The 144,179-nt window shown below is 45.4% G+C and overlaps 1 protein-coding gene across 8 annotated transcripts; it reads right to left on the bottom strand.

The window, feature by feature from the left end:
- Nucleotides 1–29,618: 29,618 nt before the first annotated feature.
- PCBP3 (poly(rC) binding protein 3) lies at nt 29,619–75,913 on the bottom strand. Of its 8 annotated transcripts, none has more exons than XM_075318903.1 (13): nt 75,845–75,913; nt 74,657–74,680; nt 71,593–71,625; nt 66,236–66,352; nt 62,293–62,424; nt 60,960–61,088; nt 55,573–55,716; nt 50,461–50,502; nt 46,077–46,155; nt 45,660–45,719; nt 37,627–37,679; nt 36,013–36,182; nt 29,619–29,655 (listed from the first exon to the last, which is right to left on the bottom strand). In XM_075318903.1, exons 1-13 carry the CDS (start codon nt 75,911–75,913, stop codon nt 29,619–29,621), a joined length of 1,089 nt encoding a protein of 362 aa, XP_075175018.1. The 8 variants fall into 8 exon arrangements, with proteins under 8 accessions (XP_075175018.1, XP_075175019.1, XP_075175021.1 ...); XM_075318904.1 differs by having other exon boundaries at nt 46,077–46,152; XM_075318906.1 differs by having other exon boundaries at nt 55,642–55,716.
- Between the last annotated feature and the right edge of the window lie 68,266 nt (nt 75,914–144,179).

The following is a 144,179-nucleotide window of genomic DNA, read 5'->3' as shown; positions in this document are numbered from 1 at the left end:
GAGCGGCGTTCCTCGCCCGTGAGTGAAAAGGGGATTTTGATTGTGGGGGTTTTGGTTATTGTCCGTGACGCCACCCACGGTTGTGGTGATATTGGTGACACCACCGCTGCTCTAGACGGGGATCCCGGGAGCGGTGACAGGGAGCAGCTTGGTTGTTATTCCTCCCCTCCGTGGGTAGGGGGTTGGTTGTCCCGGGGCCCGGTGATCGGGTAGGGATGGATGGCAGGCGGGTTACGGGGCCTGGTGAGGTGCAGGGTCGCAGGGGCAGCGCTGTGCCGCACGGCACGGTGGTACTCACTCAGCCAATGATGAAGACACAGTTCTCGGTAAAACACACGGCTGGATGGACGGGTCCCACTGACGGCTGCGGTGGTTTCTGCTCCCGGCAGGTTGATGGTGACTGCCTTTCCCTGCACCTATGTACGGTAGATGGTTACGATGGGTTCCCACCGGTAACCTGCTCCCCAGCTTGGATATGGGCTAGAGGAGCCCCTTTTTGCCCGCAGGCTCTGGCCCTAGAAAACGGTTGCCTTGGCGGTGGCGGTGTCTCCCTCATTTGGTTGGACTGTTGCCTTCTGTCGGGACTTGACTGTTGGGAAACCCAGGAGGTTCCCTTCACTAACGAATTTGGCAAATTCACAGCGACTCCTAGCCTTGCCGGGGTCCATAAGCCCCTGCCAGATGGTGCTGACTTCTCTTTGTGTACCGGTCCGGTACCGCCGGGCCACCGCCCGTCCACGGTCCTTACGGTAGACTCCAATCGGTCACTCCTGCAGACGGTCACCACCGTCTGCCAACCTTGCTGTACCGCCCGGGCCACACACCCGGACGCCGTCAGTTAGTTGCTCCACTACCACTTCACCTCCTTCCACTTTCACCTCCAAAACTGATCTGTCTGGTTTTCCCGCCTCCAGGACTGTGAACTCCTCGGTGGGCGGGGCCAACCGCCTGGCCCACCCCCCTGGTGTGGACATCAGCCCCTGGAGGAAGGCAACAAGGGTTTTGTATCTGACTTCGGTGTGCCTGACCGGGAGTGTGGGGTGTGTGGGTGTTGTTCTCTGTGGCCCCTGGCTTGTCCAGGGCGTCACATTCCCTCTTAGATAAATGCAGACCGTCCGCGGGCTGCCCGTCCATCACCGGTTTTTATTTTCACAACTGAAAAATAGAAAAAGGTAAAACGGTAACACATTACAAGTAAAATAACATCTTCCCACATCGGGAGGTACTCTTACTTAAACGTTGCGTAACGGTTACGGCTTCCGCTCTCTCCCACCCAAGCAACCTGGCCCTGATGCTGCCCCTAAGCAAACAGGCAGCACCCCTTGACCCCAGTCCTGCACAAGTTGCCCGAGCGGGTTCTGTCCTTTTCAGGGGACCCACGTCCATGGGGAACCCTTGAAACCCCCAGAGGATCGCCACCGGTTGCGGTAGTGGCTGGGGCCCAGCCTGCTCCACTGCGGGCCCTTACTCCAATCTGCCTCTCCGGAGGCGGTAACGGTAGAAGCCACAACAACATTATTATTTACATGCCACAAGTTTGTGGTTGCCCTGCAAGTTCTCGGGCCTGTTCGTAGTAGTTCCTACGCATTGGTTTGTAAGGGGTCCCAACGGGGACCACAGCGCTTCGCAGCCAACGGGCTGCCACAAACAAAACTGTAGGGTCCCAACGGAGACTTGCCGAAGGGTCCCAACGGGGACTGTCAGCTGGGTCCCAAGGGCCATCCACAACACCTGGCTCCGGTACAGCTTCTTCCTGCAGCTTTCCCACAGTCCACCACCGAACAGCACGAGCCCCCAACGCCACCCTCACACAGGGGTGACATTGTCCCACAGGACTCCATTTTCAGCTGCCGATGATGTGGGTACGACTGCTTTTCCAACCGGACTCCTTAGCCTTGAGGGCCGTCTGGAACGTCAGCAGAGTCCCAATGGGGACCGACAGCAAGGTAACCGGGAACCGCTACCATGCTTTAACTTTTCTTTCTTAATCAGCAATCCCGCGGCGCAGCTGCCTTTGCTGTCGCTCCCGGTGCAGAGCACTTTCTGCTTGCTCCGGTTCAGTCGGGGTGGGGGATGGGCCCAGCCGGAGTCCCCCGGAGTCTCTGTGGCCCATGGCTTGTCCAGGGCACCTCATGTGTTTTTTTCAATTATTCATTTTTTCATTTGTTTAACCATATTGAACAGATGTGATGTGTCTGAACTCTGCATCTGAGACCTCTTGTTACAATTTTGTTCTTGTTTGCTAATTAATGGTCCTAATATTTCTCATTTTCTATGATTGTTATATGACTCCACTGTCAGTCAAGCGGATACACATTTTTGTCTATCACTATGTGATTTATCTTATGCTTTATGTTTATACTATATTCTTTGATTTGATATTTTTTATCACTTGTAGATAAGCACCTTGATAAAGGCCCAAATAAGCCGAAACGTTGGTCTCTGGACATCTGTATTCTTTTTTACATTTTTTTCTGCTTGAAAAATAAAAAGTGGACATATATTGCAATTATTATTCTTCGGACTCTTATTATTTCACCTATGGTGTGCTGAAAATAATCTACCTTTATTTGACTTTTTTCGAGCACCCAATTTTTCGAGTGACCAGACATTACTCTCTAATTTGGAAAATATCACCAGCACCAGTCCAAGGAAGGAAGGGGTATAAAAGCACCAAGATAATGCTGATGATTAGCAGCTGGGTGGAAGGAAAGCTCCTGCTGGGTCTAAAAGGGGAGAGCTGAATCCAGCAGGAAAGCTACCTATACTAATATACCCTGACAGCAGGAACAATGGAATGTCAGTGAACCTTCCGCAGACAAATGCAGTGACCTTCTATGGCCAGAAACCATGACTGTCTGTCACCCGTGACAATAACGTATGAAATCCATTTGCAAATCAGCAGCTCAAGTGAAATCCTTTTTTTTTTTTTTTTTTATCCTTTGAAATTCCCCGTGAAACAGCTGTCTCTAGGCATCACGATTGGTTGTGTCACACAGATCTACTCTAGTATTCCTCTATGTTTCTTGGGTAAGATCCAATAGTGCTCTTGTTACACCATTCACTTGGGCTAAATAGCCTGGGAGAGTAATGTCACAGATACTGGAGCGCACAGAGGATCGGATAGACCCAGCGGCAATATATGGAGGATGGAACACTCGGTACTGGATCCAGAAAAGATGAGTTTGTTAAAAGTCAGCACAAAAAGCTATCCTCACCTCCTGGCACTCACCAGGATCCAGCATAGACTGGTATGTGGTCTGCGTTCACACCAGCAGGAGGCCGTTACCATCCAAAACGGCTGCAGGACAGCTGGGACCTGTGATTGGCTATCACAATCAGGTGACTTCCACAAATTGTTATCACCTGACCACGGTGACCAATCACAGGTCCCAATGGTCCCACTGACACTTTGAACAGTGCTCTCTGTGCTGGATCCTTCTTAGTAACGGAAGGTGAGTATAGCTCCTTTTCTTGATTTTTTTAACATTCCAAGCCACTGGTGAAACATTAATTTTGCCCGTACAAGCCCTTTAAATTCACACCCGCAAGCACAACTACCATAGTCACACACCATATGACGGTAATAGGGTCGGCGCTGAGAGAGGGCCCAAGGAATAAACTGCTTTTGATCACACTGCCATAGAATTTTCCTGCAGTCACCACTAGGGGGAGCTTAGTGCAATAGATTTGAATAGCCCCCAATCCAGTGCTGACTACATCTACAGATAATCCTTACTTTTGTGGTTTTTGCATGTATTCAGAGTTTTAGCATTAAACTCTGTGACTGAGCGAAAGATCCGGCCTCTATTGTTGTAAAAAAAAGTTCCTATCCCTATAATATTTATCAATACAGGTCCAAAAATGGTAGGGTGAACATTAAAGGGAATCTGTCAAAAGGTTTTTGCTTCCCCATCTGAAAGCAGCTTAATGTAGAGACAGAGATCCTGAGTCCAGCGATGTGTCACTTACTGAGCTGTCTGCTGTCATTTTGATAAAATCAATGTTTTCTCTGCTGCAGATCTAGCAGTTATACAGAGCTCATGAATATGCTGGACTATCAAGTAGTCCTGTAATGAAAATCTACTACTGATTAATCAGTGATTTTATCAAAACTACACTAAACAGCCCCATAAGTGACACATCACTGGAATCGGGGTCTCTGCCCCTACATTATGCTGCTCTTAGATTAGGTGGTAAAAATCTGGTGATAAATTCCCTTTAATTCAAATTAAAAATGATGAACATGAGCTCTCCATTAAAGGGGGCATTCTTAGGCATGTTATGGGGCTCGATAATATATAAGTACATTTCCTTTCCTTGTATGAGGTTATTGGATCATGTAGGCTTGAATATCTATTGTCATGGATTGTAATATAAGGGTTATAAATAAAAAAAACACGTCTTAGAGATGTAACGATATTTTAAAAAATGAAGTAAAACTGATTGTGCAGCAGAATTTGACAGTAGCATTGAACAGCGGCCATTACTTTGAGGCCTTCCCATAAATGAGTGGTATGACTGCACCGGTGTCAGTACTGTATCCAGAATGGTCAGACCCGAAATGTAATGGGCACAGTTACCAGTTATGGTCAGGAAGAGGTTATGATTCACACACTGTGGTTTTATAGCGTGTCCCAATTCAGTGGGCAAAGGGTGGCAGCTTTCCATGTAGTGGTCATAAAGAGCAGGGTGTGACATAGACGCTCATCTATGAAATCAGTCACTTACAGAAGTCGTTACTAAGTTGGAAACCTAGTATGGCAGAAAAGTTTATTATCCAGCTATGAGTGGGATAAGGGGAGATCAACCCTGTCAGAAATAGACGCATGGAAAGGATTTAATTATAAGTATTTACTGGGCAGATGCAATGGAAACATAGATTAGACATGTCATCCAGCTTTCAGGAGCCGGCTTTATACTGAGTCAAGAGTGAGCACACAGAGCCTTCTAGAGGACAAACACTGCCTCTACAGCATATCAACCTAGAAATGGTGCCTATTGTCCTTATGCTACTATTCTCTGTCTTTTTAAAGGGAATCTGTCATCAGGTTTTTAATATTTAATCAGAGAGAAGCATAATATAGGTCACAAGAGCCTGATTATGGAGATGTGTCACTTATTGTACTGTTTACTGTAGTTTCATTACAGTCAGCGTTTTATCAGCAGAAGATTATCACTTCTGGACTACTTGTCTCCTGTAGAGCAATCAGGCTAATCTGTGTAACCCCTCCCACACCACTGATTGGCAGCTTACTCACAGGAAGTTGCCAGTCAGGGATGTGGGCGGGGTTATATACAGCATAGAAGTCTTAGCTCTGCTACATCTATATCAGGCAAAACAGGATTTCTATCAAAACTACACAAGCAGCCCAGTAAGTGCCGCATCTCTGGAATCAGGCTCTCTTCCTCTACATTATAATATTTAAAAGGAAAACATTGTAAACATATATATTGTAAAATAATATAGGTAACGGGTATAGGAAAGGGAGGGGAGAAATGGGAAAGTAAACTTTTATTGGCAAAACAAGGGAAGAAGTGGAGGAAAAAGGAAGGAGGAGGGAAGAGAACATTTATATATATTGCGAATATATAACTGTTAAAATAAAATTGAAATTAGGCTAAGTTCACATTTCCGTTGTTTTGCATCAGTCACAATCCGTAGCCTTGAGGAATTACGGTATCCTGCAAAATATTTTGCAGGAATCCTGTTTTTCCCCATAGGCTTCTATTAGTGACGGATTGTGACTGATGATGCTGCGTTGCATCCGCTGCGTCGCGGTCAGTCGTTTTTTAACTGACCGCCGGGCAGGAGCAACGCAGCCTGTAACGTTTTTTGAGCAGCGCGATCCGTAGGATTTCGCTGCGCATGCGCTCTCTGGCTCCCCGCCCCCATAACCAGGATAAACATCGGGTAACCAAGCAATGCGCTTTGGTTAGTTACCCGATATTTACAGTGGTTACGGGTGCAGGGAGCCCGCGCTAAGCTGGTATCCAAGATAAATATCGGGTAACCAAGCAAAAATTGCTTTGCTTTTAGTTACCCGATATTTACCCTGGATACAGTGTGCAAGGAGGCCGACACTTCACCACTCGGCTCCGCCCCCTCCCGAACTCCGCATGTACACACACACTCACACTCACACTCACTCACCTGTCCCCAGCCATGCAGACCGCGGCACTGACGTCCTCAGCTCTGCCCTCCGAACTCCGCCCCCGAACTCCGCCCCCCGCACACAACGGAGTCCGACAAAGAAATTCTTTTCTTTGTCACCGTTGTCATCTGTTGTACAACGCATCAGTCACATGCGTCAAGCAACGCATATGACTGATGCAAAACAACGGAAATGTGAACTTAGCCTTAAACATTTATAAAGTACAGTAAAGTTAAAAACAAACACTTAATTGAACGTAACAGTTATATAGCGAAATAAAACAGTAGAAGTCAGGGTGTGGAGAGGGAAAGAAGGAAACGAAGGAAACGAAGAGAAAAAGAAAAAAAATATAGAAAAAAGAAAGAGAAAGAAAGATTCCATATCAAAAACTTGCTGACAGATATCCTTTATTTGTAGAAATTCACACATCTCATGCACATTATGTGGTGCCCTGGACTAGCCAGGTCGTTACAGGTACTACAACACACACCCCCACCCCGAGACAGGCACATCAGCCAGACACAAAATCCTTGTTGCCTCCCTCCAGGGGCTGATGTCCACACCAGGTGGGGTGGAGCCAGGCGGTTGGCCCCACCCACTGAGGAGTTCACAGTCCTGGAGGCGGGAAAAGGAAGTCAGATCAGTTAGGGAAGTGCAAGTGAGAGGAGTGAAGAAGTAGTGGAGGAGTAAACTGACCGTGTCCGGGTGTGTGGCTCGGGCACTAAGAGCAAGGTTGGCAGACGGTGGTGGCCGTCTGCAGGAGAGGCAGATCAACGTGGAACCGTAGGACCGGTGTCGGGCGGTGGCCCGCCGGTACCGAACCGGGGAGCGAAGTGAAGCCAGCACACACCAGGGCCTGCGGACCCCGACCAGGCTTGGAGTCGCCGTTAAGAGGTCAAATCAGTTAGTGACCGGAACCCCAGGGGTTTCTTAACATCCAAGACCCGATAGAAAGCAACCGTCCGACCAGAAGAAGGAAATACAGCTACCTCCACAGCTAGAGTTCCAAGGGCCAGAGCCTGCGGGCAAAAGGGCTCCTCCAGCACATGTACACGCTGGGGAGCGGGTTACCATTGGGAAGCCATCGGGACCGAACATACACAAAGGTGCAGGGAAAGGCAGCCACCACCAACCGTCCGGGAGAAACCACAGCAGCCAGCTGCGGGACCCGTCCATCCAGCCGTTTGGTTTACCAGAGACTTTGCGTACATTTGTGGCTGAGTGAGTACAACCGTGCCATCCGGCACCGCGCTGCGCAGTCCAGGCGACCCTGCACCTTGCCAGCCTTGCCTCCCCGTCACCTCACCGGGCCCCGGGACCACCAACCCCTACCCACGGAGGGGGAAAACAACATCCCAGCTGCTCCCTACCATCGCTCCCGGGATCCCCGTCACCAGCAGCGGTGGTGCCCAACCTCACCAAAACCCGTGGGTGGCGTCACAGACTAAAATCCCCCAAACCAACCACCCCTTTCACTCACGGGCGAGGAGAGCCGCTCGAGTCCCCGGATCCGGCCCACCGCTCGAGCCACCGAGCAGCCATCGCAGCAGCGCCGGACCCGAGCGTTAACAAGCGTAGAGCAGTGGCGTCCTTCCCGCCCGCGACAGCTTGGCGTCACGAACAGGATCTTACCGTTCTGCAGGCTGGTAGAAGTGCGCCTTGTGCCCCGCCGGCGGTGTCCGGCCGAAAAATTTCAGAATCCGCCATCTTGGGAGCGAAGATTTTCCCGCTCGAGCATCTTCTCGAGCAGTGGAGGCGCGAAAGCCGAAGCCCCACCCCTGAAGAGGAGGTGCCGAGAAAAGACCAAGGGGGGATGGATGGCGTCCGGCCGCATGTAAACCGAGGCCATAAAAGCAGGGACGCCAGGACTCTGCTGCCATTTGGTTCCTGGAAGATACCACTGCCAGCATGCACCGTCTGTCCGGTAGCCCCACAGTCCCCGAGCTCGCGCCCGGCACCGCAGCGTGGGTAGAAATCCGGATCGTCCGTCTGAGCACCCGTCTGCAGGTGAAAGTGCAGCTCCTCCTGGAGGAGTGGGAGGCCGACATGGCGGATGTGGTGGAAGCCATATGGAGACGCGAGGCAGAGGAAGACTTGGAGGAGCGGGTAAGCGACCCACACCCCTGTGTCCCTACAGGATCGGTCACTGTGGCTGAGGGGCCCGGTCTGCGCCCACTCACCCTGCTGCCTCCCCCGCTACCCGTGTTGGCTGCTGCCGCCCCGCCACTATGCCCGCTACCCCTACAACCGGTAGTGTAACCCTGCCTGTCCGCCTGAGCAGACCAGCCTGCAGAAGAGGTCCGCAGACGACCCGCACCGCTTCCTTGGAAGCTCCCGAGGGCAGCGTCAGTCTGCGAAGACACACCGGTGGCATCGGAAGTGACTGCACCCAGTACCGTCCCGGCTCCGGTGATCCGTCCCGTCCAGGAGGAGGCTCAGCAGGTGAGGACCCCTGTACCCATACCCCACGCCTCGGCTGAGGCTGCACTGGGTCGTCGCTGTGAGGCAGCACCCCAGGTCATGACACCGCGGGACCTTCCACAGAGGACGCCAGTAGTGGGCAGTGTGAAGGAAGCCCTGCGGGGCCCGACCCGTGCGCAGGGGCAGGCAGACGCGCCTTACTGGGACAGGGAGCCGAGCCAGCTGGGCCGGGAAATCGCGGAGAGGGGGAAGCGGAAGGCCGAGATGATAGCCCGCACGATCCAGGAGAAGGAAAACCTCCGCAGAGCCTCCTTCCGGGTATGGGGCCCGATATACGAGGGTCAGGTGCGAAGATTTGACCCCCGCCGGGGGTATGGATTTATTTTCGAGCCAGGCCTGGAGGCTGAGGTGTTTGTGGCCCGCCGGGATGTCAATGCCCATGTACCAGAGGGCCACCCGGGCCGTAACTTGCTCCCAGGCGATCTGGTGACATACATGTGGCACTGTGGAGAGAGGGGCTGGTTTGCCCTGGATGCCAAGCTGAGAGGAGGCCAGGAGGCCCAGGAACCGGCCCAGCCCCCTCCTCCGTCTTGTGGTGTGGACTTGAAGTAAGGCAGCGGTCCCCCCGTTGCACCGTTGTCCCCGTTGGGACCACCAGTACCATTACCCTGTTAAGTAAATGAATGAATCAAACAGAGTAAATAACCTGATTGACACCGTGATTGACCCGGCCGTTGCCGGCAAGTTGTCCCTGCAGGGACCCTTTGTTATCGTTGGCATGAGGAACTCTTCATGGACATGCCTGAAAACTTGCAGGGCACCCACGAACTGGTGGGATTGTAAATAAGTTGGGGGCATGTTTTCCGTTGCCGCCTCCGGAGAGGCAGATTTGGAGGATGGGTCTGGAGGGAAGTGATGGCCCAGGCCCGCCACTACCGCAACCGGTGGCGATCCTCCGGGGTTCAGGGGTCCCCCATGGACGTGGGGTCCCCTGAAGTGACAGCCGGGTGCGAGGCACCGTACCCGTTCCCGCTCGGGCAGCCTGGATCTGGACTGGGGTCAAGGGATGCTGCCCACTTCTTAGGGGCAGCATCAGGGCTAGGTTGCTTGGGTGGGAGAGCGGAAGCCATCCGTCCGTTATTATTAAAAATGTATATATATATATGTGTGTTTTGCAACGTTTAAGTGACATGCCTCCCGTAAGGGAAGATTTGAAATCCATACTGTGTTGTTTTTATGTTTTTACAGTTGAAAAGAAAAATAAAACCGGTGATGGACAGGCAGCCCGCGGACGGTCTGCATTTAACCAAGGGGGAATGTGGCGCCCTGGACTAGCCAAGTCATCACAGGTACTACAACACACACCCCCACCCCGAGACAGGCACATCAGCCAGACACAAAATCCTTGTTGCCTCCCTCCAGGGGCTGATGTCCACACCAGATGGGGTGGAGCCAGGCGGTTGGCCCCACCCACTGAGGAGTTCACAGTCCTGGAGGCGGGAAAAGGAAGTCAGATCAGTTAGGGAAGTGCAAGTGAGAGGAGTGAAGAAGTAGTGGAGGAGTAAACTGACCGTGTCCGGGTGTGTGGCTCGGGCACTAAGAGCAAGGTTGGCAGACGGTGGTGGCCGTCTGCAGGAGAGGCAGCTCAACGCAACCGTAGGACTGGGGTCGGGCGGTGGCCCGCCAGTACCGAATCGGGGAGCGAAGTGAAGCCAGCACACACCGGCAGGGCCTGCGGACCCCGACCAGGCTTGGAGTCGCCGTTAAGAGGTCAAATCCATTAGTGACCGGAACCCCAGGGGTTTCCTAACATCCAAGACCCGATAGAAGGCAACCGTCCGACCAGAAGAAGGAAATACAGCTACCGCCACAGCTAGAGTTCCAAGGGCCAGAGCCTGCGGGCAAAAGGGCTCCTCCGGCACATATACACGCTGGGGAGCGGGTTACCGTTGGGCAGCCATCGGGACCGAACATACACAAAGGTGCAGGGAAAGGCAGCCACCACCAATCGTCCGGGAGAAACCACAGCAGCCAGCTGCGGGACCCGTCCATCCAGCCGTTTGGTTTACCAGAGACTTTGCATACATTTGTGGCTGAGTGAGTACAACCGTGCCATCCGGCACCGCGCTGCGCAGTCCAGGCGACCCTGCACCTTGCCAGCCCTGCCTCCCCGTCACCTCACCGGGCCCCGGGACCACCAACCCCTACCCACGGAGGGGGAAAACAACATCCCAGCTGCTCCCTACCATCGCTCCCGGGATCCCCGTCACCAGCAGCGGTAGTGCCCAACCTCACCAAAACCCGTGGGTGGCGTCACGGACTAAAATCCCCCAAACCAACCACCCCTTTCACTCACGGGCGAGGAGAGCCGCTCGAGTCCCCGGATCCGGCCCACCGCTTGAGCCACCGAGCAGCCATCGCAGCAGCGCCGGACCCGAGCGTTAGCGCAGCGCAGTGGCGTCCTTCCCGCCCGTGACAATTACACTGTAGACAAACTTTTCTACAAATCTTTATTCACTCCCTATTTCAAATGAACAGTACTAGAGGTGTGTAACAGCAGGTTCTTGTTCCTACCTGTATTGGATTAAGTATGAATTTAATAATGAGATATGTTAAAGGGGATGCATGATATTCTTTATATAAAATAAACTGGGCATCTATGCATTTAAAATAAAAAATGGTAGCATACTGAACTTTCAGCACCCCTACGAATCCAGTACAGGCTGCACCAGAGGACTACAACGTCACTGGAAGGGGTGTCAAAGCATTGCTGCAGCAGTCAGGGGAGTCTGAGCAGCATATCATCAGAAAATATCAGATAAAGCGATCCTCGACTCATCTGACAAATACAGGGAATTACAGGCTGCAGCGGTTCTCTGACGTCTGAACAGTCATCACGTCCAAAGCTGGACGGGCCTGCGCTGGATCTTCAGGAGCGTTGGATCTTCAGGAGCACTGGAAGGTGAGTGTGAACAACAAAAAAATGGAAAAACCACCAAGAATTACTAATAAAATAATTTACTTTATTACTAAATGCAAAAAAAAAATTTAAAGCCATATAAATGTAGGATGTGGTGAGCTATGCATGATGAAATATACTATCCGATAGATAGGGGATACAAAATGTATACTACTGTTGTGAGGCTTATTATTTACAAAAGTATTGTGAAGATGGAGCCAAATTACAATATGTTTTATAAATAATATAGCTATAAATCTCAGCAAAAAATGTGCATATAAGACCATAGCATTTCTAGAAGAGAGATATTTCAATAAAAGGACAAACTTCCAACATACAGTACTGACCAAAAGTTTGGACACACCTCAGTCAAACAGTTTTCTTTATTTTCATGACTCTGAAAATTGTAGATTCACATTGAAGGCATCAAAACTATGAATTAACACATGTGGAATGAAATACTTAAAAAAGTGTGACACAACTGAAAATATGTCTTATATTCTAGGTTCTTCAAAGTAGCCACCTTTTTGCTTTGATTACTACTTTGCAGACTCTTGGCATTCTCTTGATGAGATTCAAGAGGTAGTCACCGGAAATGGTCTTCCAACAGTCTTGAAGGAGTTCCCAGAGATGCTTAGCATTTGCTGGCCCTTTTGTCTTCACTCTGCGGTCCAGCTCACCCCAAACCATCTCGATTGGGTTCAGGTCTGGTGACTGTGGAGGCCAGGTCATCTGGCGTAGCACCCCATCACTCTCCTTCTTAGTCAAATAGCCCTTACACAGCCTAGAGGTGTGTTTGGGGTCATTGTCCTGTTGAAAAATAAATGATGGTTCTACTAAATGCAAACCGGATAGAATAGCACGCCGCTGCAAGATGCTGTGGTAGCCATGCTGGTTCTGTATGCCTTCAATTTTGAATAAATCCCCAACAGTGTCACCAGCAAAGCACCCCCACACCATCATACCTCCTCCATGCTTCACGGTGGGAACCAGCCATGTAGAGTCCATCTGTTCACCTTTTCTGTGTCGCACAAAGACACGGTGGTTGGATCCAAAGATCTCAAATTTGGACTCATCAGACCAAAGCACAGATTTCGCCTGGTCTAATGTCTATTCCCAAACAAGTCTCTTCTGCTTGTTGCCTGTCCTTAGCAGTGGTTTCCTAGCAGCTATTTTACCATGAAGGCCTGCTGCACAAAGTCTCCTCTTAACAGTTGTTTTAGAGATGTGTCTGCTGCTAGAAATCCCACTTATTAAACCTGACAGGGCACACCTGTGAAGGGAAAACCATTTCCGGTGACTACCTCTTGAAGCTCATCAAGAGAATGCCAAGAGTGTGCAAAGCAGTAATCAAAGCAAAAGGTGGCTACTTTGAAGAACCTAGAATATAAGACATATTTTCAGTTGTTTCACACTTTTTTGTTAAGTATTTCATTCCACATGTGTTAATTTATAGTTTTGATGCCTTCAATGTGAATCTACAATTTTCAGAGTCATGAAAATAAAGAAAACTCATTGAATGAGAAGGTGTGTCCAAACTTTTGGTCTGTACTGTATGTTTCACTTGATAGGTTTCTCAAGAAGAAATTACCCCAACTGACACCCTTACCAGAACAATTGGGAACAGCCAAGGCAAAGAGCAAGAAATGGTGCATCTAATGTGATGCACCACTACTGGTGTGGCTGCGGGCTGCTTTTTTTAGGCTGGGAGGGACCAATAACCATGGACGTTCCCAGCCTGATAATACCAGCCCACAGCTGTCTGCTTTACTTTTGCTGGTTACCAAAAATAGGGTGACTCATGTCGTTTATTTCATTTATTTATTTATTTAATCATAAAAAGCTGTCTAATAAGGTCCACTGGGTGCAATTTTATTATATCTCAGTGTAGCGGCCGGCCCCAGACCCAGCGTGGCATCCACGTGTGCCCGCACTCCCAGGCTCCAGCGGGATGTCCTCTCTCTCACCTGCCAAGCAGTTCTGTAGCACCCAATCCCAGCGTGCCATCCACGCACACCCCGGCTCCCAGGCTCCAGCAGGGACGTCCTCCCTTTCATTTGCCCAGCAGCTCCACATCCTCCTCTCCAGCCCCAGGGTCTGCAGCGGCCTCTCCATTCTTTCAGACCGTGCATACTGCTTCTGTGAGTTCCCATAGGGTGTGGGCATGGCCACACCCCCTTTCTTAAATAGTCGGCATCCCATTACCTGGAAGTGATCCCAGAGGTCACCTGTTACCTTAAAGGTATTTAAGTGTGCCTCCCCTGTTAGGAGCCGCCTGAGCAATACTATCTATAGTGCATTGCTGGTTCTCAGGTCCCTATACATTACAGTGTCTAGTCCTTGTACCACTCTCATGTATCTAACCTCTGTCTCGTCCTAGAGCCTGTTCTCCACCACCCCTGTGCTGAGACGCCTGAGCCATCACCACTGTGCCGCCACATCAGAGCCACTACCCTTGTGCTGCTATGCCTGAGCCATCACTGCTGTGCCGCCACATTAGAGCCACTACCCTTGTGCCGCTACGCCTGAGGCTTCATCGCTGTGCTACCATGTCTGTGTCTTCACCTCTGTGCCGCCATCTCCGTGCTGCTGAAACTTTGTACTCCAATATTGGACATTAAAAGACTATCTCTAAAGATCCCTGGCTGCCGTGCATTTAGGCCTTCCATTGGTGCACTACACAGTCGCTGTATAGGGGTTATCTGCTGGTTGGGCATTCAGGGGAGTCCGGTGCATGGTCCAGTGGGTCCATGCTCGGATGCTCACTGCTCTTCGGCGACCGTAACAGTCAGGAAGTTGTGCAAGTATATGTCTATTTGTCTATATGTCTGTTTCTATTTTTCTATCTGTCTATCTATCTATCTATCTATCTATCTATCTATCTATCTATCTATCTATCTATCTATCTCTATTTTCTATGTCTATAGCATTCATTGGTGTCCACAAACGCTAGAAAAACGTACATGAAAAATGCATGCACAAATGCAAGCCATAATGTATCAAAATGTGCCTTTTTTGCCTCTGCATTATTCCTGCCAAGAAATGCAGAAATAGTGTCGAAATGTCAGCATCTAAATATTCAATGTGTGCACATACGCTGATACTCTGACAACATTGTTCCCAGCAGCGACCTGAGAGTCGCTGCATCCAGGTGTCTTCCCCATACTGTTCCCATTCCATTTGATTGCTGATTCCCTCCATGTCAGTGATGTTGCTGCTTCTTCTGCCCTACTGTTTGGATCTTCTTGAAAAATTTTCAAATTTCCCAGTGACTTCCATTATACTCGGTATTCGAGTCCAGCCCATCTGGGTGTCCAACCTGCTTGATTTGAGTATCGAGCTCTTGAGCATTTTAGTGCTCACTCATCACTAATAGAGATACATGCATTGTGTCATCTGTACAGAATGTAGATATGCCACCGCATAGCTCCTGAGTGATATTGGGAAATTCCACCTCTGACTCCTACATGTGGTGACAATCTATGTAATGGGCTGAATTAAGTTTATGAGAAGCCGTATACAGTATATCTGGCGCTTAAGGGTCAATACACATATAATTATATGTTCTCTGCAGCTCGTAATCTGAAAATGGGTATAATAACTTCTAGGAATTTAAAATTTACTGTACCAAGTTACTATGAACAGTCCCGAGACACTGAAGGGCAATGCACCCCTATATTATTTTATAATAATTAAAACTGTAAAGTATAACATATTTTTTTATTTGTTTTCATTTTCTTATGTAGAAATTCTTTACTCTATTTTTGTATGATTATGCGCAGCCATCTTGCATAAGAATCTATTAACATCTGTTTGGAGTTAGAGATATGCTGTACAACAGCCTCCGATACTTATGCGGGCGTCACACGAGATGATATATCTAACGAGATGTCGGCGGGGTCACGTCGTAAGTGACACACATCCGGCCTCGTTAGTGATATCATAGCGTGTGACAGCTATGAACGAGCAGAAATACTCACCTTTTCATTCATCGTTGACACGTCGCTCATTTTCTAAAAATCGCACGTCCTGTAGTTCATCGTTCCCAGGGCAGCACACATCGCTCCGTGTGACACCCCAGGAACGATGAACACAGCTTACCTGCGGCCGCCGGCAATGCGGAAGGAAGGAGGTGGGCGGGATGTTTACGTCCCGCTCATCTCCGCCCCTCCGCTTCTATTGGCCGGCCGCTGTGTGACGTCGCTGTGACGCCGAACGTCCCTCCCCCTTCAGGAAGTGGATGTTCGCCGCCCACAGCGAGGTCGCTCAGCAGCTAAGTGCGTGTGACGGGGGTTTAATGACTTTGTGCGCCACAGGCAACTAATTGCCCATGACGCACAAACGACGGGGGCGGGTACGATCGCTTGTGCGATCGCATGATAGATCGTATCGTGTGACGCCCGCATTAGACCATACACTGCATTAGTCAGGATCTGACTCATAGACTTCTTATTGTAGAGTTTTCTAGGCATGCTGTGAGACCTGTGCGGAGATCACTGTTATATATACAGTATGTACATACAGTAACTTGAAAAAGTATTCATACCCCTTGAACTTTTTCACATTTTTGAACATTACACCCACAAACATAAATGTATATTATTGAGATTTTATGTGATATACCAACACTAAGTAGCATGCATTTGTGAAGTGTAAATAAAGTAATACATGGTTTTCTAAATATTTTAAAAATACAAATCTGAAAATTGTGACCTGATCTGTAATCAGCCCCCTGAGTCAATACTTTGTAGCATCACCTTTCACTGCATTTACTGCAGCAAGTCTTTTGGGGTATGTCTCTACCAGCCTTATACATCTGGAGAGTGACACTTTTGACCCTAGTTCAGTGAGATTGGACATGTCTGTGAACAGCAATTTTCAAGTCTTGCCACAGATTCTCAATGGGATTTAAGTCTGGACTGTAACTGGGTATTCACACACATGAATATTCTTTGATCTAAACCATCCATTGTAGCTCTGGCAGTATGTCTAGAGTCCTGCTTATCCTGCTGGAAGGTGAATCTACACCTCAGTCTCAGACTTTACCTCCAGAATTGCCCAGTATTTAGCTCAATTCATCTTCCCATGAACTTTGACCAGCTTCCCTTATGTGGCGCCCCTGAGGCTTCCGTCGCCACAGAGACATTGCACCCCAGTCAGAAGTGTGATGTCCCATCCTGGGTAAGAAAAGGGGTACATGCCAGTTCACAGGTAAAACTGCACTACACCCATTGCTAGGCACACACTGGGACAAGGGACAGTGGCAGTAACCCTCCCATGCTGCATGCTGGGAGGGGTCATAAGACCCATCCCTGCTCCCATAGGGTGGTAGCTTAGCAACCGGGGGGTGGGAAGAGCCAGCCGAGTGTAGAGCAGAGAGGAAGGTCAGAGTTTCAGTTTACCTCAGAGAGTGAGAGAGTGAGGAGCCAGCATGTAGCTGTGAAAGAGAAAGGAGCTCTGTGAGTTCAGAGTGTCCGCAACAGAGAAAGAAAGCAACAGAGAAGGAGAGAAACAGAGAGTAGAAGAAGAGCTCTAGTCAGGCAGGAGCTAAAGAAAGAAGAAAGTGACGCTTCCTGGTGAAGACCCTGGGACTCGGAGGGTCCAGGTGACACCAAGCAGGGAACAAAGGGATTCCAGGGCCACAGATTGCTTCAGAGCTGGTGGCCAGTGAAGTCAGCTGAGAAAGGACACAATTAGAGGGGTGCACTGGCATCAACCCCCAGATCTACCCGGGATCGGCGGAGGTCCCTGACGGTGGTCCCAGCAGTCCAAAGGCTCCTGCAGGCCTTGACAAGAACTGTGAGTAAAGACCTTGAAACTGCACCCCTGGTGTTGCCTCATTTATTTCTCTGCATAGACACTAATAAGCACCAACTGTGCCCCGGGGTATTGCTCCACCTGTGGGGAGCAGTACCATCATTGCTGCCATTCCATCACCCCGGAGGCCTCATACAGCAGCGGCGGCTTAATAGCTGCATACCACAGGTGGCGTCACGAACACAAACTTTATTCACCCCCAACACTGCAGCCATATTTTATTGACACCCACCAGGGCCACGGAGTCGGGCCCCGCCACCACTGATGACCCCCGGACTAGTCCAGCCCGGCACCGGGTGTCCCATAGCCCTGGGGTGGGCGAGTCAACTTTGGCGTCACGAACAGGATTTCGTGCCCGGACCCACCGGGTACTGTGCACCTGAAAAGACTGTGAAAGAACTGTGTTTTACTGAAAAAAAAAAAAAACTGCCGCCATTAGCCTGGCTGAGCGCGGGAAGAAGAGGGGCGTGCCTGCAGAAAGAGCGCGAAAGTAAGCCCCGCCCCCTTTGATCTTGCAAGAAAGAGCGCGAAGCGGTGCCCACTATGGAGAGCGGACGGAAGATGTCTGTATTCATCCCTGTCGGCGGCATGGCGGGACTCCGAAGTGGAGGAGGCGGAGTGGCTTTTGATGTGGAGGATCGCGGCCCGAGTAAGCTCCCCGGGAACCGCTGCCTGGTTGGAGCGGGAGCTGGGTCGATTCTGTGTCCGGGTGAGAGCACAGACGCTGCAACAGGTGCTCGACTGGAAGGCGGAAGTCCGGAGGATGGTCGCCGTGGTGTGGGCCCAGGAACAGAGGGCCGCCGCAGCAGCCGTGTTGCGTGAAGATAAAGCCACACAGACCCCCACGGCATCCCTCCTCAGCTGGGAGCCAGGACCCGACAGCACCGTGACGAGTGAGCCCTGTGAAGCACCACTCCGGGATCAAGAGGTACCGTGTACGCTGCCCCCACCACCATTCCCGCTGGAAGTTCAGAGCCCGGGGATGTATTGTGCCTGGAGAAGAAGCCCGGTGTCCCGTACGACATTGGCACAGTACGGTCCCCTGCAATGGTAACCGCATCCGTGAGTTAACCCCTGAAGTTAAAAGTGCCAGTTGAAAGTTTTAAAGTGCCCGCTCCAGAAACTATGCCTCCTGCCTTTGTTGAACGTCCCTAAGTTCTCCTGGAGACGCCACCCAGCACGAGAGGTGGAAGGAGGAGGACCTTGTCTGACTTGTTGACCGCCGCTGGGTCGGAGTCCCAGTGGGCGCCATCAAGGGTCGGAGCCCCTGGTGGAGGACGACAAGGAGTTAATGGAGTGTTGACAGTACATAGCCCATGAATGTCTGCCCATTGTTCTTTGCGAAGATGACACCCTATCCCTGAATCCTTGGCCCCTGTTCTTTTTGAAGATGACCCCCCCCTGTTTATGTGTTACCGGACCACTGGACTGGAATGTGGTCCCCGGTGAATGTGTTATTTATGTGCCTCCCATAAAGGGATGTAATGTCCTAAAGTTTTAATGTTTTATGCGTAACAAAATTTTGCAGTTTCTCCATTGTTTTTGTTGTTTCAGCCCAAGGACGTGCTGGGATTCGCTGTGGGGGAGTGTGGCGCCCCTGAGGCTTCCGTCGCCACAGAGACATTGCACCCCAGTCAGAAGTGTGATGTCCCATCCTGGGTAAGAAAAGGGGTAAATGCCAGTTCACAGGTAAAACTGCACTACACCCATTGCTAGGCACACACTGGGACAAGGTACAGTGGCAGTAACCCTCCCATGCTGCATGCTGGGAGGGGTCGTAAGACCCATCCCTGCTCCCATAGGGTGGTAGCTTAGCAACCGGGGGTGGGAAGAGCCAGCCGAGTGTAGAGCAGAGAGGAAGGTCAGAGTTTCAGTTTACCTCAGAGAGTGAGAGAGTGAGGAGCCAGCATGTAGCTGTGAAAGAGAAAGGAGCTCTGTGAGTTCAGAGTGTCCGCAACAAAGAAAGAAAGCAACAGAGAAGGAGAGAAACAGAGAGTAGAAGAAGAGCTCTAGTCAGGCAGGAGCTAAAGAAAGAAGAAAGTGACGCTTCCTGGTGAAGACCCTGGGACTCGGAGGGTCCAGGTGACACCAAGCAGGGAACGAAGGGATTCCAGGGCCACAGATTGCTTCAGAGCTGGTTGCCAGTGAAGTCAGCTGAGAAAGGACACAATTAGAGGGGTGCACTGGCATCAACCCCCAGATCTACCCGGGATCGGCGGAGGTCCCTGACGATGGTCCCAGCAGTCCAAAGGCTCCTGCAGGCCTTGACAAGAACTGTGAGTAAAGACCTTGAAACTGCACCCCTGGTGTTGCCTCATTTATTTCTCTGCATAGACACTAATAAGCACCAACTGTGCCCCGGGGTATTGCTCCACCTGTGGGGAGCAGTACCATCATTGCTGCCATTCCATCACCCCGGAGGCCTCATACAGCAGCGGCGGCTTAATAGCTGCATACCACAGGTGGCGTCACGAACACAAACTTTATTCACCCCCAACACTGCAGCCATATTTTATTGACACCCACGAGGGCCACGGAGTCGGGCCCCGCCACCACTGATGACCCCCCGGACTAGTCCAGCCCGGCACCGGGTGTCCCATAGCCCTGGGGTGGGCGAGTGACTTATCCTGCTGAAGAAAAGCACCCACACATTATGATGCTGCCACCACCATGTTTTACAGTGGGGATGGTGTTTTCAGGGTGATGTGCAGTGTTAGTCATATATATCTGACATTGTTATCCTGCGTGTGACGATAATTATGTAACATGGCTTGGAGCAGCAGCCATGGGCGAGGGACTCTCTTTCCACGTCCCAACATGCTACAGAAAGATGGGGGTCCTGAGTGTGTGTGGTGGTACTGCTGCTAATGTGGACACCTACAGGTTCAGCCCTGCCATACTCTGTGCAGCATTAGACCCCTTTATCCCCAAGATGAGGAAGCCAGAAAAGTTTGTTAAAACAGAGGGTTTTTTTTTTACTCGAGAATAAACTTATGTACAAAGGGCAGTAGGTATTACGCTTGTAGTTTTCTTCTGCACAATACAGAGGCATATGCATAGTGGTTCTGGATGGCAGCACAATACTTTTGAATGTTTCAGATGAACAGCACAGCAATAGGGGGTGACCCTATACTCTTGGGAACTAACATATATGCGCCCTTGCCAGCTACCACTTTACAAGACATACCACCAGTCTGGCCAAATCCACCTGGTCTTTAATGGTGTTCTCCAGAACCGAATACACTAATGCTGCATTACACTCTGTCCAGCACTGAAGTGCCCCCACTTGCCTGCTTAAGACAACTGCAGCCACTGTGGGTTCCATGCTGATGCTTGCTCCCTTGCCCTTGTCACACACACCCATAGTTGTTCTATTTTGTCTGAGGGTGTCCTCACTGCTTTCTTGCTGTCCAACGCTTAACTAATGAAACAGGAACTTACTCACACTGGTCTTTATAACTCCACCCTCTCCCTGGCTGACTAGGTATTAACCCTTTCCTTTCCAAACATGAATCTATATGAGAGTAAAAGTAAGACTGTGACCTCTTGTGGCCAGTGGTTAAAACTGCAGCCCACAGGGAAATTAAAACTTGCTACCAAAAATTGGCATGGCTGTGACTGGCCGGCGCACCACTTGACCCCACCTGTATATAAGCAGGATTTCGGGTTTGCGCCGCCATTCTGAGAACTTCTGGGCCTGGTGCATACTGCCCTAATACACCCTTGTGCAGATTGCCACAATGTAGCCTGGTGCATACTGCTCTGATATACCCTGGTGCAGACTACTCTAATACAGCCTGTTCTCTACTGGAAATTATTTTTAAGGAGAAAAACATGAAAAGAACATCCATTAGGGAATGTGGTTGTGGCCGTGGTGATGCTGGTTGTGGTAGTGTAGCTGTTGCAGGGAGAGGATGTGGTCAATAGGTGCCTGCTATGTGCCCAAATTAAACACTTTTCTCTGGTACACGCAGGCAACCAAAGATTCCTAGTTTTTTTTCTTATACCTGAGTACCGCTGGACGAATGGTGAGACCAGAACATGTTGAGGTAGTTTTAGATTGGATGGCTGAGATTCCTCCAGTTCCATTACATTGTCTTCCACCTGGTTCCCTGCTGAAAATGCAGAGTTGGCACCTTGGACATCTTTCTTAAACCCCACCTTAACCCTTTGCAAATCAGGCAGCAGTCTGAGCACCAACACATGCAGCAGTCACTTCAACAGTTTGAGGAGTCCACGGTTCCATTGCCCAAAAACCTGGTCCTGCCTCAGAAGTAGAAGAGACTGAGTGCACTGATGTACAACCACTTTATCTGTTGGAGGCTATTGCACATGGTCAGTGGAATACCCTGTACTTCTCTGAGGATGAAGAAGCACAGGTGCCAACTTCTGCGGCTTTCTGTAATTTGCAGATTGACAAGGAGGGCAGAGGAGTGGATGGAAGATGATGTTGGGGATGATGAGGTCCTAGACCCCACATGGTGTCAAGGCCATGTGAGCGAGCACAGTTTGGGGGAAGTAGAGGTGGTCCTGCTGACCCAGCAGCACAAACGAGGGAACAGAGTGCAAAAACATGGTGGTCGGCCCCTATCCAGTATGTTTGCTGCCACTGCACACCACGTTAACGATTTGAGCTCACCAAAGCCAGAAAACAGCAAAATAGATGGGACTCCTATTCCATTATTCTTAGCTGGAGTATTCAGGAGTTGCTGCCTGCTTCAGGCCTCTAGGAAACTCATTCAATCGCATACGGGATGCACCCCAAGGCAAAAAGGCAAAAGGGCTGGGAGTGTCGGTAGCAAGCCTCGCAACGGACTGCTGGGTCATTCCTAAATCCAATCGTGAGCTTTTAAACTGCAGCAGCTTTACTGTACGCTAATGGAGGTGAAATTTTGATTCTGTTGGGGAACTGTGAAAACAGGTTCTGTTGCGGCACTCTTTCAAATTTTGTCTGTGTGGGTAAACTCTGAAAACAGGCTGTGGGGCCAGTCTTAAAATTGTTACTCTGTGAGGGAAATCTGACAAGCCTCGCGGCAGACCATTAGCTCAATACCAAATACAACTCCGAGCTTTTAAACTGCAGCAGCTGTAGTGTACGCAGACACTGTAGGACATTCTTACAATTTTGGGTCCGTGGGGGATTCCCTGCTAGGTGACTAGTGAGACTCCTAGGCCTTTTAGAGACCCACAAAAGCACAGAAGAACAGACTGTAAGACTGGATGGGAGCTATGCAGAGATCCCTATCACCCCCGTTTTTGGAAATTTCTTTATTTGATTATTTCACTGTTTAATAATCAACTTGTTCAGCTGCAACTTCCAACTCATTCTGGGGAACTCCTCTTACAATCCATTAGCAAAAACCTGGTGACTGTTTTCCTAAGGTGGCGGACTGCAGTGTCTGTAAGTGGACAGCAGGTAGACAGTATGTCCTCCTATACTGTATGGACCTCAGGATTTTTAGCTATATTGCGAGAAAACTAAACTCTCATCTTTCTCGCTCTGACTTGATAAGGTTGTCCTGAAGCAAGGAGTCCATTGTTCCCCGGAGCTCTGCTGTCAGGTGCTGAGCAGAGGAGAGAAATTCCAACTTTGACTATTTCCAGGTAACTGCTTGTCATGCCCCTTTCTAGCCCTGGTCCTCTGTCCAACTGGTGAGATAACTCTAAAAGGTGCATCTCAGCCCTCCAGGAAGAGAAGTAGAGAAGATGTAAAAAAGGGACAGAGCCAGTCAGAAAATCAGAGAGAAAGCAGGCTGTGGAGTCAAGTGAAGAGAGGGAATTAGATAGAGCGGAAGATTTGAATGCAAAACAGGACCAGGAAGGAGGAAAAGAAGAGGTGAGGAAAGGGGGGGCTGGTGTCACAGTCATCTCTTTCGGAGATTAGTGACAGGCTCAGGGTTGAAGTCTCTTTGTTTCATCTGAGGCCTTACACATTCAGTGATTCTGGTACTTATGTGCTAGTTTTTATATGTACCAGAATCACTGACATACGCAGACCCATTATAATGAATGGGTCTGCGCACACATCAGTGATTTTTCACTAACCGTGTCTCCGTGCAGCATACACGCGTTTCCGTGATTGCCGCACGGAGACATGTCTATTTTTTTCTGGCATCACTGATGTCCCACAGACCACACTGGACGTACATGAAACATGTACCAGAAAAACACGTACATTGAAAATAAAAAGCATTTTCAACTAAACCGTCTCCAGCAACGCTGTGTTCAGTAGCTGCTCTCTGCTTCTTCCTTGCCGGCTCATTTTGGCAAACATATTCATGTATGCAGCCAGAGCCGACCCGGGAGTATCTGCAGAGGTGAGAGACAGCGGCGGCCGTATGCAGCAGAGCCGACGATTCAGCACCATGGACAGCAGGAGCGGGCGAAGGTGAGTATACATCCATGTGCAATCACGGAGTATGGATCACGGATTGCACATGGACAACTCACGTGTGCCCTGAATCACGGCACACAGAGGGACATATGCATTTTTAACACATCAGTGAAAAACATCTGTGTTTTTCACTGACGTGTGAAACAGGCCTAAACATGTGCTTTTCTTTTGGCAATCACAGGGTTAATGTCTGTTCTCCTTACCATCAGCAGCTCATTAATTCTGCCCAGGTGTTTTACCTGATGACATCTTCCGGTCTGGATAAATACCCTCTGCTCACTGCAGAGAGTGCTGGCTATTCAGTTTAGTCTGGAGCAAGGCCTGGAGTAGTGAGGATTCAGTTCAGTTTGGAGCTAGGTCTGGAGCTAGGTCTGGAGCTAGGTCTGGAGCTGTGAGGACGTGGTTTTTGATGCTGCTGTCTGCTGTGGTGTGTGAAAGTAGCCAGTTTTGTTACTATCTCCTTTTCTTTGTTACCACTTCCTTTACACCTTTTGTCATCCCCTGATGCTAGTTTTAGGTGTACATGAGTTTCGTTGTTACCTCTGTCTTTCTTTATTTGTTGGTGTTTTTGACTTCTGTCCTTGCCCTTTCCCAGGGTGGTGGGTTGTGTGGGGTTCTTACAATCAGTGTTAAGGACAGGCGATAGGGAGACGCTGAGGACTCAGAATTCACTCCCTTCAAGCGTACCTCTGGGTTGAGTGATAGCTTATGGAACGCTTAGTCTGAGGGTTAGCACAGGGGATCCCTTCCAATCACCCCCTTTTTGTCACTCTCGTGACAGCTGGAACAAGAAGCACTACATCGTTTGCATTGGCTATACTATAGTAATATTTAACCCCTTCACGACAGATGATGTACATGTACATCATTGGCTTTGTCCCTCCTTTGATGCGGTCTCACATGATGAGCCCCACATCTTTTCCGGCACTTTACAGCTGATTTAATCAACCACCAAGTGCTTCTATCAGTCATGGATGGATCAAAGATACACCCCTGACTGTCAAAGAGTTAAATGCCGTTGTCAATTCCCTATTAATAGCGCTGTTTGCTGCTTTCAGTTTAGGAATAGCTGCTGGAGGAGGGATGGGTTTGATTTACAGGAACATAGGCAGGGATTATAGTCTTACAGGCCTTGCTGCTGCACCCTCAAACCATAAGTCCCTTGCCAGGGCTACATCTATTCTATTCCCAATTAATACCACTGTTTTCTGCATTCAGTGTAGGAATAGCTGCTGGGGGAGGGGTAGGTTTGCATTACAGGAAAATAGGCAGGGATTATAGTTCCCAGTCCTTGCTGCTGCACCCTAAAACCAAAAGTCCCTATCTTCAGCATACCTTTATATAAAAGTAGTAATTGGCACATTACGAATTCAGAAATAAGGAAACTGAGCCACAGATGAGCACAGAATAATATATATTCTCAGACTTTTCAATAAATAATTGCATACACATCAATAATCTCAACGTATTAAGAAGAAAACCTTATTTATATCATACTTAAATTAACTAAAGTTTCATTCCACAGTGAAGACATCAGAAGCTAAGGGATCCCCAATAATGAAATAATGAAACAAGAAATAGTAAATTCAGATGTGTCTGGAGCAGAAGATTTTTTTTTGCCTAATGTCTCTGAATATAAGGTCAACAATTTGTGTATAGAGCAAATAGATGATGTATACTGAACAAAAAACTATATATATACACACACGTAGTACACGTCCTCTATTAAGTATTGAGAAGACAACGTACTTAGAGAGATGAAGAAGGTGGCTGGAGCAATACATTTTCAGAAAGTGAGGATGTCAATGGGGACAAGGTTATACTGTACCTCATTAAAGAGAATCTTTCACTAGTTTTTTTGCTATCCCATCTGAGAGCAGTATGATGTAGGGACAGAGACCCTGATTCCAGCAATGTATCACTTACTTCACTGGATGCTATCATTTTGATTAAAAACTGTTTTATCTACTGCACATCTAGCAATTCTCTAAATGCCGAGCCCTGTGTAACCCCGCCCACACCACTTATTGGCAGCTTTCTGTGTACACTGTACATAGGCAGAAAGCTATCAATGATTCTTGAGGGTGTAGTTTGGTTTCTTGGCAGCAGGTTTACTAGTCTTCCACTGATAATCTCCTGCTGATAAAACAGTGATTTTATAAGAAATTGCACTAAGCAGTCCAGTAAGTGATACATCATTGGCATCAGGGTTTCTGCCCCTACAGTATGCCACTCTCAAATTAGGTAGCAAAAACTTGGTGACAAATGTCCTTTTAAGTTTTTATTTTATATAAATACATTACTTATCTAGGGGCTAAGATCTTATTGACTCTTCCTACCTATTTCTTCCATGGCACAATATAGTAATGTCTTGATCCACTTGGTCATCTTTATAAAGGACAATTTAGCCCTCCTCCCCACAAAAAAGAAAAGTGTTCACGATTCAGTCATCCCTACCTTGCTGACTTGGATGACTGCCACTCTTAAATTTGACTTTCAACTATTTAGCTTATGATTAGTTATGCAGATCCTTGCTATGTCACTGCATTGGTACTATTTTGCTCCTAAAAATCTAAATTTTAAATTTTTATTATTTGGTTAGTATTTTTTAAATCCACCTTTGGCTTTTAACACTGCCTAAATCCTTCTGGGCATGCTCTCAATCAAATTTAAGCAAGTCTTGACCAAATCTGATCCCAGGTATCTTCTACACAGTCCCAATGTTGGTGCACACTGGTCAACTCACTTGGGTATGTATACAACTTTCCTTCAACTCTGCTCACACGTGTTCAATAGGGTTGAGGTCTGGGGACTGAGAGGGTCAATCCAGCACCTCTACCTTATTGTTATTGAACCATTTCTTCGCCAATCCCGATGTATGCTTTGGGTCAATGTCCTGCTGGAACTCTATGTCGTCCATTTCATACCCATAGTACTCAAGTGTATGAAGTAACTTGTCTTGTAGGATACTCGCATATAGCTCAGTATTGAGACCACCATCGATCCTGGTCAAGTATTCAACTCCTTTGGCTGTGAAACAACCTCATATCATCAGGCTTAAACCACCAAACTTGAAAGTTCCTTCAATTTCTCTATCCGTTAGTCCCTTTTTCCCTTATTTCTTCCAGACCCATTTGTACCTATCAGATCCTAGCCTATTGACTTTCGTCTCATCACTCCAAATTACTCATTTCCAATCTTCTACTTTTATATAACTACATTGAAGTCAAGGATTCTTCACTTTTTTTCGGGCCACTATTCCAGACTTGTGTAACATGTGTTGCATGGTGCTTGCATGGACGTCTATGATCTCACGAGCCACCTCCACTGCCATGATTGTCACAACAGAACTGATAGACCTTGTGATGAGCCAACTTATTGTCTCTGATATTTTGCCTGGACGTCCACCTTTTGACTTCTGAATGGATGGACTTAATTTCATATTCTTGGAAATGTCATGACACTCACATAATGTAGTTTGGCTATTTTCTTGGCCGATAGACCACTATCGATGAGCCGGATGATGCTGTTTCTCTTTTCTTGGGAAATTTTCTTCTTCTCGATTCAAACCAGTGACCTTTCACTTAGAAATCAACCTAATAACACACTGAGTTATTAGGGAATGTGATAACAGGTTGTAATTTGTAGTGTACAGGAAGAAAAATATTTTTCCATCACCAGAAGCAAAACAATAACAATGCAGTGACATGGCAAGAATCTGCGTTACTAATTATATGCTAAATAGTTGCAGGTCACATTTATGTATGAGATAGCCAAGATAATTGTCTCTAAAATGACGTTAGTTTTGAAACAGCAGTGGATGGTAAGATATGGAGCCTTAAAGTCAAAAATTCAAAACATTGTTACCCTTTTGCTTGTCAGTATAGCGTCAAGTTAAAAGATGTTCAGTGAACAATCCGGTGCACTGTGGCAGCCAGATCAGGGCAGCCTTCACTTCTGCAGCTAGTATCTTTGACCCTGGCATCCTGGGTGCCTCTTGCACTTACTAGGCACTTCATGACATTGTGGGGCCTAGGAAGTGAAAGAGGCACCTAGAATACCGGGCATTGAATACTAGGAGGAGAAATGAAGACTGCGATGGTAAACCGGACTGGATGCCGGACAATAGCACCTTTGTGTTACTACTGTGTGGGTATGAATAGTTAACTTACTCTTCTTCACAGACTCAATGGTGAGGAAAAGCAGCACGAAAGCACCCTTGTCTAGGTATTCAATGGCTTGGATGTTGGAAAAGATAGATATATATCGGGATACAGTAGAGGAAATATTTATAGAGAAGACAGGTGGATCAAGACACTGGAAAAACGTGTATTGTACTGGAGGAAGTAGTCAGTAGAAGAACCACGAAACTTGTGTAACCCCAGAAAGTAAGAATTGGAAAGAAGACCAATCCATTAGTGTTAAGGCTGCTTTACACGGAACGATATTGCTAGCGATGTCGCTAGCGATCGCACCCGCCCCCGTCGTGCGTGCGTCACGAGCAAATCGCTGCCCCTGGCGAACAATATCGGTAGTACGCATCACACGCACATATCTTCCTAACGACGTCGCTGTGGCCGGCGAACAATCTCTTTTTTTAAGGGGGAGGTTCGTGCGGCGTCACAGCGACGTCACACAGCGGGCCACCAATAGGAGTGGAGGGTCGGGGAGCAGCTGCATTAACGTCACGCCCACCTCGTTGCCGGAGGATGCAGTTACGTTGTTGTTCGTCGTTCCCGGGGTGTCACACGTAGCAATGTGTGCTGCCTCAGGAAAGACGAACAACCTGCGTCTGCAACAGCAACGATATTTGGGATTAGAACGACGTGTCAACGATCAACGATTAGGTGAGTAATGTTGATCATTAGCGGTCGTTCGTACGTTTCACATGCAACGACGTCGCTAACGAGGCCGGAAGTGCGTCACGAATTCCGTGACCCCAACGACATCTCGTTAGCGATGTCGTTGCGTGTAAAGCCCCCTTTAGTGAATTTCGAAAGGAATGTATGGGAAAAATAGTTATCAAGAACATTACATGAAACACATGAGGAGCACATTCTGAGTGCAGCATTTTAGAAATGTCCTATTTATCTTTGGATACGTCCTTTGATCACAATCACCGATCCTTAGAGGAATTTAGGGGAATTCTGTAAGACTTTAGTGCAAATGATCTGCAGTACCCTGCAGCAACCACTGACAGACATAGCTCATTGAAACCTATTAGGGGATTGTATGCTGCAGACTGTAACAAGAGTTTTACCTTCACTATATCATCAAGTAAATCATAACCCTATTATATATGATGAGAACATGCTAATTACCTAATCACTAAAACACAAACCCAATTCGGATTCATTTTTTCACGTTATCATTTCATTCAAAACAACACAATAAATACATGGAACAGCAGCAGCGTAATCCTTCACAGACATATCGACTTGCCAATTTCCTAAAATTACCGTACTCTGTTTCCCCTAGGAAAATTGAATGCATAGTCTTTTATCAAAAAATATGGTGCATGCATATGCTGCTGTATGAACAGAACACCAAAAGTTATGTGAAAATACTCTGTATACTGAGCCCAGCTAGTACATATGTAATGACCAGTTATTGTAACATCATCTCTCGGCATGCATGTATTGCAATACGTTAGTTATACATAAAAGCGTATCTGTCTGCTGTAATGTGACCGCAATGGCTCATGATGGAGCTACATGGAATTACACACATGAATCCGTAAGCATTCGATAAGCAGCTTTGGCAAGTCCGGCATGTATCGCACAGGTCTGTAGTGTAGTCGGGATGATGACTGAAAATAAGAGAATGGATGGCTGTGGGCCGAAGGGTCAGAGTAGGAAGTCATGGGAGGAAATTACAGCGTGCCCATCCCGGTAACCTCAGACGTCAGCCTGGAAAAACGAAAAACATGAAAGAAGTAGATATTTGGAAGCAGAAAAGAAGCATTGTAAGAAACAGATGTAGTCTAAAGTAGTAAGGAGTGAAAAAAGATCAGAGCATAGACACTCCAATGTTAACCTTTTAACCCTATAACGCGCAACTGTAACGGGGGCAGGGGGCGCCTCAGGGGGTGTAGTCGGGTCCCCTCGCCTTGTGGGCCGCAGGCTGAACCCCGGCCCGGCCGTTACTTGCAAAACAGGTGTGTTGTTGGGGCAGAGTGTGGATGCATGGGGCCCATTCATGACAGCGTTCTTTCTGTGCTCTCCAGCTCCTTCTTCACTTTCAGGAAAGAGACAATTGCAGGCAGCAGATAAACCAAACACAGATTTATTAAACAAAGCTTCCATCTTTTTGTTTGCAGCAGGTTTACTTTAGTATGTTACAAATTACAGGTCCTTTTCTACAAAAACGGTTTCCTTTTTCTCTACGGGCACTTTCCTTTGCCTGCAGGGGACATACGTTAACCCCCTAGTAGCTGCGCTCTAACCCGGATTTACTGTAGGGCAGATCCAGCACTCACTACCGGCTCTGGATAAGTTCTCACCTCTCCACTTCTTTGTCAGGGCACTAACCTTCACCTGCAGGGGCCACTTGTTATCCCCCTGATAGCTGCACTCCACTCTAGTACACACCACCGGCTCCGGACTAGTCCCAACTCTTCCACCGTTTCTCATGGGTTTCCTCTGCTTTCTAGCCAAGAGTACTCACTCAGGCTGACTGCCTCGTCGCACTCCCACACTCTGCCCCGTCACCTCAGACCGAGCTTGCTCACCTCTCACATCTCACTGCACACCGGACTCTGCATTCAGAACCCTTCCTTCCCCACCTAGGCTGCCCTGCCCCTTCCTTCCCTGCCACTGTTACCAGGGGAACCAATGCTCTACACTGGCACCTAGTGGGGAAACAGTTTATGACAGGTAACATTTTACCATCAACATTTACAATTTGCCACCATACTACTGTGGCATCTTCAGGGGGGGAAAAAACGCTCCTTCACTACCAGGGGTCCGACTACCCCTTACATTCCTCCCCTCTTTAACCTCAGCCTCCTGGCGAGGTTCGTACCTGCAAAACAACACATGTAGGAAAACACAATACTTAAAACACAAAGACTGGCACACAAGTTTGGTGCCCGGAGTCCCTCCAGGGAAGCTCCCGGTCTTAGTCGCACATCTGCCCGGAGGCCCTCCTCAGGCGCTCCCGGTCTTAGCTGACCTTCTGCCCGGAGGCTATTTCCAAGCGCTCCCGGTCTTTGGGTGGGCAGAAAACAACAGGACAACAAGATTCCTTCTTAACAGTCACGGAAGGAGTCCACGCACAGTTCTGCATTAAGCTCCTCCCGGGTTCAGTACTTTTAACGTTGCTTGAGCTGTAACATTCGCTGGCTCCTAACAGCAAACAGATGTCTCTTCCGGATGACCACCTCTTCACGCTGGGTGGTATGCACGCAGCCATTCGGCCCGCTGGGCCCTCACATGGTCGGAGAGGGACTGTCCAGGTAAGCGGGGTAGCCTACGAAACGGCTCATAACCCGGTGGCTCCGGTACTTCCTTCTCCGGTTCAGGCCCTTCAGCCTCCTGCGGGAGTGAGGGGGTAGCTGGACGGGACCGCAGTGGGCTGCCGACAACAACTACCGGGTGCGACACCATACTCTGATGTATCACCAGTAATACCGATGCTTCTCTGGGCTTGTCTCCAGCCGTAGGTTCGGCGGCCGCTTTTGGCGCGACCGTCGGGGTACTCTTCAGCCCACAGGCTTCAGCGAGCGCTTGCTTATGCTGAGCGCGCCACGCTCTGTTCTCCATTCTGCTTGGTCCAGGTATTGGAGTTTGCTTCTTCTTCCCCTGCCGGGGTTGCAATCGCGCCGGGGAAGGTGGAGGTGGTTCTTCTTTTCCCGCTTCTGCCCATACTCCGCCCCCGGCCTCACCCACCAGGTCGGCACAGCGTTTGCGACGCCTCTTCTTTCTTGCGGCGCCGCCCACGTCTCTAGACCTCTGCAGTATCTCGGGGCAAGCACCTCCCCTCTTTGGGCGGTGCACTCCGGGCTTCTTCTTTACAGGCCAGCCCAGCGCTTCTCGTTTGGCGCCCACTTTTCGCGCCTTCACTGAATCCATGAGGACTGCCGCCATCTTGCCGCCATCTTGTGGCCTGTTCAGTACATCAGGCACCACTTGGTCTCTGCTCAGGGTTTCTCTTCTGCGGGCTTGATCCTGCCGACTGCGCCAAAATGTAACGGGGGCAGGGGGCGCCTCAGGGGGTGTAGTCGGGTCCCCTCGCCTTGTGGGCCGCAGGCTGAACCCCGGCCCGGCCGTTACTTGCAAAACAGGTGTGTTGTTGGGGCAGAGTGTGGATGCATGGGGCCCATTCATGACAGCGTTCTTTCTGTGCTCTCCAGCTCCTTCTTCACTTTCAGGAAAGAGACAATTGCAGGCAGCAGATAAACCAAACACCGATTTATTAAACAAAGCTTCCATCTTTTTGTTTGCAGCAGGTTTACTTTAGTACGTTACACGTTACAGGTCCTTTTCTACAAAAACGGTTTCCTCTTTCTCTACGGGCACTTTCCTTTGCCTGCAGGGGACATACGTTAACCCCCTAGTAGCTGCGCTCTAACCCGGATTTACTGTAGGGCAGATCCAGCACTCACTACCGGCTCTGGATAAGTTCTCACCTCTCCACTTCTTTGTCAGGGCACTAACCTTCGCCTGCAGGGGCCACTTGTTATCCCCCTGATAGCTGCACTCCACTCTAGTACACACCACCAGCTCCGGACTAGTCCCAACTCTTCCACCGTTTCTCATGGGTTTCCTCTGCTTTCTAGCCAAGAGTACTCACTCAGGCTGACTGCCTCGTCTCACTCCCACACTCTGCCCCGTCACCTCAGACCGAGCTTGCTCGCCTCTCACATCTCACTGCACACCGGACTCTGCATTCAGAACCCTTCCTTCCCCACCTAGGCTGCCCTGCCCCTTCCTTCCCTGCCACTGTTACCAGGGGAACCACTGCTCTACACTGGCACCTAGTGGGGAAACAGTTTGACAGGTAACATTTTACCATCAACATTTACAATTTGCCACCATACTACTGTGGCGTCTTCAGGGGAGGAAAAAACGCTCCTTCACTACCAGGGGTCCGACTACCCCTTACACAACCATAGAAATCAACCATAAAAAAAACAAGTAACCTAGCAGCCCTGCGAGGCCCCAGGTATGGGTTCTAGGGTTAAAAGGGACTCACCACCAGGATTTTCCTATATAAACTAAAGCCAGTGCTATACTGGCACTATCATGCTGATTCTATACATACCTTTACTTGTGAGATCGGATGTATACTTTCTGAAATACAGGCAAGTACATTTTGTGAAATGCACTGTTATTTAATGAGAGGTGCAACAGAATATCTAATAGGTGGGTCGGTTTTTGCTGATTATTCCCGCCCCTGTCTGCTGCCTGTCCTTCCTCCCTCTGTCCTTCCTCCCCCTGTAATAACCGAGACAGGGGGAGGAGGAACAGGCAGCAGACACGGGCGTGAATAACTAGCAAAACCCGACCCACCTATTAGATATTCCGTTGCACCTATCAATCAAATAAGTGCATTTCACAACCTTTACTTGCCTGTATTTCAGAAACTATACATCCGATCTCACAACTAAAGGTATATATAGAATCAGCATGATAGTGCCAGTATAGCACTGGCTTTAGGTTATATATGAAAATCCTGGTGGTTGGTCCTCTTTAAAGAAGATCTGTCACCAAGTCAAAAGTGGTTGGATTATACTCTTAGGGCGGCTTTGCACACAACGACATCGCAGGTGCGATGTCGGTGGGGTCAAATTGAAAGTGACGCACATCCGGCATCGCATGCGACATCGTACTGTGTAAAGCCTAGATGATACGATTAACGAGCGTAAAATCGTCGTAATCGTATCATCGGTGCAGCGTCGGCGTAATCCATAATTACGCTGACGCGACGGTCCGATGTTGTTCCTCGTTCCTGCGGCAGCACACATCGCTGTGTGTGAAGCCGCAGGAGCGAGGAACATCTCCTACCGGCGTCACTGCGGCTTCCGTAGGATATGCGGAAGGAAGGAGGTGGGCAGGATGTTTACATCCTGCTCATTTCCGCCGCTATTGGCCGCCTGCCGTGTGACGTCGCTATGACGCCGCATGACCCGCCCCCTTAGGAAGGAGGCGGGTCGCCGGCCAGAGCGATGGTCGCAGGGCAGGTGAGTGCATGTGAAGCTAATTTTCGCTACGCCAGCTATCACACGATATCGTACCTGCGACGGGGGCGGGGACTATCGCGTGCGACATCGCAGCATCGGCTTGCGATGTCGCAACGTGCAAAGCCCGCCTTACTTTATTCTCGCTGCTCCCCTGAGTATTCTGGGTTTTTTTGCTTTTTTTTTACATGACATATGGTTCCAGATAAATGGACCTTTTTATTTAGAGCTGATTTTTATGGTTTTACAAGGGGCGGTGCTCACATGATTCCCTGGGGACATGTCTTCAGGTTGCTCTGCAGTATTACTCTTTGAGTCACGCTCCCTTGGTAAAAACAAGTAAGAGCAGCAATAACTAAAGCGACCCATATTTCTGTATCCATATCAGGGATTTAACAAAAAAAAAGATAGTGAACACAGAGAAGCAGTGGGAATAACATAAGACTTTGCCCTGACAGATGATGTTGGAGGAGGTAACAATCCGGCATGTCCGAGTTCAGACGGGAGATCGTTTTATTCTCTAAAGGGCGCTTTACACACAGCGTCATTGCTAGCGATATCGCTCGTGAAAGCACCCGCCCCCGTCGTTTGTGTGTCACGGGCAAATCGCTGCCTGTGGCGCACAATATCGCTAAAATCAGTCACACGGACTTACCTTCCAAGCGACGTCGCTGTGGCCGGCGAACAGCCTCCTTTGTAAGGGGGCGGTTCTTGCGGCGTCACAGCGACGTCACACGGCAGGCGTCCAATTGAAGCAGAGGGGCGGAGAGCAGAAAGTCACGCCCACCTTGCTGCCGGAGGACGCAGGTACGGTGTTGTTCATCATTCCTGGGGTGTCACACGTAGCGATGTGTGCTGCTTTAAGTACGACGAACAACCTGGGTCCAGAACAAGGAACGATATTTGGGAAATGGACGACGTGTCAATGATCAACGATTTGGTGAGTATTTTACATCGTTAGCGGTCTCTCATATGTGTTACACGCAACGACGTCGCTAACGAGGCCGGATGTGCGTCACGAATTCTGTGACCCCAACGACATCTTGTTAGCGATGTCATTGCGTGTAAAGCCCCCTTAAGACTAGGCCATCAATGTAAAAGTAGTGGACAACCCATTTAATGTCTCCATCTTCTATGCGCCTGTGATCTGATTTTTGCATCGGAATCGGTTTCCTGTAAAATGACATTTGTCTCACGCTCGCAGCAGAGGCGGAGTCAAGTGTCATTAGCTCTCACATCCAATGGTCTCTCATCAGATGATATGCAGTTGTGTGACTCTGGCCTTAGCCTGATTATCATGTCTTGTGTTTTTTTATATTAATTTTTCTCATGTTTATACTTAATTTTTTAAAAGCAAATACTAAAGATGCCTTTTAAATTTGTATTGTTTGCTGTTGCCTTGCACTTATTGTGTTGCATGTCATACACAGTGGAAACCAGACTTGTGCAAGTCCACAATTCTCTTCCTGAGATCTTGGCTCATTTCTTTTGACTTTCCCATGATTCTACACAAGAAGCAGTGTGTTTCATGTGTGCATTAAAATACATCCACAGGTGTGTCTCTAATTAACTCAGATGTTGCCAATAAACCTATCAGAAGCTTCCAAAGACATGACATCATCATATGGGCTGTGCCATATTGTTTAAAAGCATAGTACACTTCATGTATGTAAACCTTTGACTTTGCAGAAAGTAATAAAAACGCTTTAAAACATTCTCTCTCATTATTCTGGCATTTGTCAAATATAAATAATTTTGGTTCCTAATTAACCTTAAACGGGAAAGGTTTATTCTGTTTTCATGTGAGATAGTGAGAAAAACATGCAGATGTGTCTTTATAGAGAGTGGATGGAAATTTCTGGTTTCAACTGTATGATCTTATAGTTAGGTGTGATAGGCTGATTGCTGCATTTCATAATTTAAGAATTTTTGTTAATAAGTTTAATCAATTTGCATTCAAATTTCACATTGAAATATCCTGTCATGGTGCTGGCTGACCTTGTTCATTTTATTTGGATCTATCAACATTATTTCAGTATTTTTCAACTTAGTATTAGTTTATAGTAAAATCTTAACACTACATTACCTGGCATTGATGAGGTACTGAGCAAGGCTGATGTTAGCTGGGCTTCCAGTGATAGTGATCTGACGCTCCGCTGACCCCTCCATGGCGCTGGCTATTTTGATTTGTGCTCCAGACATCTGTCGAATTTCATTGATTTTGGTCCCTTGGCGTCCGATGATGCAGCCTATTAGCTGAAAAATTAGAAAAGCTAAAACATATCCAGGCATGATAGAATTCAGGAACAGAAATTTTCATAATGCATTCTATTACAAGGATTGTACTATTAAAGCACTACTCCAGCATTATTTTTTAATTTTACCTCTGGAGTTGTGTTTTAAATCCAAGTTTCCTGATCCTACTACTATACTCGCCCTCCAGCGTTTTCATCTTCTATCGCCACCACTCCAATCGGTCTTTAGTGTTTCATGGAGCGCACCGGAAGTCACAATTCAATACAAGTCTATGAGAGCCAGAACGAAGCGCTCATAGACTTGTATTGCGCCGGAGGTCACAACTCAATACAAGTCTATGAGAGCCTCGTTCTGGCTCTCATAGACTTGTATTGAGAGTTTCTGGTATAACTTCTCAGAAGTTGTGGTCACAAGAAGGTGCCCTTGGACAGGATGGGCATCGCTAAAAGGTTGAAGATGGAGGATGAGTATATTACTAGGGGCAGGGACCTTAGATTTAAAGCACCTCTCCAGTGCTGAGAAAAAAAAAACACTGGAGTGCTGCTTTAAATTTGGTACAATGCAGCAACATTTTATGGGGGATAAAAATGATAAAATACAAACTTAGCAAGAATATATATATATTAAAAAAACATAAATATAAATTAAGTAATTAATAACAATGAAGATTGAGGTAAATATTGAAGCCATTGATTAATCTTTTTTGTGTTTTCTTATATGATCTGAATATGGTAATGTGGAGGATGATTAATAGAGTTTATATATATACAGTATGTCACACATAATACTTGGCATATGGTCAGGTAAAAGAGCATCAATTGGCTTATAACAACCTTTTTCCTGGTAATGAGCATTCCCATTGAAGACGTCACTGCCTGCTATTTGGATATGTCGTCTGACTCTAGGGTGTGTGCCCACGATCAGGTTTCACAGCGTTTTGGATGCAGCATGTTACAGCAGTGTCCAAAACGCTGCGTTGTACAGCACAAGCACAGTAGATGGGATTTCTAGAAATCCCGTACCTGCTGTGCTTGTACGGCCCGCAGCGTAAACTGGCCTGCGGTGCGACTTTCCAAGCCACAGCATGTCAATTGTTTGCTGAAGATCTGCAAGCGTTCTCTGCAGGAAGAACAGAAGAGACAGACCGCAACTGCCTGAGTCCGAATCATTGGTGCGAGCAGCTTCAGCCTCCAGCAGAGGAGACTCATGGCCCCGTAGGTCAGGACCCACCGCATCCAGGACGCTGCAGGTCCTGATCGTGGGCACGTACCCTAAAAACAAATGGTAGTGAGGCCTCAAGTCATCTGTCCAACCGGAACATATTGGTAATTTCTTTTAATTTCATGTAAAACCTTTTTTGTTTAGCTTAGTAAAAAATATGTTGTGTCAATTATTCTTAAATTCATATGAAAGAAGGACATCAGCAACAAGGTATCATACTCACATCATTTGGTATGGTGAGTTCATGAGTACTTGCCTGGGAACTGGCATCCATACCTAACATGTGGAGACATGGTATTAGAGTAAGGTCGTCATTTCCCGATATCCTGACTACATTGCTCCCATTTGTAGCTCACCTGTTCCTCTTCCTTGCTACCTCCTACATCAGCTCTTGTCATTTGTCTTATATACTCATATTTTCCAACATTTTTCCCACTTAATTTGCAAGAAAGAAATAGCCAATTTGCAAGCCAATACTAAGAATTCTCCCCGTTTCTCATCTATTACTACTTACCTGAGCTTTACACAAGACCTATTTATGTCATTTCAAATTGTAGCATTCCTATATTTTCTATATGGGAAGCCAATTGAATATGGAACTCGGAGATCTTCCATGCCAGAAAGGTCTTTTATAACTCTGTCAATTCTACTTGACCATGAAAGGGTTAATCGCAACATTTGTCTTCAGTAGCACACAGCTCTCCAGCATTATGACTTCTTTGTTGCTTAAGGGCGGACACTACTGCGTGTATGACAGTTCTGATTAGGCCACATCATCCGACTCCTGAACTGAATGCGCTACTGCGGCTGTCAGATCTTGTTCTCATGTCTTTACCGATATTAGTACATTCATATATAAAGCTAACTGAGATAAAAGTGGCTTTAAACACTTGCACAGCTCAGCAGCTCTTGGGGAAAGTTGCTCAGGCAGGCAATGGGTGGGGGAAAGCAGCTCGGGATTTTGCAGGACTGATAACAGCAGCTCCGGGTAAGGAGCTGACAGGCAGGAACTGTCAGACTTCTCTATAGAAATTAATAAGCTGGAGTGAGGTGACTGGGATTTCAGGAGTCAGATAACAGCCTCAAATGTAGATACTGCATGTTTGGTAAACTGGCAGTCAGTCTCCTTGGTAATGGGCTACAAAGAATGTAAGATAAAAGCTCTCACAAAATGAGAACGAAGACATAAAGAAAATGCAGGTTAGGACTCACTCACAGATGCATATAAAATGGAAAAGTGCAATGTGGGAAAAAATCGGATTGCACGCTGACCAGTGTTAGTCACTGATGCAGGTCAGATCTGAGAGTCTTTACTAAGCTCTAATCGCATGCTGCGATTGGCAGCATGTCTCGGATTATGCGTGCTCATACAAGTCTATGGGTGCGTGTGAAACTTCGGACTGCACTCGGATGACATCAGAGTACAGTGCGATATACGCAGAGACAGGCAATGGAGAAGATTGAGAAATTAATCTCCCCTTCTCGTCACCTGTGCTCTGATTCTCACATATAAGAGAATCAGATCACAGTAGAATGACGCTCGCAGCAGAGATTGAGCTGATTGTCTTTAGCATATCACATCCGATTCTCACACATTGGATTCTATACGCTAATGTGACCCTGGCCTTAATTACATATTTGCTTGTATTCATGCTTTCTAACCATCTATGTCAATTTAACCATTTAGTAACATGAAAATGACCCAATTATCAATGTCTAAATTTCACATATCTTTTTCCTTTATATGTATTATGACATTATACATGTAAAGTCATGGCCGAAAGTGTTGGCACCTTTGAAATTGTTCCAGACAATGAAGTATTTTTCCCAGAAAATTATTGCGATCACACATGCTTTGTTATACATGTTTTCTCCTTTGTGTGTGTTGCAACGACACAAAAAAATGGAAGAAAAGAAAAATTTAACGAGTTTCAGGCATGTGATACTTGTTCACCTGTGACCAGTAACAGGTGTGGGTAATATGAAAATGACACCTGAAGCCAGATAAAAAGGGGAGAAGTTGACTCAATATTAGCATTGTATGTCTGTGTGTGCCACACTAAGCATGGAGAACAGAAAGAGGAGATGAGAACTGTGTGAGGACTAGAGAATTAAAATTGTTGAAAAATATCAACAATCTTAAGGTTACAAGTCCATCTACAGAGATCTAGATGTTTCTTTGTCCACAGTGTGCAACATGATTAAGAAGTTTAACCCCATGCCACTATAGCTAAGCTCCCTGGATGTGGATGACAGAGAAAAATTGATATAGGTTGCAATGCCGGATAGTCTGGATGGTCGATAAGCATCCCTAATCAAGTTCCAAAGAAATTCAAGCTGTATATCAGGCTAAGGGTGCATCAGAGTCAGCGCAAACTATCCGTTGACATTTGAATGAAATGACAAGCTATGGAGGAGACCCAGGAGGACCCCATTGCTGACAAAGAGACATAAAAAAATAGACTGCAGTTTGCCAAAATGTATGTAAGTAAGCCAAAATGTTTCTGGGAAAGCATCTTATGGACAGATGAGACCAAGATAGAGCTTTTGGTAAAGCACAGCATTCTACTGTTTATCTAAAACATAATGAGGCCTACAAAGAAAAGAACACAGGACCTACAGTCACATATGGTGGAGGTTCAAAGATGTCTTGGGGTTGTGCCTTGACTGTGAGTAAGGCCTACTCCATGAAAAAGGGGAAATGTCTGTAGGGGTGGTATGAGGATGCTGGCTCTCAGAGGGGTAGTGCTGTTTACCTCTAAGTCAGGCTTCAGTCCTATTAAAAGAGAGGCAGACTGTAATTCCATTCAACATCTTCTCTTTATTAAGGTGATAAACTTCCTCCTCCTCCATAGCAGAGCACTTCTTCCTTCCCAAGCACATACATTTTCTTGCTAATCTCACTATCCCGGTTGTCAGAGTTTTCCATCGGCTTCCTAGTGTACCGGTCCCTTTCCCTGTGAATACGGGTGCTCTGGCCATGCTGACTTCCCTCTTCAAGGAGGACCTCAGCAACATACTTCCAGTCTTCAAACAACAGGGCGACCTTCTTTCCTTCAGGACCCGACTATCCTCCACTCTGTATTACTCTGCAGCCTCCTGCTTCCTTGTCTCAGCTTTTCTACTCTCTGATCTCCTTCCTTCTCCCTATCCAACTAGTGCCCTCCCCTATCTCCTAAACTCTCCCTTCCCCCTCCCACAAACAACTATGGGGAACCTGTGCCCTCTAGTGGCGAACCACGCAAGCTACACCCCAACCTACCCTTCTACCTATTTCCTGTCACCTCCTTACACCTATGACCCTGCTGCCACATCACAATTTCTTCAATGCAAACACTATTAACCCTATGGTTAATCTGTAGGTTAATAGCGCTCCATTGCTGTCTGGCTACCTTACTAAAAGCACGGCTACCAAGAGAAAAATTAACTTTAATAGTCCCTAGAGCTGCCGGCTGTTAGTCATACAGGCGTGCCCAAAGGGACTACAGTCACAGCTGAGCACACAGAGTGGCGGCTATCGAGACGCCCTAGCACTTTGATTGGCAACTTGTGCTGCAGCACTTGCAAAGCTTATCCACTACTTTCTATAGATGGCCTATCCTTATCATAGGTCTTCAATGTCTGATTGGCCAGGGTCTGACACCTGGGACCTTCGCTGATCACTTGTTCTTGGTGACGCTGCCAGCAGTAGGAAATGCTCAGTTGCGGAGCTGCCCCATCTTCTGATAGCGGGGTGATAGGCGGGTACTGCACATCTGCCTCCTTATGACTTTAATGGTTGGCGGATGTGCAGTACCCAGCCATAGCCACTATCAGAAGACGGGGCAGCTCTGGAACTGAGCATCTCCGCCTGCATGCTTTCGCCGGTGGCACCGGAAACAGCTGATCGGCCGAGGTGACGGCTTCAGACCCCTTCCGATCAGACATTGATGACCTATGCTAAGGATAGGCCATCAATGTAAAAGTAGTTGTCAACCTCTTATTCTTATTCCTCCTCCTGTCTGCTGGTCGCTGCCAGATATTCCTGGTTACCAGTAGGAGGGTTATTTTTCCTTCACTCCAGTGGATACTCCTGAGGCTGAAGAATCAGTATTCTCCCACTGGTAACCAGCAATATCAAGAAAAAGAACCCTCGAACCCTCTGAATGGTAACCAGGAAAATCTGGCGGTGACCAGCAGACAGGAGGATGAATAAGAAGGGTGTGGTGCCTTCCCATTGGCCGTGGCTGAAAGGTGGTAACTTTAAGTGGAAGGCATACGCAACCACAGTCAGCCAGAGGTACCGCAGTTCCCAGCGAAACCCAGCTTAGTGGACTGGTGGAGCCTGTGGCCACCAGAACCACTGGTATTGACTTCTCCTATATCACCAGCACTGTCCACAGTGGGAACACGGCGGCGCCTGGTGATCGAAACAGAAGTCGCAGGAGCAGACTCTGGTGGAGACGTGACACCAGGGAGGAGAACGCGTCTGCCCATGATGTGTGCGCTCCAGCACTGACGCTATATCAGTGCTAATGGGATTTTTATTGAGGCTATGTATCGTACATCACTGTTAGGGCTCGTGCACACGACTGTTTATCCATGGTTTTCACTTGTACCAGTGTTATTCTACAGGGCTGTGCAAATATCCAATTTTTTCTTCGGGCCGAGTGTTCTGGAAAAAAAATTGGTGACGTGTCCGATTTTGATCCAAGTGTCAGATCAAAATCAGCAATGCAAGTCTATGAGTCCATGGAAAAGATCGCACTAAACCTGGATGCACATTGGTTCTGACGCTTAACATCTTATTCATTTTTTTAACTAAAATCAATGCTTTGTCTTACTTTGAGTATTTAGTGTTTTGCAAAACAACCTAGTTCTTCGCATATGAAACATAAGGGGTTGCAAAAAAGTACAAGTCACTCACAATAACCAGAGATCTTAATCTCTATACACTGCCAAATCCTATTCTCCAGTGATCACATTTTATCCAGCTACTTCCAAGATGTGTTTCTGCTTAAAAATACCACTAACAAGTAATCAAATTTAACAACTGGAATATTCACAATAGGACCGATCCGATTCAGATCCGGTGACAACATGATCATGAGTGTTTTGAATTGTAGAGTGAAAATTAATGTGGAAAAAAGAACAATGAAGTGAAGCTGAAATGTAGAATATTTTACTGTGAAATGGTCAGTCTACTTAAAGAGGAGCTGTCATTTACTATGAATAGGTCATTTTTTAAATCTGGTTTTAACGTTGCTGTTCTGAATCTGGCGATGTTTTCCTGTTGACCCTGCGCATCTCTGCTACTTAGATGTGGGCCTCTCTACCCTATATATATCTAGTTTATTTAGCCTAGTGGGTATAATCCTTTAAAGGGAATCTGTCAGCAGGTTTTAGCTACCTCATCTGAGAGCAGCATGATGTAGGCAAAGAGACCCTGAGTTCAACGATATATCACTTAGATTACTAAGTACAGCCATTCTGAGACAGTGACAGATTTTAGATTTTGCATGTAGCAGAGCTGGGAGAGCTGCCCCCACCCACACCAGGCTTTCAGGGTACATATACTTAGGCTGCAGACACATTAGCGTATGGCATCCGATGCGAGAGCATCGGATCCGATATACTAATGACCCCCGGCTCAGGCTTTGCTGCAAGCGTGAGCCGAGTGTCATGCGACTGTGACCCGATCTTGTAGGTTACAGCTGCAAAGCTGAGGGCGGGCGCTGCGGAGGAGAGGGAGGGGTTAATCCCCCCCATCTCCTCCACTGTTAGCCTTTGCGTATATCGCACTGCACTGTGATAACATCCGAGTGCAGTCCGATGTTTCTCTCGCACCCATTCACTTGAATGGGTGTGAGTGATACGGCTCTCGCAGAAAATTGCAGCATGCTGCGATTTTTTTTCCTCAGTCCGTTTAGGGCTGAGAAAAAAATCACTGATCTGAGCTGCAGAATTGTCTAACATGGGGCCGAGCGCAATGCAAATTTTTCTCGCATTGCACTCGTCCGACTTATACGCTCGTGTAAGCATACCCTTAGGTAGAAGCTGCTAATTACAGGCGGGGGCAGAGCCAGACTACAAATCACATGCTGCTGAGACCCACTAATGATAAAGATAAGAAGTTTAAACTAACATTACAGCTAAACAAGAAAAGACAAAGATAAGAAAGAGCTGAATCCTCTGTTTTAAGTCTTGCAGCATGCTGCCTTCAGATTACATAGCAGAGACCTGCTGACAGAATCCCTTTGGGTTTCTTTTTGAGGATACCGCCCAGTTAGCTAAAAAATAAAATAGATATATCTACAGGGAAGATGGGCCATATCTCAGGAATAGAAAAAGCACAGAAACAAAATAAAACAAGAAATCAGGAAAGTTTCCATTTACACCAGGTTAAAAGATGACATATTATGGCAAGTGCCAGGTCCTCTTTAAAGAATAATTTTAAGTTGTATTTCATAAATCAATAATACATCTGAAAATAAACACCTTTGTAATATATCTTATTAGAGAAATCTGCTTCGTTCACCTGCTGGACTGATATTTCATTCTCAATTCTTGAGTAAAGTCTGTAAAATCAGTATTAATTGAAGACAGACTTTAACATTACTGAGATCGGAAATGATAGTTGATGCTTTAAAATTCTATGGAAGGGGAGGAGCTAGAGGCAGATACAGATATTTTGCTTCAAGTTCTTTTGAAACAACAGTTACCGTTCTCCGTAGAACTTAATAAGCACCAACTTTCATCTCCTACCTCTCTAATGGGATCATTTGTATTCATTAACCCCTTCACCACCATACGATTTTCCGTTTTTCATTTTTGTTTTTTCCTCCCCTTCTTCCGAGACCATTAACTTTTTTATTTTTCCAATAATCTTGCCATATGAGGGCTTATTTTTTGCGGGATGAGTTATACGTTTGAATGCAATCTTTAGTTTTACCATATAGTGTACTGAAGAACAGGAAAAAATTCCAAGTGTGGTGAAATTGCAAAAAAAGTGCAATTGCACAATTGATTGTTTTTGGAGTCTTTAAGTCACCATGTTCACTATATGGTAAAACTGATGTGTCCATATGATGCCTCACGTCGCTATGAGTTTGTAGATACCAAACATGTATACTTTTACTTTTATCTAAGAGGTTAAAAAAAATTCAAGAATTTGTCCAAAAAAAGAGTAGCACTTTTGACACCATTTTCTGAGACCCGTAACATTCTCATTTTTCGGAATCTAGGGTTCAGTGATGGCTTATTTATGAGTCTTGAGCTGGTGTTTTTAATGGTACCATTTTTGTGCAGATGCTACGTTTTTTCAATGCGGCAAATGGGGGGTGATTTGAACTTTTAGGTTTTATTATTTATACATTTTTTCCATTTTTATTTTTACTAGTCCCCCTAGGGGACTTTATGCCTGCACAGTGCGATCGCCTGTGCATTTCTCCTGATCAGAGCAGCATCGTTCTGATCAGGAGAAATGCTGTGTTCCTGTGAGTGCTGGCGTTCTGCCGGCTCTTACAGAAAGTGAGTCATGGTAACATCAGAGGTCATCTGCTTACCCCACGCTACCATTGCAACACCAATGCGAAACCAAGGCATCCTTTAATCACGTCACGAGGCCACCGATGGTGGCGGGGCACAGTGCGATCCCCGCCGCGACCATTAAATTCGTGCGGTCAGTATTTGACAGCGCAAACTAAAGAATTAACAGGTGCGGGTGGATCTCCGATCCACCTGTGCCTGTTAACCACACGTCTGCTGATCTGATTAGCAGACATGTGGGGATTGCCGCAGGTTCACTGCCAAAACCCGCGGGAACTGCAGGGAGGCGACCAAGGACGTACAGTTACATCCTTGATCATAAGAGGATTAAAGACACACTTTAACCATAAATTTTGAATTTTGAGACGAAATAATCAGTCTAGGAGGAGAAAAAAGCAGATTTATGTAATAAGACATATTACAGAGTTTCTTATTTTCATGTGTATTATTGATTTATGGAAAAAAATTAAAACAATGGTTACTCTTTAAGTAAATATAGGAATCTTAGGATGGATCATTATTAAGTCTGTGATTGATACGAGAATGATATGTAAAATGTGTCTCCACCACCTTCCAACCCTTTATATTTGGTCCACAATCTTCCAATGTTCCCTTATATAGATTTTGATGCAGTTTTTACATAAAGGTCGTCCACCCAATAAAGTATAAGTTAAGCAGTGGAGACTCCTAGAATATCAAATATATCTAGTTCTGGTATGAGCGTTTTACCTGCTGACTGGCCCATCAAGTTTTGAGCTTCTTCAGAGGAATGTAAGGGCAGCTTTTCTCCTAAGGAGAAAGAAGAGATATATTGAATGTTCTTGCCCTTGAGAATATTAATGTTCTGCATCATCTAAAAAAGCTCATAAATTGATGATAAAATGGACTAAATCCAGCAATACTTCTAAATACAGATGACTATTTCTACCAAAGAAGCACCAGACGTTATCTAAGACCCAACCACTAATTATAGAGTGCAAGCTGATGGAGTTATCAGAACATTACTAAGTACAGTGTATTAAAAAAAATAATAAAAGAAAAGAAATTAGTGCATAAAAAAAACATAAATGAACAAAAAAATGAAATGCCTGAGACGTGAGAAGAGAAAAGAAGGAAGACTCTAGAACGGGAAAGTTGGGTACGTACCAGGGAAAGCAGGGGTGGTCTGTCCGAGGGGAGTAAAGGGGGTTTGCTGCATGGCCAACTGGTGGAGCTTGGTCAACTGCTGAGGGGTAGGAGGGACATTAGAACTAAGAAGGTTATTGTTAGAGAGTACAAGAAGTCACAGGCACAAGAAAACAGAGTCAAATAATAAAATAAAACAAAACAAATCACCAGGTTGCCATGGGACATACACACACAATGTAGAGAAGAAAAGAGCTTGACCCAAAATGATATGTGACCTGACATGTCGACCTTAAAAGGATTGTCCAGTGAAAACAAGTTATCACCTATCCACAAAATAGGTGATAACTTACATCGGTGGAGGGCCATCCACTGGGATCCGCACAAGGGGAAATGCCCGACCGCCGATCTGAACGTTCTCATTCATTCAAAGTCAAGCACAACACTCAGCAGCCCCGTAAGGAAGAAATGGAGGGCAGATCACATAAGTGCCCTGCTGCTCCAGTCCCGTACTGCGGATCAATGCCGGGTCCCACAGGTCGGACCCAAACCGATCAATGCCGGGTCCCACAGGTCGGACCCAAACCGATCAACCAGTTATCATCTATCCCATGGATTGTTGAAAACTTCTTTTCATTGGATAATCCCTTTCAAACATTTTTGAAAGTAACACATATTTCTGTGATGGAGCACATATTCTTCACATTAACATTGTGGGGCCTTCTTTTTGTTTAGTGTTCATTCGTGTTCCTTTTTCATGTTGTCGGTTGTTGGAAAGTTATTTGTCAATTTTACCATTTTTAGCAAGTCTATGATATCTCGCTAGATAATTTCCATTGATACCAGGCAATGTAGGCCATCATAAGTTGGCATTATGGCTACTAAGGCCAGGTACACATCCGGTTTTTCGCCGGTTTGACGGATGCGGCACACGCCAGTGCAGTATGATATAGTACAGTGGTAACGCCGCAAACTTCCGGGTCACATGCTCCGGTCACATGACAACATGTGACGAGCGCTTGTTGCACTGCCACTGTACTGTATACACTGTACTGGTGTGCACCGCATCCGTCAAACTGGCAAAAAGCCGAATATGTGAACCCAGCCTAATCTGTACATTTTTAAAACAGCAAAAATGAGAAGAATTACATGTCCTTATGGAAGGCTCCAGTATTCAGTATTGTTATGATGCATTAGAAGATGTGAGTATGTTACGAGCTGTCACATATTATATGCATTGGGTTTATTATGACATTTTTGCTCAGAATTTGGATTATGTCTTTCTTTTTTAAAGAGGACCAACCACCAGGATTTTCCTATATAAACTAAAGCCAGTGCTATACTGGCCCTATCATGCTGATTCTATACATACCTTTACTTTACCAGTTCTTGGACCCCTGCTGTTCTCCATCTACACCTTCGGCCTGGGACACCTCATAGAGTCCCACGGCTTCCAGTATCATATCTATGCCGATGACACACAGATCTACCTCTCTGGACCTGACATTACCTCCTTACTAACCAAAATACCACAATGTCTGTCTGCTATTTCATCCTTCTTCTCTGCACGATTCCTAAAACTTAACATGGACAAAACAGAGTTCATTGTCTTTCCTCCTCCTCACTCATCTCCTCCAACAAGCCTTTCCATCAAACTTGATGGTTGCTCACTCTCCCCAGTCTCACAAGCTCGTTGCCTTGGAGTAACCCTCGACTCTGCTCTATCCACACATCCAAGCCCTCTCCACCTCATGCAGACTACAACTCAAAAATATCTCCCGGATCCGTGCTTTCCTTAACCAAGAATCTGCAAAAACATTAGTGCATGCCCTCATCATCTCCCGCCTCGACTACTGCACCCTCCTGCTCTATGGCCTCCCTTCCAACACTCTTGCACCCCTCCAATCTGTCCTAAACTCTGCGGCCCGCTTAATCCACCTCTCCCCTCGCTACTCCCCAGCCTCGCCACTCTGCCAATCCCTTCACTGGCTTCCCATCACCCAACGACTCCAGTTCAAAACATTAACCATGACATACAAAGCCATGCACAACCTGTCTCCTCCCTACATCTGTGACCTAGTCTCCCGGTACCTACCTGCATGCAACCTCAGATCTTCACAAGATCTCCTTCTCTGCTCCTCTCTTATCTCCTCTTCCCACAATCGCATACAAGATTTCTCCCGTGCATCCCCCATACTCTGGAACGCTCTACCTCAGCACATCAGACTCTCCACTACCGTGGAAAGCTTCAAGAGGAACCTCAAGACCCACCTCTTCCAACAAGCCTACAACCTACAATAGCCCTCAGTCCAGTAGACCACTGCGCAACCAGCTCTGTCCTCACCTATTGTACCATCACCCATTCCCTGTAGACTGTGAGCCCTCGCGGGCAGGGTCCTCTCTCCTCCTATACCAGTCTGCTATTGTTAATGATTGTTGTACGTATACCCTCTTTCACTTGAAAAGCGCCATGGAATAAATGGCGCTATAATAATAAATAATAATAATAATAATAATACTTGTGAGATCGGATGTATAGTTTCTGAAATATAGGCAAGTAAAGGCAAGTAAAGTATGTGAAATATACTATTACTTGATTGATAAATACACTGTTACTTCTGTGACGCCCCTGCGGTAACCAGGTGTCACAAAACAAGGTAACACCCGCAGCAACAGCTCTGGTCCTGCATAACTGTGACAGTCAGTCCACACACCAGCACACTAGGTCACATACACTCCAAAAACCAGGGTGGGAGACTCCCATAGAACCAGGTGACAGGGCTGAGCACTGGGAGCAAACAGGTAGCCAACTGGGGAGGGAGAGTTCAGACCTGGGGGAGGAGCGGGTGGCCTGGGAGGTGTGGGTAGACAGTGTAACAGTCAGTTAATCAGAAAAAGTGAGTGAAGTTGGAGGAAGAGAGTGAGGAGGAAGTGAAGTAAAGTACGTGAAAGTGAGCAGTCGTAAGAAAGGTGTCAAGACAGACAAAGGAATCTTGAGACACAGGGAAAGAGGAGTAGAAAGACACCGCAAGGACCTGAGGAGAAACAACAGCCACTCAGGGGAGAAAGTAGCTGGAGAGCGAGAGAGCAAGCTCCAAGGACAGAGGGATCCTGTGGGGGGAATGGACATCCAGGACTCACAATACTTTGCACGCATGGGATGCAGATCCCAGAACAGACCGGGACTTCAAGCCATCTGTTAACTCTGCCAGGCGGGTGGGTTTCCAGGACTCATCTGCCACCACTAACGTCTGAGGCATCAGCAGCAAAGGGAGGACCGGGACATATTCCCTTAAATAGTCCAAGCTGCCTGCGACAGGACCCAGACACCAGGAAGACCTCCAGGAGCTCCACGCCAGGGAGGACCGACATATACGCCAGAGTGCATCAGTGGGAGAGTGGCACCAGCTTAGCTAGCACAGCTATAGTGGACTCGGGCGCACCTGGGATCCAGCACGCCTCCAGGGTGCGAACTCAGCTGTAAGAAAAAGCAACCAAACTGCACTCCCCTGTCTGGACTGATTTATTGCCATGCACCTCCACGTTAACCCTTACCTACCCCTGAGGAAAAGCTCTGCTCGCGGAGGGCTCCCCCATCCATGCTGCCCCATCCATCACCCCCAGGGAAAACTGGCAGCGGTGGTCCTACTATCCCTGGCCATGCACTGTGAGTGGCGTAGTCGGATTTTTTTTATTATTTTTTCTCTTTTCATTTAAAAACTGTTCGACAGAACCCCTCGAGCCACGGACCGCCCGGATCCGAGCAGCTCGGCTGCCCCGGGGCATGGCACTTGATTGATAGCAGCTACAAAATATCTAATAGGTGGGTTGGGTCTTGCAAGTTATTCCCGCCCCTGTCTGCCTGCCTGTCCTTCCTCCTCCTGTCTCTGTTATTACAGGGGGAGAAAGGAGGGGTGAAAAACAGGGAGAGGAAGGACAGGCAGCAGGCAGGGGCGGGAATAACTTGCAAAACCCAACCCACCTATTAGACATTCTGCAGTTGCTATCAATCAAGTAACAGTGCAATTCACAAACTTTACTTGCTTATATTTCAGAAAGTATACATCTGATCTCACAACTAAAGGTATGTATAGAATCAGCATGATAGGGACAGTATAGCACTGGCTTTAGTTTATATAGGAAAATTCTAGTGGTTTGTCCTCTTTAACTATATCAACTGTATGAGTAATAATAAGTTATGATATGAAGTATAAACCTGATGGAGCCCAGTCCTCTTTTCATTGTGGCGCACATTCCATGGCCGCCCATCGAGTAACAAATACAGAGCTCCCATCTGAGACATATTAATATTATGCGCTAATATTAATTATCAGTAACATCAGCATGCTGGGGAAGAAAGTGTGAGGAAGAGGAGGGTGATAGTAAATGAGAGATGAGAACTCACATCAGGGTGGGGGATTGCGTACTGTCCTTGGATAGAATAGGCCTGAAACAGAAGGGGAAATAAAATCAGAGCGGTATATAGATATGGAAATATAGTCATAGGCAAAGAGAAGACCATGGATGAGCCCTAAATGACCCAGGGAGCTACAACGAAACAGGTCACATCTATTTCCTAATGCAGAGTCATGCATGCTTCCATTCATGCAGCTCTTACTGGTTCAGAAAATATGAGATAAGAGAATGACAAGTGTTATCAGTAAGGCTGCAGCCACATGCACAATATGTGCGGCTCCATATGTCCACTATGTGGCCAAAAGTTCCACTTATTGCACTCAAAATGAGCTCAGCCTTTCCAGAGACAATAAAAGAAAGTTGCACGACTCCAAAACCATGCAAAAGTCATCAAGTTTGTGGAGGCACACAAGTCCTAAGTAAAAAGATCTACCATCAAAGGGATTCATACAAATTATATCTAAATTTATATACAGTACAGACCAAAAGTTTGGACACACCTTCTCATTCAAAGAGTTTTCTTTATTTTCATGACTCTGAAAATTGTAGATTCACATTGAAGGCATCAAAACTATGAATTAACACATGTGGAATGAAATACTTAACAAAAAAGTGTGAAACAACTGAAAATATGTCTTATATTCTAGGTTCTTCAAAGTAGCCACCTTTTGCTTTGATTACTGCTTTGCACACTCTTGGCATTCTCTTGATGAGCTTTAAGAGGTAGTCACCGGAAATGGTCTTCCAACAGTCTTGAAGGAGTTCCCAGAGATGCTTAGCACTAGTTGGCCCTTTTGCCTTCACTCTGCGGTCCAGCTCACCCCAAACCATCTCGATTGGGTTCAGGTCTGGTGACTGTGGAGGCCAGGTCATCTGGCATAGCACCCTATCACTCTCCTTCTTAGTCAAAATAGCCCTTACACAGCCTGGAGGTGTGTTAGGGGTCATTGTCCTGTTGAAAAATAAATGATGGTCCAACTAAACGCAAACCGGATGGAATAGCATGCCGCTGCAAGATGCTGTGGTAGCCATGCTGGTTCTGTATGCCTTCAATTTTTAATAAATCCCCAACAGTGTCACAAGCAAAGCCCCCCTACACCATCACACCTCCTCCTCCATGCTTCACGGTGGGAACCAGCCATGTAGAGTCCATCCGTTCACCTTTTCTGCGTCGCACAAAGACACGGTGGTTGAATCCAAAGATCTCAAATTTGGACTCATCAGACCAAAGCACAGATTTCCACTGGTCTAATGTCCATTCCTTGTGTTCTTTAGCCCAAACAAGTCTCTTCTGCTTGTTGCCTGTCCTTAGCAGTGGTTTCCTAGCAGCTATTTTACCATGAAGGCCTGCTGCAGTTATTCTAGAGATGTGTCTGCTGCTAGAACTCTGTGTTGCATTGACCTAATCTCTAATCTGAGCTGCTGTTACCCTGCGATTTCTGAGGCTGGTGACTCGGATAAACTTATCCTCTGCAGCAGAGGTGACTCTTGGTCTTCCTTTCCTGGGGTGGTCCTCTTGTGAGTCAGTTTCTTTGTAGCGTTTGATGGCTTTTGCCACTGCACTTGGGGACACTTTCAAAGTTTTCCCAATTTTTCGGACTGACTGACCTTCATTTCTTAAAGTAATGATGGGCACTCTTTTTTCTTTACGTGGCTGCTTTTTTCTTGCCATAATGCAAATTCTGACAGTCTATTCAGTAGGACTATCAGCTGTGTATCCACCAGACTTCTGCACAACACAACTGATGGTCCCAACCCCATTTATAAGGCAAGAAATCCCACTTATTAAACCTGACAGGGCACACCTGTGAAGTGAAAACCATTTCCGGTGACTACCTCTTGAAGCTCATCAAGAGAATGCCAAGAGTGAGCAAAGCAGTAATCAAAGCAAAAGGTGGCTACTTTGAAGAACCTAGAATATAAGACATATTTTCAGTTGTTTCACATTTTTTTGTTAAGTATTTCATTCCACATGTGTTAATTCATAGTTTTGATGCCTTCAATGTGAATCTACAATTTTCAGAGTCATGAAACTAAAGAAAACTCTTTGAATGAGGTGTGTCCAAACTTTTGGTCTGTACTGTACATATAAAAGATTTACAAAAATGTGATCTTGATGAAAAGAGGTTTAGCTAACTCTGTGCTCAATAGTTACTCTCATTCCACGCAGTATACTGCATTTTCGATAATTTAGTGACAAAAAATATACAATGCTAAAGAGAGGTCAGTCTTTTTTCAACTTATGTAAGTATTATAGTGACATCTAGTGTTTACTAAAGGGTAATGCACTTTTCCTGTTAGAAAAGTGACAAAATATTAAGTTGGTATATATAAAGGGAATGTGTCATCAAAAATTGATCTAGTGTTTAAAGGGAAACAATCACCAGGATTTTCGTATATAACCTAGCCAGTGCTATACTGGCACTATCAGGCAGAATCTACACATACCTGTAGTGGTTAGCTCGGATGTTTAGATTTTGGAATCCAGGAAAGTAAAGTTTATAAAATCATCAGCTTCTTGAGTGACAGCAGCTGAGGATCAGATAATATCTGGGGGTATTTAGAGTTATTTCCCTGTTAGACTTCGCATAAGTATTAACTTTTCACTAGCAGGACCTGTGTGAGGTCATACCCATGTGATCAGAAGGGGTGGGGACTCCCTGATACCAAGAAGCAACATTTTTCTGTTGGCTGAAGCCCCGCCCCTTCTGCCACATGGGTATGACATCACACAAGTCCTGCAAGTGAAAAAGTAAATCGATTGTATAATACTTATGTTAATTCTAACAGCGGAGGAGATAACTATGAATCCCCCCCAGATATTATCTGATCCTCAGCTGCTGTCACTCAAGAAGCTGCTGATTTTATAAACTTTACTTTATTGTGTTTCAAAACCTACACATCCAATCTGACCACTCCAGGTATGTATAGAATCAGCCTGATAGTGCCAGTATAGCACTGGCTTTAAGTTATATGCGAAAATCCTGGTGATTGGTTCCCTTTAAATCAGGTTTTTGTTGTTAAATGTATTTAAAAATATATAATTTTTAAATTTTATTTTTGTTATTTTAAATATTATGATCTGTATTAAAAAAATAATAATGATAAAAAATTGTACAGTTTTCACACTGGCCACTGGGCTATTCTAGACGTATACTGTTCTTTTAGATAATGCACATGAATATTAGCAGCAATACGGTGACTCAGACTCTCTTTCTGTTGATGCATCTAATGACCGTGAACAAAAGTATGTGCACACGTTGCAGATTTGGCGCAGAAATTTTCTACATCAAATCTGCACCTTCTGGCAGAAAAATGCACCAAGTATGCAGTTTTGGTGCATTTTTTTTTTCCATGCATTTTTTTTTGTGAAGTCAATGGCTGAAAGGGCTAAAAAATGCCCCAACAATTGTTCTGCACCAAATCTGCAAGGAAAATAAAAAGCAATGAACGCACAGCATTTCAGATATCACATAGACTTTGCTGACCTCAGGGTAGGCATGCAGATTTCTCAAAAAACGCATCAAACAGTATCACCGTATGCACAAGCCCTAAAGGTTATTGTGAGGTAAGGAGGAGCAGAGTTAGATGTGATTAGTGGATTCAGTGTTATCAGTTGTGTATACAGGTGTTGCCTCTCATTCTTATCCTGCCTGTGATGATACTGAGACTTCTGAAAAATCTTCTGTAAAGAACAAAAAAGTCCAAAATAGCCTCGTTGGTCAGTGTGAAAATTGAAAGATTTCTAATTTTTTTAAGGCCCCCTTCACACATCAGTGATTCCGGTACGTGTGACGTCCGTTTTCATATGTACCGCAATTATGGACATATGCAAACCCATTAGAATCAATGGATCTGCTCTGCACAAATCAGCGTTTTCACAAGGACCGTGTGTCCGTATGGAGCATACGTGTGTCTGTGTGTTCCACACAGAGACAAGTCTGTTTGTCTACGGCAGCACCGATGTCACACAGACCACACTGATGTGATCTGTGTGACACGTACCGGAAAAACACGTGTCATTGAAAAAAAAAATATTTTTTTTTTACACTCATCTGTCTCCAGCGGCACTGCTGTCACTTGCTTCCGGGCCCACTCATTATACTCATGAATATGCACTGCACCGTGGACCCGGAAGCAGCAGCAGTGCCGGAGACAGCAGCGGCGAGACAGGTGAGTATAGCAGCAGCAGTGCCGGAGACAGCAGCGGCGAGACAGGTGAGTATAGCAGCAGCAGTGCCGGAGCCAGCAGCGGTGAGACAGGTGAGTATAGAAGTTCCTGCTGTCCGTGTGCTACCACTGAGAACACATATTTGCCAAAATCACGGCACAGGGAGGGCCATACGCACCTTCAACACAGTCCGTGAAAAACGTGTGTGTTTTACGGACGTATGAAAGAGGCCCTAATACAGATGTGATATTATAACCAAATATTGCCAAAAAATATATTAAAAAAATACATTTAAACAATAGATCAATTTCTGATTATACATTCCAATAGGGATAGTGTTTGTTACTTTTAATCCAAACTTCTGTATATATTTATTGTCTAAAAGGCAAATAATTTTTACCTACTAATAAATTTGTCATTCCTCATTTTTCCCAAAAGGGAATATACTGATACTATGCAAGTAATAAATAATTCATGCATCCATCATTAAAATAACGTTTCCTCTGGATTCTATTCTCTCTGCTTTACACATTGCTCATGATGAGCTGGACGGTTCTAAACATCTGTATATAATTACAATCTAGACATCATTAAGATAACACAGCCATTAGGATTATTCCCATTAGTAATTACATTGCATGCACTAAATTTACCCAACCATTCATGCAGAGGATGAGGGATCATTAGCTTGGAGTCACAGTCAGGCCATTTTGGCTCAGTATACTGTATAAGGCCCCATGTATATGTGGAAGTCGTATGAATGAATAAGACATTTATATAGATCAAGCTTCTTACTGGAATCGTTCTCATTCAAAGTCTGACTTTATGGACATAACATTGTGTAATGCGGTGTCTCAGAGCTAATGATCCAGTCTTGAGTGATAACGTGAAGGATGAGAAAACATGCAAGAAAATTGTTTGCAAACTAACGGGCAGAGGCTGGTGCTGCAGCAATAGGCTGAGGTTGGCAGTGGAGGCACCCAGCGGATCCGCTCTTACCTGACCACCTGCAAAAATGACAGGGGCGGAGGCGGGTTTTGGACGGTAAGGGATGGTGGCACCTTTTGGTGGGGACTAGGAGAAGGGATAGGAGAGGGAGAGATAATATTAGAGCACCCCCCTTACACAAAACAACAACAGCCACTTGGTGTAAAATAGCATACAATTACAGATCCTTAAAATATTATACCTACAGTATTGGTATACAAAGTGTAAAAACAGGTAACACTGACTATCCGACTGCAATCACAGGGCTGATCGCTGCGGACACTGAGTGTTGGGCCCTCAAAATATGCACTGAATGAAAATATAAACACAACACTTTTGTTTTTGCTCCCATTTTTCATAGGTGGCATGGTATCTCAGTGGTTAGCACTGCAGTCTTGTGGTGGTTCAGTGGTTAGCACTGCAGTCTTGTGGTAGCTCAGTGGTTAGCACTGCAGTCTTGTGGTAGCTCAGTAGTTAGCACTCTAGTCTTGTGGTGGCTCAGTGGTTAGCACTGCAGTCTTGTGGTGGCTCAGTGGTTGTCACTGCAGTCTTGTGGTGGTTCAGTGGTTGGCACTGCAGTCTTGTGGTGGTTCAGTGGTTAGCACTGCAGTCTTGTGGTGGTTCAGTGGTTAGCACTGCAGTCTTGTGGTAGCTCAGTAGTTAGCACTGCAGTCTTGTGGTGGTTCGGTGGTTAGCACTGCAGTCTTGTGGTGGCTCAGTGGTTGTCACTGCAGTCTTGTGGTGGCTCAGTGGTTAGCACTGCAGTCTTGTGGTGGTTCAGTGGTTGGCACTGCAGTCTTGTGGTGGTTCAGTGGTTAGCACTGCAGTCTTGTGGTGGTTCAGTGGTTAGCACTGCAGTCTTGTGGTAGCTCAGTAGTTAGCACTGCAGTCTTGTGGTGGTTCGGTGGTTAGCACTGCAGTCTTGTGGTGGCTCAGTGGTTGTCACTGCAGTCTTGTGGTGGCTCAGTGGTTAGCACTTCAGTCTTGTGGTGGTTCAGTGGTTAGCACTGCAATCTTGTGGTGGTTCAGTGGTTAGCACTGCAGTCTTGCAGCCCGGGGTCCTGGGTTCAACTCCCACCAAGGACACCATCTGCAAGGAGTTTGTATGTTCTCCCCGTGTTTGTGTGGGTTTTCTCCGGTTTCCTCCCACACTCCAAAGATATACAGATACAGATAGGGACTCTGGATTGTGAGCCCCAGTGGGGACAGTGTTGCCAATGTATGTAAAGCGCTGTGGAATCAATAGTGCTATATAAATGGATAAATATTATTATTATGAGCTGAACTAAAAGATTTGAGACTTTCTATGTACACAAAAGGCCTTTTTCTCTCAAATATTGCTCATAAATTTGCCTAAATTTCTGTTAGCGAGCACTTCTCCTTACTGAAATAATCCACTTCACAGGTGTGACATATCAAGATGCTGATTAGACAGCATGATTATTGCACAGGTGTGCCTTAGGCTGGCCACAATAAAAGGCCACTCTAAAATGTGCAGTTTTACAGTGTTGGAGGGGTCTGAGAGGGTCAGAAAACCAGTCAGTATCTATGTGACCACCATTTGCCTGTCTGCCATCTGCTCTGTACAGTGAAATCCGGGATTCATCTATGAAGAGAACACCTCTCCAGCGTACAAGATGCCATCAAATGTGAGCATTTGCCCACTCAAGTCATCTTTGATGACAAACTGCAGTCAGGTGGAGACCCCAATGAGGACGACGAGCAGCAGATGAGATTCACCGAGATGTTGTCTGACTGTGCAGAAATTCTTTGGTTATGCACCGTTTGCTGCAGCCACTGTCCGGGTCACAGACAATCTTGGAGGTGAAGATGCTGGATGTTGAGGTCCTGGGCTGGTGTTGTTATATGGTGTCTGCAATTGTGAGGCCAGTTGGATGTACTCCCAAACTCCCTGGACTTTTCTGCAGTCAGCAATGCCAATTGCACGCTCCCTCTAAACTTGCAACATCTTTGACATTGTGCTATGTGATAAAATACACATTTTAAAGTGGCCTTTTATTGTGGCCAGCCTCAGGCACACCTGTGCAATAATCAAGCTGTCTAATCAGCATCTTGATATGCCACACCTGTGAGGTGGATGGATTATCTCGGCAAAGGAGAAGAGCTCACTAATACAGATTTAGTAAAAATTGGGAACAATATTCGAGAGAAAAAGGCCTTTTATGTGCAAAGAAAAAGTCTTAAGGGTACTTTACACGCTGCGATATCGGTACCGATATCGCTAGCGAGCGTACCCGCCCCCGTTGGTTGTGCGTCACAGGCAAATGGCTGCCCATGGCGCACAACATCGCTTACACCCATCACATGCACTTACCTTCCCTGCGACGTCGCTCTGACCGGTGAACCGCCTCCTTTCTAAGGGGGTGGTATGTTCGGCGTCACAGTGACGTCCAATAGAAGCGGAGGGGCGGAGATGAGCGGGACGAACATCCCGCCCACCTCCTTCCTTCCGCATTGCGGGCGGCCGCAGGTACGAGGTTGTTCCTCGTTCCTGCGGTGTAACACATAGCGATTTGTGCTGCCGCAGGAACGAGGAACAACCTCGCTACTGAATAGGCAACGATTTTTGGTAAGTGAACGACGTCTCACATACCAACGATTTTTGCCTCTTTTGCGATTGTTTAAGGTCGCTCATACGTGTTACACGCTGCGACGTCGCTAACAACGCCGGATGTGCGTCACAAACACCGTGACCCCGACGATATATCGTTAGCGATGTCGCAGCGTGTAAGTGGCCTTTAGAGCTCTGTGTTTAGCTCATGAAAAATGGGAGCTGAAACTAAATTGTTGCATTCATGTTTTTGTTCAGTGTATATGATCCTGTGATGACCTTTTCTAAGGCCAGGTCATACATATAAAAGTCTTGGATGGACATCCCCTTTAACGACCACTTTAGAATTGAAAGGTTGAGCATTAATATTTTTTTGGGAAAATAATGCTCAACTTGTTTCACTATTTATGTTAGTTGTAGTATTTTATTAGGATACATAGTGTTAAAAGGGTGTTCCCATCTCCAAGACCCTATCACAATATATACAGTCACAGCTTAAAGTGTTGGCACCCTTGAAATTGTTCCAGAAAATGAAGTATTTCTCCAGGAAAAGTATTGCAATTACACATGTTTTGTTATATACACATTTATCTTCTTTGTGTGTATTGGGACAACACAAGAAATAAACTGAGAAAAAAAGGCAAACTGGACATAATTTCACAAAAAAAAAACATGGGCTGGAAAAATGTGTTGGTACCCTCAACTTAATATTTGTTTGCACATCACTTGGAATAAATAACTGCAATTAATCGCCTCCTATCACCATCAGCAAGCTTCTTACTCCTCTCAACTAGAATTTTGGACTCTTCTTTTGCAAACTGCTCCAGGTCCCTCATATTTGAAGGCGCCTTCTCCCAACAGCAATTTTAACATCTCTCCACAGGTGTTCAATGGGATATAGATCCAGACTGATTGCTCCCAGAACTCTCCAGTGATTTGTTTCCATCAATTTCTGGAGGCTTCTTGAAGTATGTTTAGGGTCATTGTCCTGCTGGAAGACTCGTGACCTAAGACACAAACATAGCTTTCTGTTACTGTGCACGAACCTGAGACCCAAAAAACGTTGGTGGGCTTCACATTTCACGATTCCTTGCACAAAGTCAAGACACCCAGTGCCAGAGGCAGCAAAACAACCCACAACATCTTTGAACCTCCACTATATATGACTGTAGGTAGTGTGTTCTTTTCTTTGTAGGCTTCATTCCATTTTCGGTAAATGGTAGAATGATGTGTTTTACCAAAAATCTCTATCTCGGTGTCATGTGTGCACAATACGCTTTCCCAGAAGGATTTTGGCTTACTCATATGCAACTTGGCAAACTGAAGTCTAGCTTTTTATGTCTCTGTGTCAGCAGTGGGGTCCTCCTGGGTCTCCTGCCATAGGGTTTCATTTCATTCAAATGTTGATGGGTAGTATGCACTGGTACTGATGCACCCTTAGCCTGCAGGATGGCTTGAATTTCTTAGGCAAGTGATTGGTGCCGCTTATCCACCATCCGGACTATCCTGCATTGCAACCTGTCATCAATTTTGCTCTCCTACCAACATACAAGCAGAATAGCTACAATGCCTTGGGTTGTAAGCTTCTTGATTATGTTGAACATCTTGGACAAAGGAACATCAAGATCTCTGGAGATGGACTTGTAACCTTGAGAGTGTTGATACTTGTCAACAATTTTAGTTCTCAAGTCCTCACACAGTTCTCGTCATCTCTTTCCGTTCTCCATGCTTAGTGTGGCACAAAGAGACACACAGTGCAAGATTTAGTCAATTTCTCCTGTTTTCATCTGGTTTTAGGTGTGATTTTCATATTGCTCACAACTGTTACTGGCCACAGGTGAGTTTGAAGGAGCATCACATGCTTGAAATAAAGTTGTTTTTCCACAATTTTGCAAAGGTGCCAACAACTTTGTCCAGCACAGTTTGGGGGGGGTTTGTGTGAAATTATGTCCAATTTGCCTTTTTTTCTTTGTTTTTTGGGGGGTTTTTTTGTATCGTTCCAAAACATGTTATGGAAATAAACATGTGTATTACAAAACATGTGCAATTACAATAATTTTTTGGAAGAAATACTTAATTTTCTGGAATAATTTCAAGGGTGCCAACATTTTTGGCATGACTGTAGAAGGTGTAATAATACTAAATAATAATATTAGAAAATTCCTTCAATTAGAAATGTAGTATTTTTCTCCTGATTCGCTGTACCTTACCTCATGTGGAGAGCATTGCACCTTAGGTATCCATGGTTATTACACATATAGTGACAGTAAGTTAGTTAGTTGATAGTGGTTGTAACCATGGAGACCTAAGCTGCAATGCCCTGCACATGAGGTAAGTGACAGCTAATCAGGAGAACTATACTACATTTCTAATTGGAGGTATTTGCTAAATTATGATTGTGCCTACTACATATTGAAATATAAATTATAATGAGCAAACTAACAATGACAGACGGGTGCGGAGTGGAGAGGGTCCTGCCCTTGTGGGCTCACATTCTACAGGTAGCTATGACTTATAGTGGTTATAGATGTGCACATAGACATTATACTGGCCAGAAATGTGTTTTTGTGATGTAGCTTTCATCTATAGTTTCTTTCCACTGATCATTTGGCTTGTGCTACGGAGTGGAGCAAACAGCGAATATATGACTTGCGGGTCTTATAATAGACAGATGTTATACACCCGCCGATTCTGCTTGGTTTATATTGTAATGTGTGGGTTGGTGTGTATACATTACCGCTACTCCGATACACTGTACCTCCAACATCACTACACAAATCTGCTTCACACACTGGATAATAGCATCAGGGGTCCCCGAAATTGTTACTGCACGCTCTGTTGAGTTGGGCAGCATGTCCCCAGCCACCTGCACCTGAGCTCCTGTGGACTGCACGGAAAAAGAGAATACATAACAATATAAGGCTGGCAGGATCACTCCCCTGCATTCATCTCTCCTGCTTTGATGATCATGTTGTCCAAAATACTTTAACACTAGAAGTCCCAGAAATTTCGAGCTACCCCCTGAAGTCCCGAAAGAGGGTCAAATGACCCTCAGTCCAAACTGTAATTAAGGCCATTACTGTCGCACCACAGGAGGTTAGAAAACAACCTCCTGGGGGGTGGTCCTGGGGGGAATGGACATCTCACGGAAACCACATTTCACTCACCGATCCTGGGTGCGTGTTGAAAGGATAAGGAGCCTCAATAGCCAATATAGGGAGAATAAAACAACCGCACAATCCAATTCAGATCTGGTAAAAAAGTCTTCTTTATTTTACAAATAGGTGCATATAAAACCTATCGTACCAGGACGACAGCCATTACTCGTATAATCACGCTTCCACAGGTCCACTGGACCTATATATATTACAGGGGTGGTCCGACCAAAAGTAGGTGGGCAGAGCAGCAGCAGATCTGTGACACTGGCTCAGTTGCCCTTAGCAATAGCAACCAATCAGATTTCAAAGAGTCTGTGAGGAATGAAAAGTGGAATCTGATTGGTTGCTAAGGGCTGAAAAGTGGAAGTGCTAAACTAACAAATGCCTTTGCGTAAAAAAAAAAAAAAAATGAAGTGCGATTCAAAATGCCATTCTAGCCTCCCGTGCTGCAACAAATAGTCAGGAATCACACTTCTGACTCTTTTTTTTTTTTTCCCAGCAAAGATATCTTGTTGTTCATTTTGCATTTCTTCTTTCATGTTTTTGACTGTTTGTTACTAAAGACTAATAGTCAGGAATGACACTTCTGTTTCTTTGTGGTTTTTTTTCCCAGTAAAGATTTCCTGTTGTTCATTTAGGATTTCTCCATTCATTAGTTTTTTGACTGTTTGTTACTAAAGACTTTTCCAATCTGGGCATTATATTAGACTTTGCCCTGAGAAGTTCTTGTCATTCTTTATAATACCTACACATTTTATGTAATGCCTAGGGAAGGTATAGAGCAACACAGATATTTCATACCTTGCCTGAAAACGACAGGGATTGTATACATTGCCTAGGTATTCTATAGAATGCCGGGTTTTCATGCATTGCCTGTTACATATATACTAAAATGAGACTTTTGAACTAGCTCCGCTTTCCCACTGCACATACCTCTCTAATTTCTTTGATCTTAGAACCCCCTTTTCCAATCAGAGATCCACACTGACTTGCCGGAACTACGAGTCTTAAAGTGACAGGAGGTTTGCTGGTTGCAGTACTGTTACTCATGGAATTTATGATGTCCTAAAAAGAAAGTATGCATTTTAGAACTTACAATCTGAATATGTTATGTCTTGTTCATGTATATATAGGTTTTTTTGTTTGTTTTTGCTTTTTTTAATAAAATAATTGGTTTAAAAAAGACTTAATGTGGTATCCCATAAAGTGCCTGTCATGGCTTGACTCTGGGGCTCGATCTGGTGACCTCTGGTTGTGTTGTCGGTTTCCCTCACTCTTTGACCACAGCCAGTTTTTTCTCTGTCCAGTTGCTGATAGTTCTCTTGTCTTTCCTTTCCTTTTTATTTCTATACAGGTGTTTTCAATTCTCCTGTTTTTTTGTCCTATCACATCTTGGAAGGGGCTATTTAACTCATTATGCACATGCCTTCCTTCCTGGCCATATTCCTAGATAGATGGATGTTTGGAGTTCCAACTTTTCTGTTAAGGATTACACTTAAGAGCAAAGGGGTAACAAACTTTTGAACATTTGTCTTTCAGACTCCATATCTCACCATCCATCACAGCTTTGAGTGTGAGACTACCTTCATTTTATAGACAATCATCTTGGTTATCTCATACACAAATTTGACTTGCAGCTATTTAGTATATGACTAGTGATGCAGATTCTTGTCATGTCACTGCATTGTTACCGTTTTGCTCCTGGGGGTGGAAATATCTTTTTCTTCCTGTATACTACAAATTACAACCTGTTCTCACATTCCCTTATAGATCAATATCTTATTAGGTTGATTCCCAAGTGAAAGGTCACTGGTTAAAATTGCAGAACAGCGATGAAGAACATTCCCCAAGAAAAGCGAAATATTATCATCCAGCTCATCAATAGCAGCCTCTCGGCAAAATAAATTGCCAAACTGCATCATGGTTTTTCGTGATTGAAGATTAACTGTACAAAGAACTATCAACACCACCATATCCTACTTAAAGGGAACCTATCAGCAGATTTGGGGCCTATAAACTGCAGCCACCACCACTGGGCTCTTATATACAGTATTCTAACATGCTGTATATAAGAGCCCAGGCCGCTGTAGAGAACGTAAAAATCACTTTATAATACTTACCTAACGGTCGCTGCGGTGGACTTGGGTCATCTGGGCGTCAACACTCTCTGATGCCTCCGCTTTCAGCCATCTTTGTCCTCCTTCTGAAGCCTGTGTGCATGATGCGTTCTACGTCATACACACTCGCCAGTCCTGCGCAGGCGCACTACAATACTTTGATCTACCCTGCTGATCAAAGTGCGCCTGCGCAGGACCTCAATGCCGGCAAGTGTGTATGACGTAGGACTCGTCATGCACCCCGTCTTCAGAAGAAGGACGACAAAGATGGCCAAAAGAGGAGGCGCCGGCACCGGAGAACGGAGACTCCCATATAACTCAACTCCTCCGTACCGACCGTTAGGTAAGTATTATAAAGTCATTTTTACGTTCTACACAGCGGCCTGGGCTCTTATATACAGCATGTTAGAATGTTGTATATAAGAGCCCACTGGTGGTGGCCGCAGCTTATAGGCCCCAAATCTGCTGACAGGTTCCCTTTAAAAGAGCAGCTACGGTGCAAAACAGTATATCTCGTTGTTACAGTTAGGTCCAGAAATATTTGGACAGCGACACAATTTTCGCGAGTTGGGCTCTGCATGCCACCACATTGGATTTGAAATGAAATCTCTACAACAGAATTCAAGTGCAGATTGTAACGTTTAATTTGAAGGTTTGAACAAAAATATCTGATAGAAATTGTAGGAATTGTACACATTTCTTTACAAACACTCCACATTTTAGGAGGTCAAAAGTAATTGGACAAATAAACCAAACCCAAACAAAATATTTTTATTTTCAATATTTTGTTGCGAATCCTTTGGAGGCAATCACTGCCTTAAGTCTGGAACCCATGGACATCACCAAACGCTGGGTTTCCTCCTTCTTAATGCTTTGCCAGGCCTTTACAGCCGCAGCCTTCAGGTCTTGCTTGTTTGTGGGTCTTTCCGTCTTAAATCTGGATTTGAGCAAGTGAAATGCATGCTCAATTGGGTTAAGATCTGGTGATTGACTTGGCCATTGCAGAATGTTCCACTTTTTTGCACTCATGAACTCCTGGGTAGCTTTGGCTGTATGCTTGGGGTCATTGTCCATCTGTACTATGAAGCGCCGTCCGATCAACTTTGCGGCATTTGGCTGAAAGTATATCCCGGTACACTTCAGAATTCATCCGGCTACTCTTGTCTGCTGTTATGTCATCAATAAACACAAGTAACCCAGTGCCATTGAAAGCCATGCATGCCCATGCCATCACGTTGCCTCCACCATGTTTTACAGAGGATGTGGTGTGCCTTGGATCATGTGCCGTTCCCTTTCTTCTCCAAACTTTTTTCTTCCCATCATTCTGGTACAGGTTGATCTTTGTCTCATCTGTCCATAGAATAGTTTTCCAGAACTGAGCTGGCTTCATGAGGTGTTTTTCAGCAAATTTAACTCTGGCCTCTCTATTTTTGGAATTGATGAATGGTTTGCATCTAGATGTGAACCCTTTGTATTTACTTTCATGGAGTCTTCTCTTTACTGTTGACTTAGAGACAGATACACCTACTTCACTGAGAGTGTTCTGGACTTCAGTTGATGTTGTGAACGGGTTCTTCTTCACCAAAGAAAGTATGCGGCGATCATCCACCACTGTTGTCATCCGTGGACGCCCAGGCCTTTTTGAGTTCCCAAGCTCACCAGTCAATTCCTTTTTTCTCAGAATGTACCCGACTGTTGATTTTGCTACTCCAAGCATGTCTGCTATCTCTCTGATGGATTTTCTCTTTTTTTTCAGCCTCAGGATGTTCTGCTTCACCTCAATTGAGAGTTCCTTAGACCGCATGTTGTCTGGTCACAGCAACAGCTTCCAAATGCAAAACCACACACCTGTAATCAACCCCAGACCTTTTAACTACTTCATTGATTACAGGTTAACGAGGGAGACGCCTTCAGAGTTAATTGCAGCCCTTAGAGTCCCTTGTCCAATTACTTTTGGTCCCTTGAAAAAGAGGAGGCTATGCATTACAGAGCTATGATTCCTAAACCCTTTCTCCGATTTGGATGTGAAAACTCTCATATTGCAGCTGGGAGTGTGCACTTTCAGCCCATATTATATATATAATTGTATTTCTGAACATGTTTTTGTAAACAGCTAAAATAACAAAACTTGTGTCACTGTCCAAATATTTCTGGACCTAACTGTATATTCCTTTTTTGTTGAGGGACAAGTGTGACACTTGGAGGGGACCTACCGTGACAATAAGCTCGGACACAGTGAGATGGATTACAGGTCACTGGGAGCACAATCCCTGCCGCCCACTACACGAGGTTACCACATTAATTTAGTTTTTTGCAATCCAAACTTATTCACCAGACTGGCATTTAGAGCTCCTCTATTGTGGTCCACAACCAAATCCGCATTAGGTATACATCCAGTAAAACAATATAGCAATTTTCAGCGGGATGAGAAGTAAAAGCTAATTAGAGAATTCTGTGAATTGTATTATTTCATTTGCTGTTATTTAGATTGGTATATATCATTTGTAAATCAATGTTATGTTGAGAAAAATAACTTTGGTCTTGGTAAATATCTCCCCCTTTTATCCTAATCCCATTCCCTTTTTACCCTATTGAAGTTTTTTCTCTTCTTTCCTACCTCCTACCTTCCCGTCCTATTTATAGGTGTAGTTTTTAGTACTTAAATACTACTATAATTTGTGTGTAAAAATGTAAAACTCTCAATAAAAATATCTTGGAATATGAAGTAGCAGCTAATAACACTAATGTAAAACTCTTACCTCTTCAAACTTGTAAGCAATCATAGCGAAGGCCTTAAAAATTGCATCTGTTGGTCCGGTGATGGTAACAATCCTTTCAGGGCAATTTCCTTCTGAAATGTTAATTCGTGCTCCACTCTAGGTCATAAGAATTTATTTTTAATAATGGCATCAAAAACAATGGATACTAAAAAGTGTTAGTGTCAAGGATCGCTCAACAATTAACCTCAAACACTGGTCTGGATGTCGAATGTGTATACCTGAATAACCATCTCAATACTGTGAAAAAAGCAAATAGAGAATGGAAACCAAACCACACATATGACCACCTACGCATTTTGGACTCAGATAATATGTCTCAGGAACCACTCTCAGGGCTGAATGTGGGTCAGGAACCACTCTCGGGGCTGAATGTGGGTCAGGAACGCCTCTCATTGCTGATTGTGACTCAGCAACCACTCTCAGGACTGAATGTTGCTCAGGAACCACTCTCAGAGCTGAATGTGTCTCATTAACCACTCTCAGGGCTGAATGTGGCTCGGGAACCACTCCCAGGGCTGAATGTGTCTCAGTAACCACTCTCAGGGCTGAATGTGGCTCAAGAACCACTCTCGGGGCTGAATGTGGGTCAGGAACGCCTCTCATTGCTGATTGTGACTCAGGAACCACTCTCAGGACTGAATGTGGCTCAGGAACCACTCTCAGAGCTGAATGTGTTTCATTAACCACTCTCAGGGCTGAATGTGGCTCAGGAACCACTCCCAGGGCTGAATGTGTCTCAGTAACCACTCTCAGGGCTGAATGTGGCTTGGGAACCACTCTCAGGGCTGAATGTGGCTCAGGAACCACTCTCAGAGCTGAATGTGTCTTAGTAACCACTCTCAGGGCTGAATGTGGCTCAGGAACCACTCTCAGAGCTGAATGTGTCTTAGTAACCACTCTCAGGGCTGAATGTGGCTCAGGAACCACTCTCAGGGCTGAATGTGTCTCAGTTACCACTCTCAGGGCTGCAAGTGTCTCAGTAATCACTCTCAGGGCTGAATGTGGCTCAGGAACCACTCTCAGGGCTGAATGTGGCTTAGGAACCACTCTCTTAGCTGAATGTGTCTTAGTAACCACTCTCAGGGCTGAATGTGGCTCGGGAACCACTCTCAGGACTGAATGTGTCTCAGTAACCACTCTCAGAGCTGAATGCATCTCAGTAACCACTCTCAGGGCTGAATGTGGCTCGGGAACCACTCTCAGGGCTGAATGTGTCTCAGTAACCACTCTCATGTCTGAATGTGTCTCAGGAACCACTCTCAGGGCTGAATGTGTCTCAGTAACAACTCTCAGGGCTGAATGTGTCTCAGTAACCACTCTCAGGGCTGAATGCGACTCGGGTACCACTCTCAGGGCTGAATGTGGCTCGGGAACCACTCTCATGACTGAATGTGGGTCAGGAACCACTCTCAGGGCTGAATGTAGCTCGGGAACCTCTCTCAAGACTGAATGTGGGTCCGGAACCACTCTCAAGACTGAATGTGGCTCGGGAACCATCTTTCAGAGATAGATGTGGCTTTCAAGGTCAGAACGTTTGGGGACCTCTGGTCTGCAATATCCTGCACCGAGGTCTCATTTCGTTAGTAGTGCCGGTACTTTTTCATGTATACATCTATAAGATTAATCAAAGATTAAGGACTCTTAGGATGATTAATACTGCCATATGTGAGGGGTTTTTTTATTGTTAATTTGTTCTTATTAATTTTAATGAGATGGTTATTCAATAAAGACAAAGTTTTTACCTTTTCCAGGGTGCCAGAATACATTTTTTCTCCGTCTAAAGCAGAGTTCATGTATATCCATTGCATCGGGCTCAATTTTTGGAGCTTGATACAATTCACTTGGAGTACATCAGATGCAAAAATTCATGAGTTGTCATTAGGACTTTTCACTATTTATTCCTAGGCGCTTGTCTGGTGTCAGAACACATTACATGAAACGCTGTGATCTGGCCTCCAGACTGACACCTATAGCGATCTAATGCATCAGACACCATATAGGATCCATCCCATAGGAAACAATGGGATCAATTCCTCCATCAGTTTCCCTCCAGCATTTTTGTCAAACTACTGTTGGGAAATGTAAGACGCAACATCATTTATACTTGTCCTGGACTTATCAGGACATCTCCTTTTCTGACTGAGGGGATGTCCCACTGGCTATCACCTCGTCACAGTAGGTCAGGCCTACTCAACCTCGAGAGGTTTCGAGCCTATGGCTCACCCAGTGGGCTCAGGGAAGTCATACGACTAGACAGCCATCGGGCCCAAAAGCAGATGATGGTGTGAGAAAAAGGGGGAACAGACACACAGGCCCAGCAGCTTTAGTACGACATCCAAGATAGTGGGGATAAGTCAAGAGAGAGTATCACACAATACCAGTAACAGCAGAACCGTGAGAAGTGAGGCCATGTCTGTCATAGTGGTGTGAAGAAAAACTGTTCAAGTTTGGTTTGCCAAGAGAACTCTGGTGTCGTGTATTTCACTACTTTGTCTATGATAGGGATCGGCAGTGAAGAAACCAATAAGTGTCGCACCTTACACCCAATGTCATAAACGCACAGGGGTCTCCTTAGCGAAGAAGTGTGGAGCCGGTACGGCCGGGTGTTCGTGCCTTCCTTCAACTTCATGCAGCTCTAAAGTGGGCTTTACACGCTACGATATCGTTAATGAATTATCGTCGGGGTCATGTTGTTTGTGACTCACATCCGGCGTCATTAACGATATCGCAGTGTGTGACACTTATGTGCGACCTAAAACGATCGCAAAAGCGGCCAAAATCGTTTGCCGCGGAGAGGTCCTAAAACAAAAAATCATTCTCTTCTAATTAGCGATGTTGTTCCTCATTCCTGCGGCAGCACACATCGCTGTGTGTGACACCGCAGGAGCGAGGAACATCTCCTTACCTGCCTCCACCGCCAAAGCGGAAGGAAGGGGGTGGGCGGGATGTTTACGTCCCGCTCATCTTAGCCCTTCCGCTTCTATTGGACAGCTTCTGTGTGACGTCGCTGTGACGCCGCACAACCGCCCCCTTAGAAAGGAGGCGGATCGCTGGCCAGAGCGACGTCGCAGAACAGGTAAGTGTACCGCCCCGCGGGCTCAGCTGGAAACGCCGAGCCGCTCGGATCCGTGCTCGTGCTGCGGGTGGTGGCTCGAGCCTCTCACGGACCCGGGGGTCACGTCGCTCTGCAAGGGAGTTTGCGCTACACACAGGGATTTGGGTGTTTGGTTTGAAATGATAGTTTGTGACGCCACCCACAGGTTGTGGTGATTGTAGACACCACCGCGCGGTGAAGGTGTGGGGACCCTGGGAGCGGTGTAGTAGCGCAGCTAGGTGTTGACCCCTCCGTGGGTAGGGGATGATGGTCCCGGGGTCTGGCAGGCTGAGGCCCGGGTGCAGGGTATAGTGTTGCGGTGCAGTGCGGTGCGGTGCCTGATGGCACTGGTGTACTCACTCTGACACAAAACACTGGAGTCACTGGTAAACCAAATGGAGTGATGAACGGGGCCCGCAGCGGGCTGCAGCTTTTCCCAGATTAGGTTGGTGGTGCCCGCCTTTCTCCTGCACCTCTGTGTGTGAATCTTGACTCATGTGCCTAGACACCGGTAGCCCGCTCCCCGACGTGTATTTGTCGTAGGAGCCCATTTGCCCGCAGACGCTGGCCCTTTGGATCTCTTGCCCTTGGCGGTGGCACTTATCCGGAATGGTTGGGCTGTTGCCTTCAATCAGGACTTAGGTGGAAATGAACCCCTGAGGTCCAGACCGCAATCAGTTAATTTGACTATGGTGGTGGCTTCTAGCCTAGTTCGGGGTCTGAGTACCCTGCCTGGTGCTCCGGTATCCAGTTGGCTCCCCTGTTCGGTTCCGGTGGGCCACTACCCTGTCCCGGTCCCTTACGGTTCCACCGGTAGTTTTCCCGGTCTCCTGCAGGCGGCCACTACCGTCTGCCTCCTGGCCAGTGGCGACTGGGCTATGACCCAGCCACCTGGTAGTCTCTGGGCAGCCTGGACACAGGACTGCCCGTGAACTTTAACTTTACTCTTCCAGAGCCCGAGCTAGAACCGACTAGACTACTTGGGTTCCGGACTACAGGTCTGTGAACTCCTCGGTGGGTGGAGCCAACCGCCTGGCTCCACACCCCCTGGTGTGGACATCAAACCTGGAGAGTGGTGACAAGGCTTTTAAGTTTGACTGATGTTACCTAACTTGGGTGTGGTGTTGTGTGTGACTACCTGGGACGACCTGGATAGTCCAGGGCGTCACATAAGTCCGTGTGACGGGGGTATGCGAGGTTGTGCGCGACGGGCAGCGATTTGCCCGTATCGCACAACCGACGGGGGCGGGTACGATCCCTTGCGATCTCGCTAGCGAGATCGCAGCATGTAAAGCCCGCTTAAGACATAGCAACATGAACTGGGTGAGGATGACAGATTCAAAGGTGACTTGAAAAATGTTTCTTTTCTCTATTTTTTTTATTACAGCTTTTGACCAATTTGGCAGAGAACATGCATGTCTATTTCATAAAAGAGAAAATAGAAATTAAAAGGAGACTCTATAAAAAGCTGTCACTTGAAGTAGATCTGGATACTGGTCTTAGCACAGCGATTGTTGTACGCTTTGCTCTTTCATCCTTGGGACAATTTTCTATGTAAAATAGAGCAGATGTCCTCACATTATTTTTGACTGGCTCCAGGCAGATCTGCATATGTAAATTACTGCAGATATATTTATGCATTTTCTTTTTGCATTCATTTGCATTAAAGATTTGTTTTCACTGCAAGACTTGAATTAAAATATTGACAAAAAAAAAAATTCTGAATATATAATTCTGTGCTTAATGACTACAAAACCCAAAGAACATGTCATAAATATATATACAATCTATATCCAGCCAGGAAACATTATTTTAATAACATTATTTCACTGGTCACCCAGCCACCCTGGTTCTGCTGCTTCCGGGGTTTTCTGCAGGTCTCTTTTTTCTCTAGTCTCTTCTTGAGCCAGATGTGTAACTGCTGCAGCCAATTAGTGTCACGTAGTAGACTTACGTCTGGGTGTTCGCCTACAGAAAGCGTATACACCCGAAAATGGTTCAAGACAGAGCACACGCTGACTCCGTGTCAGTCAATGGCCCCTTCGGCGCATGCATCCAAAACTCATTTTGCAGGGTTGGGTTTGGACGGAAGCTCCGACGGAACCAGTGAACTTGGGTAATAACGCAGTATGAAAGTGGCCATAGAAATATACTGGAGCAAGAAGTAGAGACCAGCGGGAGACCCTGGAAGCATCAGAACCAGTACAGCTAGGGACTAGAACCAAGATTTTTTCATACTCACCTCTTCTCTCATTTTTTTTACAGTTTCTCCTTTCTAAATAAAGCAAAAAAGATTTGCATTACACATGTGCTACTCAATCTTAGAAGAACCGTATTCTCTCTTCATCAAGAATTGACATATCATACATGTTTTTTAATATGAACTGTAACGTAAAAGCAAGTACAAAAAATGGAATCCTCATTATCTTCAGTCTTCTATTTTTCAGAATCTTTTTTCTTCGATGCGGAAATCTGTAGGTTTTTGCTTTTATTTTCTACAGCAGTAAGGCCTCCTTCACACGTCCGTGAAAAACGTTTGTGTTTTGCATGGCCACGATGAAGGTGCGTATGGCCCATCCGTGTTCCGTGATATTGGCACACTAGTGTTCACCGTGTGCTATCTGTGAAAGCACACGGAGACTAGGAACTTTTTACTCACCTGACCCCAGCGCTGCTGTCCCCAGTGCTGCTGTCTCCGGCGCTGCTGCTTCCAGGTTCGCGGGGAAGTGAATATTCATGAGCATAATAAGCTGGCCTGGAAGCAGCGCCAAAGACAGAGAGGCTGGAGACAGGTGCGAATAGAAAATCATTTAATTTCAAACACATGTTTTCTCCAGTAGGTGTCACAAGGATCACATCAGTGTGTGGTCCGTGTGACATCAGTGCTGCCAGAGAAAAACGGACTTGTCTCCATACGAACACACGGTCGTTGTGAAAACATAGATGTTTGCGCAGAATCATTGATTTTAATGGGTCTGCGTATGTCTGAAAACGGACCTCATACGTACCCGAATCACTAACTTGTGAAGGGGTCTAAGGCTGAGTTCACATGTCCTGTAATCATCTGTTAGAACGGATCCTGCACAGATCTATTGGGGAAAAAAGTTTTTTGTCCTCTGTTAAATAACTGATGTCTGCCGAATCCGTTTTTTCAACATTGGAGTCTATGGAGAACGGATCCGTTAACAGATAGCTATTTAGTCATCCATTTTTCTTGCATTTGTAAATGATCCATTTTTTTCTTACAGGATCTGCTTCAAATAAAAAATAAATAGCAATCTGTTAATGGATCCGTTCTACATAGACTCCAATATTTAAAAAAACAGATCTGGCAGATATCATTTTGCCAACGGATCCATTGTAATGGATGATATAGGACGTGAACTCAGCCGAATATGGAATATATCTATAGATAAGATTCTGCCTTAATAGGATCGAAAGTGTCTGAGCTAAAGTGTCAATTTTACCACCTGAACTAAGATCTTAATAAGTTGGTAATCAAAGCAGACCCTTAAAGTAAAGGTTCAGGGGTTAGGGCGGCTTTGCACGTTGCAACATCGCAAGTGTGATGTCGGTGGGGTCAAATCGAAAGTGGCGCACATCCGGCGTCACTTTCGACATCGTTGTGTGTAAATTCTAGATGATATGATAAACGAGCGCAAAAGCGTCGTTATCGTATCATCGTTGCAAGCTCCGACTTTTCCATAATTTTGCTGCAGCGATGGTACGATGACGTCCCTTTTGTCACGTGATAGTATTTTGAACATGCCCCTATCACGTGACAAAAGGGACGTCATCCCTGGAAGCAGCCCATACAGTCTAGCACTACCCTGAGCACAGTGACCGCTGGTGAGGTTTGCGCGCTCACGAGATTATGGGCGGGTACTTGCTGATAACAATCACAGCCCCGCCCATAATCACTTGCCTGCACACACGTCACCAGCGGTCACACTGCTCAGTCCCGTGAGACTGGCACTGGGCATGCGCGGGGATGGCTGGAGCAGTGGGCGGTGCATCAGCTATGGAAAGGAGCGATGGGGGCGGCATACAGGACCAGGGGGGCAGAATAACGGACGCCAGAGAGCCCGCCCCCGTGTCACATTTACAGAATCTGAATACAAAAAGGTACCACTTTATAAAGTCTTTATTTTGGTCTCACATGGGGCACAATAATAACAGGGACCTTTCTAGAATGCAGCCCAGGAGCTGCAGAGGGGGAATCTTTTAGGTTTTGGGTGAAATTTCTGCTGACAGGTTCCCTTTAAGTGTTTATTCTCATATATCAGATTCATTTCCAGTTATCATATTAGGGGCGGACACACTACTGGTACAACCTGTGAAGCCGAATGGGGAACCAAGAGGCCATTTACACCTCCAAAATAGCATGCAGATTCTGTCATAGACATATTATTGGACAGCAAACGACCTACGCTCTGTTCTTGCACAGGGGCTTCTTCTGTCAGTGTCAGCCCCTGTATCATTTAATATGCCGGAGATACGTATTGATCCGATTGGGTGTGTTTATATGAACTTTTTCACTTGTTTTTCGGGCCTGTAATAAACCTATACTCATATACAGTGGAACCTTGGTTTAAGAGTAACTTGGCTTGAGAGCGTTTTGCAAGATAAGCAAAGTTTTACAAACGTGTAACTTGGTTTAAGAGCAATGATTTGCAATAAGAGCAAATCCTCACCATGCACACTTCCGGTTCTGTCCTTTCACCGCGCTCTGACCCGCTCTGGAGGTAACTTTCTGTACATATATTCTGTATACTGTATACAATATACCATTGCACACTACAGTATATACTATATAGCATGTCTATCAATTTGCATTTGTGGATAGAGTATTGTACTCTTTCGGCTAACCAGTGTAGCACATTGCTTGTACTGTACCTACCGCACACAAACAATTCTATTGGAAGCTATTGTGCAGTTTAATTTGCTTTATATGCTTTTTCTGTACAGTATTTTGTATTAGTGACTGTAATAATTTTAGATGAATACAGGACATTATTTTGTATTACTGTAATAAGTGTGTATAAATACAGTAAATATTTTTGGATTGTGGAACAAATTTTCTGTGTTTCAATTATCTCCTATGGGAAGATTCGCTTTGATATAAGAGTAACTTGGTTTAAGAGCTCAGTCCCAGAACCAATTATGCTCGTAATGCAAGGTTCCACTGTATTTTTTATTTTCCAATACTAACATAGATACATAAATAAATATATCTAAATGTATATTTTCCATGCATAGTTACGTAAATAAATCTTATTTGAAATGTTACATGAAATGCTTCTTACCTTGCCAATTATGCTTCCAACTTCCTGTATCAAATAAAAAATAATATTAGCTAATTTTACAAAAAAAAATATTGTAAATATTTTTAATTAATTACACTTAAATCAGATGTAATTACAACTAAGTCATTATATATATATATATATATATATATATAATTGCACTAATGATAACTGGGGTATGTTGACTGAGAACCTTCCTTCGGTCTATTATATAGTTATAAATAATAATGTTGACACTGAAATATCGAGGAAGATGGCATGGCAGTAAGCCAGCAAATGAGTTATTCCCTTATTTACACCAACGGCATAATGGCATAGAATGTCCTATTGAAGTGAGCAAAATTTACCAAAATGGTTTAATTGGGGGACTTTTCTTTTAGATAACCAAATATCAGTAATGATTAGTGATGGGTGAACTTGCTGATAAGCGGGACCGAGGTGTCTAACCGAGTTAAAAAAAAAAACCCCTGTTCCGGCTCGGAATTGGTCCCGGTTATCTGGCCAGACGCCAGTCCCCATATAAGTCTAGGGGACCAGAATCCGGCGATTCAAAATGTTGGTAGAAGGGATAGAAGCAAGCGGGCTATACTTACTGAGGCTCTGGCATGGCTATAACTGCTCCTGGGGCCGCTCATTCACTTCCGAAACTCAGAGTAGTGAGAAAAAGTTGTGACTTTTGGCATTTTCTTTCCAGTTTCTCCCAGTTCCGCCAACATAGGAGAAACTGGGGTGGGACAAGGCGCAATGGGAGGAAAGACACCACATCTAATTCTTGATGGGCTATGGCATTCCCTACAGCAGAAATCTTACTCCAGTCACAGACAAGAGTAAGAATTGTGGCAAGGCACATGCCAATCATCAGATGCTCCAGATTCATGAAAAGGTGTGCACCACTTCATGAATCAGGAGCGTTTTACTCCACCATGCCTCTTTATCAAGACTAATGAGAAAATGTCAGGTCTTGATGGATCGGTGCCTCAGTACTTGTAGTGTGGTTGTCAGAAATGCAACGGAGAGCAGAATACACATACAGCTGGGATGGTTTAGGAAAGCCTGCACTCGCAGGGGGTTGGACCCGATGGCCCTTGAGGTCCTTTCCAACTCTACCATTCTATGATTCAGAATGTGGATGTGGAGTAGTAAAATTCACTTGTAGAATTGTCCATAGCAGATATTATAACCACTTACTTTTCCGTGCATTAAAAGACGAATTGTCAGGGTGACATTTAAACCTCCTTCTGAGACTTTAGACTCCATTATATATGTGAAGATGTGCAGTTCTTTGGGTCACCTGCATCAGAAATACATAGTTACAAAGGAATAATGCACAGCGCTGCAGAGCTAAAATACAAACTGAGATATCTGTATAGTACAATGCTTCACGTATTCACATTATACAAAAGCATTGGCTTCATCAGTAGTTCTCAAAAGGTGCACATTACTTTTCATTACATTACAATAGTGAAGTTGTCCAATTTGGCATCTCATTACATTGAACAGTTAATTCTACGGTTGTGTTATCATGCAACTAATTGGTAAAGAATTTAAAAATTTATTATAGTGATGATAATGAGACTCCTGAAAAGTCTACTGTAAAAAAAAACCTAAAGTGAAGAGTGGAAAAAAGTCCCGATGGCCATTATGAGAATCGTTTATTTAAAAACACACAGATTGGTTTTGCAAAAAAAATACATTGTCTACAAAAAATAAATTTACACATAAACCTGAAAGTCATTGTCTTACGATACATTTCTTTTAAGCCTAGGTTCACATTTTCGTTGTTTTAAATCCGTGAGGTCCGTCAGCGGTCCAGCACCATAGACATACATTACAAGCTTGACGGATGGCGACGGACTCCTGCGCGGTGCGTTAATTTTGACGGCTCAAAAAATGTTACATTCTGCGTTGTTTCAGCCCGGCGGTCAGTCCAAAGACGACTGATGCGTCGCACAGCGGATGAAACCCAGGGTCATCAGTCGCAATCCGCCACTAATACAAGTCTATGGGAAACAACGGAATCAGCCAAACGGATTCCGTTGTTAACAGAGCCGCGGATTGTGACTGATACATTTTGGCGGAAATGTGAACCTAGCCTAAGGAACATGAGATCACTATGATTGTTCAAGATGAAGTTTAAGGTCAACACATTATAAGCAGGGACACAAACTGAATATCCAAAGTGTGATTAACAAAATGGCACAATTAAGGTAAGAAAAATTCACAGCAATACATTTTATGACTTTTAATGTTAATTAGGCACATATACATACAGTATCACAAGTCTCTCTGGTTCTTGGGAGAATTATGACAGTTCTGGGATCTGAGTCCCACATTGCATTGTGAGACTCTGGGTTTTAAACATATTTGATTTCTTTTGGTGAAGCAAGGGTTAAGTCACAGGTGTGTCATGGATGACAGACAGTCATGTGGTTTCTGGCCATAGAAGGTCACAGTGTTTGGCTGCGTAAAATACTCCCTAACTTTCTATTGTTCCTGCTGTCCGTATCCAATGTACTAGGTAGCTTTCCTGCAGGGTTTTCATCTATTCCACTATGGGTCACAAGGAAGCTAAACTTCCGTCCAGCTTCTGATTATCAGTATTACCTTGTGCTTAAATACTCCCATCTTCCCTGGACTGGTGCTGGTGATATTATTCAGTTAATTCAAGCTCTGGATGCAAGCAGGTGGCTTGTATTCATCTGTGGTATTGTTGCTGTTACTTTGCTGAACTTTAACCTGAGTCATCTGTAGATAAGTAGTTCATGCACTATTCCCCTGTGTGTCCCCCTTGTGTTTTCTCTAGTGTTTAGTGGGGTTGATGAAGAGCTCATCCCACCTATTCCCTATTTATTGTCCAGCACTAGGGATAGTTAGGGTCAGGTATCTGGGTCGGCGCATAGATGCGGATCCCATCTAGGGTGGTGAGGGACCCCAGGGACTAGCGGTAGGTTTGGTCAAGGGTCACCATCTCCCCCTTCCCTAGACACAGGGTTTCCCTCCCCTTTCGCCATTCGCTTGGTACTTCCCTGTACCTACCGTGACACTTTCCTTGCTGGTATTTTCTTATTAGTTCATCAGGTGCAGCCATTTTGTGACCATTCCCCTCCACTTTAAATGGTCACATGTTCTATCACCTGATGCCGGATATAGAAAACTTCAGCTTTGAAGTTGAATTATATCTTTTTGTCTATGTCCCCCTATTCTATCCTCTGTGTTGCATCGTGCACCGGACATCCCATTGTCGGAGCGTGACAATACATAGATGTTACAAGCCAGACCTCAATTTAACTAACATTTAGCTCAACTGCTAAAAGCTAGAGACCTACAAACATTCAGGAGATGAACTCGTGCTTATTCTCTGTCTTTTCTCTGGTTGTCTTCTGTCATTTCTCATTACTACAACATTAAAAATGACCAAGGGTAAGAGAAGGCATTTTTTGAATTGCTACTCTGCTTCCATGTACAGCACGGCACAGAACATGGACATTTTCGACAGGTTGACTGTAGCAAATCTACTGCTTGAATTAACAGGCTGCAGCAAATGAGCTTTAGGATATGTTCACAAATAGCAGATTTGTTGCAGAGATTTCTCTGACTGTTGCACACATATGAATCGGGTTTCTAAAACTTCACTTTACCATAACAACTCCATCAAGGAATATAACATGAATTTTCAGAACTTTTTTATGACAGTTTTCCACAAAAGAAGACGAATGTTTTCTTTTTCTCGATTTGAGAAAAAATTCTGTGAAGAATATTCAGTGTTTATAAATATGTGTCCATGATAAGTTCAAGGAAAGGGTTAAACGCCACGCTGCCGTTGAAGAAAATCCAAGACCAAATGGATAGGAATCGTGACCTTTCTTTTTCGCGTTTCAGAGATTATTCTCCTTCTTCAGGACCAAAAATCACATTGGGCTTTTTGGTCCTACAGAAAGAGACGCATGAAACGCGTAGAAGAATAAAGATCTCTGAAACGCGTAGAAGAATAAAGATTACAATTCCTATATCTTTGGTCTTGGATCTTCTTCATCGGCAGCGCGGTGTTTAACCCTTTCGTTGATCTGCACTTATCTTCCGCTGGGTTGCTACAACAGTCGTTGGTACATATTGATACACTTGTTTTGACTTTCAGCACTTCTACAGGTGAGCCTTCCTAATTCCCTCATATTCACTACTCTACGCGGGTGATACCCTATCTGCGCTTTGTATCTCCCTCAATTTAGTTTTCAATATGTTTCCAGAAATTTGTAACCTCCCAGAACAGTTATATTCATCCCCTATTTTCTGACCTATTTCACTTCTGCATCTAAAGAATCAAGCAATGTTGGTACCTGCGGCCTTTGAGGTTGCTGTCATACTTGTAGGATCATCTCAATTTGCCTGACGTTTCTTTTGTTATGTTCTCCGAGTCTACTTCTTTTGTGATTTCTTTCCATCCTTCCTTTGTGTCCCTTCCTAAGCCCCTGGCTATCACTTGTGCTATAGGTCTACTTTCACGAGAAGTCCTGCATAAAATAGGGTATCTAAAGCCACAAACACAATAGGAAGCCAGATAGTCTTAGGTAAAAAAAAAAAAATGGGTGTCAAATCATTTTACCTTCTATATTGTGCCTATATTGTATGTGAAGATATGTCGGGTCTGTAACATGATTGGACTTGACATTGAGTCTGTAATTCTGACCTGTGATCTACTTCAATGCCCATCACACGTTTGGTGGTCTGTGCTATGGTCATGACCATGACTTACGAGATTAGCTTTTTATCCTGAGAAATAAACCTTGTTCATCATTATATTGGCGGATTCTTGATATAAATTGTTCTCTAATCTGTTGCGTTAAATTTCTTCTTAAAGGCAACTACCGGAATTTTTATGTAATGACATATTGTGACTTAGGCAGCTGTCAAATTATATAGATCCTATTTTGATAAAATAATAACTGTTGAGATAAAGTATTATTGAAGATTGATGTTTCTATCCTTTGACCTGAATCCACCTTGACTGTCTATGTGATTATAGAAGACTAGAAGGTGGCCCGATACTAACGTATGGGGTAGTCTAGAATGTGAATGTAGGTTAGCAGATTGAATAATAATGTAATGAATGGACTGGATGGGTTAGGTTTAATTTAGTCTTTAATCATAGCCATATATCACACTGTTGGCCAAGCAGAATATATATTAATATATATATATCATATATATTCTGCTTGGCCCACTTGGCCCAATGCTGGTATGTGCCCCCATCGTGGTGCAGCCACCATCCTGACATGTGCCCCGATCCTGCGGGGTAATGTGTGCGGGGGTCGGAGTGCGGGGGGTGTGAAGCCGAGCGGGGCCATGGCGCTGAGGACGTAAGTGCTGGGGACTGCATGGCTGGGGACAGGTAAATATTCGTGTGTGTGTGTGTGTCTGTGTGTGTGTGTCGCTGAGGGCGTCAGTGCTGAGGACTGCATGGCTGGGGACAGGTGACTATTCATGTGTGTATGTGTGTGTATGGCGCTGAGGACATCAGTGCTGGGGACTGCATGGCTGGGGACAGGTGACTATTCGTGTGTGTGTGTGTGTTCAGTGTATACATGCGGAGGGCGGAGTGAGGGGTGGGAGATGGAGCCGTGTGGGGTAATGTAGAGGCGAGCGGTGGGTATGTGTTGGCTGGGTTGCCGGTTTGGGTTCCTGGAGGTGTAGCACGCACCGGGGAGTTGGGGCACCGTGTGGGTGCAGGGAAAAGTGTCGGGCGTCGTCCTGTCGGCCCATAGATCAGGCTGTTTAGTTAGCTGAGCCGTTAGTCGCAGGCTCTTTAGCGCGTGCGGTGTGGCGATGGTTGTCACTGTAATGACGTCATTTTGGAGCAAGACAGACAGACAGAATAAGGCAATTATATATATAGATCATATGAAAATAATGGACAAATTTGTACGTTTTGTGGCATATGTCTACGGCATGTAGGTCAACCTTCCAACTCTAGGATGGCCATTGTGCGGAGCAGAGGTGTTTTTTGACCTCCATTTATCTGTTGGAGCAGATCGGCATCAATCACAAAGAGCAGAACATTTGCATTGTGCTCATATTGACCAAGTGTCTTTGAGATCCATCATTTTTACAATTTTTTGACATGGAAAGGAAACCAAGTAACAGGACTATGAATAGTTTATATTGTTTGGAACGATCGGTGTGAAGTTAATCTTATTGACATTAACCAATAAGGGAAGAGCTATCACATACAGTAAGCATTAATCAATAAGAAGAGAAATCACAAAGGACGCAGATTACATCCAATACACCACATGCTGACAAAGACATCATTAATTCTCATGTCTGCATCTCCTGTGTAAATGTTTCCAATTGACTGAAAAAGTGGGTCATGTGCTGGAGCGGTGAGATCTATCAGGGTTATTGGATTATTCACGCTTCACGTTCCTCTCTACTGCCGGGAACACAAGTCTTTTCTTACCCATATAAGAAAGCGTGATGTAGAAATTAGTCTGCACCTATTCTCTCCGTGAAAGAGAGTATATTAATAATTGTAGGGCATAAACAGAGAAGGTGGACGGAGTAGCAAGAGACTAAAGATAGCTTCTCTTAATTAAAGGGAACCTGTCACCACTTTTTTGGCCTATAAGCTGCGGCCACCACCACCGGGCTCTTATATACAGTATTCTAACATGCTGTATATAAAAGCCCAGGCCGGGGGTATAACATAAAAAACACTTTATCATACTTACCTAATGGTCGCGCAGTGGGTCTTATGGGCCTCTCCGTTGTCCGGTGCCACCTCTTTTGGCCATCTTTATGCTCCTTCTTCTTTAGCTGCGGTGCAGGACGGGTCCGATGTCATACAAACTCGCCGGCATTCAGGTCCTGAGCAGGTGCACTTTGATCTGCCCTGAGTCATGCAGATCAAAGTATTGTAGTGCGCCTGCGCATGACCGGTTAGTGTGTATGACGTAGACACGTCATGCACCCAGGCTTCAGAAAGAGGACGAAGATGGCTAAAAGAGGAGGCGCTGGCACCGGACAATGGAAACGCCCATAAGGCCCACCGTGTGACCATTAGGTAAGTATTATAAAGTGTTTTTTATGTTATACCCCCGGCCTAGGCTCTTATATACAGCATGCTAGAATTCTGTATATAAGAGCCCAGTGGTGGTGGCCACAGCTTCTAGGCGAAAAAAGTGGTGACAGGTGCAATTCACACATTTCGCTTGGCCCTTACCTCGGCTAAACAGAATTACTTCAAAAACCTCATATCCTCTTTAACACACAACCCCAAACAGCTATTTAACACTTTTACCTCCCTCCTTCGCCCACCGCTGCCCCCTCCAACCTCCCTCATCTCCGCAGAAGAATTTGCCACATATTTCAAAGAAAAGATCGACCAAACCAGACAAGTCTTTTCTGCTGAACCACCACAACCCCTTTATATAACAGACCACTGCCCCTCCCCCATATACTTCCTCCCCACCATCACCGAAGGAGAGCTTGCACATCTTCTCTCAAAAGCACACCTCACCACATGCGCACTTGACCCCATCCCATCCCACCTGCTCCCCAACCTCACCACTATCCTTATTCCAGCCTTATCCCATCTCTTCAACCTATCTCTAACAACTGGTACCTTCCCTTCTGCCTTTAAGCATGAAACAGTCACACCTATCCTAAAGAAACCTTCCCTCGACCCAACCTCTACTACCAGCTATCGACCCATATCGCTACTCCCACTTGCCTCAAAACTCCTGGAACAGCATGTCCATGCTGAACTTTCCTCCCACCTCTCCTCTAACTCTCTCTTTGACAACCTACAGTCCGGCTTCCGTCCACATCATTCCACTGAAACTGCCCTGACTAAAATCACAAATGACTTACTTACCGCCAAAGCTAACAACCACTTCTCTGTACTCCTACTTCTAGACCTATCCTCAGCCTTTGACACTGTTGACCACTCCCTGCTACTACAGATCCTCTCTTCCCTTGGTGTCAGAGACCTCGCTCTCTCTTGGATCTCTTCATACCTCTCCAACCGCACTTTTAGTGTCTCCCATTCCCACACAACCTCTTCATCCCATTCTCTCTCTGTTGGTGTCCCTCAAGGCTCTGTCCTGGGACCCTTACTTTTTTCTATCTATACATTTGGCCTGGGACAACTCATAAAGTCCCATGGCTTCCAGTACCACCTATATGCTGATGACACTCAGATCTACCTCTCTGGTCCAGATGTCACATCTCTGCTGTCCAGAATCCCAGAGTGCCTATCTGCTATATCTTCCTTCTTTTCCTCTCGCTTCCTAAAGCTCAATATGGCCAAAACTGAACTGATCATCTTTCCTCCATCTCCCCTGCACTCTCCACCTGATCTATCCATTACAATTAATAACATCACGCTCTCCCCAGCACCCAAAGTTCGGTGCCTCGGAGTGACCTTTGACTCTGCCCTGTCCTTCATACCGCACATCCAATCCCTCACCACCTCCTGCCGTTTTCAACTCAAAAATATCTCCAGAATCCGCCCTTTCCTCAATCCCCAATCTACAAAAATTCTAGTGCACGCCCTCATAATCTCCCGCATCGACTACTGCAACATCCTCCTCTGTGGTCTCCCTGCTAACACACTCGCCCCTCTCCAGTCCATCCTTAACTCCGCTGCCCGACTGATCCACCTCTCTCCTCAATACCACCCCGCTTCTCCTCTCTGCAAGTCCCTCCACTGGCTCCCAATCTTCCACCGTATCCAATTCAAATTACTAACACTGACCTACAAAGCTATCCATAATCTGTCTCCTCCATATATCTCTGAACTAATCTCTCGCTACACTCCAAAACGTAACCTCCGGTCCTCCCAAGATCTCCTTCTATCCTCCTCTCTCATTCGCTCCTCATGCAACCGACTCCAAGACTTCTCCCGAGCATCCCCAGTCTCCTGGAACTCACTGCCTCAACGCGTCAGACTATCTACTACACTCGCAAGCTTCAAACGGAACCTAAAGACTCATCTGTTCAGAAATGCCTATAACCTTCAATGACCTCACTGCTTCACCACCGTGCGGAGCTGCCGCCCCACCACCGTGCGGAGCTGCCGCCCCACCACCGTGCGGAGCTGCCGCCCCACCACCGTGCGGAGCTGCCGCCCCACCACCGTGCGGAGCTGCCGCCCCACCACCGTGCGGAGCTGCCGCCCCACCACCGTGCGGAGCTGCCGCCCCACCACCGTGCGGAGCTGCCGCCCCACCACCGTGCGGAGCTGCCGCCCCACCTACACCCCACCTACTGTCTCCTCCCCAAAATCCTTTAGGATGTAAGCCCGCAAGGGCAGGGCCCTCTTCCCCCTGTGCTAGTCTGTCTATTGTAACGTGTACATGTATTCTGTATGTAACCCCCTCATGTACAGCACCATGGAATCAATGGTGCTCTATAAATAAACAATAATAATAATAATAATAAAATTAAAAGACTTAACTGGGAACGCATAAACTTTCTTATCATACATTGCTAGTTAAACTATATCAATAAGGCTCAATAACTTATCTAAAGATTATTCACCTGAGAACTGACAACTAATTTTTGGAAATTAATCATTTTTTTTACATTTCTTTTCGAAAAAAAAGAATCAGTGTATTTATATTTATTTACTGGTTCCTTATTTTTTACGTATTTTGTTTTGAAACGCAAAGATGATGCAAAAAAAGAGAAAAAGACTTTATCCATATCTGTATCCTGGCTCCTGCTTGTAACGGAAGAGACAATTCAATAACAGATCCGAAAGACCATATTAAAGGATACATCTGAGCCTATTTAACCACTTAAAGGGAACCAGTCACCAGATTTGTCCCCTATAAGCTGCGTCCACCACCAGTGAGCTCTTATATACAGCATGCCAGAATACTGTATATAAGAGCTAAGGCCGATCTGTATAATGTAAAAAACACCTTTATACAGTAATACTCACCTAGGGGTCGGTCCGGTCTGATGGGCGTCGCTGCTCTCCGGTCCAGCTTCTGCTCTCTGCGGCGATCTCCATTCTTCTTCTTCTGAGGTCCGTGTTCATGACGCATCCTATGTCATCCACACTAGCCGGCATTGAGGTCCTGCTCAGGCACACTTTGATCTGCCCTGCTCAGGGCAGATCAAAATATTGTAGTGTGCATGCACGGACAGTCTGTAATGTTTTTTCATGCCTGCTCATTACAGTAGTTTGATCTTCCCTCAGCAGGGCAGATCAAAGTGCGACTGTGCAGGAGCGCAATGCTGGCCTGGGCTGGATAGAAGAAGGATGGAGATCGCAGCAGAGAGGAGGCGCTGGACCGGAGAGCGGCGACAGCCATCTGACCTGACTGTCCCCCTTGGTGAGTATTATAAAAGTGATTTTTACATGCTACACAGTGGCCTGGGCTCCTATATACAGTATTCTGGAATGCTGTATATAAAAGCCCACTGGTGGTGGCTGCCACTTATAGTCACCAAATCTGGTGACAGGTTCCCTTTATGAAAATATCAAACATTTTACAAAACAAATTCACAATTTTCAAATTTTAAAGTTTTATGCCCTAAACCAGATAGTTATAACACAAAATAGTTACTAAATAACATGTGCCACATGTCTACTTTACATCAGATGTATTTTTGAAACATAATTGTTTTGTTAGGAATTTAGAAGGGTTAAAGGTTTATCAGCAATTTCTCACCAACAAAATGTACAAAACTATTTTTTTTAGGGACCACATCACATTTGAAGAGAAGTGAATTTGAGATGCCTATGTGACAGAAAATACCCAAAGGTGACATCATTCTAAAATCTACACCCCTCAAAGTAGTCAAAACCCACATTTAAGAAGTTTATTAACCCTTTAGTTGCATCACAGAAATTAAAACAATGTAGAAGGAAAAATGAACATTCTACTTTTTCCCCAAAAAATGTTGCTTTAGAAAATGGATCAAACAATTTATTGTGCAATCAATCTCTCCTGAGTATGCAGATACCCTATATGTGGTAGAAAACTACTGTTCGGGCGCATGATAGGGCTCAGAAGGGAAGGTGAACCATTTGCAAAATTGGTTGGAATACATAGCGGATGCCATGTCATGTATGCAGAGCCCCTAATGTGCCTAAACAGTGGAAACCCCCACAAGTGACCCCATTTTGGAAACTAGACCCCCCTAAGGAATTTATCTAGATGTGTAGTGAGCGCTCTGATCAAACAGGTACTTCACAGAATTTTATAACGATGAGTCATGAAAATGGACAAATACATTTTTACACAAAAATTTACTTTAGCCCCAAATTTTTCATTTTTACAAGAGTAACAGGAGAAAATGGAACATACAATGGGATGTGCAATTACTCCTGAATACACTGATACACTATATGTGATGGAAAACTACTGTTTGGGTGCACAGCAGGGTTCGGAAGAGAAAGAGCACTATTTGGTTTTTGAAACACAATTTGGCTGGAATAGATACCGGAGACCACAACGCTTTTTCAGAGCCCCTGATGAGCATCTTGAACCCACACAAGCTTCTCAGAATTATCAAACTTTGGGCTATGAAAATGAAAATCCTTTTTTTGCACAAAAAATGTTGTTTTAGCCCCAAATTTTTGATTTTCACAAGGGTAAAAAGAGAAAATTGATCACATAGTTTTTTTGCAAGTTTTACTGAGTACAGGGATACCTCTTATTTGGTCAGAAACTCCTGTTTAAAAAGAAGGCAGAGCTCAGAAGAGAAGGAGAACTATTTAATTTTTGGAGTGCAAAATTGTCTGGAATAGATTGTGGACTGTTGCATATTGATAGCTGTGAGGTTCCAAAACAGCAGAAACCCCCACAAGTCCCAGCATTTTAGAAAATACACTCCTCAAGGAATTTATCTAGGGGTGTGATGAGCATCTTGAATCCATTGGTGGTAAATCTGAATCTCCATTCAAAAAAATTGCATAGGGATTTTTAAAAAAAAAATCTGGTTGGACCTGTTGATTCCGGATATCTGCGGATTTGCCCATCACTATTGAATACGCTTACGGAATTGTTTATAATACTTTGTACAAATTCTTTTGTTGGTGATGACAGCTTCAAGACACCTCCTGTATGGTGAAACTAGTTGCATGCATTGGGATTTTGGCCCATTATTCCTCACAAACACTCATCTAATCCTAAAGGTCCAGGCTCCTTCTTTGAACTCTGAGCTTTAGTTCCTTCCATTTATTTTCTATTAGATTCAGGTCAGGTTATTCGCTCGGCGATTCTAGAAGCTTTATTTTTTTTTCTCTGAAACCAATTGAGAGTTTTCTTGGCTGTGTGTTTAGGATTATTGTCTTTCTGAAATATCCACCATCATTTCATCTTCATCATCCTGGTAGATAGCATTCATCCTTCCTTCAATTACATGACGTTTGCCAGTGCCGTATGATTTAAAACAGCCCCACGCCATGATGTTCCCACTTCCAAACTTCACTGTTGGTATGATGTTTTGGGGGTGACATGCAGTGCATTTTGGCCTCCAAACAAGTTGTGTATTAAGGCATCCAAATAGTTTAATTTTGGACTCATCTGACCAGATTATATTCTCCCAGTATTTTACAGACCAGATTATATTCTCCCAGTATTTTACAGTCTTGTCTAAATGTTGCTGAGCAAACTTTAAACACACTTAAAAATGTTTTTTGTTCAGAAATGGAGTCTGATTCCAGTTATTTCTGTTGCGCTCTATGGGTGGGCCTTGGCTTTTGGACAATTCTTCTGATAATTCTTTTCACTCATTTGTCTGAAATCTTACAGGGAGCACCTGATCGTGGCCAGTTTATGGTGAAATGATGTTCTTTCCACTTCCAGATTATAGCCTCAAAAGTGCATACTGGAACTTTCATTAGGTTGGATCATCTTCTTTATCCAATGCCATAAGTATGTATCACAACAATAAGGTTGCAAAAGTCTTGAGACAGCTCACTGGTTTTACCCATCATGAGATGTTTCTTGTGTGGCACCTTGGTAATGAGACACCTTTTTTAGGATATAAAGGTAACAGCTGATATTATTTTTCACTAAGTGTCAGGATTGCTTTCTAATTGCTGATCGAGTACAGCTGCTGTCATGCCTTTCCATGGCTTTTCGCACCTCTCTTTCTTCATGTGTTCAACACTTTTTTTGCTATGTCATTTCTCATTATTACACATCACTAAATTTATGGAGATCTATGGTTTGATTTCTTTGCCTGTGCATATTGGATGGGTTGTTAACGACATTTGGTGAGAAATTTAAGTCAATAGCACCTTTAGGAATATATTTACTTAAAAATTTAATGATGTGTTCAATACTTATTTCATCTGATGTATATAATAATAGAATGATGGAAGAAACAAATCTAATACTAGAATATAGCACAAATGAATAAAGCCACAGAGAGTTACATAAAGGTATAGCAGCAAAAAAAGAGATTCAGTAAATCATAACGATATACCGTAGAAATAATTGATTTATAATAAAATACTAATAATAACGGCAAGTACCGTAATTGTTTTTAAAACGCCACACATATAAAGTAAAGATGGGCTTAATAAAGTAGCCAGTCTAATAATATCTAACAAAAATCAATCAGATTTGACTGAATAGACAAGTACAGACCTGTGGTTTGGTCATATCGATAGATGTCTTGTTGTTCCCCTGACAGGAACTCTGATGTTTCGCCAGTTGCTTTTTCAGGGAATATTGCTTTCCTTTTTTGGGTGCCTGAGTATTTTGTGATTTTGGTCCTTATTGTGTACATTGGCATTTATTGGCATTTATTGGCATTGGTTTAGTTTTTTCTTTAGTATTTTCTTCTCAGATACGCGTACATTATCTATATTGTACACTTTATATTTGTATGTTGCATCTATTGCATGTAAATTTGGTTTCTGCAACCCAAATCATATGCAGAAAGAAACAAAAATATAGACATGGAAATAAGTAGCCTACTATAGATAATGGAAAAGCCAAGTATAGACCTAGTGAACGACAATGGGGGCAAATTTTTGGATGCATCTGCAGCAGCAAAAATTTACAGCATATCCGTGCCAGACATCAGTTAGCCTTGGATTGTGGTTCCAGAAATTAACATTCTGACATATATGTACATCACCCAATATTTTAATACACATTTCAGATCTCAACTTAAGGATCTCCAATCTTCTAAACACTTTGCACTTAAGTTTTTTCGCAGTGACTTCTGTTGTATTGCTCGTACAAGTCCTTGTATTCATAAATAGTAATGTGCTTTGTTCTGGTTAAGTCTCCAATGCTCAGAGCAGAAAACATTGCTGCTTTATAAATAAATAATTAAAACAAATTGCTGTGTGCACAACCATATGACATTGTAAGGGGAGATTATAACTTACATGATACAAAATTGAAAAAGCCTGGAAAAAAGGTTTCCTCCACCCATGAGATGAAAGGAGATGGACACACTGATTGGATGTATGGCTGAATGGTCGTGTGAGCCGCAACTCCAAGAGCATTATCATTACTGCCAATGGCAAGCGACCACAATCTATTAAATTACTTATTTGGAGGATATCTGCAGGGGGTCAGAGACATGAATAGCTGTTTGGATAATCCTACCATTGCTAAGAACAGTCAAAATCTTCTGTTTTTAGTTGACCATTAATATAAATAAGATAATTAAAAATCCAGCCATAAAATATGATCACAAAACACATTTCCGAAAACTAAGGTTCTCAAATACTTAGAATTTGATCCTAAGAAAATGTCTCACATATTTAACAGCTATAGATTTCTAATTAAAGGGAGTCTGTCAGTCGATTCATGCTACTCATACCATGGCTATGGCTTGAAGAGATGGCTGGGTTCTGTAGGTGTAGATGAGACTAATCTCCAAGTGTGTAAATCGGGAGAGACCTGTCAGTCACCTGGAGTGGTGCAAGAAAAGTGACTGTCCAACCTAGACCACCTACTAATCAGAAGAGGAGACAGGGATGCCAGTAGGTAAGACAAGGTTCACAAGGTTCTGGTCCTTCTGCCTTAGACTACTAAAGGGACCGCCAGAGCAAGGTCCTGCAAATCCTTTTTTCCAACTCTACTGGAGAGAAAAGTAGACCGATTCCTCAAACACCATAAACCAATATGATAAATTTGCCATATTTTAAGACTGTCTAATCTAAGATTGCATGGTCTACAAGTTAGGCCTCTTTCACATGTCTGTCCCTCCGGTACGTGTATGGTCAGTTTTCTCACGTACCGGAGACACGGGCACACGTAGGCCCATTAAAATCAATGGGTCTGCGTTCACGTGCGTATTCTGCCATGGACTGTGTGTACGTGTTGAGCATACGTGTGCCCGTGTGCTCCACACGTAGACATGTCCCCATTTTCTCTGGCATCACGGGTATCACACGGATCGCAAGTGGGTCACACGTAACACAAACGGACCACATGGATGTGTTCCGTGTGACATACACCGGAGAAAATATATGTATCTGCGAGAAAAAAAAAAAACTTTACTCACCTTCTCCAGCCCTGCAGTCTCTGCCGCTGCTGTCACTTGCTTCCGACCGCCACTCATTATGCTCATTGCATATTCACTTCACTGCGGCCGGAAGCAGCAGCAGGGGGGAGTCGGCAGGACCGGAGACCGAAGATCAGCACCACGGACAGCAACGCCAGGGACAGGTGAGTAGAAATTTCCCGTTCTTCGTGTGTTATCACGGATAACACACGGAGAACACACGTGAGCCATAAACACAGCTCACGGAGGGCAAAACGCACCTTTGACACATCCGTGAAAAATTTGCATGGTTTTTCACGGATGTGTGAAAGAGGCCTTAGATAGTATTGATAAATATGCCTCATTATATTTAGCTTTTCTTCAGTCTTTTCAACTGGTAGTAAAATTTAAAGAGGTGGTCCACTACAAAGCAAAGTGGCCACATCGGTGTAAAGCTGTGACAGAAGGCTTTTTCTAAATACCTTCTGTTGTCCATTCTGCCTGTGAGCGGCACTATAACTGTACCCTCATCCAACATTACACGAGCTTCAGTGACCTCTGATGTCCGGTGATGTCATGTCAACTTCCGGAATTGGAAGCGGGACCCAGTCTCCATGAGTGACTGGGCAGTGGGCGGAGTTTCACTGCACATCACAGCCAAGCATTGCTTGTGCTTGCTGCGCTCTGAGGTGAAGGAGACAACATGCGAGATGATGGGCTGTGATGAGCGATGAAACTTCTCCCACAGCCCAATCACCCACGGAGATTGGGTCCCGCTTCGGTGATGCCAGGTCAACTTCCAATTCAGGAAATTAACGTGACATCACCAGACATGAGAGGTCACTGAAGCCCAGGGTCACGTGATGGGGGATGAGCGGACAGCGATAGCGCCGCACACAGGCATAATAGACAACAGAAGGTATTTAGAAAAAGCCTTCTGTTTCATCTTTACACCAATGTGGCTACTATGCTTTGTAGTGGACCACCTCTTTAAAGAGAACCTGTCTGATTTTTTTTTCATCTAAACTAAAGTAGCTTCTTTGATTGCGGCTGCTCTGCTGATTCTGGGAGAATTTTTCTTCGGTGCTCCTCCATTCTAAAGTTATGCTGTCCGGTAATAAAGATGCAAATTTTACTTTAAAGAGAATCTATCACCGGGTTTTCGCTAGCTCATCTGAGAGCAGAATAATGCAGGAAAAGAGACCCTGATTACAGCGATGTGCCATTTAGTTACTGGGTGCAGCAATAGTGACACACAGTCCTCAGATGTAGTATGAAGCAGAGCTGAGAAAGCTAACCCCACCCACACCAGACTCTGTGTATACAGTGTATATTGATAGTAAGCTGCTTATCAGAGAAAGCGGGGTGTGGTTGGACTAGCTCTCAAGAGAGCACCAATGATAATCTCCTGCTCATAAAACACTCATTGTATTCAAACAACAGCACACAGTGTAATACGTCACAGAAATCAGTGGCTAGGCCCCTTCCTCATGCTGTCATCAGATTATATAGGAAATGCTTGCTGACAGGTTCCCTTTAAACGAACTGGACGTATTCCACCAGCTACACTGTGAGCATTTGCTTTATGTCCTCTGATGCTGACCAATCAAAACACAACTGTGTCCTCAGAAAAGTTGAGTTTACCAACGGGAAATCTAGGTATCCATCTAGACTTCCTTAGAAAAAATCAGTTTTCTTCTCTACTTCTCAATCTAACAAACCACATTAACTATTTTCAGCTACCCTAATGGATCTTGTTCAGAAATGGCCCCTCGGGGACCAGAACTCTCAGTACAATTGTCAATTAGGTTTTTATTTACAGGATAAAAAAGCTTTTGTTAACTGGGACCAGAGTATAATGTATCATCCTTATATTTTCCAGTCTGGGAGGATGGGAGTTTTCTTATATGATGCATATGACGGCATGATGTGGATACTTTCAGTCACATTTATAGGAACTGGAACTACAAGAAATTATACATTTTGACAATTTATATATAAACAATTAATTACATAGTACCACAGACTGCTTTGCCGCAATCCTAAAGCTGTCTATATATACGCCAGTTTGCTTCTATGGCCCGGCTGTTTACGGTTAGGATCTCACAACATATTTGCAGCCAAAGCTCACAGATCTCGCTATTTATGCCTTAGGCTGCGTGGCAAGATCCCATGGGGCTCAATTAGTGCATAAAGATGACATCCACACACTATTCCATCTCCTTATCAGGTCAACTAAATGTAAAACCAGTCATAAAAGGCTTCCAATTATTTGTTAATTATTATAGTAAGGAAATGTGGATTTTTAATGCTTTGTATTATTATATTAATATAAATATCACCAATTAAATAATGACTAATTTATTGCAATTCATTCTGAGGTTTATATGTACAGTGCTGGCCAAAAGTATTGGCACCCTTGCAATTCTGTCAGATAATACGCAGCTTCTTCTTGAAACTGATTGCAATCACAAATTCTTTGGTATTATTAACTTCATTTAATTTGTCTTCAATGAAAAAAAATAAAAAAAATTGTCATAAAGCCAAATTGGATATAATGCCACACCAAACATAAAAAGGGGGTGGATAAAAGTATTGGCACTGTTTGAAAAATCATGTGATGCTTCTGTAATTTGTTTAATTAGCAGCACCTGTAACTTACCTGTGGCACCTAACAGGTGTTGGCAATAACTAATCACACTTGTAGCCAGTTGACATGGATTAAAGTTGACTCAACCTCTGTCCTGTGTCCTTGTGTGTACCACATTGAGCATGGAGAAAAGAAAGAAGACCAAAGAACTGTCTGAGGACTTGAGAATCCAAATTGTGAGGAAGCATGAGCAATCTCAAGGCTACAAGTCCATCTCCAAAGACCTGAAAGTTCCTGTGTCTACGGTGCGCAGTGTCATCAAGAAGTTTAAAGCCCATGGCACTGTGGCTAACCTCCCTAGATGTGGAAGGAAAAGAAAAATTGACGAGAGATTTCAACGCAAGATTGTGCGGATGGTGGATAAAGAACCTCGACTAACATCCAAACAAGTTCAAGCTGCCCTGCAGTCTGAGGGTACAACAGTGTCAACCCGTACTATCCGTTGGCGTCTGAATGAAAAGGGACTGTATTTGTAGGATACCTAGGAAGACCCCACTTCGTACCCCGAGACATGAAAAAGCCAGGCTGGAGTTTGCCAAAACTTACCTGAGAAAGCCTAAAACGTTTTGGAAGAATGTTCTCTGGTCAGATGAGACAAAAGTAGAGCTTTTTGGGAAAAGCCATCAACATAGAGTTTACAGGAAAAAAAAGAGGCATTGAAATAAAAGAACACGGTCCCTACAGTCAAACATGACGGAGGTTCCCTGATGTTTTGGGGTTGCTTTGCTTCCTCTGGCACTGGACTGCTTGACCGTGTGCATGGCATTATGAAGTCTGAAGACTACCAACAAATTTTGCAGCATAATGTAGGGCCCATTGTGAGAAAGCTGGGTCTCCCTCAGAGGTCATGGGTCTTCAGCAGGACAATGACCCAAAACACACTTCAAAAAGCACTAGAAAATGGTTTGAGAGAAAGCACTGGAGCCTACTAAAGTGGCCAGCAATGAGTCCAGACCTGAATCCCATAGAACACCTGTGGAGAGATCTCAAAATGGCAGTTTGGAGAAGGCACCCTTCAAATCTCAGGGACCTGGAGCAGTTTGCCAAAGAAGAATGGTCTAAAATTCCAGGACAGCATTGTAAGAAACTCATTGATGGGTTACCAGAAGCGGTTGTTTGCAGTTATTTTGGCTAAAGGTTGTGCAACCAAGTATTAGGCTAAGGGGCACTTTGCACGCTGCGACATCACAGGCCGATGCTGCGATGCCGAGCGCGATAGTCCCTGCCCCCGTCGCAACTGCGATATCCTTGTGATAGCTGCCGTAGCGAACATTATTGCTACGGCAGCTTCACATGGACTCACCTGTCCTGCGACCGTCGCTCTGGCTAGCGACCCGCCTCCTTATTAAGGGGGTGGGTCGTATGGCGTCACTGCGACGTCACACGGCAGGCAGCCAATAGGAGCGGAGGGGCGGAGATGAGCGGGATGTAAACATCCCGCCCACCTCCTTCCTTCTGCATATCCTACGGAAGCCGCAGTGACGCCGGTAGGAGATGTTCCTCGCTCCTGCGGCTTCACACACAGCGATGTGTGCTGCCGCAGGAACGAGGAACAACATCGGACCGTTGCGTTAGCGTAATCATGGATTACGCCGACGCTGCACCGATGATACGATTACGACGCTTTTGCGCTCGTTAATCGTATAATCGATCCTTTACACACTACGATGTCGCATGCGATGCTGGAAGTACGTCATTTTCAATTTGACCCCACCGACATCACACCTGCGATGTCGTAGTGTGCAAAGCCCGCCTAAGGGTGCCAATACTTTTGTCTGGCCCATTTTTGGAGTTTTGTGTGAAATGATCAATGATTTGATTTTTGTTTCATTCTCTTTTGTGTTTTTTCATTGCTATCAAAATAAATGAAGTTAATAATACCAAAGAATTTGTGATTGCAATCATTTTCAAGAAGAAACTGAGTATTATCTGACCAAATTGCAGGGGTGCCAATACTTTTGGCCAGCACTGTAGGATTCATAGTCTATGCCATTTTATTATGTTTAAGACAGGTGCGCCAATCAAAGTTTTATTTGGTGGGTCTGTAAAGAAAGGGTACTGTGGTGTACATATAATTTTTTTATATATATATATATATATATATATATATATATATATTCAGTACAGATCAAAAGTTTGGACACACCTTTTCATCTCTAGAACAACTGTTAAGAGGAGACTTTGTGCAGCAGGCCTTCATGGAAAGGAAGACCAAGAGTCACCTCTGCTGCGGAGGATAAGTTTATCTGAGTCACCAGCCTCAGAAATTGCAGGGTAACAGCAGCTCAGATTAGAGATCAGGTCAATGCCACACAGAGTTCTAGCAGCAGACACATCTCTAGAATAACTGCAGCAGGCCTTCATGGTAAAATAGCTGCTGGGAAACCACTGCTAAGGACAGGCAACAAGCAGAAGAGACTTGTTTGAGCTATAGAACACAAGGAATGGACATTAGACCAGTGCAAATCTGTGCTTTGGTCTGATGAGTCCAAATTTGAGATCTTTGGATCCAACTACTGTGTCTTTGTAGAAAAAGTGAACGGATGGACTCTACATGGCTGTTTCCCACCATGAAGCATGGAGAAGGAGGTGTGATGGTGTGGGGGTGCTTTGCTGGTGACACTGTTGGGGATTTATTCAAAATTGAAGGCATACAGAACCAGCATGGCTACCACAGCATCTTACAGCGGCATGCTATTCCATCCAGTTTGCGTTAAGTTGGACCATCATTTATTTTTCATCAGGACAATGACCCCAAACACATCTCCGGGCTGTGTAAGGAGCGTGATGGGGTGCTACGCCAGATGACCTGGCCTCCACAGTCACCAGACCTGAACCCAATCGAGATGGTATAGGGTGAGCTGGACCGCAGAGTGAAGGCAAAAGGGCCAACAAGTGTTAAGCATTTCTGGGAACTCCTTCAAGACTGTTGGAAAACCATTTCTGGTGACTACCTCTTGAAGCTCATCAAGAGAATGCTAAGAGTGTGCAAAGCAGTAATCAAAGCAAAAGGTGGCTACTTTGAAGAACCTAGAATATAAGACATATTTTCAGTTGTTTCACACTTTTTTAAGTATTTCATTCCACATGTTTTAATTCATAGTTTTGATGCCTTCAATGTGAATCTACAATTTTTAGAGTCACGAATATAAAGAAAACTCTTTGAATGAGAAGGTGTGTCCAAACTTTTGGTCTGTACTGTGTGTGTATATATATATATATATATATATATATATATATCTCGATACCTCGAACTGCAGCAAAATCCTTTATATTAATAATAATAAGAATAATAATAATTATATATATATATATATATATATATATATATATACAGTTAGGTCCAGAAATATTTGGACAGTGACACAATTTTCGTGAGTTGGGCTCTGCATGCCACCACATTGGATTTGAAATGAAACCTCTACAACAGAATTCAAGTGCAGATTGTAACATTTAATTTGAAGGTTTGAACAAAAATATCTGATAGAAATTGTAGAAATTGTACACATTTCTTTACAAACACTCCACATTTTAGGAGGTCAAAAGTAATTGGACAAATAAACCAAACCCAAACAAAATATTTTTATTTTCAATATTTTGTTGCGAATCCTTTGGAGGCAATCACTGCCTTAAGTCTGGAACCCATGGACATCACCAAACCCTGGGTTTCCTCCTTCTTAATGCTTTGCCAGGCCTTTACAGCCGCAGCCTTCAGGTCTTGCTTGTTTGTGGGTCTTTCCGTCTTAAATCTGGATTTGAGCAAGTGAAATGCATGCTCAATTGGGTTAAGATCTGGTGATTGACTTGGCCATTGCAGAATGTTCCACTTTTTTGCACTCATGAACTCCTGGGTAGCTTTGGCTGTATGCTTGGGGTCATTGTCCATCTGTACTATGAAGCGCCGTCCGATCAACTTTGCGGCATTTGGCTGAATCTGGGCTGAAAGTATATCCCGGTACACTTCAGAATTCATCCGGCTACTCTTGTCTGCTGTTATGTCATCAATAAACACAAGTGACCCAGTGCCATTGAAAGCCATGCATGCCCATGCCATCACGTTGCTTCCACCATGTTTTACAGAGGATGTGGTGTGCCTTGGATCATGTGCCGTTCCCTTTCTTCTCCAAACTTTTTTCTTCCCATCATTCTGGTACAGGTTGATCTTTGTCTCATCTGTCCATAGAATACTTTTCCAGAACTGAGCTGGCTTCATGAGGTGTTTTTCAGCAAATTTAACTCTGGCCTCTCTATTTTTGGAATTGATGAATGGTTTGCATCTAGATGTGAACCCTTTGTATTTACTTTCATGGAGTCTTCTCTTTACTGTTGACTTAGAGACAGATACACCTACTTCACTGAGAGTGTTCTGGACTTCAGTTGATGTTGTGAACGGGTTCTTCTTCACCAAAGAAAGTATGCGGCGATCATCCACCACTGTTGTCATCCGTGGACGTCCAGGCCTTTTTGAGTTCCCAAGCTCACCAGTCAATTCCTTTTTTCTCAGAATGTACCCGACTGTTGATTTTGCTACTCCAAGCATGTCTGCTATCTCTCTGATGGATTTTTTCTTTTTTTTCAGCCTCAGGATGTTCTGCTTCACCTTAATTGAGAGTTCCTTAGACCGCATGTTGTCTGGTCACAGCAACAGCTTCCAAATGCAAAACCACACACCTGTAATCAACCCCAGACCTTTTAACTACTTCATTGATTACAGGTTAACGAGGGAGACGCCTTCAGAGTTAATTGCAGCCCTTAGAGTCCCTTGTCCAATTACTTTTGGTCCCTTGAAAAAGAGGAGGCTATGCATTACAGAGCTATGATTCCTAAACCCTTTCTCCGATTTGGATGTGAAAACTCTCATATTGCAGCTGGGAGTGTGCACTTTCAGCCCATATTATATATATAATTGTATTTCTGAACATGTTTTTGTAAACAGCTAAAATAACAAAACTTGTATCACTGTCCAAATATTTCTGGACCTAACTGTATATACATATATATATATATATATATATATATATATATATATATATATATATATATATATAATTTTGCTGCACTTTGAGGTAGACACAGGAATTCATTTAAATTTTAGCTGGTTTATTGGACTTTATCCTGCCCATCAATAACAAAATAAAAACAGTCTTTCAGGCATAAAGAAAGGGAATCAACATACTAACAGTCCATGTAGCTGCAGAATTCGACCACTCAAGTACAGGGTTTCACTCTTAAACCAAGAGCTCAGCTATGGAGGTCTGCTACCTCCATACACAGGACAGTGATTGCAGACACCTTCATTTTATCTGCTGAACCAGACTCTAGGGTGGAGAGATATGTGACAGCCATCCCACATCTCTTTGACTGTTTACAAAAAAACAGGCCCTTGTCATGGCCAATTAGTGCTCTCAGCACCATATTGATGCCAGAGTTTACATTCCGGGTTTCAAATCACTGAAGCTAATAACCTCAGTGAAAAATATCTCCCTCCAGGATTTTACCATTGACAATCTATATATATTATTTTATTTGTTTTGCCTTCAGCCACCACTAGGGGGAGCTGAGAAGCTTTCCGTATATTACTAATGATTTTATTGATTGCTGTATAAATCAGAATAAAACCTGGAGAGAACCATGGATATAGGAAAAAAGCAGAAGATTTGGAGCTGTGTATTAAAAAAGACAAAAAAAAAAAACAGATGACTGACCTTATTAACGTATATTATGATATTAACCCTAGAACGCATACCTGGGGGCTCGCAGGCCTGCTAGGTTACTTGTTTTCTATGGTTGATTTCTATGGTTGCGCGTTCTAGGGTTAATAAGAAAAAAACATGAGTCCTTTATGGTTTAAAAAATCAATAATGTTCTGAAAAGGAGCAATTACTAAAAATTGGGGAAGACAATGTGACTATGCTGCAACATGGCTTACTGTTTCCCAGAGAGATGTCAATGTCCACATTATGTGTGGTTTTGTACATCTTGATTTTTTGGTTCATGGGCTAATTTTTTCCATAGTAACTGGTAGAAGGTCACTGATTTAAATATAAGGAATTAAAGGACTTTTCACTATAAAATAAGAAAAAAAGTTTTACTTACATAGCCAAACTGCCTGACTTGTAAGACATCATTCACCTGACCTTACATCCAATTCGTAGTGCCAAAGTGACTGTATAGACAGTATCATAATCAGCCATGGAGGAGACATTCAGTGTCAGTGCTAGAATGTGGGGGGGGGTTTGGACAGGTAACAATCCCGTAAATATTTTGCAGGAATCCCTTCATTTTATGAATGGATGGAACCCTCTTTTAATTTTTATGGAATCTTGCATTGGCACACACTAAATATAGATGTACACGATCTTTCCTCTAGAGTGATTAGTAGGGACTAAATGTACATTTACACAGCGCACAACCCAGATCTCTGCAGATCATCTCATTTATGGAATGAGCTCTCTACAAAGTGAAAAGGATTAAAAATGAAGGATTAGGAGAAAGTACAGTAGAAGTCATTAAATGCAGATTATTTAGGCTCCATTAGCTTTTAAAAGCAAAGGACACCTCTGATGATTTTTACATATATCATGTGCAGAATTATTAGGCAAGTTGTATTTTTTAGGCTTTTTTTATTATTGATCAACAACTATGTTCTCAATCAACCCAAAAGACTCATAAATATCAAAGCTTAATATTTTTGTAAGTTGGAGTGGGTTTTTTTTTAGATTTGGCTATCTCAGGAGGATATCTGTATGTGCAGGTAACTATTACTGTGCAGAATTATTAGGCAACTTAATGAAAAACAAATATATTCCCTTCTCACTTGTTTATTTTCATCAGGTAAACCAATATAACTGCACAAAATTTAGAAATAAACATTTCTGACATGCAAAAACAAAACCCAAAAAAATTAATGACCAATATATCCACCTTTCTTTATGATGACACTCAGCAGCCTACCATCCATAGATTCTGTCAGTTGCTTGATCTGTTTACGATCAACATTGCGTGCAGCAGCCACCACAGCCTCCAGACACTGTTCCGAGAGGTGTACTGTTTTCCCTCCCTGTAGATCTCCCATTTTATGAGGGACCACAGGTTCTCTATGGGGTTCAGATCAGGTGAACAAGGGGGCCATGTCATTATTTTTTCATCTTTTAGACCTTTACTGGCCAGCCACGCTGTGGAGTAGTTGGATGCAAGTGATGGAGCATTGTCCTGCATGAAAATCATGTTTTTCTTGAATGATTCCGACTTCTTCCTGTACCACTGCTTGAAGAAGTTGTCTTCCAGTAGGTCTGGGAATTGAGCTTCACTCCATCCTCAACCCGAAAAGGTCCCATAAGTTCGTCTTTGATGATACCAGCCCATACCAGTACCCACCTCCACCTTGCTGGCGTCTGAGTCGGAGTGGAGCTCTCTGCCCTTTACTGATCCAGCCTCTGGCCCATCCATCTGGCCTATCAAGAGTCACTCTCATTTCATCAGTCCATAAAACCTGTCAAAAATCAGTCTTAAGATATTTCTTGGCCCAGTCTTGATGTTTTATCTTATGTTTCTTGTATAAGGTGGTCGTTTTTCAGCCTTCCTTACCTTGGCCATGTCCCTGAGTATGGCACACCATGTGCTTTTTGATACTCCAGTAACGTTGCAGCTCTGAAATATGGTCAAACTGGTGGCAAATGGCAACTTGGCAGCTTCACGCTTGATTTTCCTCAATTCATGGGCAGTTATTTTGCCTTTTTTGCCTAACACACTTCTTGCGACCCTGTTGGCTATTTGCCATGAAACGCTTGATTGTTCGGTGATCACGCTTCAAAAGTTTGGCAATTTCAAGACTGGTGCATCTCTCTGCAAGACATCTCACAATTTTGGACTTTTCAGAGCCCGTAAAATCTCTCTTCTGACCCATTTTGCCAAAGGGAAGGAAGTCGCCTAATAATTAAGCACACCTTATATAGGGTATTGATGTCATTACACCACACCCCTCCTCATTACAGAGATGCACATCACCTGATTTATTTAATTGGTAATTGGCTCTCAAGCCTATACAGCTTGGAGTAGGACAACATGTATAAAAATGATCATGTAATCAAAATACTCATTTGCATAATAATTCTGCACACAGTGTATAGCGGTTTCCCTTAATTAATAAAATTGCTCTAAGTTTTAGTTTGCAATTGTTATTCCATTCTTCATCTCAAGATATGCAGTTAGCAGCCTGATCCAAGTTTTGGATTTTACTCTTATGAGTGTCTCTCCCAGAAATACAGGCTGGATGTGAGCTCTCTGTGTATCTAGGATGCTGCTCTCTTCACTTGCTTTAATGTATCACTACAGCTCAAATATTGTACTTCATTCTCAATAAGCCCAATTCTTCAAAGCTTTTTTTGCCAGAGATCAGACGTAAAAAGCTTTGAAAAGTAGCAAAATATTGGCATCTCTTAAAGAATCAGGAGCCTCGCACTCCAATCCGCCCCATTATAATGAATCCTAAGTGCTTTTTTCTATGCTCTCCAAGATCCTTTCTCCACTGTCCTCCTCTTCCCTCCTGTTATTGCTAACATTGAGAGAAGGAAGGGAAAGAAGAGCAACGTAAGGAGCAACTCTGGTGGATTTGAAAAATGTATGCAAAGGAATAAACAAGATAAAGGAATTACGGAACTCTCCAGGGGGAAAATTATAGGAAATTTGTAACAGGGTGGCACAGTGGCTCAGTGGTTAGCACTGCAGCCTTGCAGCGCTGGGATCCTGGATTCAAATCCCACCAATGACAACATCTGTAAGGAGTTTGTATGTTCTCCCCGTGTTTGCGTGGGTTTCCTCCAGTTTCCTCCCACACTCTAAAGACATACAGATAGGGACTCTAGATTGTGAGCCCCAATGGGGGCAGTATTATATGTTGTGAGCCACTCTGAGTCTTTGGAGAGGGGTGGCATACGAGTTTGACAAATAAATAAAGATCATTTAGAAACTTGTTTAATTGTGTATGAAATACGCAAATAAACCCCCAAAAAATCTGTGTCAGGGAATGTGCACATGATTAGGACCCGCTGCATCCTGGACATGGTGTGTCCTGACCTGCGGGGCCGCGAGTCACCGCCGCTGCTCATGCCCACAATCTAGGCTCGGGTAGCTGCTGACTTTCTCTCTGTTCTACCTGCGGAAAACATTTCTTTCTTTGCAGCAAACAATTGACATGCTGCGGCTCAGGAAGCCACACCGCAGGTCACTTTTCACTGAGAGCCGCACACGCACAGTGGCCTTGGGATTTCTAGAAATCCATCCACTGTGCTTGTACTGTACAACGCTGCATTTTTGATACAGAAAAAAGACGCTGCGTCCAAATTGCTGCGAACCCTGATAGTGGGCACACACCCTTATAATGTACATAGCCTTTAAGTGACTGAAACGTAGGGGTACTTTACACGTTGCCACAACACATCCGAAATATCGTCGGGGTCACGTCGTTAGTGACGCACATCCGGCGCCGGTAACGACATCGCAACGTGTAAATCCTTTGTGCGACGATAAACGATCGCAAATGCGTTGAAAATCGGTGATCTGTGTAGTCGGTCATTTTCTTAATGTCGGGTCGACCGCAGGTACGATGTTGTTTGTCATTCCTGCAGCTCCACACATCGCTGTTTGTAAACCCGCAGGAGCGACAAACATCTCCTTACCTGCGCCCCGACGGCAATGCGGAAGGGAAAAGGTGGGCGGGATGTTATGTCCCGCTCATCTCCGCCCCTCTGCTTCTATTGGCCGGCTGATTAGTGACGTCGCGGTGACGTCGTTGTGACACCAAACGCACCTCCCCCTTGAAGGAGGGATATTTCGACAGTCACAGCGTCGTCGCCGAGCAGGTATGTGCGTGTGAAGCTGCCGTAGCGATAATGTTCGCTACGGCAGCAATCACCACATATCGCATGTGCGACGGGGGCGGGTGCTATCGCGCTCAGCATCGCTAGCTGATGCTAGCGATGTCGCAACGTGTAAAGTACCCCTAAGTCCTTGGCAGCTAATTGGGCTGACAGAAAGTATTCTTGTGTCCACTATTAATAGCAGGAGAAGTTTGGAGCACAAATAGCAGAGTCTACAAAACCACAGTATTAGATAATGCGGCTCGTTTAGAGTCTGGTGAATACATTGTAAGATCACGTTGTCTTATGTAACTCAAGCCACAAGCAAATATTTAAGATTTTGCTAGATAAGTCTTTTAATAAAAAAATCACATAGAAAAAATTCACACAGAGGAACATTTCTGTAGAAATGAATAATTAAATCACATTGGCCGTAAACCAAGATGCAATGAACCAGGAGATATAAAAACTGAACAGACACATCCATGTTTTACTGTATAATGATTATGGGTTTACTAACACAGCCAGAGGATTTGAGCGCACGGTGTCCTGAGCCGTCTCATTAACATTAACGTTAGTGAGATATGCATAATACAGAATATAAAGTCAATTTGCAGAACTGACAACATAAAGAAAACGTATTTACATCAGTTAAGCAAATTTATTGCTCTAAGGGCCACTAAAAAGAGGAAGCAGGAATCGTATTCATTCCTATCAGCAGCTTCTCCAGCTCTTTCAATGTACTAATGTTCATACATCTTCTCAAATGGGCTTCAAAAACCCGTTTTTTAGATTGTGAAGTTCCATTGGAGGTGTCACTAAAGCTCCATGCTAATATATATGTATATATATTGTAGCGGGGTGGGGGTCCCCCAGGACTACAAAGACGCAGTGACCCAAATAGTCCGATCCAAACAGCTTTATTGTCCTCGCTGTACAGGTAAAGTCACCCGGAACACAGCCGGGTTATGCACCGTCCATACGGGTCCCCGTCACACAGGCACCCCTTGCCGTAGGAGACGGTCTTACGATGCCCCGTTCGGCTGTTCCAGGAGGGTCCACAGACTTATAATCGCTCCACGCAGGCCTGGAGCTTTTCCAGGCTTCCGGCTCTGCAGCTTACAGAGCAGACTCTATTACAAGTTCATAGTGGAAGTTTAACCACCGTCCCCACTCTCTGGCACCTGGTAGCAGACACCTCTAGCCAAGGTTCCTTCTCGGCCACAGAGCCCTCTGCAGACCCCTGGGTCTGTGTCTCCTCCAGGAGAGGTTCGGCCCTACAGCCCTGGTCTGGCTGCACTCACCTCAGTCTCGACTCAGACTTAATATCGGAGCCCTGTGCTCAGCCTCCACACAGGTTGCTCCATCCAGAGCTCTCGGCTCTGCTCTCACTCTCTAGAACACACACTGCCAGTCTCCTAAATCAAGCTGGCCACACCCACAGGTGGAGGTCTATGATTCTCAGCCCTGCACAGCACCCTGGGATTATTAAAGGGAACCTGACCCTTATATGTAGCAAGAAGCCTTTGTGGACTACAAGTCCCATAGCAACCTCTTCCGTTTAGATATCGCAGGTACCTTCTCCACTGTGACATATAGCGACCATTTACCACATTGGTGGTCGCTACCTCACAATATATATCGGGTTAATAACTGCTGTTAACAAAATAGAATGTATTAATAAAAACCACAAAACAAATAGATAGAAATGTAATTATTAAATTGTTGCCTATATTAACCAATCAGAGCTCAGATTAATTAACTGTAGCAAAATAGAAGCTAAGATTGTGATTGGTTGCTATTGGCAGCCTGATAAATCTCCAGGCAACAGAAAGCCCTCCCCCCTGACAGTATATATTAGCTCACACATATAGACAGGTCATGTGACTGACAGCTGCCGTATTTCCTATATGGTACATTTGTTGTTCTTGTAGTTTGGCTGCTTATTAATCAGATTTTTATTTTTGAAAGATAATACCAGACTTGTGTGTGTTTAGGGCGATTATGTGGGGAGGTTGGTGTATGTGTGGTGAGATGTGTGCTGAGGGTGGTATATGTGTTCAAGCACGTGGTAGTGTGTGGCGCATTTTGTGTGTGTGTTCATATCCCCGAGTGTGGTGAGTATCACATGTCGGGGCCCCACCTTAGCAACTGTACAGTATATACTCTTTGGCGCCATCGCTGTCATTCTTTAAGTCCACCTTGTTCACATCTGGCAGCTGTCAATTTGCCCCCAACACTTTTCGTTTCACTTTTTCCCCATTATGTAGATAGGGGCAAAATTGATTGGTAAATTCTAACGCGGGGCGTTAAAATTTCACTTGATTGGTAAATTGGAACGCGCGGGGCTAAAATTTAGCCTCACAACATAGCACCCGGCGCTGCCCGGGATAGTAACTGTCTCTCTGTTTCTCTCCCATTCTCTGTCTGTCTCCCCCTCTGTATATGACTCGCCCACCCCAGGGCTATGGGACACCCGGTGCCGGGCTGGACTAGTCCGGTGGTAGTCAGTGGTGGCTGGGCCCGGCTCCGTGGCCCTGGTGGGTGTCAGTACAATATGTGGCTTGTTGAATAAAGGTTGTGTTCGTGACGCCACCTGTGGTATGCGGCTATTAAGCCGCCGCTGCTGTGTGAGGCCTCCGGGATGGTGTTATGGCAGCAGTGGTGATACTGCTCCCCACAGGTGGAGCAATGCCCGGGGCACAGTTGGTGCTTGTGAATGTCTATGCAGATGGAATAACTGAGGCAACTTCAAGGGTGCAGTTCCAGTTCTTTACTCACAGTTCTTGTCAGGGCAGAAGGACCCTTGGACTGCTGGAACCTCTGTCAGGGACCTCCGCCTTCTGGGTGATTCAGAGTGTGACATCCGGTACCCTTCTCTTAGTGTCTCCTTCTCTGCTGTCTTCACTAGCCTTGCCTTAGTTAGGATGGACTTGGCTTGGCCTCCACTACAGCCTCCAGGCTGGGGGGTCACCTGTCGGCTGATTACCCCTTTTCTGAAGGTCTGCTATGGGTTCTGGCCCTGGGAGTTTACAACGTTCCCTGGGCCTCGGTTTTTACTGTTTGGAGATTGTCTTTGCACTCCTCCAGTCTCTAGGGACCGTCCCCTGTCGCAGCTTAATCGCTCCACCGGTGTCAATGTGGAACAGGCCCCCGCAGCCCGCAGCTACCCGTAGCGCCTCTAGGCCCTCGGCTTCGGTACCTAACAAGGACTGCTCGTGGTACCTACAGGACTACTCGTGGTACCTACAGGACTACCCGCGGCCCTGCGACCCTTTCTTTCTTCCTTTTCTTTCTCCTCCTTGCCTGCCTCCAGCAGGCCTCCTCCTCCCTCCTTTGTCTCGTTCTTCTCCTCCAACTACATGCTCACTCCTTACTCTCTCACTCCCCGAGGTAACTGACTAACCTTGACCTTCCTATCTCTATCTGCTCTCAGATGGCTCCTCCCACCCCCCCAGTTGCTAAGCTGTAACCTATAGGAGCAGGGATGGGTCTTACGACCCCTCCCAGCATGCAGCATGGGGGGGGTTGCCTGCCACTTTCCCTGGTCCTAGTATGTACCTAACAATGGGTGTAGTGTGGATTTACCAGGGGACCGGAGTTCACTCTCTTCCTCTCCCAGAATGGGGCATCACACCGCTGGTGGGGTGCAATGACCTGTGGCGACGGAAGCCTCAGGGGCGCCACACTCCCCCACAGCAAATCCCAGCACGTCCTCGGGCTGAAAAACAACAAAAACATGTGGAGAAACTGCAAAACATTTTTGGTATGCAAAACATAAAATAAAACATTTCTTCCCTTTATGGGAGGCACATATCAGTGAACGTTGCGAACTTCTTATAAAGAAAACTCTAAGTGTGCACTTCCAGTCCATTGCACGGTTTGGGCACATCCCCCATAATTCTGGTAGGGGGCACAACAGGTGCAACTAATTACATTTTTGGCTACAACAAGTCCAGTAGCCCGGCAGTTCATTTCTTTCAATCAACACTAATGGGACTATCAACCAGCCATTCAGTCCAATGGCCTGGTTACATAGGACACATAAACAACATACCAGCCACTAAGTCCAGTGGCCTGGTATGACATGACACATACACATTCACCGGGGCCCACATTCCAGTTCAGTGGCCCGGTAACACATAAACATGGGGGGTGACGTCTTCAAAAAGCATTAGGGGCAGTACAGTAGGAAAGGGTGTCATCTTCGAAAAGAATCAGGGGCAAAACACGAGGGACTTCTTCAAAAAGAATGAGGGGCTATGTACAGTTCGGCAGCTCTTCATCTTCCTTACTCTCGAGGGTAGATGTCAGGGTCCCACTCCGGCATGGCTCCTGGCAGCAGGTACGCTGACGATATCATCGTCTGGGTCCCTTGAGCACTGGTCCCTGACCTTCTGCGCTGTCCTGCAGCCTGGATTGGAGTGGGGCTGCCTGTAGGCGTTGCACGGCGCTGCTGCAGAGGGCTGCTTGTCTGCAGGGGGCTGTTGCTGTGGTCTCTAGGGCCCTGCTTTGGCCGGGCACCCTGCATCACACGCGCCATGGAGATCCTGGTCTGCGTCTCCTGGGTAACGGTTGTAGGCCTGCTGCAATGTTCTGCGGCCTGGGTCTGTCTTGAGGAGGTGGCGCTGCTGCTTGGAGAGATGCTGCGCTCCTGTGCTGTGCGGCGCCACTCTGGCTCTGCTGGGGCCGCTTCTTCCTGCACAATGTGCACATGCAGCGCATACCATCCGCGGTCCCCCATCAGCCGGACATACTCAACCACTTCACCCGGCTTGGCATCGCGCCCTGGGTGGCCTCTGGGCAGGTGCTCTTCAATGTCTCTCCGGGCCACAAACACATCCTTGCCCAGGCCGGGCTCCCGGATGAAGCCCCAGCCACCTTTCTGCCGGAAATCAACTACGGTGCCCCGTCTTACTGGGCACTCGGTCCCCTTCAGGGCCTTCCTGACCTCTTCTTTGGAGGCCAGATTGGCGACTTCTCGGGCCCTTCGTTTCTCCTCCCGGAGTTCCCGCTCCCGCTGGTACTCGACCACCAGCCTCCGGCACGTCATCTCGTTGGCCAGGGGAGTTTCCTTGGGGAGCAGCGGCCGCTGCAGTCCCCTGGTTTCTATGGGCGCTGCGTCCCAATTCACTCCCAGGGATGCCATTCCCAGGAGGCTCACAGGGGGACTCGGCAGGGGGCCCACTAGTTGTTCAGGGTTCACCCCACCCCGGGCTCCGTCTGCGGGGGTCTCGGGCAGGCCTCCGGTGACCCACCGAGCGTCCGCTGGGTAGGCCGAGAAGGCCAGGGGGTCAGTGAAGGGGCTAAGCGGGGGCTCGTGGCGGGGCCCTGGGTCCGGACTGGACGGGGTTTCTGGTTGCTCACCCTGCGCTTGCTCCGCGGCATCCATCCACCGTTCCAGATCCTCCGGCACCCTCGGTGTCTCTCTCCGCCGGTCCGCCTCCACCTCCATGCTGCTCAGCCTCCGGGCCAGAACTCTCATTTCTTCCTGGAGCAGGTCCAGCTTGAGATCCTCTCTGCCGGTCCCTGGTGCACCTCTCTGCAGCTCCTCCGTCATGCTTCCGGCCTGGGGAATGCTGCCTGGAACACTGCTCGAGTGCTCGACCACGCCACTCGGCTGCTCCCTTTTCCTTTTCGGGGGCGGGGCCGGAGGCTGCACTAGCAACTGGCGCCAGACTGGCGCCCAGCCCATCACGGCCGGCACCGCTCCGCTCAGTATCAGGTACATTTTCTTTGTCTGCTGGTCGGGCGTTTAGGCTCTCTTCTGCCAGCCAGCCAGCTTATTTAGTCGCCACTAATTCTTCTTCCGTTTTCTATGGCGGGCACCGCTTCGCGCGCTTTTCTTGGACAAGGGGGCGGGGCTTCTCTTCGAGCCCTTTCTTCTTACACGCCCCCCTTCTTCCCGCTCTCAGCAGCGCTAATGGCGGCGGTTTCTCAGTAAAGTACACAGTCTGTCACACGGTTCTCCAGGCGCACAGTACCCGGTTAGACCGGGCACGAAATCCTGTTCGTGACGCCAAAAATTGACTCGCCCACCCCAGGGCTATGGGACACCCGGTGCCGGGCTGGACTAGTCCGGTGGTAGTCAGTGGTGGCTGGGCCCGGCTCCGTGGCCCTGGTGGGTGTCAGTACAATATGTGGCTTGTTGAATAAAGGTTGTGTTCGTGACGCCACCTGTGGTATGCGGCTATTAAGCCGCCGCTGCTGTGTGAGGCCTCCGGGATGGTGTTATGGCAGCAGTGGTGATACTGCTCCCCACAGGTGGAGCAATGCCCGGGGCACAGTTGGTGCTTGTGAATGTCTATGCAGATGGAATAACTGAGGCAACTTCAAGGGTGCAGTTCCAGTTCTTTACTCACAGTTCTTGTCAGGGCAGAAGGACCCTTGGACTGCTGGAACCTCTGTCAGGGACCTCCGCCTTTTGGGTGATTCAGAGTGTGAAATCCGGTACCCTTCTCTTAGTGTCTCCTTCTCTGCTGTCTTCACTAGCCTTGCCTTAGTTAGGATGGACTTGGCTTGGCCTCCACTACAGCCTCCAGGCTGGGGGGTCACCTGTCGGCTGATTACCCCTTTTCTGAAGGTCTGCTATGGGTTCTGGCCCTGGGAGTTTACAACGTTCCCTGGGCCTCGGTTTTTACTGTTTGGAGATTGTCTTTGCACTCCTCCAGTCTCTAGGGACCGTCCCCTGTTGCAGCTTAATCGCTCCACCGGTGTCAATGTGGAACAGGCCCCCGCAGCCCGCAGCTACCCGTAGCGCCTCTAGGCCCTCGGCTTCGGTACCTAACAAGGACTGCTCGTGGTACCTACAGGACTACCCGCGGCCCTGCGACCCTTTCTTTCTTCCTTTTCTTTCTCCTCCTTGCCTGCCTCCAGCAGGCCTCCTCCTCCCTCCTTTGTCTCGTTCTTCTCCTCCAACTACATGCTCACTCCTTACTCTCTCACTCCCCGAGGTAACTGACTAACCTTGACCTTCCTATCTCTATCTGCTCTCAGATGGCTCCTCCCACCCCCCCAGTTGCTAAGCTGTAACCTATAGGAGCAGGGATGGGTCTTACGACCCCTCCCAGCATGCAGCATGGGGGGGGTTGCCTGCCACTTTCCCTGGTCCTAGTATGTACCTAACAATGGGTGTAGTGTGGATTTACCAGGGGACCGGAGTTCACTCTCTTCCTCTCCTAGAATGGGGCATCACACCGCTGGTGGGGTGCAATGACCTGTGGCGACGGAAGCCTCAGGGGCGCCACATATATATATCTCTGTCTCTCTATCTCTTTGTCTGTCTGTCTCTTTCCCTGTCTGTCTTTTTCTCCATCTGTCTCAATCTCTTTCTCCGTCTGTCTCAATCTCTTTCCCTGTCTGTCTATCTATCTCTGTCACTTTCCCTGTCTGTCACTTTCCCTCTCTTTCCTTGTCAGCCTGTTTCTTTCTCTTTGTGTCTGTCTCTTACCTTGTCTATGTCTGTTTCTTACTCTGTCTGCCTCTTTCCCTGTCTGTGTCTGTCTGTTTCCCTGGCTGCATTGTGACACACCAACATTTCATTTAAGGGCGTGGCTGCGCATTCTTCTGAAGTTCTGGCTGCACTGTGGTTCCCAGCTCCATTTGCTTTAATGGAGGCAGGTTTTTTGGTGAATAACTGTAAAGCGCGGGGTTAAAATTTCCCCTCAAAACAGACTATGACCCTCTCTGGGTCCAGAAATGTGAGTGTGCAAAATTTTGTGGCTGTAGCTGCGACGGTGCAGATGCCAATCCCGGACATACACACAGACACACACACACACACACAGACACACACATACATACATACATACATACATACACACACACATACACACATTCAGCCCAGTCTCTTTCCCTGTCAGTCTGTCTCTTTCCCTGTCAGTCTGTCTCTTTGTGTCTGTTTCTTACCCTGTCTGTGTCTGCCTGTTTCCCTGTCTGTGTCTGTCTCTTTCCCTGGCTGCATTGTGACACGCCAACATTCCATATAAGGGCGTGGCTGCGCATTCTTCTGAAATTCTGGCTGCACTGTGGCTCCCAGCTCCATTTGCTTTAATGGAGGCAGGTTTTTTGGTGAATAACTGTAAAGCGCGGGGTTAAAATTTCCCCTCAAAACAGCCTATGACGCTCTCTGGGTCCAGAAGTGTGAGTGTGCAAAATTTTGTGGCTGTAGCTGCGACGGTGCAGATGCCAATCCCGGACATACACACACACACACACATACATACATACACACACATACACACATTCAGCCCTGTCTGTCTCTTTCCCTGTCAGTCTGTCTTTTTGTGTCTGTTTCTAACACTGTCTGTGTCTGCCTCTTACCCTGTCTGTGTCTGTCTCTTTCCCTGGCTGCATTGTGACACGCCAACATTCCATATAAGGGCGTGGCTGCGCATTCTTCTGAAGTTCTGGCTGCACTGTGGCTCCCAGCTCCATTCGCTTTAATGGAGGCAGGTTTTTTGGCTAATAACTGTAAAGAGCGGGGTTAAAATTTCCCCTCGAAACATAGCCTATGACGCTCTCGGTGTCCAGAAGTGTGAGGGTGCAAAATTTTGTGGCTGTAGCTGTGACGGTGCAGATGCCAATCCCGGACATACACACACACACACACACACACACACACATACACACACACATTCAGCTTTATATATTATATATATATATATATATATATATATATATATATATATATATATATATATATATATATACACAGTTGAAACCAGAAGTTTACATGCACTATCTACGGTAAAAAGACACATCTGCAGGTTTTTCTCACTATCTGACATGAAATCAGAATAAACCTTTCCCGTTTTAGGTTAATTAGGAACCAAAATTATTTATATTTGCCAAATACCAGAATAATGAGAGAGAATTTTTTAAGGCATTTTTATTACTTTCTGCAAAGTCAAAAGTTTACATACATGTCATTAGTATTTGGTATCATTGGCCTTAAACCGTATGACATGGATGAAACATTTTGGATATCCATCCACAAGCTTCTCACAATAGTTGGTAGGAATTTGGGCCCATCCCTACAGACAGAACTGGTATAACAGAGCCATGTTTTTAGGTCACCTTGCTCGCTCCGACCTTTTCAGCTTTGCCCATATGTTTTCAATAGGATTGAGATCAGGGCTTTGTGATGGCCACTCCAAAACACTGACTTTTGTTATCCTTAACCCACTTTGTAACCAATTTGGCAGTATGCTTCAGGTCATTGTCTATTTGGAAGACCCATTTCTGCTCAAGCTTTAAGTTCCTGGCTGATGTCTTGAGATTTTGCTTCAGTATTGCCACATAATCCTCTTTCCTCATGATGCCATCTATTTTGTGAAGTGCACCAGTCCTTCCTGCAGCATAATAACCCCAGAACATGATACTGCCACCCCCGTGTTTCACAGTTGGGATAGTGTTCTTAGGCTTCAAGGCTTTTCCCTTTTTCTTCCAAACATAATGATGGTCATTATGGCCAAACAGTTCAATTTTAGTGTTTTAGTTTTGGCAGAACACAGGACATGTATCCAGAAATGAAGGTTTTTGATCCTGTGTGCATTTGTAAACATTAATCTGGCTTTTTTATGTTTCTTCTGGAGTAATGGCTTCTTCCTCGCAGAGTGGCCTTTCAGCCCATGTTGATACAGTACTCATTTCACTGTGGATAATGACACAATCTTACCAGCTTCCACCAGCATCTTCACAAGGTCTTTAGCTTTTGTTTTAGGGCTTGATATGCACATGACTGACCAAAGCACATCTCTGTCTGGCATACAGAACCCATCTCCTTCCTGAGTGGTATGATGGCTGGACATTTCAATCTTGTTTATACTTAGTATAATTGTTTGTACAGATGAACGAGGTACCTTCAGGTATCTGGAAATTGCACCCAAAGATGAACCAGACTTGTGCAAGTCCAAAATTCTCTTTCTGAGATCTTGGCTGATTTCTTTTGACTTTCCCATAATGCTACACAAAGAAGCAGTGTGATTCAGGTGTGCATTAAAATACATCCACAGGTGTGTCTCTAATTAACTCAGATCTTATCAATAAACCTATCAGAAGCTTTCAAAGACATGACATCATCATATGGGCTGTCCCATATTGTTTAAAGGCACAGTACTCTAAAGGCCACTTTACATGCTGCGATCTCGCTAGCGAGACCGCTAGCATGCTTTCCCGCCCCCGTTGGTTGTGCGTCACAGGCAAATCGCTGCCCGTGGCGCACAACATCGCTCGAACCCGTCACACTACTTACCTGCCTGGCGACGTCGCTGTGACGTAATGGGGCGGTTCGTTCGCCGTCACAGCGACGTCACTAAGCAGCCGCCCAATAGAAGAAACCCATAGGCTTCCATTCTACCAAACGGCGATTCCGTCACTGCCAATTTTTTTGACGCACACAAAAAACATTACTGTGGACATTGTCTCCGTCTGATGGAAAACCATTTTTCGATGGATCCGTCCAACGACTGATGAAACGTGAAGCCATCCATCGCAATCCGTCGCTAATACAAGTCAATGAGAAAAAAATGGATCCAGCGCTGGATCTGTTTTTTTCAAAATGGTGGGCAGTGTAGTGCATAATGAAACTGCCCCAGACTGGGCAGCAAGGGGTTAACCCCAATGCTGTTTTTGTCCAGCCCCCTCTCCCGTCCAGGCCCTGCTCTTCCTGTGTTTGGGAGGGGACTCCGTCCTGGCCCCTCCCGAATTCCCAATCCCACCTATAGGGTGTAATTTCTACCTATATATTGGGGTCTGGGCCAGTGTCCGGCCTCTTCCCCTGGTATCCCAGGATCCGGAGCAGCTCTGCCTGGTGGAAGCAGGAGAAACCCGATGGACCTTCACATCCTTGAGACGCTGCAGGCCCATGCGTGGCATGAAGGTTAGGGATGACTGTCTCATTTATTTGCAGAGCTCAGCTCTCCTCAGTCACAGATAGGGGCTGTGTTGCAGACAGCTGCAGCACCTGCCGGGGAAGTGTTTCTTCTCCTAGGTGCTTTCCTCGGGCCCCTGCCCCACGTGCATCCCTGTTTTTTCCTGCCCCTGCCTTTAGCACGGCAGGCAGGCTTTAATAAACACCTCACAACTGTTGCTCCCTCAGCCCCCCTCCCTGTTTTCACACAGCACAGTTTGCTGCACGCCCCCTTCATCTCCCCTGCAGCTCCCAGCATGTCTAGTGCATTAGTATCACAGCAGTATTACTTTAACCCCTCATATACTGCCATGGACAATGACACCACTTCCTCTTCTGCAGGTTTTGGGCAGTGTGTCTGCTCACCAGCCTGCATCCCTGGCTCCCCCACCCCTAACTCCCCTCCTGTTCTGCATACCTGTGATGGTCTGCCACGTTCTCAATTAACCCTTGATGCCCAAGCTGTCCCCTTCTTCACATCCACAGCTACTTTCACAATGTCTAAATCCTTGCAGACCACAGGGGTCCTGCTTATGTCCTACCAGTTATCGGTCCAGCTTCCCCCCTGCGTTGGGCTATGTGCCCACGTGGCGTGTTTTCATGCAGTTACGCTGCGTTCTGCACCGCAGCGTGGCTGCATGCGTCCTGCGCCCCAGCACAACCTATGAAGATTGTGCATAATTCATGCCCACATGGCGTATTGGAGTGCAGCGCTTCGGCTACTGCCGGGGCGCTGCGTTCTAAGAAGTGATATGTCGCTTCTTTGGTGCGCTCTGCATGCGGCCCCTGCTCTGTCTATGGGGGGGGCTGCGTGCGGAGCGCATGAAATCGGCTTTTCAGTACGGACTGTTTCTGCGGCGGTTTGGGGCGCACGCGTGCTGTTCAGATCGCTGCAGAGATTTCTGTAGGGATAGAACGCAGCGTGGGCACATAGCCTTGCATCGGTCGGATCTGCACGATCAGCGTCGCTCGTCGGATTGGTGCAGGAGGCGCTTGAGGCATTCTTCACGGAACTTCTCCCGTACACACAGAAGCCGGCGTTCACACTCATCTGGTAGAAGTCGCCTTTTGAATTCCTTTTGAGGGCTCAAGCGTCTCGAGGGTGACTGATGAGTGTGCACGAACATCTATGGTGCAGCCTACGAGGACACAGAGGCATTGGTCTGCTACTGAACAGCCCGGGGATGTGAGGTATGCCCCTTCCCACGTCAGCGGTGGTGTATCTACGGCGAATTCCACAGAGATGGCATCCACATCAACATCCGGTGTGTTCACGGAGGCTTGGGGGATTAAGGAATTACAGCTCCTTAAGGTGGCATTCTCCATCTTCATTGTTTGAGAGATCGGACGCTTCGAGGATGCCTGGCGGTCTTGTGCTGTCACGTCAGCGGTGGTGTTTTGATGGATACTCCCCCTGTGATAGCATCATGTCGACTAAGTCACGTTTATATTTGCCCCAGTACTTATGATAAGAAACCCAGGGCACGAGAACGATTAGTAATTGGCTACAGGTTTTTCAGTCCTGGGTCAGAAACATCCCGACCGTGGTCCTGAAATGTTCATTTATCAATACCTAATTTATAGTTCCTATAATCTCACGGTGGTTATGGGTGTAGTTGGTATTATGAGGATTTTCAGCGTCGGCTTGCTCTTACACCCTGGCATTGGTTTGGGTGTCCAAGCCATGGATTTCTGGCGTAGGTTAATGACCGTACAGAAGCCAGTATACCACTTTTCAATCCACGGCCACTGTGCCGGGAGCTTCACAAGGTCCAGCCATGGTGGCCGTGCGCCGCCCAGGAGCGTGTTGGTTGTTTAATGATTGACACTTCCGGTTCTTTGGGTTATGCAATACTAGCACGAGTGTTCTGCTTGCTGCGGAGCCATTTGGCTGTTAGATGCACTCACTCTCCTTCCAAGGTCCTCGGTAAAATGGTACAAATGTCTCAGACGACCCCGGTAAAGGTATCAGAGATGCCCCTTGTGGCTTGACAAATATCCCAATAAGGATGTGGCTGGTCATACCAGTTTTGTATTTTTCTTTCACTTTATTTATTCCATTTAATTTTCCTAATTGCTCCCTTATTGTCGCTAAAAGGAACGGAACTGGGTAGATTTCAATTGATACACCACCTACTGTATCTCACCCACACGGTGGGTCTGTTAATCATGGTATCCCTCCTGAGTAAGCTTTGATTTCTGTGTCTTTTTACAGTGTAATTTCTCTTATACGGGAGTTCGGACGCAGTGCACTTTTGCTTAATCTGATATCGAATCTGTGTTTTGTCCGTTACCTGTTCATCCGTACTGTTCCATAGTTTGGGTTGTTGCATGTAGGGCAATTTTTATTCCGATTCTTTACTTCCCATGGTATGCTTTATGTCATTCCATTATTTTGAACTCTTCAGTTCATTTCTTCAACGGGTGCGGTGGTGTGAGACGCTCTCAAAATTTGTCACTCACTACTTGATGATTTTCTTTAATTGCCCTAGTGACTTCGATGAATGCAAACAATTTTTGACATTTTTTCAGTTTATATTGAGTTTGTTGTCCCTTTGCCCCCAAACAAACGTAGGGCACGAAAGATTCAGACCCTGTTTCAATTGAGTGTGGGTTTTGTTTTTGTACGGTGCAGCTTAAAGGGATTTTCTACATACCTTGAAAATACATTCACTTTGTCTAATTGGTAATTCTGTTGGACAATTTTGTTGCTTATGTGATGTTATATTACTGAACCGCAGCATTAGAGAGGTCAGAATTACAGCCCGAGCTAATTAGAATTACAGGCATAGTATAGTTATAAGTAATTGTGTCTTTACAGGAAAGTTACATTGCGCCACATGCAGTTCACCGCCTCTCATTGTCCACTAGGGGCGCTTCACCCTGACCACAGGATTATTGTGTCCACCAGAGGGGTGCTTCACCCTGACCACAGGATTACGTATTACTTCTGACTTACTGATTTGGTCTCAATTCCTTTTCACCTTTAATGAGTGCATGTTCAACATGTGTTCTGTGGTGTCTAACCGGGTTTTATTTTTGCTCACCAATGTGTCTTTTTTCCTGATGGTTTTAGCGCTGTTTTTGGCAATCAGTGGTGCCGGGGCACCTGGCCCTCACCTTGTTAACTTTTTGTTTTACTGCTAATTTTTCCCTTTCAGAATCGTTCCCTATTGTCATTGCTGTGGAGTTTTGCCACAAGTCACTAGCCAACTGTAATATTTTGTTTGCTGTTACGCTGCATACAATACACATTTGGATCCGAGCATGGGCTACGGGTTCTCAGAGAAATGCTCCATATTGATTGTCTCGTTTCTGTTTGCAGGATTTTTCAGCTGGTACCCAATGCCAGCCTGGTGGGTTGCCATTGCCACACCGCTGCGAGATCTTGTCGGGACCAACTCCTGACAGAGATTAGGACTTCAGATCCCCCTTCAAAGTGGCAACTTTATGGATAGGCGTGAAACAGTGGTTAGGTATAGGTATTCTGGTAGCTGGTCCCTCGGTTCTTATAACTTTACCTGTTCGGAGGTTACCCTCTAATATTTGATGCACCTTTATAACTTTGGTTCTTTCGCCTCTGTAGCCCTGAAGCATTTATTTGTATTTTGTTTCATTTTTTGATGGGATGTTCTACGTTACTAAATCTTGTTATTTGCAAACCCCTTTAATGGCTGGTTTAAGTCCCACCAATCCATAGATAAGAGGCATCCCAATTTTTTTTACCTGATGCTTCTTCAGTTAATCGACTATGCAGGCTGTTTGTTCAATCCCACGGGAGATATCCCTCTTGTCCACAACCTTTAACTTGGCCTTTTCTGGGCCCTCAGAGTCAGCGAACTCGCCACACTGTCCAAGAATAGTTTTGTTGCCTTCAATTGTGTGCCATACTACTTATTGATCCTTCATGCGTATCCACATTCAGGAGCCCAAACTGACCAAGTGGCCAGAGATTCTGGGATTAGACTGTTCCTTCCCCTGGCCCTACCTGCCCTTTGCGTTTGATGGAATTTTCGTTTGTCGGTCTACTGGTACCTCACTGTTAGTTTATTAGGATGGTTCCCCCCTTACTAGGTACCAGTTTACCGCCCCTTTTTTCGGTGCTGCCTCACCGCTTGCCGTTTTTTCACCCCCTGATCACTTTGGGACTCATTCCTTTTCATTGTGGCAGCCACTAAGGCTGCCAGGGCGGGCTTTATCAGACTCTGATATACAGTGCATATTGGTAAATTGCGCTCTGCTTTTTTTTGTCAGATATGCATCGCACGATTTATTGCAGGAAGTAACCAATTTTATAGCACATTTACTTTAATTTCTTTAAAGGTTCGGCATTGCTATAAAAAAAAAAAAAAAAAAAAAAAAAGGTTTTTGGATTGTTGGCAATTTCTACGTGTTTTGGGCTGTTCAGAGAGCTGGTAACAGTCGCAATCTTGGATTCTACTCTGTCGAACTGCTTAGTGGTTGGGTTCGAGGCCTGAGATGGCTCAGGTCTTGTTGGAGGTGGTTGCCATCAGCAGGCAGTTTTCTGCTCCGATGATTTTAGTTGGAAGGTGACAACCGAAGGTTAATGCTTCAAGATGGTGTGCTCTTGGCAGATATCGGTCTGGATACAATTTTATCTATGATCCAGGGCGGCCTGGAGCAAGCCTTTTTTCCAAATGGTGGGGGTCGGAGTTCAGTTTGAGACTGGTCTCCTCCTTGGCATGTGTCAACAGCATTCTGGTGAGAGAGCGGAAGTCCTTGGTCCTGTGGTAGAGTGTCCCTTCTCACCTGGAGTCAAGTTATGTTTTACAAGTTCTAAAGAGTTTGGAAAAAGTTTATAAAATATGTTTTACAAGTTTTAATGAGTTTGGAAAAGTTTGGAAAATAATAATATATCAGTAAAGCTGTGACCGATATCTGCCAACAAAATGGTGTCTGTCTTTATTTCATTAGGACGGGCCTTTATTTGGATGCAATGGTTCTTTGTTTTTGTCTGTGCAGTCTGAAGCGGATTGTGACTGATGTAAAAAAATGGATGTGTGAAAGGGGCCTATGCCTCAGAGCTTGGGTGCTGTGGGACACCAGGTCATCTGTCCTGCCGTTGCCGTGACAGTAGTTGGTGCTCGGTCCAGCACCTTTAAAAGGCTATGGACCCACTGAGAGGTTCCCCATAACATGGTAGAGAGCTTCATACAGTCTGATCAGAAAATAAGGACCTCATATTCAGTTTTGTAAATTTTTGCCTACCGCCGTTAGACCAATATATAATTTTTTTATGTATTTTTTTTTAACAATTATGGCATACATTTTACGATAGTCCTGCCTCCAGAAAACAGTACCTCTCTGCCCTTCTGTGACTGCTGATCCTAAATTTATGTATATAAACATTGGTATTACTTGTACCCTTATATCAGTGTATATACCTAACAAAGGAAATAGTTCTCTCTGAAACTCATTGTATGCTCATTGTAAGATGGCGACCGGCTACATTATGAACGGCTAGTATGTATCACAGAGGTGGTCGTCCTCTGGAATGTAAAGCTGGATGTTTTTCTGGGACTTGTAGTGCCACGACATGTGTTAAGGCATTCAGGGCCAGGTTTATAGATAGCTGGAGGTATGGGCATGTTTGGCTTTCCACATACCTCCACCCATAGGTGTCTCTCATATGTTTTAATGGTGTCTGTTTGTTTGACACATGGTCAGTCAGTCAGAAGGAGCCTCTAACAGAGGTGAGCCTATAACAGAGGTCAGTGTGTGGAGGCTGCTAACCTCCTGAAAGTAACGGACTTGTAATCCTGCATGGGACGAGGTCAGTGAGTGGTGGCTGATAGATCCACTGGGGTACAACTGTGAAGAAGTGTATCCGCATGTGAGAGGTCAAACCAGTGAGAAAAATGGAGTGTAATACCGTATGATGTTTATGTTCCTGTAAAGCCAAAGGAAGGCTCATTTTATTTAGCTGGAGTGAAAATGTATGCTGTTTAAATAAACTTGTTGGATTTTTAAAGGGACAGTAGTCCTGTATCTACCTCGCTGAAGCAAGAAAAGTGAGTAACCCCCATCACATTGAGTGAACTGTCGCTGGAATCAGGACCTGTGCCCCTACATTATGCTGCTCTCAGATTAGGTGTAAAGGGGGCTTTACACGCTACGATATCGTTAATGTTTTATCGTCGGGGTCACGTTGTTAGTGACGCACATCCGGCGTCATTAACGATATCGCAGTATGTGATAGTTACCAGCGACCTTAAGCGACCTCAAAAATGGTGAAAATCGTTCACCATGGAGAGGTCGTCCCAAAACCAAAAATCGGTAATGGTTGATTATCGATGTTGTTCGTCGCTCCTGCGGCAGCACACATCGCTGTGTGTGACACCGCAGGAGCGAGGAACGTCTCCTTACCTGCCGCCGGCCGCAATGCGGAAGGAAGGAGGTGGGTGGGATGTTACGTCCCACTCATCTCCGCCCCTCCGCTTTGATTGGCTGGCCACTTAGTGACGTCGCGGTGACGTCGCCGTGATGCCAAACGCACCTCCCCCTTGAGGGAGGGATTGTTCGGCAGTCACAGCGCCGACGCCGACCAGGTAAGTGCGTGTGACGCTGTTGTAGCGATAATGCTCGCTGCGGCAGCGATCACACAAAATTGCATGCGCGACGGGGGCGGGTGCTTTTGTGACGCCCTGGGCAAGCCAGGGGTCACAGGTCACAACATCACATGCACCCCACATTCCCTGCAGGTACACCAAGCTAACCCAAAATCCTTGTTGCCTTCCTCCAGGGGCTGATGTCCACACCAGGGGGTGGGCCAGGCGGTTGGCTGCGCCCACCGAGGAGTTCACAGCCCTGGAGGCGGGAGAACCGGGCTGATTGACTTTAGGAGGAGGAAGTAGAAGGAAGTGGTAGAGGAGCTGGAGAGAAAGAGTAAAAAGTGACAGTAGTAAAGCCTGAAGTTGGTCCGGGTGTGTGCCCCGGACTGTGACAGCAAGGTCAGCAGACGGCAGTGATGCAGGGGGACTGCTCGGAGGTTGCTGGAAGGACCGCGGACGGGTGGTGACCCGGCGGTACTGGAGCAGTATACGAAGAACAGTCAGCACCAGGGCAGGGGCCTTTCGGATCCCGGCAAGGCTAGGAGTCGCCATAATTTGCCAAATCCATCAGTGAAGGGGACGTCTGTCTCCTAACAACCAAGTCCCGATTGAAGGCAACAGCCCGACCGTGAAGGGGAGACACCGCCACCGCCAGGGCACCAGTTTCCCAGGGCCAGCGCCTGCGGGCAAAGTAGGGCTCCTTCGGCCCAGCTTTTTTTTACCGAGAACTGTGTCGTGTTTACTGGCTGAGTGAGTACCTCCGTGCCGTGCGGCACAGCGCTGCCCCTGCGCCCCTGCACCTCCACAGGCCCCAGGCCCGCCTGACCACCATTCCAACCCCATCACTGGGCCCCGGGAGCACCAAAACCCCTACCCACGGAGGGGCACATCAACAACTGGCTGCTCCATACCATCACTCCCGGGCTCCCCATACAGAGCAGCGGTGGTGTTAATAAATCACCACAACCGTGGGTGGCGTCACGGACAATAAACTATCCCAAAACCCAATCCCCTTTCACTCACGGGCGAGGAGCGCAGCTCGAGTCCCCGGGATCCGGCCCATCGCTCGAGCCACCGAGCAGCAGCAGGCTGCAGCAGCCGCGGCAGCCAGACCCGAGCAGTAGGGAGAGCGCGGCGTCCCCTCCTCCGCCCGCGACACTTTTGCGTACGATATCGCTAGCAATTGATAGCAATATCGTAGCGTGTAAAGTCCGCTTTAAAACCTTATTACAGATTCCATCTTAACAATTTACAATTCAAAATTGTTGGAATGAGGTTCAATACAAAAAGTGTAACGGTTGTTTTAATTTTTATTTCATAAATCAATAGTAAACATAAAAATAAGCAGCTTTGTAATATATCTTATCAGGCAAATCTACTTCTTTCTCTGCCAGAATTGATTAGTCATTATCAAAATTCTCCATTCTAAGGTAAAATCTGTATTCAGTGAAGACTGAATATTAAGTATTAAGAAATAAGAGTACTTTACACGCTGCGATCTCGCTAGCGAAATCGCAAGCGATCGTACCCGCCCCCGTCGGTTGTGCGACACGGGCAAATCGTTGCCCGTGGCGCACAACATCACTTACTCCCGTCACACGGACTTACCTGCCTAGCGACGTCGCTCTGGCCGGCAATCCGCCTCCTTTCTAAGGGGGCGGTTGTGCAGCGTCACAGCGACGTCACACGACAGGCGTCCAATAGAAGCGGAGGGGCGGAGATGAGCGGGAAGTAACATCCCGCCCACCTTCTTCCTTCCGCATTGCCGGTGGAGGCAGGTAAGGAGATGTTCCTCGCTCCTGCGGTGTCACACATAGCGATGTGTGGTGCCTCGGGAACGAGGAACAACATCGCTAATAACCAGATAATGTTTTTTTGTTTCAGGACGACCTCTCCGCGGCAAACGATTTTGACCGCTTTTGCGATCGTTTAAGGTTGCTCGTACTTGTCACACACTGCGATATCCTTAATGACGCCGGATGTGCGTCACAAACATCGTGACCCAGACGATAAAACATTAACGATATCGCAGCGTGTAAAGCCCCCTATAATCATAACAGGAGACCGTGCAGCAGAACGTCTGTGTCGGCCTCTACCCGCCCATTATCCTCTTCCCTCCATAGAAGTTTAAAACCACAAACTGCCATCTCCTCCCTCAGTACTGGGACAATTTGTCTTCACTGATTAAAGATTTTACCGTTTTTACCCATGAATTGAGTTTGAAAGGTCAATGCAAGAAAAGAGTCACATTTCTCTGATAACATATATTACACAGTTGCTTATGTCCATGTGTATTATTGATTTATGGAATAGGAATTAAAACGATTGTTACTTTTTAATTATTTAAATATGTAGGTAAAAGTTCTTTGGTTCAAATTTTCTTTAAGAAACTAATGCCATTTCAATAAACTTTGCATAAATTAACAGTATATGCAAATATAAGAAACTTTACCATGTATATTATTGGAGAAATATGTTTCCTTCTCAGTCTTTCAGAAACGTATTCGCTGCCTCGAATCCTGAGCTCATTATTCATTCTGATAAACAGTTTAAATCTGTATTAGCAGTTTACTGAGGGATCAGATTACAGCGCTCTATCGACAGTTGTATATACCGTATTTTTCGTTTTATAAGATGCACCTCAAATTAAGAGGAAAAAAAAGGCAAAATAAATATTGGGTCCATTTTATTATCCGGTGGTGTCTTACCAGGCGGGAGTGGGGGAGGGGGGGGGCGTGGCAGCGAACGTGGTGCGGGGTTACAGGAGGCAGGAGCGGTGGTGGAGTGGAGTAGGGCGATGCTGCGGGCGGTGCAGCAGGTGTCCCGGATACTTGCTGTGGGCGCTGTGAGGCAAGAACATCCAGAAACGTCAAAGAAATGGCGCCCATAGTCAGCGCATGCGCAGATTGTGCTATCGGCTTAATGATGAGCTAAGAGCTCAATGTGCGCACACGCCGACTCCGGCATTATTTGAAGCCCGCATCGCCAACATTTTCAGGATGGCCCCTGCCTCACTGCCCGCAGCGAACACCACTAGCGACCACAGCGAGCACTCGCACTGACCACAGCACAGCGCACAGCCTGCAGCATTGCCACTGCCTCCTGTGACCATTCTCCACCACTCCCCGGGAAGCTACATTCGTCATTTAAGATGCACTCCTCATTTTAATTTTCCCTACTGCTGAGCATTAAATAGGGAATGGGTGGGATGAGCTATTAGTCAACCCCACTAAACAACTATAGACAACACAAGGGGGACACACAGTGGGAAAAGCATGAACTACTTATTAGATTACTCAGGTAGAAGTTCAGTAGAGCTTTCAGGAACAATATCACAGAGGAGTACAAGCCACCTGCTTGCAACTTCGGCTTTAAGGAACTGAAAATATCACCAGAACCAGTCTAAGGAAGAAAGGGGTATATAAACACCAATAGAATACTGATGATCAGCAGCTCGGAGGAAGGCGAGCTCCTGGTTGGTCCAAAAGGGAGAGAGGTGAGTCCAGCAGAAAAGCTACCTATACCAATGAATACTGACAGCAGGAACAATGGAAAATCAGGGAGCATTCTGCGCAGCCAAAAGCTGTGACCTTCTATGGCCAGAAACCACATGACTGTCTGTCACCCATGACATGATGACATTTTAAGGATAAAAAGGGAAGCCAACCATATATTACAGCAATGTTCATTGACAGAGAGTGTTAATATTAACAGGATCCACTGACAATTTCTGATGAAGGGGTGAAGCCGGACTATTCTTCAGCTACTGATAATAACAAGGATCGGGTTTGTCACATATTAACCACTGCACCCTCAATCCCCCCCTCCCTTGCTTAACTCTTGACATTGGATTACTTCTAACAATGCAAACAGTGGGATATCTATAGTGGTTCCATTTGCACCCTGTCCTTAGAGCACAGAGGTCCCTTTGGCTGATCTGAGAAGACTAAAGGCCCCATCACACTAAGCAACATCGCTAGCAACATCGCTGCTAACGAACAACTTTTGTGACGTAACAGCGATGTTGCTAGTGATGTTGCTTAGGGGTACTTCACACACAGTGAGATCGCTACTGAGATCGCTGCTGAGTCACTTTTTTGTGACGCAGCAGTGACCTCATTAGCGATCTCGCTGTGTGTGACACTGAGCAGCGATCTGGCCCCTGCTGTGAGATCGCTGCTCGTTACACACAGCTCTGGTTCGTTTTTTTATTGTTGCTCTCCCGCTGATAAGCATACATCGCTGTGTGTGACAGCGAGAGAGCAACAATCCTGAATGTGCAGGGAGCAGGAGCCGGCTTCTGGCAGCTGCGGTAAGCTGTAACCAAGGTAAACATCGGGTAACCAAGGTGGTTACCCGATATTTACCTTCGTTACCAGCCTCCGCCGCTCTCACGCTGCCAGCGCCGGCTCCTGCTCCCTGCACACGCTAAGCGGTGTGCGCTGGTAACTAAGGTAAACATCGGGTAACCATACCCGATGTTTACCTTAGTTACCAGTGTCTGCAACTTCCAGACGCCGGCTCCGTGCAAGCGCAGCGTCGCTTGCACGTCGCTGCTAGCTGGGGGCTGGTCACTGGTCGCTGGTGAGATCTGCCTGTTTGACAGCTCACCAGCGACCATGTAGCGACGCAGCAGCGATCCTGACCAGGTCAGATCGCTGGTGGGATCGCTGCTGCATCGCTAAAGTGTGAAGGTACCCTTAGTGTGACATCCAGCAACAACCTGGCCCCTGCTGTGAGGTCGTTGGTTGTTGCTGAATGTCCTGGGCCATTTTTAGTTGTTGCTGTCCCGCTGTGAAGCACACATTGCTGTGTGTGACAGCGAGACAGCAACAACTAAATGTGCAGGCAGCAGGAGCCGGCTTCTGCGGACTCTGGTAACCACAGTAAACATCGGGTAACCAAGAAGCCCTGTCCTTGGTTACCCGATATTTACCTTCGTTACCAGCCTCCTGCGCTCTCACTGTCAGTGCCGGCTCCTGCTCCTTGCACGTGTACGGGTAATTAACCCCATGTGTACTGTAGCTAGGAGAGCAGGGAGACAGCGCTAAGCATTGTGCGCTGCTCCCTGCTCTGTGCACATGTAGCTGTAGCACACATTGGGTAATTAACCCGATGTGTGCTGTAACTAGTGTGACGCCCTGGGCAAGCCAGGGGTCACAGGTCATGACACCACCACACCCTACACCCCAGATAGGTACACCAAAGCTACACAAAAATCCTTGTTGCCTTCCTCCAGGGGCTGATGTTCACACCAGGGGGTGGGCCAGGCGGTTGGCTCCGCCCACCGAGGAGTTCACAGCCCTGGAGGCGGGAAACCAGGCAGTTCAAGCTAGGGGAGTGAAGGAGAAGGAAGTGTTAGAGGAGCTAGTGAGAAGAGTAAGAGTGACAGAAAAGTGACAGTTAGAGAGCCTGAAGTCGGTCCGGGTGTGTGCCCCGGACTGAGACAGCAAGGTCAGCAGACGGCAGTGACTGTCTGCAGGAGCGGCTACTCGGAGGTTGCCGAAAGGACCGTGGACGGGTGGTGGCCCGACGGTACCGTAGCGGTATACGAAGAGCAGCCATCACCATTGGCAGGGGCCTTTCGGATCCCGGCAAGGCTAGGAGTCGCCGTGAATTTGCCAAATCCGTCAGTGAAGGGGACCTCCTGGGTCTCCCAACACATAAGTCCCGATTGAAGGCAACAGTCCAACCGTAGTGGAGAGACACCGCCACCGCCAAGGCACCAGTTTCTCAGGGCCAGCGCCTGCAGGCAAAGAGGGGCTCCTCCGGCCCATATCCAAGCCGGGGAGCGGGTTACTGGTGGGAACCCATCGCTACCAACATAGACTTAGGTGCAGGAAAAGGGACCGTCACCGTCAACTACTGGGGAAAAGCAACAGCAGCCGTCCGTGGGAACCGTCTTTCCAGCCGTGTGTTTTACCGAGAACTTTGTCACCGTCTCAGGCTGAGTGAGTACCACAGTGCCGTCAGGCACAGCGCTGCCCCCGCGTCCCTGCACCCTGCCAAGCCCTGCACCGGCCCTGCTATCCAGCACCCCCCCACCTCATCACTGGGCCCCGGGACAGCCACCCGCTACCCACGGAGGGGAGAACTAACAACTTTGCTGCTCCCTATCACTGCTCCCGGGATCCCCATACAGAGCAGCGGTGGTGTCCACACAATCATCACAACCGTGGGTGGCGTCACGGACAATAAACTATCCCAAAGCCAAACCCCTTTTCACTCACGGGCGAGGAGCGCCGCTCGAGTCCCCGGGATCTGGCCCATCGCTCGAGCCACCGAGCAGCAGCAGGCCGCAGCAGCAGCGGTAGCCGGACCCGAGCAGTGGGAGAGCGCTGCGTCCCCTCCTCCACCCGCGACACTAGGAGAGCAGGGAGCCAGCGATAAGCATTGTGCGCTGCTCCCTGCTCTGTGCACATGTAGCTGTAGCACACATCGGGTAATTAACCCGATGTGTGCTGTAACTAGGAGAGCAGGGAGCCAGCGCTAAGCGATGTGCGCTGCTCCCTGCTCTCTGCACGTGTAGCTGCGTGCGCTGGTAACCAAGGTAAATATCGGGTTGGTTACCCGATATTTACCTTAGTTACCAAGCGCAGCATCTTCCACGCGGCGCTGCTGGCTGGGGGCTGGTCACTGGTTGCTGGTGAGCTCACCAGCAACCCGTGTAGCGATGCTCCAGCGATCCCTGCCAGGTCAGGTTGCTGGTGGGATCGCTGGAGCGTTGCAGTGTGACATCTCACCAGCAACCTCCTAGCAACTTACCAGCGATCCCTATCAGGTTGGATCGTTGTTGAGATCGCTGGTAAGTTGTTTAGTGTAAAGGGGCCTTAAAACTAATAAGGACCTTTTGAAGGTTGTGTGTCTTGCTGGAGATTTTGCATTGGGACCCACAATCTTCAATTAAGCAGATATAAATAGGAGCTATATGCAAAGAGATTGCGGCACCAAACCAAAGTGTTGTATATTAATAAAATCTAAATTATCAGCTCTATTGGCAAAATCTAACATATAAAGACACAGACAGAGACAGAAATGGAAAAGAGACAGAGATAGAGACAGAGACAGATGGGCAAAGAGACAGACAGGCAAAGAGACAGACCTGGAAAGAGACAGATGGTGAAAGAGACAGCCCTGGAAAGAGACAGACGGTGAAAGAGACAGCCCTGGAAAGAGACAGCCGGGCAAAGAGACAGCCGGGCAAAGAGACAGCCAGGCAAAGAGACAGCCGGGAAAGAGACAGACTGGGAAAGAGATGGAAGGGGAAAGAGACAGAAGGGAAAAGAGACAGACAGGGAAAGAGAGAGATGGGAAAGAGACAGCCGCGCAAAGAGTCAGCCCTGGAAAGAGACAGCCCTAAAAAGAGACAGTCCTGGAAAGAGACAGACGGGCAAAGAGACAGATGGGGAAAGAGACAGACATAGAGAGAGACAGACAGACACAGAGAAAGAGAGAGACAAACAGAGAACTGATACATACAGCGACAGACACACAGAGACAGACAAAGACAGACAGAAACTCGAGGAGAGATAGTTACTATCCCGGGCAACGCCCGGGTACTACAGCTAGTATGATATATTTATTAGTTTCAGTTTTTGTTTCATGCACTTTCATGATAGTCCAATAATTGTATGTATTGCTGTTGGGGGAGCTAGAATCCCTTCCCGCCATATAGTAATACATTATTCATAGTTGCCAATGTATGTATAGCGCTGTGGAATTAATAGCGCTATATAAAGGAATAAATATTATTAGATTATTATTATTATAGTAGAAGGGTTATAGACCCATTTTAGTCTGTTTCTTTACATACGTCTTGCCATGTTGGCTTTCTACAAAATAAAGAATACAATTTTTTTTTTTTCATAAATAGGCTTTTGTAAAGTGTAAAGTTTGGATATTTGTGCCAAGAATAAGGAAAATATCTGAACAGATGTCAAGTCCACTCCAATTATATATGACTGTTGTGAACACAAATATATCAGTTATTTTTTCGGGTTTTTGTTATGATTACATATTCAATTTGTTTGTTTGATTATGCAAAACAAAACATGTTTTAATTGGCTTTATAAAAAAATGCTCCTGTGTGTAGGTGCTATGTTAGTCCTGCTGCCATGAAGTTCACGACTCCTGAATTCCAATACGACCAAGGCCAACATTATGTTCTCTCGTGGGTGGGCTTCCGTAGGTTTCTCCGGGAATTCTGGCTCTTTCACACTCTCATGAACACATGCAGATAAGGTAATATGAATCTTGGATTTTTGGCATATTTGTACCATGCTACAGAATATGTTGGCGCTATATAAAGTGAAATCAAAGACCTCCAGGGGGCCATAACAAGAATGCAGCAGCATTATCTATACACAGAAGAAATTGTTTTAAATTATTCTAATTTAAAAAACATATACGTTTGGCGTGACCTAACAGTTAATACATCCTTATCTCCTGGACTGGATGACTTCGCATTTCATGTAGTCAGATGAGTGAACAATTAAAGATATTGTCCACTACTTTTACATTAATGGCCTATCCTTTGGATAGGTTATCAATGTCTGATCAGCTGGGGTCCGACACCCCACACCCCCATCAATCAACTGTTGTTGGTCCCGGCGGCAGCAGGCAGCCGGAAATGCTCAGTTTTGGAGCTGCTCCGTCTTCTGATAGTGGCTGCGGCCGGGGACTGCACATCCACCTCTTATTCTAATTAATAGGAGCGGATGCGCAGTACCCTGCCGCTATCAGAAGACGGAGCAGCTCTGGAACTGAACATTTCTGGCTGCCTGCTGCCGCCACCGGGTCTAAGAACAGCTGATTGGCGAGGGTGCAGGGTGTCAGACCACGGCCAATCAGACATTGATGACCTATCCTAAGGATATGCCATCAATGTAAAAGTAGTGGACAAAATCTTTAAGGATTCATCTATTCAAAATATAGGTGGTTACTTTAAATTGCCATTATGTTGCAGCTCATCTCACCGAGAGGGTCTTTTCCAATATTCATAAACGCCCCCAGACTTGTTGTAGCTGGCCATGGCCATAACAGTCTTCTTGGCTGTCAGCTAAATGTGTAAGGTATAGACTGCAGCATGGGTCCAAGAAGACTGAAAGGGAGGCATGTGTAGTAATGGCGGTGCACCACACTGCTAGAAGGAGCAATAAGGAATAAAGGGAGACATTTAGCCTCTGCAGAGGGAGTGCGAATTGCCTGCCTTTAGTGCCTGTTGGAGCTGGAGGTGGCTTGTGTGATAATTAGGCATGAGGCTTATACACTAGGAAGCTTGCAGTGGGCTATAAACTGGTGAACACTTGGTCATTGGGTGTAGAAGTGACTATTGGATGGAACTACCTTGCCTATTGAATAGATTGGTGGTATATTCCAGGGTCTGAGGAGAAAGCTGTGCAGTTGCTTTCAGGGTATTTTGGTAAATCTCTGGAATGGGTTATTTTGTCTACTTTGCCAAAGCAGCGTGCGGAACATGTCAATTAAAGGGAACATGTCGAGTGTAAAAATGCTATTGACCTGCAGAAATGAGGTTAATCAGCAGGTTAATAGTGTTTGAAACCTGCCCATTGAGCCCAGTTGCCTGGAAGAAAAGAACATTATTCCACGTGGTTTGAGTCACAAGAGTGGCGATGGCGTGGGTTTAGTCACCGCTGTCTACCGAGAGTGGTGGCTGTAATTGCGCCCCCTGCACTGACTAAATTAAATTAAATTAAATTAATTAATTATTAAATTATTTAATTAAATGAAATTATTCTAATTTTAAAAATGTATACATTTGGCATGACCTAACAATTAATACATCCTTATCTCCTGGACTGGAGGACTTAGCATTTCATGTAGTCAGATGAGTGAACAATTAAATAGGTTGTCCAGTACTTTTATATTGATGGCATATCCTTAGGATAGGTCATCAATGTCTGATCAGCTGGGGTCTGACACACCACACTCCCACCAATCAACTGTTGTTGGTCACGGCGGCTTCCTCTAAATCCTGAGAGGGTGTCAGTCAGTGTGGGGATGCGGTTACAGCCACCATTCCCAGTACACAGCGGTGACTGAACCCACGCCATCACCACCTTCGTGACTGTAACTGCTCCCCCTGAACTGACTGACAGCTTCCTCCAATCCAGAGCGGCTGTCAGTGAGTGCGAGGGACGCGGTTACAGCCACTACTCTTGATACACAGTGGTGACTGAACTAACGTCATCGCCACACCCTTGACTGAAACCCGAACGCTGCAGGGAGGATTAAAGTTCATTTCTTCCAGGCAGCAAAGTTCCATATGCAGTCACCAAGCTGGTTTCCAGCGCTACTAACCTGCATATTAATCTCATATCTGCAAGTTAATAGCATTTTTAAACATGACAGGTTCTCTTTAAGGAGCAGATGGTGAACCTCTCAGAAAACCCAACATTTAATAACCATGTTCAATCCATATAGGGGATATATTTTATATATATATATATATATATATATATATATATGTATATATATATATATATATATATATATACATATATACAATGGGGAACATTATATCACTACTCAATGGGTCATGAAAGGTGGGAATTAATAAGTCTGTACTCAATAACGTGAATAAAAAATTATAGCTGAAAACGTTTGTTTTGTAATTTTACCATAACTGTGAAAACATACGGTAGTTTGTTCTTCAGACTTGGAGCCTTGGCTTATTTTAGCAGTACAGGAACCCTGATACCATTCTGTCTGGTGCAGGAGACGTCTGCCCTTGGGTTCTCTGACATTTTGTATAATGCCCCCGGCTCCTCAGGACCTGTGTTTGGCATCACAATGTATAATTTTTTTGCCAGGAAAGTTATGCAACTAGTATAATGTTTGAAAAACATGGAATGATTGACAATACCCATTGAATTGTGTTAAGAATATAAAGTGCAAAGAAATTGAAAGCTGCGCGGTGTTAACAAATTAAATGAGAAACTGAATTCTTCAAGTGGGAGAATGAACACGTTCCTCGTATGAGCCAATGTACATAAGATTTGCCAAGGAGCCTTGAATCTTATCATGCCCATGTTGTGTGTTTGTAAATGTAAAGGGGATACTATCATTAGAGTACATATCAGGGTCCCAAGAGGTATAGGGGGGCCATTTCTACTTCAGAAGCAGGTGGAATTGTGCATTATGATGAGCTATTGGACTGCACAGGGCCCATATATTGTTCTTGAACAGGGGCCTTCTGTCCGTGTCCACCAGTGCTTACCATCATCAACTAGAAATGTGTGCGCAAGAAAATATATAAAGAAGAACACACTACACCTTGAGGCCTATATAATGGTATGTATATGGAGCCTGCATGGCAGCACAATGGACATCTACAGGACCAAGGTATGGACATACAGGCAGTTTGTGCACTCTGCATGGAGCCTCTGTAGGTCATTTTTTGCTCAATAATCTTCCGTGGACCATGCCATCATTCTCCTCTTGTGGATTTTCAGAGAATCCATCAGAAAATACTTCCTAAAGTCAGAGGCACGGAGAAGCACAGTAGGGCATTAGAGATCTGCATTAGATGGATCCATAGCGGGTCCTACAACAGCAACCAACACAATACCAGGAAACTGGAGGGGCGCACTGCACATAGGGGCTGAGCTCTGCCCAAGCTTCATTTGCAAAATGTGCCATAAATGATTTGCAAGCAAAATGTGCACACTGCATATATGTAGTGGAGTCAGGAGGAAGCTAAGGCTATCGCCTATAGTGTTGGTGCTGGCAGTGTTATACATCCAGCACCCAAGTCTACAGGGCTGCTCGAAAAAGTAGATAAAACCAAATTAAAGAAAAGAATAGAAAAAATATTAGACTTTGTCATTTTTTTTTCAATTCAGAAAATGATCCAATATCCCATGTCTATGAGTGACAAAAGTATGTGAACCTTTGTCTTTGGTATCTAGGGTGTCTCCTTCTGCACCTACTTGCATCTAAACTTTCCAGTAATTGTTGAATAGTCATTCACATCGGCTTGGAGGAATTTTAGCCCATTCCTCCCTACAAAACAGCTTCCCCTGTGATGTTTAGCAAATTATAGACACTTATCAACAGTCTTAATGGAGAGCAGTGGCTTTCTAATTGCAATCATGTAATGCACATCATTGTTGTTCAGTGTCCTCCTGATGGATTTATGAACATTAACAGTGGCCTTTAGTTGCTTAGAGGTTACCTTGGGTTCCTTTGTTACCTTGCGGATTATTTTACTCCTTGATCTTGGAATGATCTATGTTGGTCCTGGGGAGGGTAATAAAAGTATTGAATTTTCTCCATTTGTACACAATCTGATTGTGATAAGTTGAGTCGAAACTCTTTGGAGATAGTTTTGGAATACTTTCCAGCCTAAGAAGCATCAACAGCACTTTTATTCCTCATAAATCAGCCATGATATATTTCCACAAATGTTGGAAATTGCATTGAGAAAATAAGGCTTTGATAAATCCTTGCGATTTAAATAAAACAGGTTACCCACTCACACCTAATTTGTCACCTCATTGATTGAAAAGGCCAGATTTCATCTTTAATTTATCTGCTAATCCTAAAGGTTGCTATACTTTTGCCACTCACAGGCATGTGAGATTTTATAATTTTCCTCATTTAAAAAATTAGATAGTGTTTATTATCGTTGACTTTTTATTTGGTTTTCTTTATCTACTTTTAGGACTTGTGTGAAAATCTGATGTAATTTTAGGTTAAATTTATGCAGAAATATGGAAAAGTCTTAAGGGTTTACAAACTTTCATGCACCACTGTAACTGCAGGGATTGGAGCGAGGATTGCAGCAGTTTAACCTTTTATCTGCAGCTTTCAATTTTGACAGGGACATCAAAGAGGGTGGAAATGGGTGATACCATTTCATTGAGTAACTTGCTCACCTACAACACAATTTCATGCTGCCAATGGTATTGTCATGGCAGCCAGGGGTCTACTAAGTTTTTACAACTATAAAACCCATTCTATTGCTGGGCTTCATAGGAGAAAGGTAATTTTACAATACACTGTAATATTACAGTATTGCAGTGTTTTGAACAAGCGATCACAAGTTCAAATACCCTTGGAAGGTCAATAAAAAATGTAAAACACAATGGAAAATATTTTTTTTTTTAAATAAAAAGAATACAAAAGTTGGTATCACTCCACCAAAACATAAGAGAAAAAAAATCAATGGCATAATCGCTATTTTATGATCACGTCGCTACCCATAAAATGGAAATAAAAAGTGATCAGAAGGTTATATGGACCTTAAAAATGCTAATGAGAAAAATTACAGCTTGGACCATAAAGAAATGAACCCTGATAAAACTGTATTGACCGAAAAAATATAAAAACATTATAGTTCTTGGAAAGCAAGGAGGAAAAATCTAAAACTAAGGGGAGACTACTGGGACGATGTTACCAAGGACGGCCATCAGCCTTGAGCCAATTACAATACTGTAATCAGAATTTGTAACATTACAGAAATATAACTATGATTTTTGTTACTCTACAGCAGGGGTCCCCAACCAGTGACTCGGGAGCCACATGTGACTCGGGGGCACATGATGTGTGGCTTGTGAGTGTCTTCTAGCTTGGTGCATAAGCACCAGATCTAGCAAACATTTATGAAGATCAGGTCTCCAGATGGTGATATTTTTGAGTTGTCCTGCACAGAAGAGCAGATCTAAATGGGAGTAAGGTAGGAATCTCTGGACCTTGGTATACTGATTTCTATGTAAAATCTTTGGCTGTCATTATAAAAGTAATGGGGGCTCTGGATGTCACTACTGAGGGGTGGCTGGATGTGGCTTGCGACCCTCACTCAGAGCTGAATGTGGATCGCCACCCTCTCTCAAAACTGGATGTGGCTCGTGACCCTCTCTCAGAGCTTGATATGGCTCGCGACCCTCTCTGAGCTGAATATAGCTCACAAGCCTCTCTCAGAGCTGAATGTGGCTTGCGACCCTCTCTCAGAGCTAGATGTGGCTCGCGACCGTCTCTCAAAACTGAATGTGGCTTGTAACTCTCTCTCAGAGCTGGATGTGGCTCGTGACCCTCTCTCAGAGCTGGATGTAGCTCGTGACCCTCTCTCAGAGCTGAATGTGGCTCACAACTCTCTCTCAGAGCTGAATGTGGCTCACAACTCTCTCTCAGAGCTAGATGTGGCTCGCTACTCTCTCTCTGAGCTGGATGTGGCTCGCGACTCTCTCTCAGAGCTGAATGTGGTTTGCGACTCTTTCTCACAGCTGGATGTGGCTCACGACCCTCTCTCAGAGCTGTGGCTCTCAAGGTTAGACAGTTTGGGGACCTCTGTTCTACAGTATATAATTGTGTTTTATGATGCATAGATGTTTACTCAAATCCAAAAGGAAGACAGCACCATTGGAGGCAATGGTTTCTTAAAAAAAAAAACCATGGATCTTTTACGTGATACAACCAAATGTTCTACATAAGAAGCTACTACTACTACTACTACTACTACTACTACTACTATCTATGGACTTCAATCCACTCTGCTTCTCAAATACCAACTTAGAGTAACTACAATTAAAGGGGGTGTTACACACAGCGGTATCGCTAGTGATATCGCTGGTGTAAGCACCCGCCCCCATCGGTTGTGCATCACGGGCAAATCGCTGCCCGTGGTGCACAACATCGTTAGGAGCCATCACACGGGACTTACCTGCCTAGCGACGTTGCTGTGTCCGGCGAACCGCCTCCTTTATAAGGGGGTGGTTCGTGTGGCGTCACAGCGACGTCACACAGCAGCCGCCCAATAGAAGCGGATGAGTGGAGATGAGTGGGACGTAACATCCCGCCCACCTCCTTTCTTCCGCATTCCCGGTGGCCGCAGGTAAACTGTACTTCGTCGTTCCCGAGGTGTCACACGCAGCGATGTGTGCTGCCTCGGGAACGACGAACAACCGGAGACCTCTACAATCAACGATATTTTGAAAATGAACGACGTGTCAACGATGGACGATAAGGTGAGTATTTTCCATCGTTAACACTCGCTCGTTGCTGTCACACGGAACGACGTCGCTAACGACGCCGGATGTGCGTCACGGAATCAGTGACCCCGGCGATATATATCGTTAGATACGTCGTTGCGTGTAACGGGGCCTTTAGTATTGATTATCTGGGGTAAAATATATGTTAAAAATAGTTTTCAGAAATAAAGAAAATTATATTAACCCCAACAATTCCACTTGTTATTTACATATCTCTCTATAATAGCCCAGACATTGACTTACAGCATAGGTACCTATAGGGGGCACTAGGCAGACAGTTTTCTTTCTTCTATAACCGAGATTTTTCACATACTTTGCCAACGTATCTTTAGTATTTGCGGGTATGAGACTTTGCTTAAACCATTATATCCTCATGGCCATGAAATTAATACCCATTTTGTACATTTTATTCAATTTTCCAGCCAGGATGATAAGACTTATATGGCTCCACAAACATGCAAAAATAGGAGATGGTAAACTAGATAGTTAATGGCTGAGCCTAACAGCACTATATAGGATTAAAGAAGAATATAACATAGACATTTCATTGAATAGCTACAGAATTATACAGAAGATATTTTGGAATATACTAAAGGCACAATGAGAACAAATGTCGAAGGACAATACAAGGATGGAACAAAATACTATAAATCCACATATAGCTAAAATGACCTTGGCTCCGTTTTTATGATGCTGGGGTTTTCTGAGTTGAGTATATAAATAAATGTGATAAAAATTGCCTGACAAAGATGTCGCTTGTGAGATGGAGGAAATGGTAAAAAAATGCGTACTGGATATGTCTCACAAAATGGATGCCTAAGGGCTGGGAGACATGATATTATTGGTTTTTCCACCAGATTGGAGCTATATCGAAGATTGTACTAGAACGGATAAGTAGTACACAGATTATTTCCAAATAATTTCACTATATTTTATAATATGGATATTGTATTAAACCTCTACCAACTGTTCAATCTAATTCTTTTTATTATTGGAAGCCAATAAACAGTAACTGAATATAATACATGAATGGGAAATAAAGGATAAATACAATACTTAATGCCCATGAGATAATAACAAGGTACGTCAAGTACATTATTCTACAATTATCTACCATGATCCCCCCAAAATATGTATTTCCTCCATTATATTCTTGACAAATTTCTATTAATGACTATAACCATGAATAATCCCAGCCTTCCGTCCACTCACCGTACAAACGACACGTTGGTAGATCTTGGCCGTTCGGTATTTTAAGGATTCCTTTCAGTAGGGTTCTTTGGTGGTGATGTAGTCCTTTCACCGCTTGGAGAAAATCAGAAATGGCAAGGGAAAAAAATAAGTAAAATCCAACAGAGGTTTCGTTCCGAGCTCTTAAAACGAAAAAACCTTATTGGCCCTACGAGGAAACCACATGACCAACAGCGGTGCACATGTGACCTAATTTCTTTTTCCAAAACCCCTATTTTCTGTAAATGGGATTCACCGCTGTAGGTGCTCACACAATATTTCCTACAGCTGCCTCTGATTGCTGCGACTGGACTCCAATCAGGCATATATGGGGCAAATGCCACGGGCAGCAGAGCCCGTGTAAAGGGTTTCTGTAGTGCGGGGGGTATAATTATGAAGGACAAATGGAATATTTCCAGTCTAAAAAAAATAGCAATAACCAATTCTCCGCATTTCACATTAAACCAGTATATATATATATATATATATATATATATATATATATATATGCGGTATATATTTTTTTTTAAGGAGTGAGCTAAAAAAATCTCAGCCTGGCATTGAGGATGAACTGATGCACGTAAAAGCTTCTGGCACATCCTCATGAATAGAAAGGAGGGGTTTAATGCCCTTTAATCTCCTGATTCATATCTAAAGTGATGGAAGGTCTGTATATCAGATATACAAATATTCACATATACCGGACATGTATGATATGTGAACAACTGGACGCATGTATTTGCAGATATTGATAATTTTTTGGGGGGGGTTAAAATACAAATGATCAAAAAAAATGGCAGATCTGCATCAAGGTCAAATTATGGCACAGCAAACGAAGAGTTAATCGCCAGCCTGGCTTTCATATCAAATGTGCCTAGTTTTAGTGATGGATAGAAGTGAGGATTAAAACCTCCAGATTAAAACCATTCTGTTGTCCCCCCCCCACCCTCCACCCCCACATCAGTATCTACTGCCAGCAAATGCTACTGCACTGCAGTAATGCCCATGTAATACACAAATGCCTTTAATCTATGCACAAAGGCCGGTAAATTGTATCTTGTGCTGTAATAATGTCGGAATTCGTCCGTAATGTGACATCTGCTCAGTGTCTCATGGTTATTCAGTTGGGGAAGACCAATAGATGACCCCACGGTATTGCAAATTTTGATGACTTCCTAAGATACCAAGAATTGGGATTGACTGTATAAAAGGATAAAAATTATGAAAAGTACAAATTTGGGTGCATGTATTCAGTTGTATAGACCTTATTGTCTACATCGTATAAGTAAGTGCACAACTAAAAAGATATTCCGCTCACGTATAAACTGGTGCAAAACACCTGTTGCAAAAATACTGTCAAACGCACTGTGTGCTATATTTTTAGTTTAATTTTAATGTTTTTAAAATATATATCTATGTAATTGAATTTGTAAGATAGTTTTTGGAAAATTGACCATCTTCGATTTCGAAAGTTATTTCCAAAAATATAATACATTTTGTACATGGGTCAATTAAAAACGTAAGTCCATCAAATCCAACCTTCCTTGACCAGTTATACATTGTCTATTGCCAAACGATCTGTACCCCACAATTCCATTTATCTAGCCCTGTAGTATTTTTTCTTTCTGGTTTCTAAACGCTAAAACAAAATCAAAAGTTTTGAAAAGGATTCTATTTGGAAAATAAATATATGAGTTTTATCCATCAAAACCAAGTGATTTGAAGACTTACCAAGTTCAGCCGGATGTGTGATCAGGGTGGGTGACATTCAAGGCTGAAGACCCAATTCATTGTCATCCTATAAGTAACCTCTGTTATGTCCCACAGCAAGGTCGGCTCTATAAGAGGGAGGTGACCCTGATCGTGTTGTATTAATCCCTTCAGAAGGGCGTGAAGGGGAGCGAGGAGAGAAGAGTGGGAATCCAAGCACATGTCATGGGACGTACATCCTCAGGGCAGGAAACAATGCTGTCTCCCTACCAAATCAATGTTGCACCTTCTACTTAACCTTCAGTTGCTAATGAAGCAAAGCCAATAGTTGGCTAACAATGTCTGATAGAACTGCAATACAATGTTCCCAGTGATTAACTTTTCATTATGTACCAACAATTAGCCTATAATGAGTAAGCATCAATTAAAACGCCGTGCCGAGGGTCGGGAAATGTGAGCTGAACAGGACATGATCATAGTGTGCAGAAAAGAAGTTTTCGTGCCTCTTATCATTTTGGGACTTCCTGTAGCCATTAATATAGTGAACAAAATATATTGATCCAATGTATTTGGGGCAAAAACAATCTCCCAGAGTTAAAAGTGATGGAGTCGTATAAAAAGCACATTTTATTTCAAGCTACTACAGAAAATTATTGCAAAGAATTTAATAAGTTACATATGTTTTCCAGTTTATAAATGTTCTAATTCTGTAATCATAACATACAATGTTTATCTAAAAATAAGACACTGTCGAGACCTCCATACATTCCACCACAGGTTCTCGTGTTCCCCTGCACTGCATCCCAGGTTTCTCTGCCGGCCAGAAGCAATCAGCATCGTCGGATTTGGTGTGTGTGTGCGATCTGACATATGTGTGCATGTGATCTGATGTGTGATTGTGTGTGTGATTGGATGTATGTGTGCAATCTGATGTGTGTGGTTGTGCGATCTGATGTGTAATTGTGTGTGTGATCTGATGTGTGTGTGTGTGGTCTGATATGTGTGGGTGTGCGATCTGATGTGTGTGGGTGTGTGTGTGTGATCTGATGTCTCATTGTGTGTGCGATCTGATGTGTGATTGCGTGTGTGATCTGATGCGTGATTGTGTGTGTGATCTGATGTACAGTGCATACCAAAAGTTTGGACACACCTTCTCATTTAAAGAGTTTTCTTTATTTTCATGACTCTGAAAATTGTAGATTCACATTGAAGGCATCAAAACTATGAATTAACAGATGTGGAATGAAATACTTAACAAAAAAGTGTGAAACAACTGAAAATAGGTCTTATATTCTAGGTTCTTCAAATTAGCCACCATTTGCTTTGATTACTGCTTTGCACACTCTTGGCATTCTCTTGATGAGCTTCAAGAGGTAGTCACCGGAAATGGTCTTCCAACAGTCTTGAAGAGATGCTTAGCACTTGTTGGCCCTTTTGCCTTCACTCTGCGGTCCAACTCACCCCAAACCATCTTGATTGGGTTCGGGTCTGATGACTGTGGAGGCCAGGTCATCTGGCGTAGCACCCCATCACTCTCCTTCTTAGTCAAATAGCCCTTACACAGCCTGGAGGTGTGTTTGGGGTCATTGTCCTGTTGAAAAACAAATGATGGTCCAACTAAATGCAAACCGGATGGAATAGCATGACGCTGCAAGATGTTGTGGTAGCCATGCTGGTTCAGTATACCTTCAATTTTGAAAAAATCCCCAACAGTGTCACCAGCAAAGCACCCCCACACCTCCTCTTCCATGCTTCGCAGTGGGAACCAGGCATGTTAAGTCCATCCGTTCACCTTTTCTGCGTCACACAAAGACACGGTGGTTGGATCCAAAGATCTTAAATTTGGACTCATCAGACAAAAGCACAGATTTCCACTGGTCTAATGTCTATTCCTTGTGCTTGGTGCCTGTCCTTAGCAGTGGTTTCCTAGCAGCTATTTTACCATGAAGGCCTGCTGCACAAAGTCTCCTCTTAACAGTTGTTCTAGAGATGTGTCTGCTGCTAGAACTCTGTGTGGCATTGACCTGGTCTCTAATCTGAGCTGCTGTTAACCTGCGATTTCAGAGGCTGGTGACTTGGATAAACTTATCCTCCGCAGCAAAGGTGACTCTTGGTCTTTCTTTCCTGGGGCGGTCCTCATGTGAGCCAGTTTCTTTGTAGCGTTTGATGGTTTTTGCCACTGCACTTGGGGACACTTCCAAAGTTTTCCCAATTTTTCGGACTGACTGACCTTCATTTCTTAAAGTAATGATGGCCACTCCTTTTTCTTTACTTAGCTGCTTCTTTCTTGCCATTATCCAAATTCTAACAGTCTACTCAGTAGGACTATCAGCTGTGTATCCCCCAGACTTCTGCACAACTCAACTGATGGTCCAAACCCCATTTATAAGGCAAGAAATCCCACTTATTAAACCTGACAGGGCACACCTGTGAAGTGAAAACCATTTCTGGTGACTACCTCTTGAAGCTCATCAAGAGAATGCCAAGAGTGTGCAAAGCAGTATTCAAAGCAAAAGGTGGCTACATTGAAGAACCTAGAATATAAGACATATTTTCAGTTGTTTCACACTTTTTTGATAAGTATTTCATTCCACATGTGTTAATTCATAGTTTTGATGCCTTCAATGTGAGTCTACAATTTTCAGAGTCATAAAAATAAAGAAAACTCTTTGAATGAGAAGGTGTGTCCAAACATTTGGTCAGTACTGTATGTGTGTGCAATCTGATGTGTGTGGATATGCGATCTGATGTATGTCGGTGTGTGATCTGATGTGTGTGATTTGATGTGTGTAGGTGTGCAATCTGATGTATGGGGGTGTGCAATCTGATGTGTGTGGGTGTGTGATCTGATGTGTGTGATTTGATGTGTGTGGGTGTGCAATCTGATGTGTGCAGGTGTGCAATCTGATGTGTGTGGGTGTGTGATCTGATGTGTGTGGATGTGTGATCTGATATATGTGGATGTGCAATCTGATGTGTGTGGATGTGCAATCTGATGTGTGTGGGTGTGCGATCTGATGAGTGTGGGTGTGCGATCTGATGTGTGTGGGTATGGGATCTAATGTGTGTGGGTGTGGGATCTAATGTGTGTGGGTGTGGGATCTAATGTGTGTGGGTGTGCAATCTGATGTGTGTGGGTATGGGATCTAATGTGTGTGGGTGTGGGATCTAATGTGTTTGGGTGTGCGATCTGATGTGTGTGGGTGTGGGTTCTGATTTGTGCGCGTTCTGCTGCAGGTCGTCTCGTTCGGTGTCTGGTGAGTATGATTGCAGGTCTTCTTTCTTCTCTCTTTTGGGGGTGTCTGCTTTCTATAATGAAGTGACCTGTAACTTTTTTTAGCTGCATTGACACTTTATTACTGAACCGCGACTAGGACTCATTTTCAGGAAAGAGCTTATATTTCAGCCTTACACTGAAAACGCTGAAAATTCCTGCTAGAGCTTATTTTTGGGGGAGGGCTTATTTTTGGAAAAACAAGGTAATAGTCTCCTCTTCACTGTATACTGTTGGATAGGCTTCTAATTATACAACATATCTATATCTATAAATACATATAAGGAAAAACCTAAATTGGTAGAGCTCTGCTTACCGACATATTTCCTAAAGGTAAGTTCACACAACTGTATTTTTGGTCCTAGTGCTGTCCCTGAAAAAATGGACAGCACTCGGGCTAGTTACTCAAGGGGGCAGTGAGGAATGGCCAAATCTGAGTGTGGAAAAAATTTCAGCACACACTAGTTTCTTCTGTGTTGGATGAAACTCACCCGTACAAGTCTATGGGTACACAAACTAAATCAGACGCAATACGGAGACTCCATATAGCATGCATACATTTCTTTAACATAGAAAGCTGGGTCGTGTAAATTATTAACTGTTGCTGTAAATAAACAGATTGCACACGGATAACAAGTGAGAAAAAAATTGTCCAAGGTTTCTGGATGAAAGTCTGGCGATTTTTTTATAAGGCCATGTGAACAAGCCTAAACCTTGCTTCCTCTTGCGTGTAAATCTGATGAGAGCAATGTGAGAAAAAAAATCGCATTGCAGTCACAGCGATGTTGCGCTGAGGAAAACAATTGCAGCATGCTGCGTATGTCCGCGTATATCGCACAAGACTCACCAATATAAGTTAATGTGATGCGCCCACGGGGTCTGGGGATCCCAGTCACCGGACCACGGTTCTTCTCCTGGGTCGCCGCGGTGGCCTTGCCCGGTTCCGTGACCCTGGCGGTGTCAATAAAGCTGGGGAGAGGGACAATGGGAGTAGTTGTTTGTGATGCCACCTGTGGTGTGTGGCCAGTATTAGTCACCGCTGCGGGACTTCTTCTCTGGGGTGGATGATAACGCAGTTCAGATGGTACAGCTCTCAACAGGCAGCGCTCAGGCACCAGGGAGGATGATAGTGGTAGTAGTCGCCTATGGCGAAGAGGCGCGAGGATGCAAGTGTCCAAGTGACGGGGCAACACAGAGGGTGCAGTTCAAGTTCTGTTACTCACTGTAAACACACCGCTGTTGGAGCACCGAGCTACGCTGCGATGGGCTGCAGCCGATCCCGGATAGTTTGAAGGTCGAGGCCGGTGTTTCCTTCTGTGCATCACCTTTCGACGGTTTCCCTCCACCCCAGCTCCTGGGCCGTGGAACAGGTCACGGGTGCCTTCTGCACTCCCCACAAACCCTGGGATCCCCCTTCTTTCCTGAGAACCCGGGTTGAGCTTCCAGCTCCAACCATGGGCCCCAAACTGTCCGTGTCTTTGCTTACCTCCTCCTGAGTGTGACCTGGTGCTTGCTGCTCCTGGAGATAAATGAATGCTGTGTGAGATGGCTCCTCACTTCCCCTGTTGGTGCCCCGCCTCCCGGGTTGCTAAACTAGTTGGCAAGAGGTCCCATACCTCATGATGGCCACCCCTACACCTACCCTAGCACAGCCCCAGTGGTAGAGCTCCAGTGTTAAGTGTTGGATGAGTGTGTTTGGTGGTTATTACTGGTAACGATCTCCTCCGTATCCGAGATGAATACTGCACCTCGGTTGAGGTCCAGTACCCTGTGGCGCCTGAAGCCACAGGGGCGCCACAAATGCATGCAAGAAAAAAATCGTCCAGCACACGGGTCATCTGTACGCTGTCTGATTTTTACTACCACATCTTAAAAGGGGAAAAAAAATAATATAAAGATATAGGTAGGTAGATGATAAGAAGTGATTAAATACATAGGATAGCTAGCTATCCTGTAGATACGGTATATAATTTCACAATCCTCCTGCATATTATATACTTGTGGCCTTTTGTGATTTTCATGTAGTACTAAAGGGTGTTTAGCCTGGTTTAACTTAATAAATAAATAAAAACGACGTGTGGTGCCCCATATTTTTGATAACCAGCAAAGGTAAAGCAAACAGTTGCTGGCTGATATTATCTGGCTGGGAGGTCTATGGTTATTGGTCCCTTCCCAGCCTAAAAATAGCAGCCTACAGCCACCTCAGAAGTGGAGCATCACAGGAGATGTGCCAATTCTGGTTCTTCACCTCAGCTCTTCCCGATTGCCCTGGTGCGTTGGCAATTGGGCTAATGGTAGTAGGGGTTGATGTCAGCTGTGAATTGACCCAAAACACAGCTGACGTCAAGCTCTAGTGTTTAGTAATGGAGAGGTTACTCATTACTAACCCAGTAAGTAAAAAGAAAAAAAACACACACACAATTTTTTTTTCTTTTCTTTAAAACATTCCCTGATTTTCTTTCCCTGGTCCACCACTTTATTTAAAAAAAAAATCCATGCAGGTCTGTATTATAGTGGCCAAGTATTTAAACACACCTTCCCACATGCTTTTTTCATCTATCTCCTCTGTTCTCTGCTCTATGAAGCCAGAGCCATCATCAAAGAAGAGGGGAGGGATGCGATAGAGGGAAAACAAGCAAGTTTGAAGGGGTATTTAAATGATTGGCCCCACCATGATGCACCGAGCGCCTGTACTTTGTTTGAACAGTCATTCTGTGCTGACAAATTCCCTTTAAACCTTACCGCCAAAGCCTATTTTCACCTTCCCGACCAAACCAAAGTTTACAAATCTGACCAGTGTCACTTTATGAAGTAATAACTCTAGAACGCGTCAATGCAT

This window comes from Anomaloglossus baeobatrachus, chromosome 7 (genome assembly GCF_048569485.1).
Source record: "Anomaloglossus baeobatrachus isolate aAnoBae1 chromosome 7, aAnoBae1.hap1, whole genome shotgun sequence".
Taxonomy (NCBI): domain Eukaryota; kingdom Metazoa; phylum Chordata; class Amphibia; order Anura; family Aromobatidae; genus Anomaloglossus; species Anomaloglossus baeobatrachus.
This window is presented reverse-complemented; position numbering and strand designations above follow the sequence as displayed.

What these genes read in the sequence shown, in the direction of transcription:
- PCBP3 (XM_075318903.1), bottom strand. Translation starts at nt 75,913, where the DNA reads ATGGAGTCTAAAGTCTCAGAAGGAGGTTTAAATGTCACCCTGACAATT. An exon ending in ACGCAATCCCCCACCCTGAT is followed by an intron (nt 46,156 to 50,460) that starts GTGAGTTCTCAT and finishes CCTACCCCTCAG; the next exon opens with CAGTTGACCAAGCTCCACCA. An exon ending in AACTCACCATACCAAATGAT is followed by an intron (nt 36,183 to 37,626) that starts GTGAGTATGATA and finishes CTAATTTTTCAG; the next exon opens with CTAATAGGCTGCATCATCGG.